This window comes from Eleutherodactylus coqui, chromosome 11, assembly GCF_035609145.1.
Source record: "Eleutherodactylus coqui strain aEleCoq1 chromosome 11, aEleCoq1.hap1, whole genome shotgun sequence".
Taxonomy (NCBI): domain Eukaryota; kingdom Metazoa; phylum Chordata; class Amphibia; order Anura; family Eleutherodactylidae; genus Eleutherodactylus; species Eleutherodactylus coqui.
In genome coordinates this window covers 23,312,244-23,456,422 of record NC_089847.1, presented here as the reverse complement: position 1 = coordinate 23,456,422, position 144,179 = coordinate 23,312,244, and the positions used below count along the sequence as shown (strand labels likewise).

The 144,179-nt window shown below is 45.5% G+C and overlaps 5 protein-coding genes across 7 annotated transcripts in view; 1 reads left to right on the top strand and 4 right to left on the bottom strand.

Annotated features, from left to right (window-relative positions):
• TAT (tyrosine aminotransferase) overlaps positions 1 to 4,784 on the bottom strand; it is a 14,820-nt gene extending 10,036 nt beyond the window's left edge. Inside the window, exons 1-7 of the mRNA XM_066582580.1 lie at positions 4,654 to 4,784; positions 3,683 to 3,923; positions 3,400 to 3,504; positions 3,011 to 3,078; positions 2,742 to 2,900; positions 2,062 to 2,200; positions 1,072 to 1,124 (exon numbers count right to left, since the gene is read on the bottom strand). Coding sequence (XP_066438677.1) covers positions 1,072 to 1,124; positions 2,062 to 2,200; positions 2,742 to 2,900; positions 3,011 to 3,078; positions 3,400 to 3,504; positions 3,683 to 3,920 — 762 coding nt within the window. The 5' untranslated portion in view covers positions 3,921 to 3,923; positions 4,654 to 4,784. The remainder of the gene's footprint in view (positions 1 to 1,071; positions 1,125 to 2,061; positions 2,201 to 2,741; positions 2,901 to 3,010; positions 3,079 to 3,399; positions 3,505 to 3,682; positions 3,924 to 4,653) is intronic.
• Positions 4,785 to 27,373: 22,589 nt separating this feature from the next.
• Positions 27,374 to 43,046, bottom strand: TINF2 (TERF1 interacting nuclear factor 2). 2 transcript variants are annotated; one of them, XM_066582635.1, is made up of 7 exons: positions 42,974 to 43,046; positions 39,139 to 39,326; positions 38,833 to 38,931; positions 35,171 to 35,272; positions 30,855 to 30,953; positions 30,675 to 30,753; positions 27,374 to 28,901 (listed from the first exon to the last, which is right to left on the bottom strand). In XM_066582635.1, the coding sequence occupies exons 1-7, from the start codon at positions 42,999 to 43,001 to the stop codon at positions 28,021 to 28,023; spliced, it is 1,476 nt and encodes a 491-aa protein (XP_066438732.1). In that variant the 5' UTR covers positions 43,002 to 43,046; the 3' UTR covers positions 27,374 to 28,020. The 2 variants fall into 2 exon arrangements, with proteins under 2 accessions (XP_066438732.1, XP_066438733.1); XM_066582636.1 differs by having other exon boundaries at positions 39,139 to 39,323; positions 42,974 to 43,033.
• Positions 43,047 to 43,223: 177 nt separating this feature from the next.
• On the top strand, positions 43,224 to 60,959 carry MARVELD3 (MARVEL domain containing 3). 2 transcript variants are annotated; one of them, XM_066582561.1, is made up of 4 exons: positions 43,224 to 43,344; positions 46,610 to 47,168; positions 50,265 to 50,374; positions 58,799 to 60,959. In XM_066582561.1, exons 2-4 carry the CDS (start codon positions 46,618 to 46,620, stop codon positions 59,368 to 59,370), a joined length of 1,233 nt encoding a protein of 410 aa, XP_066438658.1. In that variant the 5' UTR covers positions 43,224 to 43,344; positions 46,610 to 46,617; the 3' UTR covers positions 59,371 to 60,959. The 2 variants fall into 2 exon arrangements, with proteins under 2 accessions (XP_066438658.1, XP_066438657.1); XM_066582560.1 differs by lacking the exon at positions 58,799 to 60,959 and adding an exon at positions 53,873 to 54,713.
• Positions 60,947 to 91,111, bottom strand: PHLPP2 (PH domain and leucine rich repeat protein phosphatase 2). Its single transcript, XM_066582559.1, has 19 exons — positions 90,985 to 91,111; positions 87,873 to 88,117; positions 85,485 to 85,618; positions 78,766 to 78,956; positions 76,847 to 76,972; positions 75,264 to 75,418; positions 75,032 to 75,178; positions 73,362 to 73,592; positions 73,069 to 73,268; positions 72,924 to 72,984; positions 72,647 to 72,742; positions 72,418 to 72,573; positions 70,584 to 70,784; positions 70,324 to 70,486; positions 69,991 to 70,121; positions 69,087 to 69,197; positions 68,809 to 69,003; positions 67,711 to 67,942; positions 60,947 to 67,534 (listed from the first exon to the last, which is right to left on the bottom strand). Exons 1-19 carry the CDS (start codon positions 91,090 to 91,092, stop codon positions 66,422 to 66,424), a joined length of 3,996 nt encoding a protein of 1,331 aa, XP_066438656.1. The 5' UTR covers positions 91,093 to 91,111; the 3' UTR covers positions 60,947 to 66,421.
• A 3,076-nt stretch (positions 91,112 to 94,187) lies between these two features.
• On the bottom strand, positions 94,188 to 143,227 carry AP1G1 (adaptor related protein complex 1 subunit gamma 1). The gene is made up of 23 exons (XM_066582555.1): positions 142,949 to 143,227; positions 127,137 to 127,340; positions 124,154 to 124,278; positions 115,996 to 116,137; positions 115,523 to 115,619; positions 115,084 to 115,160; positions 112,123 to 112,218; positions 111,504 to 111,584; positions 110,360 to 110,458; positions 108,774 to 108,829; positions 108,541 to 108,654; positions 108,118 to 108,258; positions 107,980 to 108,034; positions 106,497 to 106,619; positions 103,486 to 103,575; positions 102,295 to 102,422; positions 102,073 to 102,177; positions 101,844 to 101,985; positions 99,008 to 99,134; positions 97,541 to 97,618; positions 97,287 to 97,447; positions 97,069 to 97,167; positions 94,188 to 95,942 (listed from the first exon to the last, which is right to left on the bottom strand). The coding sequence occupies exons 2-23, from the start codon at positions 127,335 to 127,337 to the stop codon at positions 95,841 to 95,843; spliced, it is 2,439 nt and encodes an 812-aa protein (XP_066438652.1). The 5' UTR covers positions 127,338 to 127,340; positions 142,949 to 143,227; the 3' UTR covers positions 94,188 to 95,840.
• Positions 143,228 to 144,179: the final 952 nt, after the last annotated feature.

The window sequence follows — 144,179 nt, the reverse complement described above, 5'->3', positions numbered from 1 at the left end:
ATTTACCATTAAATAATATTTTAGTGCTCTTGGGATATTAGGCATAATTATATAATGGTGACAGTAAATCATATGGATTTCATTGCTGTAATTCACTGTAGTTGTACCAGTAAAAATGAGTTTGTTTTGCAGGGCATGAATCGCTTTGCTCTCTATGTGGAGTAAACATCTGTGACTGCTTAGGAGACCAGATATTGTACAGCAGCGCCAAATAAAAAAAGATAACATCAAAAGAACACAAACTGCAAAGTCATTGTGACATCTGGAGTGTCTAAGTGACGAGAAGGGGTGGGCTTTACATCAGCTAAGGGGCCCTGAAGGACTTGCTATTCCAACATCAAGTCAGACCATTAGCAAAGCCTGAAGGTACCTTTATACAGGGGGATTATTGCCGAAATTATTGCTGGATACAGCGAATTCGGGCAATAATCATCCCATGTACATGGGCCCGCCCTCAGGGCGCTGAGCGAGAAATCGCTTAGTTGTTGGAATCGCAGAACTAAAAACCAAGTAACTATCAGGCCGGGTAATCAGAAGCCGATCAATGTTTGAATCATTCCAATTCACTGCAAATTGAGGCGGGCGGCCATTACAATCACTGGCTGCTCCACCTATATTCACTTGCTCTTGTGTAAAAGTCGGCCAACAGCATGACATCTTGGCATCCCCTGGCGCCTGGAGGGTCCAGTTACCATGGGGCTATTTGTTCATGTTGGCGTCCCAAACCAATAGAAGCAGGCAGGGTGCCAGGCCTCGATCTCGCCCAACTGCGAGGAGGGGGTGTCCGGGCGAACTGACAGGCAGAGTGGGGGCCTTGGCCCATCGATCAGCTGTCAGGAGCTTATGTGCCCGAATGTGCCGCAGTGTAAAAGGACCTTTCTCTCCATCCTCTATGATTTATATTGAAGCTTGACTGGTTAAGATTGACTACTGCGTTATAAGCACAAGCTCACCAAGAATTCTATGCAGGTAGTGCTGATTTCCACAGCTCGAACAGCTATAAACTTCAAATAACTAATAAAGTAGTGAGAAAAACAGTATATGTTGAGACAAAAAGAGGGATAAACTCACCATATCGCCATATATTTCATCCGCCAAGATGGGTACACATTGCCTGGAGGCCACTGTGGGAATAGATTTGCCCAGTTAATGAAGTGAAACTGTCTTTATCAGTGAAGACAGAATGCTCTTTATGTGTGGGGCACATAACCATACTAGAGTATAGAATACTGTACAGAGGCCTGGTAGGCCGCGTTGCATTGGGTTGTAGATATCGGCCCTGGACAAACCCCACTGGCAAATGTATAGGCATTCACAGGACGTCAATACACTTGAGAAGTATGGTAGAGTAGAAAGCTATAGGCTCCCTACTTCATTTTCACTGTCCTGTAGGCCTCAGACTACACACAGTTGGTCAGCGTCCCTGCTCATGTGGCACAATAATGTCACTTTTCGTGTCGCCTGTGCCAGGCTGTTGACAATGGATGAAGACACATGCTGGAGCATTAACAGTTAGCTGAGGAGCCCTATTCTTGTTCAAATGGTCACCGAGAGGCCTTATAAAGGTATATGTGAAAAGGAAGGCACATATACTGTTTTTGGAAGGCAACAGTGGCCCAATAAGAATGATAACCAAAGTAGTAGTCAAAAAAAATCCAGTGCCAGCCATTGAGTAACCACAGAGGTCTCGGGGGCTACTGTAGTACCCCCAATGACTGCAATAGTGCTACCTCTCCAGTGTCTGCCCAAGTGCCCCTATTCCAACATGTCTAGGAGGTCGATGGGAACTTTATATTAAGATTGGAGAAATGTGTCACATATGAGAAATTAAATCTCGTAAAGAACGAAGTCTTATTGTATCTCCAAAACCACCAGTGACATCCGACCATTAATTGGTAGACATCTTGTGCCCCATTTTGAACTTATGCATAAGATACACAATAGCGATTTTCTAGTTAATTGTATATGTTCTCTAGGGGCATTCTCAAACTAAATAAAGGTTTATCTGCCAATGCTCCCAGCATACAGTAAAGTCATATAGTCCCGACCCATGCTACTTACCTGCAAGGATTTTCTGCAAATGTTTCTTGCTGAACACCGAGCCGCAGGGATTGGATGGATTGTTGATGATTATACAAGCCGTTTTGTCGTCTACCAGAGATTCCATATGTTTCAGATCAATCTCCCAGGACTTCTCTGGCTAGAAATGCAACACATCAATATTTAGTTCTACTCTCCTAGCAACCATCATTTCCATAGCCAGATCCAAAATTGTTGAGGGTTTGAATCTAAAAGTTAGATTAGTTTTGCCAAAAATCAACAAGTACCCATTTTGAATTGACTTTTGTCACATTGTGTGTTTAAAAATCCCAAGGAGCATAACTAGAGGGGGTGCAGAGGTAGACTCAGGACTGTGCCCCATAGGTAGACGCTAGTGTTACAAATAGCATGCGGGGTGCTCTGGAGATTCATTGGAAGATGCCCAATTATGGTGGCTATGCAGTGGGTAAGGTCAATCATTTAACTAACAATCATAGTCTCATAATTTTCACATCCTGTGGAAAGAGATGGACTCAAGGACTAATATGTGTCTGTCTAAGCATAATGTACGAACCAGTATATTCCCATGTACTTTTTCAAGATACTCAAAGCTCTGTTATGGAATTTACATTATATAACCAAGTTATTTGAGTTCCCAATTCTTGAAATATAGATTTAGCTAATAAAAATATGTAACTTACTAGTAAATTGTAGAGTTTCACTTCTACCCCCAGAGACAAAGCCAATGTTTTATAGAGAGAAAATCCTGGACGTGGTACCAGTATGTTCTGTCCAGGATTGGCCAAAACTGCAAGAGCCAACTCAATAGCCTGGCTGCAGCCACTTGTGAGGATGACATCCTAAACAAGGAAGGTTATCATTGTAATTATGACATAACAGAGTTACCAGACCTAAAACAACTCTATATATAAGGATTTAATGAATGTTCTTCTAACGATCAAACACCTACTTTGGCTTCCAAGGGGGCATCAGAGCAAGTGTAGTACTTGGCAACCACTTCCCGGCTACACTGGTATCCTGCAAATGCAAGAGAATGATAGTTTTAGTTACCTAGTAGAAAAACATACTATCTGTAAGCAATACGCTTATACTGTTGTTCAGGATTCAGTGATGAATTCATCGTCTTTCTGGATCCTACGAAAGTTATAATTCTAATATTCTTTTTGATTTTATGATAGTTATGACTCTGTTATTGTTCTGGATTCTGTGATAGTAATGTCTACTGTTCTGGTTGCATGATAGTAATTGACTATGGTTCTTCTGGATTCTACGATTTTGATAACTAGGTGTTCTAGATTCTACCATAATATATTAGTCAATGATAATCTTCAGGCTTACCTATACTTGGAGCATAGCCATTATACTTCTGAGAGTCAATTGCATCTTTCATAGCCCGAACGACTTCATCATCAGTAGGCAAGTTTCCAAATATCGTTGGGTCACCTAGAATAAATGTTGATTGTGATTAGTTTAATCTTGATCATCTAACCGCAATGCCTATCCTGTATTGATGACCATGTGAATGAAGTCTCCAAGACCATATGAAAAGAACTGTATAACCATGTACTTAGTAACTTTGATAAAAAAACATATTTCATAGCAATATCACCTAGATACTGACCTATAGATAAGGCAATCATTGGCTTATCAGGATGTGGCTTGGCTTTCATAGTATCCACAATGGCTCTGATAGGATTGAATGTTTTCTTTGACATTTCTGATGCTCTCACACCCCATCTTGGCTTTCGATTTTTGATTTTCTCAATGCTATTAGTTCTCTGAATATTGACATGAACGTCAAGAACTTTAGGGTGGACAGGAGAGCCATTTACCTGGATGATATAAGAATCTTTCTGCATTGTCTGGAAAAGGAAGATATTAATATTAAGAGCATAAGAAAGACTATAAACTTTTTATTACTACAGGTAGCATAATGGATATGTAGTAAAGGTGCCTAAATAAACAGCAAACTCACAATGATATTTGTCATACATAGTTTTAGATTTCATATCTTTACAATGTAATTTAAAATGTAAAAATTAGCATTTTCCAAAATGTTCATTAACTTTAATTTACAATTATTTAGTTTTTTTTTATTTTGCTAATAAAAATAAAATGGTTAAAAAGTTTATTTTACCACATAAGTAATTAATTAATGCTAGTTACTGCCTATAGTAACTTTATCTAAAATGTTGCATAATAAAATGTCTATTGTAATCCAGCCGGTATTAAGAAATAGTATCTGGTTTAAAAAAATGTAATTTCATGTTATTTCTAATTTAGGTTTGCTAAAATCACGCAGGGGAAGTAAGTTAAAAGTAAGTATATTGTTCCTGCAGGAGAAAATCTAAAAACACAATGCTACACAGTGAAGTGACTATTAATGCAATAACCAAAAAATATTCTACATTCCAAAGTATCTGTGAAAAGGTATAAAACTGTTGCAATTTTCCTATATTTAGGTAACATTAAATTTTAACATCAGAAAAGCAAGAAAAAAATCCTAAGAATCCTAAAAATTAAATATTAGAATGCTGTAAATAATGTGTAAATCACTACTTTTTATGACTATTTTTTCTTATATCGGATTACCTGTACTTGTCAAGTCAAACGTTTCCAGGGATGAGAAATTCTTTTGTCTCTCGAAAATCTAACACAGCTGACAGAAGGAATCACAGATTAGGCACCAACATAAAATAGTCCCCAAAAATGGGTGTTGGACCTGTTTCTCTGCTTCTATTGGTGGGAAAGGGAGGGATGTGTCCCATTTGTTGAACATCCCTCCTATGTACCATATTGAACTGATTTTGAAGGTATTTCCATTAACTGTTTCAGGAATGTTTTCTTTATTGAAATGAAGAGCTTTGTGTGTTATGTGGATATATGTAAACAGTAGCTTATGTGCATCGCATGGTAACAAAAATACATGTGTGCAAAGTGGAGATTGCAAGAGGCAGCGTCAGATTTAGAACTGATGTGTTAGATATAAAAAATGAACACACTGTAAGGCCAAATGCACACAGCCGGTTCGGATTCTTTATACGGGATTCCGCAGTGGAATCAGAACCTGTACCAGGCCGGTGACCCTAGCATACCTGTCCGCAGTCGCTTTCTCTGTATTGCGGATGTGCCGGCTGTCACGCCAGCGCACGTGTGCAGTACAGAAAATGCAGCGCCGCCGCTAGGCGATGATGCGAAATCTGTGACTCTTCCGCAATATCATTGTGGGAGGGCCGCAATCGGATTGCTTCCATTGACTTCAATAGAAGCCGTCCTCGCGGAATGTGCGCTGGAATAGGACATGCTGCGATTTTCCATTCACGAGCGGAAAATCACAATGGATATGGCAAAGCGATTTTCCATAGCATGTCTATGGGCAGTATTTGCTGCGAAATCCGGAAGCGGATGGCTGCACCGGATTCCGCAATGCAAATATGCTGTGTGCATTGGGCCTAAAAGAGAGTTGAGCTTCTTGGCCTCAACAATTTTTAATTAATATCTAATTAGATTCTTATAAGAATTTAGGCAGAAGCTCATGAAAAATACCCGTAGCTTCCATCCTTGTCTTACACACAAGGGGGCTGGCGCGGGTGACAGGTGAGTTGCAGCGGGGAGCAGGGGGGAGAGAGGAAGAGAGAGATCTCCCCTCCGTTCCTCCCCGCTCTCCCCTATTGCTTCCCACCCCTGCCGGCCCCCGAATCTTTAGAGATGAGCGGGGAGATACTCGGCTAAGGCACTACTTGCTTGAGTAATGTGCCTTAGCGAGTATACTCACTCATCTCTAATGCAAAGCAAGGTAAGATAACCAAGGCTCTTTTATTGACTTAGGTATTCAATTGGATTATTGAAAGCTACTAAGGGTCCTTTTACACAGAATGATCATTCAGATTCTTGCTGGATCGTGCGAAACTGAACGATAATAATACAGCGTAAATGCTGCCAGTGACTGAACAACAAATAATAATTCATAACACTGAAGGCCCTTTTACATGAAAATGCTTGGATCGTGCAAATTTGAACGATAATTGCTCAGTTTATGCACGGCCAATGATTGAGCGATTAATGAGAATTTGTTCGCCTTTTGTTCAGCATTCATTTTATTCGAGTGAGAATTTACATAAGCAAAATGTAACAGTTTCCAGCAACATACCGACAGATTGTCATTCTGTCAAATGACCCTATTGGGGTGTGTGAGATAAAGAATTCAAATTGTGGGATCCATTGGGGCAGACACTGAGGAAAATTATAGGAATCTCTGTACAACCCTGTAGAATACAGCGGCACGTATGTTGTCACTATATAAGAAACATGAAACTTGTCCCCCCATACACAGTAGATGGTAGTTCAGTCAAGCCAAAGCCACATTTACTATCCCTTTAATAATCTCAATAGTCGCAATAGACTACACTTCAGAGAGGAGCAAGGTCACATAGGTGTTTTTTTTCTTTCATTTGTAAAGTTCACTGCCCTTCTGGTCTGCGCAATTCTACTGAGCAAACAGAAGCAACATTAGTACGACACCAGATCTCTGCAAATTTAGCTTAAGTCCTCTGAAATGCTGAATTTAACATATTGGAGACCCTTTGCATGGAAGATCAGAGAGTATGGGAGACCGTGGCACTGGGCAACGTTTTTAGGGTAGTCATGCCAGAGTTCAATAAACCAATAAAGACCAAATGTAGGTTGAAACATAGCTTTTTCTTTAAAGACATGGAGGAATGAAGATTTATTGACCTAATCTTCACCATTTATGCTGTCATCTTTATACTATTTATGGACTTTTGAAGGGATTTACAGTTTAAGCTTCCTGAATGACTTTGCATTTGTATCCACATCACCTGACTTAGGATTTGCCTCCGTGTGCTGCTGGATTCCACTTTCTCTACATTAGGGCCCAAACAGATCCATGTAGGATCTCGGGATAGCAGCTCTGCAGCTCCACTGAGATGATACTCTCTCCTCTCTGAGTATGACAGGAACTGGCTCTTTTGTATTACTTCCTGCCACACCCACAGCACCGTCTACAGGGCATTCTGATACAGCAATCCCATATCATATGGGCCCTCTGTGTTCTTTCAGTGTCTCCATAAGTCCCATAAAGATTTAATGATGTGGCAGTGCACATATGTGACTGCTGCTTCATTCAAATAGGTAAAATGATATACCTGCTTTTATGATCGGTGGGGGTCTCTGCAGTCAAACCCCAAACCATCATACATTTATTGCCCTGAAGATTGGTGATAAGTCCTTTTGAGGGTCAACCCATTTAAGTCTCACTATCCTCTACTAAGCTAAAGGTGTTCTTTTGGTCTCCAGATTTACCAAAATCCCTAGCAAGCCATTCCATTCTAGTACAATAGTGACGTTTGGCAAGGCCTTAGCCAAGGGGAGGAAAGACTTAGGTAATGATGATTGGGAAGAAATAGTTGATTCCTTTGTAATTGCAGTAGTTATTGCTAGGGATGTCCTCATGCAATATAAGTTTCTTCACAGAGTATTCTGCACCCATGTGACACTGCAGAAAATTGGCATCTTGGCTCGGAGCCAGACACATTACTGATGTGGTATCTCGGTGAGTGCCTTTATCCACGGTGTATGGACATGTTTGTGGTTAGATCTGTTTTGGTCTGAACCTAAGGTGCTTTTAGACGGAACAATTAGCATTCAAAAAATCATTCAAATGAACGAAAGTGAATGATAATCTTTCAGTCTAAACGCGAGTCAACGACTGAACGATGAACTAGAACTGTGCGCGTCTCCTTCGTCATTCAGTTTCTGCAGGACTAAAAATCATTGTTTGCTCTTTCACTTGTCATTCCGTTTAAACACTTCTTGTTCCATATTTCATGCAGCGAATGTGAAAGCTGAACAAGAACTGAACAATTCTTGTTGAACGAGTCAATAATGAATCTGCCTGCTTAAACACCATTGCAAACAAGAATAGTGCAGTGTAAAGGCAACCTTATTCTTTTATGCATTGCAGTTAGGAATTCCTGAGAATTCTCCCCCTACTTCTTAATTATAGATGAGTTTATTATAGAGGAAGTTATTTTTTGCATTTTGCTACCTTGTGCTAAAAAGGTGGTAATAATAGCGTGAAAATCACTTGATACACCATCACTATGTCACTTGTTGCATCTGGTAAATGCAGCGGACAGGGTCAAACCTTTTGGTTAGGGAGACGATGGGGGAAAATGGTGGGTCACAATGGCTCTACTGTCTCCTTTTGTCACATCCCAAAACACATTCTGTCCTGTCAGCATGTGAGGTTAAAAGCTAGCAGTTGTGCCAGCAGAGAAATGATAGTTTAACTGGTCACGTGACGCCAGTGCCCCTTTCTAGTAACGCGTCAAAGAAACCAAATAAAGAGTCCACAGTCAAAGTGCAGTTTTAAAACCCAAGGCACACGGTTTTTACTGGATATTTCCAACTTTGATTTTCCAAGTACATTACTGCAATAGTCTCAAGTTCAATATTACTGGCACTTTTTCCTTTCACTATCTTCTGACACACGTGTGTTAGACAAAACACTCTTTTCCCGAAATACCAATGTCATCAGTCTCAGTTATCTGATGGACGGTTCTGGGGAGAGCAATCCTGACATGGAGAGTCAAACACAAAGAGTCCTTTCTCACTGTTTACGCTGTTTCCTCACTGACCTACTAACATTTATGGAGCAAAACACTCATGCCAGTCTTGTCCTCCGACTTGCAGTAGTGGAGATGGTACTTTCCCTCTTCTTTGCAGTTAAGCAGGGGCGTGTGTAACATTTTCCGACGACTCCTACTCCACGAACTGATGCTTACTTTAGGTCCCATGAGGTGATACATCTCAAAGCTAGATGAAACGAGACGGGCCTAACCCAGACGGAAGCGTCAGAGCCTCAGCCTCCTGCTCACACGTACCTCTTCTCTGACTACATCTCTCCTTCTCCCTCTCACTAACTAAACTGCGCCCCCAACCACTCTACCAATCACATCACACACAGCGGGTTAGGGAGACAGTCACGCAGACACCACCAAGATTAGTGACAATAGCTCAAGAAACCCGAAAGGTCACCTCCAATGACACAAAAAGCAACAACCACGTAGGCCCAAACACACACAAATGCAGGACAAATCCATATGGGGGGCAAGCACAGAACTAGAGGGTCCCTAACTCTAAGCCACTACATAAATAAATATGTGCTGTTCTATAAAATATTTTATATTTCTACTAAATCCCCTTCATAGGTGCAAGAAAGTGTGGTCCCCTTGGATGTTGTATTGCCTAGAAGGGTATGTAGAGGTATGCCGTAGACTGAGTTCGGTATGGCTGAGCTGTGGTTGTGTGTGAATGCGTCTTTTTGGGTACAGCTTAGAACAAAAGTTCAGCTGGTTCATGACAGTCATCCTATGTGTTAACGTCCTGATATGTACAGCTGTACTTTAACCTGTCATACTGAGTATCTAATGCAACGGCTCCATTCTCATAAGTTTCTGGATGGTCTATGTTGTCTTCTGCTTATGTATTGTCAATGTGTTCCATGTGAGTGAATATGATGTGTATTGCATAGCTGCAGCACTGAATGGGTTACTGTCTGGGCTATGTCTGGAAATGTATCTTTTGTGTGTCATGTGACCTTGTTTGATATATGTATTTGCAAGGTGCTTGAGTGGTCTGTCTTTTTCTGTCTGTCCTTCCTGTCAGTCTTGCTGTAAGCCTCCTGCTTACAAGTGTGGAGCCTGTCTGCTCACAAACCCCTTCAGTCTGTGTGTAGGGAAGATGAAGGAAGCTGTTGTGGATCCCTTCTTCTTCCCTACCTGAAGATTAGAGAGAGAGAGAAAAGCCGCAGGGATTGCGAGTCCCCCCATGCAGTGCTGCGTGTATGTTCCTGCTCCGTGAGTGTGCACCAGTAGAGAGTTGGCGAGTGTTCGTGGAAAGGTTTCCCGGAACAGAGATCCACAGATAACGTGGCCTGTGGAAGTCCCTCTGTCCTCCCATGTTTCGTCCCTGTCACACCACGTGTCCTCTTGCACCAGTGTCTCGTCGGTGGATGTTTTGTATTGCTTATGGATTTATTCAAGTTGTGTTCCAAGTAAATAGCTTTACCGACCATTCTGCCTTTAAACTTCCACTCTGCGTATGTGGACTCTTTATTCCATCGTCTAGAATTCACAGCGGAGGACGGAACGGTGGCAAAAAGGACTAAACCATTACTGGGTTAACCTATTTAATAGCCTGCCCTCGGGCCCCTTGAACGTGCCCCTGGTTACCTTCTGGGTGGGAGACGAAAGAGCCACCGTGACAAGGCTTAAACTCTACCCCGCTGTCTCCTAGGCTTGGGCTCCTCGGACGCTGCACCCATTTGTTACCATATGGACATCTTTGTTTTCACCCATATATATTAATGCCCCAAAGGGGTTATCCACAAATTCAATAAAATAGCTGCCATCAATTAAAGTCTGTGGAAAAAGATGCAATAAATTCCACAAGACGTTACGTTTGTCTGAGACTGGAGGGTAGCTTTAAGTGTATAGGATTTAGTATAAAGGGTATCAGCAATACCACACACAACCTGCTTCACGATGCAAGCCGTCATGTTTTTCTAAAGCTGAATAACATCTTTAAGGTGCACATGCCTTTAAAAGGGGTTTTCCAGGACTAAGATATTGATGACCTAAGGTCCTTAGGATAGGTTGTCAATATCAGACTGATGGGGCTGACTTCTGGCACCTGCGCTAATCAGCTATCTGAACAGCCCGCAGACACTCTGGTAAACTCTGTGGCTTCTTTATTCTACGCTGGTTACAGCGCTGTTTGTTTAATTGTGGTGGTTCCTGGTATTGGGGTTCAATCTCATTCACTTGAATGGGACTGAGCTGCACAAAGGGCATATGACCAATGAACATGACATCACAGACCGAAGAAGAGGCTGCAGTTGATTGTCGGGAGTCGGCCCCCACAAATCTAATATTGGCGGGGGCCTGAAAAATCCCTTTAAGTGATATCACATTTGTTCGGCTAGAAATATCAATTATGATTCTATAAGTTGTCTATTCATGTCATTTCCTATAATGTAAAACAAAAAAAAGGTTTGGTACGGTGTTAGCCAGTGGAGAAAATGTGATTGTTCTCAGCAAGAGAAACCAAGTAATCTTGTAGATATGATACCTTTTAATGGCTAACAAAAATACATGATGTTATAGCGAGCTTTCAGATCCTCTTAGGATTTTGCCTGGGGAAGGGTCCTAAATAGAGATGAGCGAGCACCAAAATGCTCGGGTGCTCGGGACGAAATTTTCACGATGCTCGAGGGTTCGTTTCGAGTAACGAACCCCATTGAAGTCAATGGGCGACCCGAGCATTTTTGTATATCGCCGATGCTCGCTAAGGTTTCCATTTGTGAAAATCTGGGCAATTCAAGAAAGTGATGGGAACGACACAGCAACGGATAGGGCAGGCGAGGGGCTACATGTTGGGCTGCATCTCAAGTTCCCAGGTCCCACTATTAAGCCACAATAGCGGCAAGAGTCGCCCCCCCCCTCCCAACAACTTTTACTTCTGAAAAGCCCTCATTAGCAATGCATATCTTAGCTAAGCACCACACTACCTCCAACAAAGCACAATCACTGCCTGCATGACACTCCGCTGCTACTTCTCCTGGGTTACATGCTGCCCAACCCCCCCCCCCCTGCACGACCCAGTGTCCACAGCGCACACCAAAGTGTCCCTGCGCAGCCTTCAGCTGCACTCATGCCACACGCTGGCCTCATAGCCACACCACCCTCATGTCTATTTATAAGTGCGTCTGCCATGAGGAGGAACCGCAGGCACACACTGCAGAGGGTTGGCACGGCTAGGCAGAGACCCTCTTTAAAAGGGGCGGGGCGATAGCCCACAATGCTGTACAGAAGCAATGAGAAATATAATCCTGTGCCACCGCCATCAGGAGCTGCACACGTGGGCATAGCAATGGGGAACCTATGTGCCACACACTATTCATTCTGTCAAGGTGTCTGCATGCCCCAGTCAGACCGCATTTTTTTATAAATAGTCACAGGCAGGTACAACTCCGCAATGGGAATTCCGTGTGCACCCACAGCATGGGTGGCTCCCTGGAACCCACCGGCTGTACATAAATGTATCCCATTGCAGTGCCCATCACAGCTGAGGTAACGTCCGATTAAATGCAGGTGGGCTTCGGCCCACACTGCATGCCCCAGTCAGACTGGGGTTCTTTAGAAGTGGACACATGCAGTTACAACTCCGTGTGGACCGACAGCATGGGTGGGTGCCAGGAAGCCACCGGCGGAACATAAATATATCCCATTGCATTGCCCATCACAGCTGAGGTAATGTCATGTTTAATGCAGGTGGGCTTCGGCCCACACTGCATGCCCCAGTCAGACTGGGGTTCTTTAAAAGTGGACACATGCAGTTACAACTCCGTGTGGACCGACAGCATGGGTGGCTGCCCGGAACCCACCGGCTGTACATAAATGTATCCCATTGCAGTGCCCATCACAGCTGAGGTAACGTCCGATTAAATGCAGGTGGGCTTCGGGCCACACTACAGGCCCCAGTCAGACTGGGGTTCTTTAGAAGTGGACACATGCAGTTACAACTCCGTGTGGACCGACAGCATGGGTGGCTCCCTGGAACCCAACGGCTGTCCATAAATGTATCCCATTGCAGTGCCCATCACAGCTGATGTAACGTCAGCTTTAATGCAGGTGGGCAAAAAATTAATGGATTACACTGTAGGCGAGGGCCCCAAAAAATTGGTGTACCAACAGTACTAATGTACCTCAGAAAAATTGCCCATGCCCAACCAAGAGGGCAGGTGAAACCCATTAATCGCTTTGGTTAATGTGGCTTAATTCGTAACTAGGCCTGGAGGCAGCCCAGTTAATATAAAAATTGGTTCAGGTGCAAGTTTCAACGCTTTAATGAGCATTGAAACGTATAAAAATTGTTTACAAAAATTATATGACTGAGCCTTGTGGGCCTAAGAAAAATTGCCCGTTCGGCGTGATTACGTGAGGTTTCAGGAGGAGGAGCAGGAGGAGGAGGAGGAATATTATACACAGATTGATGAAGCTAAAAGGTCCACGTTTTTGATGGTGATAGAGAACAATGCTTCCATCCGCGGGTGCAGCCTACGTATTGCTTAGGTATCGCTGCTGTCCGCTGGTGGAGAAGAGAAGTCTGGGGAAATCCAGGCTTTGTTCATCTTGATGAGTGTAAGCCTGTCGGCACTGTTGGTTGACAGGCGGGTACGCTTATCCGTGATGATTCCCCCAGCCGCACTAAACACACTCTCTGACAAGACGCTAGCCGCAGGACAAGCAAGCACCTCCAGGGCATACAGCGCAAATTCAGGCCACGTGTCCAGCTTCGACACCCAGTAGTTGTAGGGGGCAGAGGCGTCACGGAGGACGGTCATGCGATCGGCTACGTACTCCCTCACCATCCTTTTACAGTGCTCCCGCCGACTCAGCCTTGACTGGGGAGCGGTGACACAGTCTTGCTGGGGAGCCAGAAAGCTGTCAAAGGCCTTAGAGAGTGTTCCCCTGCCTGTGCTGTACATGCTGCCTGATCTCTGCGCCTCCCCTGCTACCTGGCCCTCGGAACTGCGCCTTCGCCTGTGCCCACACCCTGACTTGGGCCTCCGCGTCCTCGCCTGCGTCCACGTCCTCTAGGCCTACCCCTACCCCTCAGCATGCAGTATTACCAGTAGTGCAGAAACAGAACGCTGTAATTAAATGTGCCGCTTATTGGCCTGTGGTTGGAGGCTGACTTCCCTTACGGAACGCACAGCAGATCCAGGAAACAATTTTGCGCAAGCCGGCTGTAACGCTTAGCTGCGTATTAATTAGGACTACTACCCCCAGCAGATAGATACTGTAGGCAGCGTATAATATTATGTATACTGTTTCCCTCTGGCGGGATGACGGCGCTGATGTAACAGAGACAGCAGATCCAGGAAACAATTTTGCGCAAGCCTGCTGTAACGCTTAGCTGCGTATTAATTAGGACTACTACCCCCAGCAGACACGCAGTAAACTGAAGACGGTCACAGGCAGCCCAAATATAGTATTTTTCCCCAATTTTTTGGAAAAAGCCCACTGCCTATATAGCCTGAATATCTCTTTCCCTGCCTCACCAGTACTGGCCCTATACTCTGTACAATGACTGCAGGCTGAGGACGCAATGCTCTGCACGCCCGATATACAAAAAAAAAAAAAAAGTGCAACACTGCAAAAAGCAGCCTCAACAGTACTGCACACGGTCAGATGTGGCCCTAAGAAGGACCGTTGGGGTTCTTGAAGCCTAAAATCACTCCTAAAGCTCTCCCTATAGCAGCTCCGGCATCAGCAGCACTTTCCCTGATCTCTGTCAGAACGCATCTGTGGCGAGCCGCGGGAGGGACCGATTTATATACTCGGGTGACACCTGATCTCGCCAGCCACTCACTGCAGGGGGGTGGTATAGGGCTTGAACGTCGCAGGGGGAAGTTGTAATGCCTTCCCTGTCTTTCTATTGGCCAGAAAAGCGCGCTAACGTCTCAGAGATGAAAGTGAAAGTAACTCGAACATCGCGTGGTGCTCGCCTCTAGTAACGAGCATCTCGAACACGCTAATACTCGAACGAGTATCAAGCTCGGGCGAGTACGTTCGCTCATCTCTAGTCCTAAATAAGGATGAGCAAGTATACTCGCTAAGGCACTACTCGTCCGAGTAATGTGCCTTAGACGAGTATCTCCCTGCTTTTCCTTAAAGATTCGGGGACCGCTGCGGCTGACAGGTGAGTCGCGGCGGGGAGCAAGGGAGAGCGGGCGGGAGAGAGGGAGAGAGAGATCTCCCCTCCGTTCCTCCCCGCTCTCCCCCGCAGCTCCTCGCTCCGTGGCGGCCCCCGAATCTTTAAGGACGAGCGGGGAGATACTCGTCTAAGGCACATTACTCGGACGAGTAGTGCCTTAGCGAGTATACTCGCTCATCCTTAGTCCTAAAATGATCCGAAAGCTTGTTATAACATCATGTATTTTTGTTAGCTATTAACCCCTTAAGGATCAGGCTGTTTTGTACCTTAAGTAATGGAGACGTTTTATGGATTTCAACCATGTGGTAGGTTTACTGCCCTATTTGATTCATTCAGCTACCAAAATTATTTTTGCTGCAGTTTTTTTTCCGTGACATGTAGGGCTATTTTTAATATCTTTTTCACTGACTTTTTTTTCCTGTTTTTTTTTTTTTAGTTTTATTGGGGGTAAAAAATTTAAAAAATGATTTTTTTTTAACATTTAGAGTTTTTTTTTATTAGTATATTTACGCTAAAATAAAGTATGGGAACAGGTTTCTTATTTTATTTTGGACGTTTTGATATATTATATGTATGATTTTGGTTTACAGGGCGCATACAGCTGCGGTTTTGGTTGGCGTCGGCTTTGCGTTATTTTCTTTCTTATGTATATATTGTTGTTGTATTCTGTCATTTTTATTTACTTATGTATATAATTATGTTTCTTATCATCTATGTCCCCCATGACGTCATATAACACCTCCTGGGGGACATTCACATGTCTTTTTGGGTTTTTTTATTTGACATTTTTCCACTGTAGCTGAGGCATCCATAGGGGCTAAATCATGTATGTAAATTAGTTTTGCAGCTGTATGCAGCATGGTTTAGGTATGCATACTGGTACAGGTGGTGGTGGGGGGACCCCAAACTGAACTTTTGCACCCAGGCCCCTAAGCCTTTAGCTATGCCCCTGAGAAGAACTAACAAAATGTCTTTACACAGAACAATAACCCTCCCAGCATCTATCGCTTTTACACAGGAGCGATAATCAAATAATACAGGCGGAGTTGCTAAAGATCTCTTCCAGCCACCTGCCTCCATACACAGTAAACATTAGTAAATCAAAGATTTAGTGACTCCTATTTACAATGAGCGAGAAGCCGCTCAGTAGTCGTTCCATTTCAGTGAGCTAAACAGTACAGTTAGTGAGAATCGAGCGACTTCTCGTTCAGTGCCCTGTCGTTTGAATGATTATTGGGCAACTATTGCGCCGTGTAAAGGTACCTTAAAGGGGTTTTGTCATGAAAAAAAAAAATTTCTATACTTACCCATTCCTCCCCGTCAGTCTCCTTACCAGATCTTCTCCTCGCTGGGCTTCTGCAGTGCTCCCAGGGTCACCTCACCGCAGGCCAGACAGCTTGTTATGAAGGCTGCATTCCTCCAGTTACTGCTCCAGTAGTAACAGTTACCCCTATAGTGACCCCAGTAATAGTGATCCCCATACTGGCTCCAGTAATGAGTGAACCCCATAGTGACTCCAGTAGAAATAGTGTCCCCCATAGTCATCCCAGTAGTAATAGGGTCACCCATAGTGTCCCCTATATTGACTCAAGTAGTAATAAGTGACCCCAATATAAGTGCCAGTAATAACTGTGCCCCGATAATTTCCCCCAGAAGTAATAGTGACCCCAGTAGTAAGTGAACCCCATACTGGCCCCAGTAGTAAGTGTCCCCTATATTGGTGGCTCCAGTAGTAATAAGTGACCCCAATATAAGTGCCAGTAGTAACTGTGCCCCTATAATTTCCCCCAGAATTAATAGTGATCCTATACTGACCCCAGCAGTGAATGAACACCATATTGGCCACAGTAGTAAGAGTGGTCCCAGTAGTAAGTGTTCCCAATATTGGTAGCCCCAGTAATAATAGTGGCCTGAGTAGTAACAGTGCCTCCCATGGTGGATCCAGTAGTAATAGCGACTTTTGGCCAAAAACCATCCCTACAGGCATTCCACTCAGCCAGCCTGCATCTATGGTCTGACAGCTGCGGCTGATTCTGCACACAGACCCCGGTGGGAAGAGGTCAGTGGTCACAGACTCTACAATGCTGCTGCCAGACCGGACCTGCAGGCGGGTTGGGTGGAATGCCTATTAGGTTGCTGCAGGGCTGGCAGGCCACATAACATGCGGTTGTGCGCTGGATTCATCCCGAAGGACTTAGTTACTAAATTAGTACATGTAACATATTACATAGCATGAGCTCATCCCATGCACTCTTCAATGAACTTTATTTACATGACTATGTGGAAGCCCTTTAAATAACTTTACAAGATTATAAATTTGCCGACTTCCATTTCTGCTTTAATGTTTCCATATGTTACTACTTTCTAACTTCATGGAGAATTTGTTCAGCCGCGTCTGTCTAATAATATTTTTTAGTGGTTCTTTCATGTGTCTTCAATGTTCCAAAATTCAGGAAATGCCATTGGCGCGTTAAAGCTGCACACACCCCCATGACATCAGCGACTCAAGGCCGCATTCTAACTGTATGCAGCGATGACACAAAAGCTGCATTTCCCAGAACTGTGCGTAGGGTTCACCAAAGGGCAGAACACCTACAGGCAATACACAGCCATCTTACATCATGTTATCCTTGGCGTGCGACACACTCAGGTGACCCGAGATAACGGCTCTGCACACACGCTGCCCTGATACAGGCCTCATACTTGTATATGCGGCACCAGCTCATTATACTTGTCATAAATAGGGGGTGTATCCGCGCTGTTTGTCCCGTCCATAGTAGGTCAATAAATACATCGGCAGATGATGTTATTTGGCTGATAACACTTTCATATTTATCACAGCACAGTATTATTACACCTCTTTCTATGCAATGTAACTGTGACAGTGATGGATCCAGTGATGCTCCATTATGGGCAGTAGTTAGGGCTGCCAATGGGCAGTCGTTGGTCTGGCTGGTAATTTACTCAAAATGACTGGTAAAAAATAATTACCAGGTGTGACGACCTCTGGCCGGGCAACAGCCTTGTCAAGCGTTGTAACTCAACCTGAAGCTCTGGTCGGGAAGGTGCAGCGTTCAAGAAGAAGGCCCACAGCTGAGGAGATGGCGGAGTAGATAAAGCCTTGTCACGGGGCTCTCCATTTTCTGCCCTGGGGGTAGCATGGGACCTGGTCAAGCTACTGCCTGGGGAGTTTCACAGGGAAAACCCAATCCGCGATTTACCTTCCATTCTGGTTGTCACGGGAGACACCACGGTTCCGTCCTCTGTGGTGAATCCAAAAGTTGTAATAAAGAGTACACACACAGGGGTAACTTTCTAAGCAAAACCGGGAATGGTCGGTAGAGCTCGTTTACTTGAATAATACGTTAACAGTTCATGAAAAATACAGCTGCCAACCAAACATAGGTGCCAAACAGATAGTGGTTTGACAGGGAGGATTCACAGGATGACAGAAAAAGCCACAGTCCCAGTTATCTGTGGGGTTCTGCTCCCGGCGACTCTCTTCACTCTCTCTCTAGCTCTCGACTGGTACACACTCACATTTGGAAGTTCCACTTGGTGTTGCATGGCGGCTCCTCTCTCTCTCTCTCTTACTACTCCAAACTAGCACTGAGGGGACCTTGGTAAATTGGGCCCAGGACAGGCATCAGGCCTTCGCTCAGCCTCTTCCATTTTGGGAATCCTCGTAAGACGAGGCACACTTTCTCCTACTCTATAAAAGATGCTTTTCTCCTCAAGACAGGCTCAACTGACTTAGGCTCCTCCAACTAACTTGCAGATTCCTGCTAGACTCTTGCAAAACTCACTGCCAGCATCTCTTGCAAACACATATATACAGCATGATCACGTGACTTATGATATGATACATTTCTCAGACATTAACCCATTCAGTGCTGCAGAGGTGCAATACACATCAAATGCATACAATATAGAAGACACTGACAATACAAAGGCACGAGATAAACGCTTAAGATTATGGAGGGGCCCCGTTAACTCTCAGCTACTACAAGGGGACGATGCTGCAGCTCAGAGAAGATTCCCACTCCTGCCTACGGAGTCAGCTTTCCTGCATATACTGTACATAACACAGGCGCAAGGGGAGGAGTTAGGATTTTCTGTGACTGCTGCAGCTGTGCCCCCTCCTGACTGGAGAAATGAATTGCAGCGCTTAATGATAATAGGGTTCCTGCTCGGGCAGAGGTTTGGGGTGCTATAATTACTGGGGTCCCTAAAGAGAGCACTATTAATATTGTAGCCACTATTATTACTCTGGCCACTAAAGGGGGCATTATTACTGTTGGAGCCATTAAAGAAGGCACTATTGGGGCACTGAGAGAAGGCACTATTACTATAGGGACCATGGAGAGGGGGCACTATTAGTACTGAGGGCTACTCAAATAACAGAGGTAAAAACATGTTGTAATAAGCCATATCCCTAACCACATCCCCAAACCATGCCTCCTTTTACCATGACAGGTACCTTTTGGTAACAAAGATAGTAACCCTGGCAGAAGTAGCGATTCAGACCTGGTCATTCATTGTACCATTGTGTGGTGCATATTGCGACCCAAACTGAGGAGGGGGAGACAGCGGTAAATCTTGATGATAGTCACGGTGGCACTACTGCTCCTATCCAATTGCAAACACAGTCTGGTGCCGGGCCACACAGTGGTAAATTGGCAGTTCTTATTTTGTGCTACCCGCAGAGTCGGGTAGGGTAAGGTGGTAATACCCCATGGGGTGCTACCCACGTAGTCGGGTAGGGTGAGATGTTGTTTTGTTGTGACACTGGTCCGTATACCGGTAGGGACCCATTCCGAACAAAAATAATAAGTTACAAAAAGTTGAGAACTTGAGAAAAATGGGGCTAGAACCTCTGTTTTCCCTGGAGCCTGTAGTGTGGTACCTCAGTGCAGATCTGATGTCGATGAGAAGGGACTCCAGGAGTCAGGTTGTAGCATGAACAAATTTATTTTCCAAAAAGGCAAAGGAGGTTTCACATTGATTTGCTCTCAACAGTTTGCATTAGATGACTTTAAAATTAATGATTACATTTGCAGGCATTGATTTCTTCTGCGCTTGTCTCAGGGGATTGATACAAGAAATTACAGTTGTACACTTTGCTTTTCTTTTCAGCTTTTCTCCCTGGCTGTGCCTATGAATGACTGACTTAGTTTTTTTTTTCTTTCCTGACTTTTTTCTTCCTTTGCTTAAAACTCCTTCTTCTCTCCTCTTCTGACTTCACTAACAATTCTGGATCTTGAGTACTCACACTTTAGTTGTTTCTCCTTCCCACCACACTGTCTGCTCTGCGATGGCCTAGCAGAGGTTTTCTTGTTGTTCCTCCCCAGTCTCTCCTAGCCTCGGACTCAGCTGTAGACTTTAGGCTGACTCAAGCTCCACACACTCCTACTTTTAGACTGTTACTCTAACCTAGCCTATAAAGGGAATTTACCAACCACAGGCCCTCTTCTCTTCTGGCTCTGGCTAACCTTTCCCTGAGCTGTTGCTAAGTAACCTGAGCTCACTAAGGGATCGGAGAGCCTTGTCAGAAAACATCATACAGTGAGACATAGGAAAAAACACCATAAAAACATAAACCTTCACATTTATCACACACTTTAACAAAATATGAATTAACCCTTATCTAACCACAGAAGTGCTGGAGTACCCAACTCTGGGGTACTACAGTACATCTGACGCCCTAGTCAATGGGCAGGAACAAATAAGAGTTTAGATACATTTGATCTTACCATATTCATATGTCGCTACCATTTTATGGCAGGTCCGGAGCAGTCTGTCCCCTCCCCATCAGCCACTGGGTGTCCTTACCTCCGGACTCAGAGAGAGAGCAGGTCCCCTCCCCTTTGTACAGGCTCAGGTCCGGTGTGCAGCTGGCAGGCTGTCAAAGAAACCTTTGCCACAGTGATTATATTTGATCAAGGCAGAAGCAACAAGGAAGGCACGTCTGTTCCACATGGCACTTAACCAGGAACGTGTTTATTGAACATCTCCATAACAATCTATCTCAATAAACAGCTCACATATAACAATTCCAACAACTCGGAGACAGTCTCTGTTAATGAGCACCTTGTAGAACATCATATACTAGTTGCTTCTGCATCCGGCCTGTCTTTCTGGACACTGATTACTTGACCCAGCATGGGAGTGCGCTCATTCGCAGGAGTTGGATACCTGTAGTTTAGGAGGCTTCTGTAGCTTTCTCAGTCCTGGGACACCTCACAAGTTTGCTTTGGTGGACCAACACCCCACGACCACTTCATAGCTCCCAGGTGACCAACATAGACCAAGTTCAAGACAGTGCTGAAACTCATATCTAGGAAATCATACAAGTATACCATAGGGCGAAACCAGATATATACACTATATAAATGTAAAATAAATACATTTGTGCACATTTTAGTGTTACATCAAATACTCTCTACACGTGTAAGAAGTCTTCCTTTTACTGCGACAAGTCCAATACGTGAGAGAAGAAAATGGGATAACTTTTTGGGTCAGTGACCTTTTCTAAGAAGCTGTTCAGACAATTGAAAGTAAGGTAGAGTTGCCATTTACTAACTCACACTGAGATCTGTCAGACTGGAAGTATAAAGAGGTGCTCATACACATCAGATGAATGTTGACTAAAGCTGTCGATTTTGGGAGAATAGCCGACCATCTTGTGTGTACAGTGGTATCCCAATTGCCGGTGTTGGAGGGGGTGTAAGAGTCAGGCATGCTGGATTTCAACATGCTGTATTGTTTGTTCTGAAGGGAGATAAACCACCATGGAGGTGGCTGGTAGCGGCTTACTCCACACTCCCCCTTTTGAGAACACATTCCTGCTCATCTGAGTTGGGGGGATACAGTATCAGATGAACAAGCTTCACATGGTTAAACTGTAATATGTGACTCCAATAGATGTACAGACTATGTTTTAGGATGTTGTCAACTGCGACTGTTAAATTTGCAAAACTGCCGATACTTCTCCAGTCTGTCAGCTTCCATGGCGGTAGAGAGTCATGAGAAAACTAAAGTTTCTGTTGCTGAGCAGCAAGTTGAATATACAGTATTTGACCCCTGCCATGCAAACAAAAACTTCTTATTAAGTCCATTTTGGAAGAGGATTCTTAACCCTTTAAAGATGCGGCCATTTTTTTCCTCATTTTTTATCTCCTCCTCACCTTCAAAAAATTAATTCTCTTATTTCTCCATCGACGTAGCTGCTACAGGCTTGTTTTATTTGTGGAATCAGTTATATTTTTCCGCGGGGGTCGGGGGCGGTGCGGGGCAGCAGGGAGGAGAGTGAGAGAGATCCCTCTCTCTCTCTCTCCCTCCCGATCCCCTCCACAACCCGCGGCCCCCCGAATCTTCAGGGACGAACCAGCATGTACTCGAAAAAGGCGATGCTCTCTCGAGTATATCGCCTTACCGAGTATGCTCGCTCATCTCTAGTCAACATCTTTTGGCCGCCATAGCTTTTTTTATCTCTCCGTTGATGTAGCTGTGGGAGGGCAAGTGTCTTTTTAAAGGGTACAGAATGGGAAATACAGTCCTCTTGTCCTGGGAGTTAAAATTGAACGCCATATTGGGAGGCCCCATCAATTCTATGTTCGCCACTGACCTTAGGCAGGTTAGCAAGAAATAGGAGGCAGATGGCAGAGCATAGAAGACTACACGGTTTGTCTTCAGTCTGTCTGCATAAATCGGTAGAGGTTCTTAAATCTCATCCACATGCTCCATAGTGTAACCTGCTACAGTTTGTGGGTGGAAGTTTGCAGAGAAAGTCCCGAACAGTTCCTCTGCGCGTGGGCATGCTCATCAGGAGTAAGAAAAAAAGAAATAAAAGACAAAAGCTACAATTCATTGTACACTCGTAAAACAAAACCCGGGAAACACTTTATTATGTTTGCTTAAGGGCTGCAATAAAGACAGTAGGTTTAGGGTGTGAACTGAATAAAAAAAAACAGATGCTGTCAATCCCCATCCTCACATTCTTCCTCAACGCCCTTTTTATTCACTATATGTTAAGCAATCACATTATGTTATCAAATTTTCTAGTGCTCCCCTGTGCAGCTGTACGCGGTATTCAGCCAGCGGCCGCTGTTATCACGTAGAGATTTATATAATAGAAGTAGATTAGGAAAGTGCCGTTAATGCAATTCATTATATTAGTGTAGCTAATCTGTTTATAACCAGGACTGTAACAAGGTTTCTACACCGATATAGAAGTGGGTTCTTTACTGTAAGAGCAGTGAGACTATGGAACTCTCTGCCGGTGGACGTGGTGATGGCAAATTCAATAATAGAGTACAAGACTGGGCTGAATGTCTTTCTTGGGTGATACAATATTATATGTTATATGACTTCTGACTTCAGATGAGTCGGTAATCCGGGATTTTTTCAATTGCCAAATTGGAGTTAGGAAGGATTTTTTTTAACCTTAAATGGTGAAAAATTGGCTTCCACCTCATTAGTTTTTTTTTTTGCCTTCCTCTGGATCAACACTGGGGGGGGGGGGGGGGGGGGGTTTATAGGCTGAACTGGATGGACATATGTCTTTTTTCAGCCTTACATGCTATGTTACTATAAAAAGATACAGGTTGGATAAATATGTAGGAAATTTAATAAAGGGCTTATTTTTATCTTAACCTTTTACATGCCAGTGTTCCCAAATGGGATCATTACTTTTCAAATTTTTTTAGTAGCCTAAATATTACCACTTTATTTAAAAAAAATTGGGCCTATAAAAGGTTTTTAATCAGTGATTGTATAATGTTGGGATCAGTGGGAATCCAATTGCAGGGACCTGCAGAGTTCAAGGGATTGAGTTATGTTGTCTGACAGCTGAGGCATAACTTGAAGCTTCTGGGCCCCCATGCAAATCTGTAACAGGAACCTCAAATATAATGCTTTATTCATAGTGCTGGGCTCCCTATATGGAGAAGAGAGGCCTTATGGGCCCCCTAAGACTCCTGGGTCCGGGTGCAACTCGCCCCTGTCTGACAGCACTACTCCCATCATTCAGTGGAGCTACGTTACAGAGAGAGTCTTCATCTTCTAGCAATAAATCATGGTCCTATTGTTTAGAGCGGCCCAATCAACAATAGATCGCATACTTTTAAGGGCTAATGTCCGCGGGCGTTTTTTTCAACACATGATACATGGTGAATGGAGACAATGAAAGTCAATACACTTTCATTGTTTCATGCATACCGGCGTGTGGGCACGGGTATGGATATGCAAGAGAAATAAATCATTGCAGAAGTGCAGCAGGAGGGACGGCTTCCATTGACTTCTATGGAAGCCGTCCCTTTGTATCCGCTTTAAAATAGAGCATGCTGTGATTTTATTTTTGGCATGTAGCGGCCGCAAATAAAATCCACTTGTGTGCATGGAAAGAAGAATCTCCACGCACATCTATGGGCACATTAAGCAGCGGATCGCCCACAGCTGTTGACAAGCGTGGAATCCACTGCTCAATTTGCCCCATGTGCATGAGGTCTAACGGGCTCTTCACTCACACAGCCTGCAGCTCCGGTCTGGTGGTGGTACAGAGTCTGTGACCGCTTCTCTTCCCTGCCATGCGGATGCCGAGGGGAGAGGACAATGGTTACAGGCTCAGCAGCGGCAGGGTGAGTGGAATACCTGCTGGTTGACGAGAGTCCAATTACTACTGAGGCTAATGTGGGGGGATCACTATTACTACTGGGGCGGTCACTTACTACTGGGGTCACTATTGCTACTGAGACCACAATGGGGGACCCTATCACTAACTGGCTCGAGGCAGCGCTCAGCTGTCATTCAAGTTCCCACCTCAAAAATCCTCGCCGTGGGGAGTCCCTTGCCACTGCTGTTACAGCAGTGGCAGAATATCGCAATCATCTCCCATTGATTTCAATTGGGCCAGCCCCATTGAGAACAATAGGAGAACATCAGGATCCACTGCTGCAGCTGTGGTTTCAATGAGGCCAGCGCTGGTGCCACCGGTCCCATTGGAAACAATGAGCGAGATTGCAAAAAGATAGTACATCACAAGCGCTTCAACATCGCACATATGAATGGAGCCATTGGCTTCATAATTTTGTGATTTCCCGAAGCCATTTCATCTCCAGCGTGAAGGCACCCTCAGGCACAGATGTGAACGGAGCCTAAAATGGAAACCGGGACCTGTCCATTGATTGTTAGAGGTGCAAACCAGGGCTGTCTGACTAATATGACTCTGCTTTGTCTGACTGACCCAAAAATGCACCACACAGTAATCAACCTACTCCCAACTCAATGTAGATCTCTCCCATGAGCGTTCCCCATCCACTACCTGAGAGACGCTCATGCGAACAGATTGTAAGCGCACGGCTGCACATTAGCTGGTTGCACATATGGAATGTGTTGGGATGTTTTTCTGTTTTCTACAGCTGTCTCTCTAAGTGCGCCTCACATAGGGATACGGGTCTGTGGCGTGATCAGTGTACACAGCAGGAGAGGACAAAGTGTACGGCTTCCTGCTGTAAGAAAATAATCCCACTCCCAATAATCACACAACGTTGCAACATTTTCATGCCTAGACAGATAAGAAGACTTTATAAAAGACAAGACTCAAGAAACTTTTTATTTCCCGCAACGACCCGGATAAAGTTGTATGAGCAACAAACAACACTGGGTCCTCATAAAGGCGCGATTGGACGGAACACTTCGTTCAAACAAACGGAAGCGAGCGATAACTATTCAGTCTAAACGCCGCCAACGAGATTCGTTCGCTTATTGTTCGTCGTTCAGTTTCTGCAGGACTAAAAATCAGCGGCGCTGGCTCGTTGACTTTAAACAGAGCGAATGTGAAACACTGAAGAGAAGTGAACGATTCCAGTTGAAGGAGTCAACGATACATCTGCTTGTCTAAACAGGCTGCACGAGTGCGAACGACTTAGGAGTGATGTTACCAGCTCGTGCGAACGAGATCTCTTCGTGTAAAAGGAGCTTTACTTAGGGTCCTTCTACACGGGCCGATTCTCGTTTGAACAGGCGAATGACATCAGCCCCAATGCGTTTCCACTCTTGTAGCCTTTTTGGACAGGCAAAAACATTGCTAGGCCTCACCTTGCGCTCTGAGCGGAAGATGCAGAAGACAAGCAGGGTGTCCCTGCTTGTCTTCTGCACCCATCTGTTAGGTGCTCCAAGCAGAGGATGCAGAAGACAAGCGGTGTATACAGCCGAGCGCTCCGTGAGGGGTATGGAGAAGAGAGCTGGACCGCTCTGTTCTTCATACCCAGGCTGCCATCAGGGAGTGGGATACAGCTGAAACAATAGTATCAGCTGTATCATGTTGTGAATCCCAGATAAGGCTCATCGCTGTCTTTCAGTATACTGCAAGACGATGAGCTTCGCCGCCTGCATTTCCGTTGTGGCAATCTCTCCCAATAGAGAGGAGAAAGGGCCGCTGCGGAAGAGAATTGACATGCTGTGTCTTCAATTTCTGCGCTGCATGGCCGTTTCCGCATGGTTTGGCCGCAGCGTGTTGACGAGATTTTTGCAAAATGTCGTCCACTTTGCTGGCTAATCCCGGGATTAGGAGCCGCGGAAATTCCGCAGCAAATCTCCCTGGTGTGAACCCAGCCCAACACTCCCTGAAAGCAAACAGATATTCTGAAAATAAACAAAAAGAATATTAAAAGGTTACAGACACTTATATTACAAAAGGATTGAAGACTTTATTTGCATAAAAACCAGAAAACTCACATAAAAGTTTACCTCTTTGGGAACCAACTTTATAGATCAGAGAGTCGCTATAAATAGTGGAATTGATAAAGACACTTAATACATGCATACAATGTGCCAATTAGGGTCGGTTGCACCACGCTGTCGATCCAGGTTTAGTTAAACTGCGATCAGCTGTTGAATTGGTTTAATTGGCAAAAGTGTCACACCAACACTTTTTGATCTAAGATTTGCAAAACCAAGTTCACTCGATCTTTTAAGGCACTGCATACTTGTAATTTACTTGAATTCTAAAATATATTGTAAAATTCACTTCACAGCACCTTTGAGCCATGTTACATATTAAAATAAAGGGGGTTTCTGAAAATAAAATAAAAAAAAAAAAAGTGCAGGGAATGGTGTAAAATAAAGAAATCTGGCATACTCCACCTCCTTCAAAGGCTCCCTATCCAGTGCAGGAGCCAAGGTGCCTGCGACCCCTGAAGAACCTGCATCAGTCATATCTAGAGATGAGCGAGCGTACTCGGAAAAGCACTACTCGCTCGAGTAATTTGCTTTATCCGAGTATCGCTGTGCTCGTCCCTGAAGATTCGGGTGCCGCTGCGGCTGACAGGTGAGTCGCAGCGGGGAGCAGGGGAGAGCGGGCGGGAGAGAGGGAGAGAAAGATCTCCCCTCCGTTCCTCCCCGCTCTCCCCTGCAGCTCCCCGCTCCGTGCCGGCACCCGAATCTTCAGGGACGAGCACAGCGATACTCGGATAAAGCAAATTACTCGAGTGAGTAGTGCTTTTCCGAGTACGCTCGCTCATCTCTAGTCATATCCCATTCATTGTGAAAGTGAATGCTCTGACGATCACAGGCTTTAATGGTCACGTGCCATTCAGAGCAAAATCACTGATGACTGGCTGACCAATCCCATGCCCACTGAACATGTGACTGCTGCAGCTTCTTCTGGGTTCGGAGTGTAGGGGGATCAAGGCTCCTAGGTTGGACGGGGGTGGCTAATGAAGGAAATGAGCATGTTTCTATACACTGCTCCCGGGCCCCCCCTTTTTTTTAGTCTAGGAAAACCTCTTAAAGGAACAGTCTTATCAGTGGTCGTAGCAGCATATTTTGCTTCACAAGCAGGAATATTTGATTAGCAGAAAAATCATATTGCGATGTCCCATTGACTCCCAAAATCCACTCTGCTCACTCCAAATGGCTGCATGGAAACAGGACGAAATATAACACCGTAACCTGTACGGCCTTTATGCTGTATTATTAGCATGGTTCCTACTTGTAAGTAGAGTGACACATGGTCAATGGTGGGTATCAATGTGTCAAGATTGCCACTGATCTGTCAATGGGTATTCTGCTAACAGAGCACAGCGCCCCCTTCATTAGAGTGAATGATGGATTTGTAGGCTTACAGCTTGTACCACATTACAAGAGTTAGTCTCATTACGATGAGGAAAAGCGGAGGACTCTTTTTGGCTGACTTCCATTCATCTGCTGAAGGACGCAACTGGATCTGGGGAGATAGTCAGGATCATTGCTGTCATTGTCTGTGGGACCAGAACAGACCCAGGACCAGCTATCAGAATGTGGGAAAGTCTCAGTTTGTGATAGCTTGGAGTCAGCCATTTGACGACTTTTGTCTTGTGCCAATTCTTGGTGTAGATTCTTGTTAATATTCACAGGTAGTTTTACGGGTTGAACCCTTGAATGATACATCCGTGACATCAGTGCCTGAGCGACGGCCTTACCTTGTCCTTCATGGTTACCTCCAGACACATCATGGAAGGACTTTGGTTGACTAGATACTGGAGAGCGATTCAACGTCTGTGCTACATCCATTACCTGTATGTCAGTAAATGACCTGTATCCCATCACATCACGCCTCCTACTGTGCAGATCTGAAGCATGCTCCCAGTCAAGGTCCGGAACCTGAGATTGCAAGGGATGTGGAGGAGAAAGGTTTTCATAACTAATTACTTTAGAACTTTCACTGCAGTCAAATCCGAAAATTGAAAAATATGGCAGCTGGGGTTCATTCACTCCGTTTCCACCATCAGGAGGACTAATGACCGAGTCTAGCGTCTTCCCACTGACAGTTTTTATTGCAAAGCCTTGTGATGTACTTTGTCCAGTGCCTTTGCACCTTCCATGATCTCGCTTATTCCTTACTGGATTTTGCCATTCCTCAAACTGGCCTTGAATACTCCGAGAGTTTTCTTTTGGTCTATTAGTGGAGGATACATTCTGGGTTTTGGGATTTATCTGCTTTTCCTTTTCCTCATGCATTTCCTCGGTATTATTCACATCAGAGGTGTCTGATAAATCTAAAGCAAACGGGAAAAAAAAGAAAGAAAAACTATGTGTATGGACAGAAGAGGGGATGTACAATGACTACTTAAAAAGGGGTTGTACCAGAATTGTATCATCCATAGGGTAGGTGATAAAAGTCTGATTGGTGGTTGGGGGGGGTCAACGCAGGCTCGGTGCACCTCCCACAGTGGAAGAGGGGATTGAATGGAGTGACTGTCGTGCATGTGTGATGCTGCTCCATTTATCTTAAATGGGACTGCCAGAGATAGCGAAGCGCTTGTACTCTACTATATCCATCATACCTATTGAAATGTATAATACACTATGTTAGAAAAATATATGTCACCGCGCTGCAAGGTACTTAGTCCTTTGTGAGGGCTTCCCTGTACCAGGGAACCCTTATTAATGTCCTGCAGCTCTCCGGCTAAACACGCGGATCGGGTACTCGCGGAACCCCAGTGGAGTACAATCTTCTGAAAAACCTTGTGGCGCATTTCTACCTTTTACACTCTGATACCTATTGAAATAAATGGGAGTGGCACCGCGCATGTGCAGCTGTCACTCCATTCAATATCTAGGTCTTAGTGAGCCCAAATTGACGAGGAGAGGGGGACGTAAAATCCCCATTCTCTGGATTGGTGAGGGTCTCAGTGGTAAAACCCCAATGATCAGATTAAGATAGGTCATTAGTATCACATTGGTGGTGATCCGCTAATCAGGTTCCCTGCTGATCAGCTACCTAAAGCGGCTGCTGCAATCGGGCGAGTGCCGCTGTCACTTCACTACATACCAAGTACAGCGCTTTACATCTCATAGCAGCTGAGCCTGGTATTGCACCTCTATGCCATTGGCTTGAACAGCACCGAGCAGCTTTCATGCCGTGTGACCAATGAACATGTGAAACGGCCATGGCACTCACCCGGGCACCATGGCATCTTTAATCAGTTGATCGGCAGGGGTCCTGAAGAGAGATGAGCGAGCATACTCGCTAAGGGCAATTACTCGAGCGAGTATTGTCCTTAGCGAGTACCTGCCCGCTCGGAAGAAAAGATTTGGCTGCCGGCGCGGGTGAGCGGCGAGTTGCGGGAGTGAGCAGGGGGAGAGAGAGATCTCCTCTCCGTTCCCCGCCGGCACCCGAATCTTTTCTTCCGAGCGAGCAGGTACTCGCTAAGGACAATGATCGCTCGAGTAATTGCCCTTAGCGAGTATGCTTGCTCATCTCTAGTCCTGAACAGTGATCCCCAACCAATCAGATATTGATAGCCTATCCTGAAGATAGGTCATCAATACTTTAGTCCCAGAAAACCTCTTGAAAAGAACGGGGAGCTTGTGGGCTCAGCCAACATGTCACGTGGACATCATAGACATGGGGTCTTCCTGCCGCTCAGCACCCACATCCATAAGCCTCCTCAAGTGGCTCCTTAAGTGGGGGGGATGTTAGGAGAAGGGCTTCGCACTTGAGGACTGAAGATGATTGCATATTAAATGGCAGCCCGTCGATTCCTGATTGAACAGGATTCAAAGTTGCACATTTGACATGTAGCCCTTTAAAGAAACTTTCACATAATGTAATGTCAAAATCCAAGCCTTTATTAAACAAGTACAAGTAAATCTACAAGAAAAGTTCTAAAAAAGAAAAATACATGCATTCTTCAAAAGAACATATAATAGTCTCATAGCGAGAGCGTAAGGGTAAACCTCTTAGAGGTAATAGGACAAAATACCCAATGGAGGGGGTTATTTTCTGCGGCCATGAAGAAGTCCTCATGAGCTGAACCTTTACTTACTCAGTCCTGAACTGGGGTGGATGGGGGTGCTGGAGAGATGGTTCTGGTCTACAACAGGCAGCATTTTGGTCAGTGGGACCTGTGATAGGACAGATAATGTTATCTGTCACCCAGCTTTCCCAGATAACCAAAATAGGGTTAAAAATAATTTTTGGCATTTTGACAGATGTCAGTTTTTACCTGGTAATTGGGAACAGTCTGCAGCCTGCACAGGAATTCCCAAAGAAGCTTCTCGAGAACCGCCATATAGTTGTCCCCATACTCTAGATGCAACATATTCTAGAAAGAAAAAAGTTACATTTTTATCTTACGTGGTTTAACAGGGTAATACTATCGATGACCTCTACTCAGGATAGGTCGTCAATAGTTGATTGTCTGGGGTCCCGAGCTGCGGATCCTAGACTATCAGCTATTTGGGCACCTACTGTTATTGCCAGTCTACACTGGGGTACAGATCGGAACTGCTGCTGTGACCCCTATGTATTTGCCGGCGCTTGTAACTGCAGATGCAGCTCATTAAAGTCAGCAACAGCTGCATTTATCAGAGTTGACCACTACACATGGGCTGGAGCCATTTGCTTCTGGTCCAACCCCTATGTATTGTGGCGCCAACAGCGGCTGCCCAATCATTAATATGTACAGTGCAGTACATGTCTTCACCTGTAGGTGGCAAAACAATTTTCCTGAAAGAACGATGTACCGGCACATTCTGGTCTTACTGGCCCTGCACAACTTTCTCTGACGGGCTAGAACCATGGAGGTCAAGTGCAGTTCCCATATGAGGGACATAAATATTACTGACGATCATTAGATTTTTATATGAATCTAATCGTACATAAAGAAGTCCGTATATTCTAGCCCAAAATTTTCTCTTTCATCTTTGATGTCAAGTGAGATAACAGGATTTTTGTTACTTACTGTAAAATCCCTTTCTTGTTACGCTCATTGGGGAACACAGAAGATCTTGGGTATACCTGCTGCCACTAGGAGGCGACACTAAGCAAAGGAAAGTTAGTCGCTCCTACCAGCTATATCCCTCCTGCAGGCACGGAGCTAAATCACTTTGTACGTAAGCAGTAGGAGAGAGAAGACTAAACACCTGAAGCCGAACCAAACAGACTACAAGAAGAATGAATAGTTCCAGGAGAAAAGTCAGGCTGCTACGGGCGGACCAGATTCTGCATGCGGGAAGCCTGCAGCGGATTCCACGTGTGAGCGATCAGTAACCCTGCTATTACTGTATTGTGTCAAGGACGGATATAGAGCATTGTCACTCACCACGCCGCAAGCGTTAGTACCGTACGGATGAAAATCAAACCCACGCTTGTAAAAGAGAAGAAATATGAGGAAATGTACTCACTAGATGTACCGCAGCAATGTGCGAGCTCTAAAATTACTGATCGTAATGGACAAATAAAACTCGTTCTATAGAAAGACTCATTATAGAAGCTAAAGCTGGAGCCGACCACCTAGGGTGGTTGGTACAATGTGTGGTAAGTGGGTTCAGTCCTTACTGTCAGGACACCAGAAGGTTGGGTCTCACAAGGTATACAATGTCTTATAGAACTACCATCGAAGATGGAGTATACAAAAATTTATATGAAACTCGGTGTTGCTCCTCTCCACAGAAACTATAGTAAAAGGCGAAAAATGTATACGTTCTTAAAGGGGTTGTCTCGAGGAAGCAGTGAAATTTTTTTTTTGCCCAGTCCCCCTTATTAAGCATACATTACTAATCACCCATGTAAATGACTTTTCTAGCCGGTTTCTACTTACAGTTCCAGCAACTTATAAAAAGTTTCCCCAAGATGGCCGCCGGCTCTTTTCCCGTCGCTTGTTGTAGCCCGACGTGCGCGCTCCCGAGACGCTACCAGCTGTGTCTCCCTGACAACCAGACACCCCGCAGCCGCCGACCGGACCCCGGGATTGAACGCGGCCGACCAGTCACCCCGGCTCCCCCGCGCTAGCCCCAGCTCCCCAGCGGTAGGCCCCGGGGCCACAGCGGCAGTCCGTCACGCGTCACCCCCGTCAGTCCGTCACCCATCACTTACCTGGGTGGCTGGGCTGGGTGGCTCAAGTTTCTGCACCTTCCTCTAAGAGAGGATGGTAGCAGAATGGCCGCTCCCGCGCGCTCCCGAGAAGATACAGCTCGTCTGCGCATGCGCAGAAGAGCTGTAGCGGCGAGCACACTGAAGCGGCTCGTGCTCAGAGCAGAAGACCGGACTGCGCAAGCGCGTCTAAAAAAGCAAGCCGCCAGCGAATTTAGACGGAACCATGGAGACGAGGACGCTAGCAACGGAGCAGGTAAGTGAATAACTTCTGTATGGCTCATATTTAATGCACGATGTATATTACAAAGTGCATTAATATGGCCATACAGAAGTACTTAACCCCACTTGATTTCGCGAGACAACCCCTTTAATAGAAAACCAAGCATGGCTTTCATGAAGGTAATAATGGATACAAAAAAAATGACCCTTAGGGCTTATTTAGACGACCGTATATCGGCTCGGTTTTCACGCCGAGCCGATATACGGTGTCCTTGTCTGCGGGGGTTGGGGGAGATGGAAGAGCCAGGAGCAGGAACTGAGCTCCTCCCCCTTGCCACTAATTACAATGGGAGGGGCGGAGCTAAGCGCTGGGACTTAGCTCCGACCCCATCTCACCCCCTCCTATTGCAAAAAGTGGCAAGGGGCGGGAGCTCCTGCTCCTGGCTCTTCCATCCCCCCCCTCCTGATATCGGCTCCGCGTGAAAACCGAGCCCATATATGGTCGTCTAAATAAACCCTTAAGGTAGAAGTTACCAGGTCCATGCAGGTGATTAGCCAGGTAATGAATAACTGCTGCGATGAGTTCCAAGTGCTGTTGTGGCACTACTTAAGCAGAACTGAGGACCCGTGTTTGTTCCCCCATGAATCTACCCATCAGTCTTCCAGGAGCTTCCTGTAACTGGTGGAAGCGACTGGACAGTCCGCCTATGGCTACGGCTGATGCGGGAAGGTAAACCGGAAGCTGGCTCCCGGACGGTCTGTTTGTTTGGGGGTGAGGGAACACTTTGGTTATAGGGAGGACCGGGTTTGTTCATATCGTAAGGGCGAGTGAGAAGCCCCACCTCCTCCTGACAGCGTCTAGAAGTCCCACCCTATACCCTTGCGCGCCAACCGGAAGTCCAACCTCTGGTCACTGCCTATACAGGCCTATAAGTCGAGGGCTCAATTAGAGCCCAGCCCGGCGAAAGGCGGTTCTATTGGCATCCGCGCACAGGAGGAAGGCCAGGACAATGGCCTATATTTACTGCCTCCTGCCCGCGTGCCAACCAGAAGTTCCGCCTAGAAGCTGGGGGCTCGATTACAGCTTAGCCAGGCCTGGCTGGAGGTGGCTCTGTAGCAAATATGTGTTGGAAGGAAGGCCAAGGTCATGGGTTCCAGCAACTGTCACTTAGTGGTGAGAGATCAATGGAATTGAAGGGGGGCAGGCAGGAACCTCAGGTGACCCCATGACTGGCGGGAAGCAGTGGTTAGCACCGCTCTGTTCCGCTGTATCTTCTTGGAGGAGGGAGTATCAGTGTGTCTGCTGCAGCATTGTTGACCCTCCTCACTTGGGGACAGTCAGATCATCCCTAATGCCCAGCTAGAGGGCAAAAAGCTAAAACTGAGTTAAGCTCAGTGCCTACAGGTGGGGTATAGCAAGTAGGAAGGACTAACTTTTTCTTTGCTTACAGTCGCCTCCTAGTGGCATCAGCTATACCCAAGGCCTTCTGTGTCCCCCTTGACACGGACGAGAAATATATGTTGGTGTTAAAGTTGTGCATTTGAGAGATTTGAAGGTGACCAACAGAGGATGCACTGGCTTCCATACGTGAGAAACTACACCTCATCATGCAGAGGTTATATATTACCCTAGACCTTAAAGGAGATGTCCCGCGCCGAAACGGGTTTTTTTTTTTTTAAACCCCCCCCCCGTTCGGCGCGAGACAACCCCGATGCAGGGGTTAAAAAAACCACCCGCACAGCGCTTACCTGAATCCCGGCGCTCCGGTGACTTCTCTACTCACCGCTGAAGATGGCCTCTTCCTCCGTGGACCGCAGCTCTTCTGTGCGGTCCACTGCCGATTCCAGCCTCCTGATTGGCTGGAATCGGCACGTGACGGGGCGGAGCTACACGGAGCTACACGGAGCCCCATAGAGAACAGCAGAAGACCCGGACTGCGCAAGCGCGGCTAATTTGGCCATCGGAGGCCAAAAATTAGTCGGCACCATGGAGACCAGGACGCTAGCAACGGAGCAGGTAAGTATAAAACTTTTTATAACTTCTGTATGGCTCATAATTAATGCACAATGTATATTACAAAGTGCATTATTATGGCCATACAGAAGTGTATAACCCCACTTGCTGCCTCGGGACATCTCCTTTAAGCCTTTATGTTGGTAGGGCACTACTACAACTATAATGCACATATGAGAGAATCCATGGTACACCTGGTATTTCAATCTTACCTGCACATAATTTTTCCTAAATCTTTCATCTCGAATCATGCGAAGGACTAATTTCCGAAAATGTATCTTACACTGCCGGACCTTGACTGCATTACGCTGGGCCTAAAAATGAATCAAAAGTTGATAAAATGGTAATTTGGCAACAAGCACCAACAGGCAGCAGCAGTCGCAACACACATCTAGGGGCTTATTCACATCAGCATTTTGCTTTCATTTTTTAACGAATACATTTAAACTGATAGAAAAACTGCTTAAAACTGAACCAAATGGAAACCATGGTTTCCTTTTTCTTTTTTTAAACGTATCCAGTAGATAAAAAAAAAATCCAACCACATCGATCCGTTTGTTTCCGTCTGGATCCCTTTACATGTATTCGTAAAGAGGTTGTGCCAAGCGGTGAAGTTATCCCCCATACACAGGATAGGCAATAACTTTCTGATTGGTAAGGGTCTGACTGCTGGGACCCCCAATGATCCCAAGAACAGAGGTCCGGTAGTTCCCCAAGTAAATGGAGGTCACACAGCCGTAGCACTCTCAGCAATCATAAGGTTATCCCCCCTGTGGATGCGGGCATAACTTTATAACTTGGCATAACCCCTTTTAACGGATTTTGTATTCCTTTGTCTTTCTTCCCTTCTATTTATGCTCAGTTAATATGGGATCCATTAAACGGACAACAGAAAAGAGACCAAACAAAGATTTTCCTTAAGTCCTATTGCCTATTCATTATAAAGCAAACGAAAGAAAAAAAAAAAAAGCAGGTGGAACGGAAGTTCAGAAAATGAGATGTAAGAAGGAACACTTTTCGTCCCCCTTTTGCTGCTCCTCTGATGAAACAACAGAACAGAAAACAAAAACGATGATGTGAACGAGCACTAAGAAAGGAGTTTTATTCAAGGTGGAGATTCTGCGTGGTTAGCATCATCCAGGCTGTAGCTATAGGGGGTGCAGTAGATGGAACCAGATGGATGAGCAGCGGTTACAGCAACCGAACACATTTACCATTTGTTTTTTTAATATTCGATTTTGTGTAGGAGAAAAAAAAAAAAAAAGGCTCAAAAACACTCACAGGTCACATTGTCTAAATACAGAATGTGCTGAATCACTGAGGATCTGTTTACGACCGACCGCTGTTGATGCACTGAAGGGGGAACATAGGGGAGGTGTGTGTTTTCCGAGGGAGACAGTGGGAAGAAAGAATGCCCCTTGTAAAGTTTATAGCGCAGGTCGGTTGGATAGGCACAGTCGGAAAATTAAAAAAACGGCACGAGGGCCATCTAGTGGTAAGTGTTATAATGCGACTACCTTAAAATGCATTTTGCAAGGCTGCAGTGGCTGGATAGAAAAAGTCTGCATTAGGCTACCTATACACTCAAAAAGTAACCTCCATGCTTTATTTAAACATCGTGCTCACAGCATCATGATTGCAAGGTGTCTACAGAGTACGCGTTTCGATCTTTACTCAGATCTTGATCAAGGTGATCAAGATCTGAGTAAAGATCGAAACAGGTACTGTGTAGACACCTTGCAATCATGATGCTGTAAGCACGATGTTTAAATAAAGCATGGAGGTTACTTTTTAAGAAGTCTGAGCTCCTGAATATTATCGCATACTCTATATAAGAAGCCGGTTGGATCGAGCAGCAGCAGACTAAGAAGTACTTCAAGGAGGAGTTGTTCCCAGAATGTGACAGAAGGGAAGGCATAATCTGGCGTGGAGCTGAGCGTCTTGTTATTATATACAGCTATACCTATACACTCGGTCCCATATTGTGCTTGCCAATGGGTGTTTTCACAGTGATGAGATTAAAAAGTACTACAATCTGAGCCTACGGATGCTCCATTTGAGATTATAAAAAAAGAATAGTAAACACAAACTACTGAATAAATGTGTGCTCATACAGTTAATCAACAGTCATTGGGTTTCTCTCAATACCAATGAAACTGTATGACACTACATTACTTGATACAAAGAGGTTATGAGCCCCCATATAATGGAATTCTACTTGGAATAAGAATTCCATTTATGCAATGCCAAGATAAAGGGCTCATACTCTTCGTATTCGCAAATCTTCCCTGTTACAATATTGGACATGAAAACTAAATCTATACACCCATTCAAAGTCACTGTGAAGAAGAATGTAAGATAGATGTTGTGACACCCAAATCCAGTGAATACCAGTGACTAACTTTTATAATAAGATAAAAAATATGTGAAGTGATGCGTAAGAAACAAATTTGATCTCACCTTGACCCGAGTTCTATGACATAGCGACAGCCACCGTATCACCTCACTTTATAAACATATATCATATGGTGCCTTCTCTAAATAAAGGAAGGGTACGATAAAATCAATTAAGTAGCTCTAGTCGCTTGTCTTTGATTAAAGGGGTTGTCCCGCGAAAGCAAGTGGGGGTATACACTTCTGTATGGCCATATTAATGCACTTTGTAATATACATTGTGCATTAATTATGAGCCATACAGAAGTTATTCACTTACCTGTTCCGTTGCTAGCGTCCTCGTCTCCATGGTGCCGTCTAATTTCAGCGTCTAATCGCCCGATTAGACGCGCTTGCGCAGTCCGGTCTTCTCCCTGGTGAATGGGGCCGCTCGTGCCGGAGAGCTGCTCACCGCGTCGTCATCGTAGCTCCGCCCCGTGTGCCGACTCCAGCCAATCAGGAGGCTGGAATCGGCAATGGAACGCACAGAGCCCATGGTGCACCATGGAAGAAGACCCGCGGTGCACCATGGGAGAAAACCGCAGTGCATCCCTGGGAAAGGACCGGCGGCCATCTTAAGGAAAAGATTTTTTAAACTCCTTATTTCGTCGGATCGGTGAGTAGCAAGCGGTTTAAAAACCGCTTTAATTTGCTATTTTATGCCGGGGGGGGGGGGGGGGGGGGTGACAGGGAATGGGGTAATGTAAAATTTTGATGCTTGCCGCGAGACAACCCCTTTAAGAATTATATACCTCTGGCAATTTAGAGGGTTATTTGTAGTGCCCTGTTCTTGTCTACTGTGTTTTTAAAGCTATCTAATAAAAGGAATTGATTTTAATTTATGTCTAAACTGTGAAGGGCTTTGACGAATAAATTAGACTTTTTTCTGCCTCTGTGACTATATTTTCACAGTGATATGAGGCGTTTTTGCTCGAAAAACGCCTCCTATCACTTCAGTAGTGATTCTCCAGCGCAGCTTTCAGCCACGTCGTTGGATCAGCAAAGGTTTTCCATTGCTTTCAATGGAAACCTTGCATCGCACGTTGTGCAGTGTTTTACTGTCCCAACGAAAACAATGGGCAATGCGTTGCAAAGAACACGAATAGATAAGAGCACACCACAACTTTTTCCCGCACTGCGATGCTGGAAAACATTGCTACATGACTCCATTCAAAACAATGGGGTTTATATTCGCGCGAGATTTATGCGTCTCGTAATGCACAAGTCTCGGCCGTGTGAAAGCGGGTAGAGAACCACTATGGAAAACATGGCCTGGATATGTATTTCATGGTTGTCCATTCATTTTAACGAGTGCTACTTAATTCTACGGTGTGTGACGGCCTTTCACCAGCACTAACAACTAATCACCGGTGGTCTTCACATGTCGGACCCGCTGCTACAGTCCATTACACATTTAAACTACAGTGGTGGCAACTCTTACCGCTGCTGAATCATCAGCAAAAACAGAAGGAAAGTGACAGTTCAGTTCCGTAAGGATGTCCAGCAGAGGCTTCTTTTCTTCAACCATGTGGAGAACAATCTGTTAAAATAGGAGACCAATTAATGAGTTTTTAGGAAGCTGCAGCAATCTTTGAGAGCCCACCTCTGTCCTGTTATGGCCTTCGAGAGTCCTCCCCTGCATTGTCAACTGTTTCCGGGGGCCCACCTGCACTGCCACGGCCCACCCTTGCACTGCCGCGGCTTCCAGGAGCCCAGCCCTGCCCAGTCATAGCTTTGGTAAGCTCACCTTCCCTTTAAGACCGATGCTGAGCTTTGCGTGGTGCATGTAGCATAGCAGACCAGGAACCTGTTTATGGGTTAATTCCAAGAACTGTAGAATTCTCCCGTAGTTCTGGACATCCCTCTTCTTCATCACCAGCCATACAGCCTTCATCAGCACAGGGAGGGATGATGCTGCGTCCACACAGGGCCCTCCTGGACGAGAAAGGAACATATCGGTGAAGTCATGTCTTACTTTATATCTCTTATGTATTGGCAGAATGGCTGTCTAGTTACCTCTACAGCAATGTTCCATTGAATTCAGTGGAGAGGAGGGCAGACACCTTTACATTGAGCTCAATGGATATGTGGCAGCAAACGAGGGTTATTGAAACCCCATTTTCCCAACAAGTGAGGGGCCCAGAGATGGATGGGAATAACCCTCTAATACGATATTGATGAGGAGCCTCGTGTGGCGCAGAGTGTTAAGGCGGCAGTATGCAGTCCTAAGCTCCTTCCATCCTTCCGAGGTCAGTAAAGCGAGTACCCAGCTTGCTGGGGGGTAATAAATAAATTACCTGAAAGCGCTGTGGATAAGTTGGCGCCATACAAATAACAAGTCCCTGTCCCTTTCTTAGGCTGGACAATTAATTCATTTTGAATGCAAAATAAATGCATTTGTCGCATATGGCGCATGTAATATGATAACCAGCTGCAGCCTGCATTCAGGCCGGGCTCACACGTGGATTTGTATCGCAGATTCTGCGATCACCGTCAGCGGTAAAACATGAACATTGAAAGGCATGCATTTTCAATTTTTTGTTCACACTCGCAGATACGAATTGTGTATTCCGCAAGTGGAAGAAAAATCGCAACATGCTCGATTTTGCCGTGGAATCCACGCGGACAGCCTTCCATGATGTCAATGGAGACCGTCCGACTCACACCCATACACAATAGACAATGCATATAGGCTGCGGGTCCACGTATCATTACTAAGTGACGGCACGAGAAATCAAAATAAACAAACTCCTTTCCTGTAGTGCGCATAACTGACGGCGAGCCTCTGCGGTTATCCGCAGTACGGTTAGGGAAGGTATGAAGGGTCGCTAGATGGAATCTGCTGCGGGCATCCCGCATGCAGAATCCAACCCACTCGTGTGAGCCCGGCCTCAGTCAGATACGATCCCATAGGGGCACAGCAAGATGCGTAATATGCTGCGCAATTCCGCTGAAAAAAAAAAAAAACTCAGACGATTGTTTGGCGCACAAATGAACAAGCCCTGCGGGCAGAAAAGGTACAGTAATACACGCCGACAGCACAAAAAAGCCTCGCTCAGTGCGCAAAAAAGTTACACTAAGTTGCCCATCCTGGCGGCTCCCTATCCAGCACCGCAGTCCCGATGCTCGCAGCATGGAACCCAAAAGAAGCGGCGGGCGGTAACGTGCCTCTCATTGCGCACAGGAGCGCTCAGCCACTCGCAGGCTTCAGTGGTCAAAAAGGAATCAGCGTTATAGCCTGCGAGTGGCCGTCTCCGCCTGCCGCTTCTTCTGGGTTCTCTGCGGCGGGCACCGCGGTCTGCCATGGACTATGATTGCTAGTAATGGCGATAATATATTACAGTATAGACGTGCTGCAATGTATTATCATAGCGATTATACAATCGCGGGTTAACGTCCCCTACAGAGACATAAAAAGTGTATTAAAAAAAACACTAAAAAATTAGTGGTCAAAAAAAAAAAAAAAAGTGTTATTTTGTTTTCCAAAAACTGCAATAAAGAAAGGGAGCAAAAAAGCCATATGTACCCCAAAAAGGTATCGATAAAACTATTGCTCGTCCGACAAAAAACAAGCCCCCTCAGAGCTCCGTCCATAGAAAAATGTTAAAAATATTGTGGGACTTTGTATGCAGTGATGAGAAAAAAAAAAAAGTGAAAAAATCCTAAAAATGTGTAATTTTGCCGCACGATGTGAGGTTTCCCATAAGCGATGCGAGACGTTTTTGACTCAAAAAAGCCGGGCCGCCACCTCGTTCTACATGGCCAGCGAGCAGGAATAGCGTTAGAGGGGGACAAACTCATCAGCACCGCCACTGGGCAGTATTCAGCTGTAGCGCTGCCCGTCCTTGAAAAAGAGGGATTGGGCAGCGCCAGACGTAAAAAGTAAGAGTAGCTGGCTGAGGAGGTGAGTGACAGACTCACTGTGACTATGAGAACTCCCTTCTCCAGGTCCGCGCCGAGTACTCTTTACTTGGCTCCGCCTCTCGTGGGCGTGGGACGTGGCTAAATACCTGCCCAACGCCAGCCATAGGCACACAGATGACTGGTGATGCAATATCGGAAGCCCTGGAGGAGACTCGTGATCGTGGAGGACACCCCCCCGTCCCCCCCCCCCCGTCTGCAGCCGGTTGGTCATCCTTGGTAGACCCGTACAACGCGGCTCACTGCACGCGGTACGGCTGCGTGCAAGTAACGATTTCTGGCCGACTTCTCGCTCTAGAAACCGGTTGGAACTAGAACCCCTTTATTTGGACGGATGGGTTCACCAGACTATTTTTGAAATTTGGACAAAGAGTCCAAGCAAAAAAAAAAAAAATGGCAGAACAGAAATATTCAGATGAGAACAGTGCATGGAAAGGTGCGGCGCCGCGCTTCGAACATGGCGGGGTGTCTGTGTGAGGTCTGATGCGAGTTAACAACATCGCGTGCGCGTACCGTGGCTGAACTGCTACGTTTATACAGTCTCAAGGTTACTTCACGCCGGCGTATTTGTGTGGGCAAAATTTGCGCGAGCAGCGATGGATTTCAATGCGTTTGTCCAAATAAGTGTATTTTGCGTGTGCATTTTCAGATGGAACATGCTCTATCCTTCTCCGTAGGTCCGTGACAAGTAAATGGGGGAATTTACAGTAAAATACGCATAAAAGCTTCCTTCACAGTGCAAAAAAACTGTGCTAAGGCGTGCGCAATTGCGCTTACGCCTGTGTGAAGCCGACTTTAGGGTTTTCTCACAGGGGTATATGTGCATTTTGATCGCTGAACACGCAGTTTACTCACCGTTTCCCTGCGCATTTTGGCCCTGCTTGCGTTTTTTATAAGTGCAAAAAAAAAAGACGAAGCAGGGTCTATTGTTTTTATGCGCGAATACACATTAATTATACATATTCAGTGTTTTGCGCGCTCATTAACTTCAATGGGCTACCCCAGTGGAATAATTCGCACCAGAATAGACCGCTTTGCGAACTTTTTCATGCGAGCAAAAGTCGCATGGAAAATACGCTTATCTGCATAATCCAATGCAAATCAATGGGGGTTCATCACCGAGTATTACGCACGAAAGACGTCCGTGTGAATGAGCCCTACAATTACAATCAGCCCTTTGAAGGAGCTCGTTCGTGGGGCCTATTTGCGCCGTGTATTACGGGCAATTTTTGTGCACGCAATATGCAGTGAATAGAAGACATTGATTTCGTTTGTATTTTTCAATGCAATGTTGGGTTGCGTTAAAAAAATATGCAGCATGTCCGATTTTGTGAGTATTTTGCACCGCATTACGCCATTGCAGTGTATGACCCGATGCAAATATGAAAAAAAATTGCGTATTCAATGCATATTTGTGCAGCAAACCAATGGCCCCTGCTGCGCAATTTTTTGTGCATGCACAAAAACCCACAGGAGCGAGGAAACCGTAAGCAAAGGCGAATTTCGCAGCGTATTTACGTAACTGGAACCTGCATGCGTTTGTGCAAACGAGGCTGAAGTGGTGCTTTGTGAAAATGAGTCTGACACCCCTCCATCCTGCATAGTGACCCGTACTGTGCCAGAACCATCCTGCAGCGCCCACATAACCCGCCATTAGTCACCTGCTGTGACCGAACTTCGCTCTCCCATCTCCACGGCCTCCAGCACAACTCCAAACTCCTCTCCAGAGTCTCTGCTCTCCGCAACCAATCACAGCAGTCATCACCGACCAATCACAGTACAGAAGCTATTCTCTAGCCAATCACTTTTTAGACTCCTTAATCAATTTGTCCAATCAGCTGAAGGACTCTGCGAGCGCGTCTCCTATGCGTTCCAGACGGCGGCGCCGTGCATTCCTGTGCGTTCCAGGAGCCGGGAGCGCGCACTAAGAGGCAAGCCACAGGTGTGTAGCTGTGTCGGGGGCGCGCTTTCGGTGGGAGTTTCGGTTCCGGCTGTTTTTTGTTGCTTACACCGACTTTAGAAAAGAACGGAGGTGAGTAGAGGAATAAATACCGGGAGTTATGAGAGGCTGCAGCGGAGCTGAGTGCGTTAGTAGAGCTGCTGGGAGTCAGGACTCTGCAAATCACATGGGGGGGGGGTTTGTTGCAAAGATAATTATTTTGACTTTATGGACCAATGCAAGGTCATTAATTAATAAATCCAATACTCAAAGGACGTCTGACAACTAATTTTTGCCGAAGGGCTTATTCTCACGAATGCATTTGCGCTGCGTATATGAGGCGTAAAAAGTTGCGCATGCAACATGCAGTGAATAGAACTATTGGTTACAGTGGGTTTGGTCATGTCTGCATTCCGGTAGCGCAAAAAACCCCAAAAGTAGCACATAGTAAACTAAATTGCTCATTTAAACCAATAGGAACTTGTGTGTTTTGGGGACTGCAAAAGAATATTGGAAAATACGCACATGCATGCAAAAATGCAACGCCTGTTGCACAGATACGCAGCGCAAATGTGCGTGTAGACATGCTTAAGCCCGGCCTAAAACTGGATACACAGATGTACGAGCGAGTGAATGGCGGTTAGAATGCTACCGTCACCGCTGTGCACTGTGACCCCCATCCACGTAGGGCGCCCGCACCGCACTGAGAATGGCGCATGCGTGTGACATCAGTCCTGCCGAGGAGTCACAGTGCGTTCGCCTGAAGCCGCTGTGTGGTCACGCCGTACGTGGAACGCATGATGTGTCCAGGAGCCGGAGACAACCAGCGACATACGCGGAGGCGTTTGTTAGCAGAAGAGGGAGGGAGCGCGGACCGCTAAAAGATGCGAACGCCCATCGTTGGCTTGTTTACTAATAGTCAGCTTAAATAGCGATTGTGCAGTCGATTTTACAGCGAATGCGAACGACTGAAGGGTTTCTCGTACAGGCAGCATGAGAGCGAACGAGTTAGCGATGGCATCACTCACTCGCTCAAACGATAAATCGGTTAATTAAAAAGGGCCCAACCTGTCCTCTGCCGGGGGGGGGGGAAACGGCGCTACAGCCCCATTCAGGGCGGCACTGCAAGTATACACCTTAGGGTGTATTTACACAGCCGACTTTCCTGTGCGAGTTTTGCGCTTTGCGAAGCGGACAAACTCATACTGAAATAGACCCATTAAAAACAATGAGGCCTATTTACATAGATAGAAAAATCGCAGCATGATCTAAATTTCTGTGGGTCCGTAGAAATCTCCCCCATTGTTTACAACTAGAGATGAGCAAACTTACTCGTTTAGAGCGATTTCGCAATCGAGCACCGCTTTTTTCGAGTAACTGACTACTCAGGCGAAAAGATTTGGGGGGCGCCGGGGGTGAGCGGGGGGTTGCAGAGGGGAGTGGGGGGGGGTGCTCAATTGCGAAATCGCTCTAAACGAGTAAGTTCACTCATCTCTATTTACAACGATTGAGAAAAAAAATCGCATCGCACTTGAGTGTACGTTTTTAAGTTATCCTGCTGAAAATACATGCGCTTGGAAATCGCATGTTCAGCGATGTGATTTATTCGCAAGTCACGTAGAAAATCTCAATTTTGAAAACGTGATATCAGTATGAGTTTCTGGGTCCGCCATCGCGCTCGCCTGGGGAAACGCACATTCCATACCCGTAAAATTCCTTTTGCAACCACAGAAAACCCCTTTTTAAGGGGCTTCAGCAGAGTAACAAGTTGTCCGCTGGTGGCTGATCGGTGGGGGTCTCGCCGCTGAGATCCGTGTAGATGCTGCGAACGGGACTCCTGTTACTGCGGGGAATGTTCCTTCCCCAGCGGTGACGTCACTCAGTATGGAGCGCTGGAACGAGCGTGAGCAGTCAGCAGCGCTCCATTGATTTCAACAGGAGAGACGGAAATACCCGAGTGGGCGCAGATCCGCAGCGCAATATCTGCATCATTTGCAGCAGATTCTGACGTGGATTTTGAAGCAGATTTTGGTGCAGAATTCGCCCCCTCATTGGTGGAATCCGCACCGCAAATCCGCTACAGCTAATTGACGTTCTGTAGATTCAGACCCCCTGCACACGGCAGACTCGGATTCCACATGCGGAATCCCGCATTGGAACCCAGCTCCGCCAGCAGCAGCGTGCCCGCGCATATCTGATCACGTTCGTTTTCATCTGTGCTGCGGATGGTCCGCATGGCGAGTCGTCGGACGTGCGCGGTACAGATTTTTTTTTTTTAAAGTTCTGCTTTTCATCGATAGGTGATGAATGCGGAATCCGCCACCTTTCCGCAATGTGATTGCGGAAGGGCCATGGATTGGACGGCTTCCATTAACTTCGATGGAAGCCGCCAGTCCGGAATCTGCAGAAAAATGGAGCCTGCTGCGATCTTTTTTCCTCCGCTTGCGGAAACCACAGTGAGCTAATGCGAGTGTACAAGAAGAATCTGTTTCCGATAGCATGTTATGGGCGCTATTTGCTGCGGATCTGCGGTACGGACGCCCACCATGGATTCCGCAGCAGATATCCGTCCATGGGCAGGAGCCCTTAACCCTTTCCAATCCACTGTCTGACGTCTAAAGACATTATGATTTAAGGCTGTACAGCTCCAATGTTGGAAGACGTCCGTCGGGGGGTTCTCTTACTGTATATTGCCAGCCTCTCTGCTGTTGGAGCCTATCCAACGTGTCACCTCATGCAGTACTGGCTTTAGCCAGCATATAGCGCCGTTTTATTACGGCAGAAAGAGTAAGCCCCCTAGGAAAACCAAGATACAAATTGGATTGAAAAGGGTTAAATTCCGCACCACCTGTTAATTTCTGCACAGATTTTGGGCAGATTTCCTCTACAACATGTATGCGAGTTTTTGGAAAACTCATTCACAGTGCTGCTACTGTAAGTGCTTTGGACAGTCCGCACGGAAAATCCACGGCAAATCTGCCCCATGTGAACGTGCCGTCAGAGGTTCTGAAGCAGCTGCACATCATGTGCAATTTGTAAATTAAGCTGCATTCACATGCTGCTGCAGCGGAAAGGAGTAACCAGCTGCTGCTTCCACCAGCAAAATCAACAGGGTGTGCTGGGAGTGGGACCCCCGGGGGCTGCATCCTGGAAGGAATTTAACTATTTATGGTATTACTGTAGTATATGTAGTGCTGTCCTTCATAGATGTCCACAAGCCCGTTTTAGGTGTGGCAATCACAGTCCGAGGGGTACCCGGACCCCCACTGATCAAAACTTCTAACAAGTTGCTGGAATGAGTCAAAAGTTTAGTAAAAGTTCATCTACCCAATCAGCTCATGTAATGTGTTTTCTTCAGGTCTGAGAATGGTAGACCCCGCTCCCTATCCGAGTGATGGGGAGAGCCGAGCACCAAGGAAGCACAGATCTGAGCAGCGCAGCAGTCGCACCAACACATCCGACGCCCAGAACGGATATAACGATGACAGGACACCTAGCAGGGGCCACCAGGAACGGAGGCGGCCGCATGAAAGAGACGAGTATAACGGAGACAGGAGGCAAAACAGGCAGCGGGAAGACAGGAGCCGGAACCAGTACCAAGAAAGGGAGAAGCACTACGGGGACCAGGAGCAGAATAGGAGTAGAGACCGGTACAAGGAGTCGGACAAGCACTATGAGGATAGGGGCCACAGCAGGTATGATGCGGATAGGAGCCGGAGTCGCTATGAGGACAGAGACAGTTATGATAAAGAGAGTAATCCCAGCAGATATGAGGAAAGAGACAGACACTACAAAGAAAGGAGCCACAAGCGGTATGATGAACGGGAAAGACAACAAGAACGTTATGTGGAAAGTGTGGACCAATATGGACTGTCAATGAACAAAAGACAGGCAGACCATTACCACCCCTCAGAGAGGTGAGTGCAGAAGTCAGGAGGACTTTGTGAGTCTCCTACCCCAGAGACAGTATTATAGCAGTTATATTCTTGTACATAGGGGGCAGTATTATAGTAGTTATATTCTTGTACATAGGGGGCAGTATTATAGTAGTTATATTCTTGTACATAGGAGGCAGTATTATAGTAGTTATATTCTTGTACATAGGGGGCAATATTATAGTAGTTATATTCTTGTACATAGGAGGCAGTATTATAGTAGTTATATTCTTGTACATAGGAGCAGTATTATAGTAGTTATATTCTTGTACATAGGGGGCAGTATTATAGTAGTTATATTTTTGTACATAGGGGGCAGTATTATAGTAGTTATATTCTTGTACATAGGAGCAGTATTATAGTAGTTATATTCTTGTACATAGGTGGCAGTATTATAGTAGTTATATTCTTGTACATAGGAGGCAGTATTATAGTAGTTATATTCTTGTACATAGGGGGCAGTATTATAGTAGTTATATTCTTGTACATAGGGGCAGTATTATAGTGGTTATATCCTTGTACATAGGGAGCAGTATTATAGTAGTTATATCCTTGTACATAGGGGGCAGTATTATAGTAGTTATATTCTTGTACATAGGAGGCAGTATTATAGTGGTTATATTCTTGTACATAGGAGACAGTATTATAGTAGTTATATTTTTATACATAGGGGGCAGTATTAAAGTAGTTATATTCCTGTACATAGGGAGCTGTATTATAGTAGTTATATTCTTGTACATAGGGGCCAGTATTATAGTAGTTATATTCCTGTACATAGGGGGCAGTATTATAGTAGTTATATTTTTGTACATAGGGGGCAGTATTACAGTAGTTATATTCTTGTACATAGGAAGCAGTTTTATAGTAGTTATATTCTTGTACATAGGGGGCAGTATTATAGTAGTTATATTCTTGTACATGGGAAGCAGTTTTATAGCAGTTATATTCTTGTACATAGGGGGCAGTATTATAGTAGTTATATTCTTGTACATAGGGGGCAGTATTATAGTAGTTATATTCTTGTACATAGGGGGCAGTATTATAGTAGTTATATTCTTGTACATAGGGGGCAGTAATATAGTAGTTATATTCTTGTACATAGGGGCAGTATTATAGTAGTTATATTCTTGTACATAGGGGCAGTAATATAGTAGTTATATTCTTGTACATAGGGGCAGTATTATAGTAGTTATATTATAGTACATAGGAGCAGTATTATAGTAGTTATATTCTTGTACATAGGGGCAGTAATATAGTAGTTATATTCTTGTACATAGGGGCAGTATTATAGTAGTTATATTCTTGTACATAGGAAGCAGTTTTATAGTAGCTATATTCTTGTACATAGGGGGCAGTATTATAGTAGTTATATTCTTGTACATAGGAGCAGTATTATAGTAGTTATATTCTTATACATAGGAAGCAGTTTTATAGTAGTTATATTCTTGTACATAGGGGGCAGTATTATAGTAGTTATATTCTTGTACATAGGGGGCAGTATTATAGTAGTTATATTCTTGTACATAGGGGGCAGTATTATAGTAGTTATATTCTTGTACATAGGAAGCAGTTTTATAGTAGTTATATTCTTGTACATAGGGGGCAGTATTATAGTAGTTATATTCTTGTACATAGAGGACGGTATTATAGTAGTTATATTCTTATACATAGGAAGCAGTTTTATAGTAGTTATATTCTTGTACATAGGGGGCAGTATTATAGTAGTTATATTCTTGTACATAGGAAGCAGTTTTATAGTAGTTATATTCCTGTACATAGGGGGCAGTATTATAGTAGTTATATTCTTGTAGACAGAGGCAGCATTATAGCAGTTATATTCTTGTACATAGTGAGCAGTAGTATAGTAGTTATATTCTTGTACATAGGAAGCAGTATTATAGTAGTTATATTCTTGTACATAGGAGGCAGTATTATAGTAGTTATATTCTTGTACATAGGAGGCAGTATTATAGCAGTTATATTCTTGTACATAGGGGGGCAGTATTATAGCAGTTATATTCTTGTACATAGGGGGCAGTATTATAGTAGTTATATTCTGGTACATAGGGAGCAGTATTATAGTAGTTATATTCTTGTACATAGGGAGCAGTATTATAGTAGTTATATTCTTGTACATAGGGGGTAGTATTATAGTAGCTATATTCTTGTACATAGGAGGCAGTATTATAGTAGTTATATTCTGGTACATAGGGAGCAGTATTATAGTAGTTAGATTCTTGTACATAGAAGCAGTATTATAGTCGTTATATTCTAGTACATTGGGGGCAGTATTATAGCAGTTATATTCTTGTACATAGGGGGCAGTATTATAGTAGTTAAATTCTTGTACACAGGGGCAGTATTATAGTAGTTCTATTCTTGTACACGGGCAGTATTATAGTAGTTTTATTCTTGTACATAGAAACAGTATTATTGTAGTTGTGTTCTTGTACATAGGGGTCAGTATTATAGTAGGTATACTCTTTTACATGGGGTACAGTATTATAGTAGTTGTATTATTGCACATAGGGGTCACTATTATAGTAGTTATATTCTTGTACATAGAGGGCAGTATTATAGTAGTTATATTCCTGTACATAGGGGCAGTATTATAGTAGTTGTCTTGTTGTACATAGCAGAGCGGTATTATAGTGGTTGTCTTGTTCTACATAGCGTGTGGTATTATATCATATGATAAAACCAATTAACCCTACTATACAAATTCATAAACACCCAAAATGCTGAAAGCCCCACTAAAGCCCAGCCTTGCACGAACAGGGATATCAAACTAAAAGAAAGGAGATACAAAAACTGGCTGATATCCCGACTAAATGAAGGTTAAGTAAATGATTGCAAAGTTCTTTCATTCATATTCACACGCCATTTTGAGAGGTACAAATATAGGTAGAGATGGAGAAGTCCGGACGACCACACTAGCTGTGATTATAATACCAGTTCTTCATCCTGTTAAGCTATACACAATGTCTCCTGACATGTTTCACCAACGTGCAGCGTCATCAGGGGTAGGGGGCAAACTATAAGTGGTGGGTTTGAACTTTACTGCAATTTACCTCGTAGGTCGTTTCCTCCAAATGGCTCTGAGCTGCAGGACATAGAATATTACGATGGAGAACGGGCAGGTGGGATCTTGGATTGTCACAAGTGTAAATATCTGTGCACTGGACGCGGTAAGTAACCTATAATGTGACGTTATGTGCAACAGGTGGTTCTTCAGTGACGGGTACAGAATCTTACACTTCCATCCTGGGTTCATACATTTTGGTAACCTGAAAAAGTATTAAACGGCCTTGTAATTCTTGTGTGACTTGTCAAATTCCTTATGTACTTATTTCCCCGAGGCCGTATTGCTAAGCAGCATTCATTATGTAATAGACTCCACCCTTTAGGTGCGTTCCTATACTGCAATACACCCTGCTGCAAAATGTAGGGGAAACCCGACTTCTCCCAGAAAACGCTCCGTACAGACGCTTCTTCCATAGAGGGCAGCAGCGCATTATGCAGCCTGAGAGGTAATAGGGGACCGGAATAAATTTGAATGCAGCCCTGGATGTGAATGGAGTATAGGAGACAATATTACTGAAGATCGTTTATTAGTTGTAGCATTTAAAATAAAGAGTAAAGCTCTTCATAGACTTCAAGCAAACATCATGCAGACCACTAGACACAGGATCCATTGTGCGTAGGACACAATGCAACTTGGAGGCCATCCCAGAAACCGAAACATGAGAGAACTTCTCAAGTAACTTTTCCTGTTCTTCCAGCAGAGTTGAGGAATACTTACTAAGTTTAAAAAAAAAAAAGATCACGAGTCCTTCAGGGTCCATATTGTTGTTCTAATAAGAACAGAGGAAGTTTCCAGGAGCGACGATACAACTTCATTCTTCTTTATGTGGAACGCAATGTCCTGCACCTCCTGGGCGGATATGCAGCCTAAGAAGTCAGGCCAGAGTACAAATCTTCTGGCTCAGCTTTTCTCTACCTATCGTAAAACAAGGGCTTTCGAGCCAAAAAAATGCACAATCGCTTTACAACACAGTCAGCCATCATGTCTACGGCCAGATTCGCACAAGCATATTTGCACGCGAATTTACGCACAATTGAATTTGCGCGCTATATGCAAAAAGTGAAACCCATTGATTTCAGGGAAGATTTTGGACTCGTTCTAGAAATAGTTTTCTGACTACTTAACATTGCTTCACAACCCTCTGTTCTTCCTGGTTGCTGCTGACCTGGACATGTGACTGCTGCAGCCAATCACTGGCCACAGCAATGACTTTCTATAGCCGGTGATTGGCTGAAGCTGTCACATGTCCTAGTCAGCAGCAACCAGGTAGAACAGCGAGGTTGTGAAGCAATTTTAAGTTGGGGGGGAAAACCCTTTTAAGGCTTTATTCACATTAATGTCATGGCTTCCGTTTATAACAGAGCTATGATAACTTTGGTTAATCCATACTCATAGAGATTCCCATTCACTTAAAAGTCCCTTCGAAGAAGTGATCTGCGGAGGTGGCGGAAGTCTGCTTCCCATCCATCTGATATTGATGACCCCTATCCTAAGTTTAGGTCAACGGAGTCTGAGTTCCGGAAAACCCCTTTAAGCTTCCACTGACTTGCATCATTGTATTTGTTCCTGTCGTGTTGTTCCTTTCTTGCTGTATTCGTCTGCTCGCTTTCTATAATTATTTGATTGCTGCTAGAGATGAGCGAGTATAATCGCTAAGGCACATTACTCGAGCGAGTAGTGCCTTAGCCGAGTATCTCCCCGCTCATCTCTAAAGATTCGGGGGGCCGGCGGCGGGCGGGGAGAGCGGGGAGGAACGGAGGGGAGATCTCTCTCTCCCCCCCCGCAACTCACCTGTCACCCGCGCCGGCCCCAGAATCTTTAGAGACGAGCGGGGAGATACTCGGCTAAGGCACTACTCGCTCGAGTAATGTGCCTTAGCGATTATACTCGCTCATCTCTAATTGCTGCCCCTTCCAGGACTTTGCACCTTGAACAGTCGATCTCGGTTTATTATGTGTCCTTTGTTATTTTTATTTGCATGTTAACAATTCTAATTGAGTCTTGTTATAAATTGTGAAATGGGAGCAAAAATCACCCAAACCCAAGATAAGACCTTGTACCCCTCTTCCCTAACCTACATGATTTAAAGGGGTATTCCCATTTCATTTTTCATATCCAAAACGGTAAATCGCTGCAATAGCTAACGACCACCTGATCGGAGCCTAGCGTAGCTGTCGTTGAAGTGAACCGGAGCTACGGAAACTGTGTAGCACTATGCTGTTTTCATAGCTCTCATTCACTTCAATGGGAGCTACAGAAATGGCACTAAGCGCCTAAGTTAAAGAGGTGGTCAGAACAGGGCGGACAAGTTTTCCCATCTCAGCCATGAAACGCCAGAGATGGGAATACCCCTTTAAATTATCCCCTGTTTCGCATAGGCGATAACTAGCTGATTGGTGGAGGTCCGACCACTGATTGCCAGAGTGGGTGCCAAGTGTCCCCCGGGAGACTGGTAAAATAAATGGTACGGCTGCGCACATGCTTAGCCACCGCCAAGTGGTCAAGTGATCGGCAATCTGGTTGAAATGATTGGAGTGATTAGTCGAGCATGCATACTGCCGATCCTTTCATTTTACCAGTCTCTTGGAGAACACGAGAAACCCTTGGTTTGGGAACTAGCGATGGTCCTAGCGGTCCGACCCCTACCGATCAGCTAGTTATCCCCTATCCTGCAGTTAGGGAATAACTTAATCCTGTGTCACACGAATGTATTTGCATAGCGTTTTGCACGTGCACAACATGCGTGCAGAATACGCAGTGGATAGAACCCATTGGATATGCATGCGCAATCCGTGCGACGCATAAAAATACACAGCATGCTCTATTTTCCTGCGCATTTGCTAATTACTTAATTGCCCTTTTCAATGAATGGGAGTACGGTTGTGTGTTTTTATTTTTGGCACGCGCAAATGTGCACGATTTGTGAATGTAAAGAGTACAATAAAACATGCACTTGCGCAATGCCCTTGGCACAGATACGCGGCATGAATGCGCTTACGCCTGTATGACACCGGCCTTAATGTCACTAGAATAATCCTTTAAATCCAGGAAAATCTCTTAAGACCTGAGTAAACAGACTGGTTGCTACAGACGTCCTGCTTAGCAACCACATTGTAAAGAGTCTGGTCGTCAGGCAGTGTATCCATAGCAACCAGACTGTCAGACAAAGCTAGATTAGCACTAGAGATGAGCGAGCGTACTCGGCCACGCCCCTTTTTCGCCCGAGCGCCGCGATTTTCGAGTACTTCCGTACTGGGGCGAAAAGATTCGGGGGGCGCCGTGGGTGAGTGGGGGTTGCAGCGGGGAGTGGGGGGGGGAGAGAGAGGGCTCCCCCTATTCCCCGCTGCTATCCCCCGCTCCGCTAAGCCTCCCCCCGCCCCCCCGAATCTTTTCACTCGAGTACGGAAGTACTCGAAAATCGCGGTGCTCGATCGAGTAATTACTCGAAACGAATAGGTTCGCTCATCTCTAATTAGCACCGATTCCCCATCTCAGCCTGGAGTATTCATCAGATGCACCAGAGAACCTCTTTACCTGTTGTCTCTATATGTGTTAGCGCTCCCCGATCTAACGAGTCTTCGTCTGCTCTCCATCTTTTCAGCTTGCTGTCAGCTTGTGGAAGTTCTGCTCAACATGCTGATCCTGATATGCTGCTCCGTGTCCTACGGCTCTACAGGGGGCTTCACTGGGATCAGTAACCTGGGAGGAATTTATTACTACCAGTTTGGGGGGGCCTACAACGGCTTTAGCGGTGCCGATGGGGACAAGGCTCAGGAACTGGACGTCCAGTTTTACAATTTAAAACTCCCCACAGTCACGGCTTCCATGGCCTTTGGAGGCGCTCTTATGACTTTCAGTTGCCTTATGGTCCTTCTTGGCGTGCTCCGGGTCCCGTGGCGCTGGCCAATATGTCTGTTGGTGGAGTGCGTATTAGACATTGCCATCGCCGTGGGCTATATGCCAGCTCTCTATTTCTACTTCAGGCGCCTACAGGATGCCTACAATTCTCAGATTTGCAAAGACCGCGAGACGCTGTATAGCAGCAAAGGCTACCAAGGTTTTACCTGCGCCTTACATGGGGCCGACATTGCTGCCGCCCTCTTTGCTTGTATGGCCATCATTGCCTTCGCCATGAGCGCTTTTCTCGCCATTAAAGGTTTTCAAACTGTTCGCACCCAGAAAAAGAAGTCTGCTAACACCCTTGAATTTTAGTCCGTCTCTCTTACCCCTTCCCCCATGTTGTCTACGTCTCGTAAATCCATGTTGTTATATACTTATTATGTAATGTAATGTATTTTTAAGAGTTTATATAAAAACAAACTTATAAAACTTTATCTATCAAGTCATTAAAAGTGATTATTGATATAAATTGTGAAAATGGTAATTTAAAGGAGTTGTCTTTTTGGAATTCGGGTTCCTCGGGCTGATCGTAGGGGGTCCTTCTTTAAGTGATAGGGTTTCCATTGATTTTAAAGGACACCAGTATCCAGAAAACGGAGAGGAAGGCCAATTTGCCAATTAGAACCATAGGAAAGCTGGTTGGCCATATTCTAAGCAAACAACGTTTCAAGAACCAAGTATACCCAAAACAGAACCTTGTAGGTCTACCTTTTTATGGAATGTTATTTATTTTAGGGATGTTTTCTTTAAAGGGATTAGCCAAATAGGGAATGATCTAATCTGGTCCTGGTTCAATGGTGGTGGGTCAAGTGGTATAGAGTCTCCACACACACGCGCACTCATTTTCAGTGATGACATCACAAGGGTCTGGCTTATTTCAATAACTAAGCCAGCACGTTCTCTGAGGAAGAATCCTGAGAGGTTCGAAAGCTTGCTATAACATCATGTATTTTTTGTTAGCCATTAAAGGGGTTCTAACATTTAAAAAAAAAAAAATTGTACTCACCTTGCCTGGCCAGGACCGATCGCCAGGCATGTCCCTTCTAGCCGGCATCTTCTGTGGCTTGTAGAAGCAGAGCAGGAGCGGTCAAAATGACCGCTTCCTGTTCTGCTCCGTTCGTCAGCCACTTCCGAGGTGAACGGACGGGCCGCCCACAGCAAGCACGTCACAAGCAGTGCTTGCTGTGGGCGGCCCGTCCGTCCTGGCTGAACTCCGAGATTCTGCGCGTGCGCAGTGGAGACGCGGCCCGTCCTGACTCCTGTCAGAGGGCACCTCTCCACTGCGCATGCGTGCGATCCCGGAGCAGCGCGGCTTGTGGAGGAAGAAGAGGAAGAGCGGCGCCTGCTGGGAGATGACCCCCCCCCGATGTCAACAACAACAGGAGACAAGGTAAGTATCATGTATTTATGCTTTAGCAGCCATTAAACCCTGGGTTCCCTGTGTCCATTAGGCAGACCAGGGAACAATGGCTGCTAAAGCATAAAAACATTATTCATGTCAGAACCCCTTTAAAAGGTATCATATCTACAAGATTACTTGGTTTCTCTTACTGAGAACAATTCAATTTTGCTCTACTGGCTAACACAGTACCAAACCTTTTTCGTCTTAGCCTCTTCTCTGTTATGGCCACTGCAGAGCCAGAGAATGGGGCTGGCATAGTTGTTGAAATGAGCCAACCCCCTACAACCCTGCAATGATGGCATCAAGAAAGGGCTGAAAGACTCCATAACACGCAACCCAGTGTGGGAAGCAGGCCAGAAGTGGAGGTTGTAGTACCAAAGTGCTGAGCATTCCTTTCCCTGTATAACCCCCTTTTTTTTCTTCTTCTTTTCTCCTCCCCAAATTCAAAAAGTCATATATTTTTTAATTTGTTCCACATAGCTGCGTGAGGGCTTGTTTTTTTTTTTTTTGACAGATGAGTTGCAATATTCAGTGATGGCATTTAACATCCCATATAATATACTGCAAAACTTTTAAAAAGTGAAGTGAAATGGAAAAAATTGATTTACGCCATTTTTAGGAGTGTCTTCTTTTTATAGCATACATACTGCCACAAAAAATTACATGTTGGCGTTATGCTGTGTGTCTGTACAATTTCAGCGATACTAAATTTATGGGGTTTTTTTTTCTTCTGCTTTTAAGCGATATTTTTTTTTTAAAAACCGCTGTCACCATTTTTTGACCACCATAACTTTTTTATTTTTCCATCGATAAAGATGTGTAAAGGCTTGTTTTTTGGCAGGAGAGCCTCGTTCTACTGGTACCATCTTGGGGTACATGTCATGTTTTATTATTTTTACTTATTACATTTTTTTTTCTCAGAGGTGTGGTGGCCAAAAAAAAAAGAAGTCTGGCAAGTAATTTTTTTGATATTAAATTTTTTTTTCATTTTTTTATTATGAAAATTAGTTTTTTTTTTAACTTTTAATATTTGTTTTTTTGTAATAGTTAAAAAAAAGTGGATTTTTTTTTATACCCTAAGAAGATTTGAATTGGCAACCGTGTGATCACTTATATAATGTATTACAATACTTCAATATTGCAGTATATTTTATTTCTGTAGGCTTCATTTAAGAGGTGCCATAAGAACGGATGTTCTTAGAGATGAGTGAACGTACTCGGTAAGGCCGATTTCGCAATCGAGCACCGCGATTTTCGAGTACTTCACTTCTCGGGTGAAAAGTACTCGGGGGCGCTGTGTGGCGGGGCGTGGCGTGGTAGAGCGGGGGGTAGCAGCGCGGAACAGGGGGGAGCTCTCTCTCCCTCTCCCCCCCCCACTCCCCTCTGCAACCCCCTGCTCACCCACAGCGCCCCCGAGTACTTTTCACCCGAGTAGTGAAGTACTCGAAAATCGTGGTGCTCGATTGCGAAATCGGCCTTACCGAGTACGTTCGCTCATCTCTAGTAGAAATACAAGCCCCAGGCTGCCATGACATCTCAACTGCCGCCCACGCTCTCTTTGCGGTAGAGCAGTGTGCGAGTTCACTCCCTTCCTCTGTTAGGTCAGTTTATTGCCCCTGTCATAATTGACAGCAGCAGCAAAGTGGTTTATGGCTACAATCAGAGTTATCTATGATTATGGCCGGCTGTCAGCTGTCTTTAGAAAAAAAAAAAAAAGAGCCCTACACATAATTGCTATTGCCACATCTATAACAACGTGTACTATAAAATATTACATTATTTATCAAGCACAGAAAATTCCATTTAAAAAAAAAACTGAAATAGCTGTTTTCTGATCAACTCGCACCCCCTAAACAGGAATAAAAAATTATTTTCCAAAATTGGATATTTATCAAAATTGTACCAATAAACACTACAAGTTGTCTCACAAAACACAAGCCTCCCACAGCTCTGTCAACTGAAAAACAAAAATGCTCTGGTTCTGGAATGTGGTGCCACGCAAAATCTTTTTTTTTTTTTTTTTTACAAAACGCTTATATTGCGAAAAATGGTAAGACATAAAAAAAACTCTAGAAATTTAGTGTTGTCATAATCGTAATGACTCGTAGAATAAAGGTAAAATAATATTTAGATGATGATGAAATAACTTTTTTCCCATTGCCCCCAGCACAAACTAAAAGTTTATAAAAGTTATTCAATTCATTATATGGACCTTAAATTGGTTTCTATAAAAACTCGAACTCGTCCTGCAAAATACAAGGTGTCATACAGCTATATTGATTAAAAAAATGTAAAAAAAGTTATAAACATTGGAACACAAAAAGGGAAACTATTTACTGGTCACACTGTATGTCACTAATGAGTTAAAAACGCACTTAAAGGAGTTTTCACAGTCAGAGCCAGGATACAACGGGGTTGGAGCAGAAGCCGCTGCTCTGACCCCTGTGTAGTGGCCGGCACTTGTAATTGCAAGCACAGCTCTCACTGATTTCAATTAGACTCCAGCCTGCAATTACGAGTGCCAGCCACTACACAGGGGTCGGAGCAGCCAGGTGTATCCTGGGCCCGATAGCGGGCTCTGCCTGGAAAACGCTTTTAAGACTACCGAGTTTTGCATCAAATACATTTACCTGACACATAAATTCAAAATATACAATAAAAAGTTACATCTTCGGGAATGTTTTTCCAATTTAAAGTGACTGTCGGGGAGTTAGAGGTTGTTCATTTTTGCAACCTATTCTGTAGTTTCAGTGCATCAAAATTAAGCAACTTTGCAAAAATCTGTTGTTTTTTGTGTCTCTGGCTTCTATGCAGACTTAGGATGGACACCCACTGGCGTTTTATTCTCTTTCTCGCTGCGAGAGCAAGTGAAAACACTCGCCTTGCAGCGCAAGAAAGATGCCGGGATGATTTTTAAGTAGGACTTTTCCAAAGTTAATTCTTCTTTCCATTTACATTGGATTCATGAATGTAAAAACTGATCTTTACTTTTAAGGATTTGTAGGACTCGGGCTGTTGGTGTTCGAGTTCCAATCCTAGAAGGAAGCGAAGGTGTCTTGGAGATTGGTTCCTGGGTATAAAGCGATCCTTATTACATAGAACTGTATTACTGTCTACAAATCCTATTCCTTTCTGTGCCAATCTCTCGAGCTTTTCATTGATCATGGTGCTTCTTGGTGAAAGACATGGACAGCGGGTTCTGAGCCTCTTTTCTTTCTCATCTAGGTGTTCTGCAGATGTTGGAGGTGACCCTCAACGTTCTGGTTCTGATTTGTGTGGTTTCCTCCCATTTCACCCTATCTGGGTTCAGTGCTGGCATGGCAAGTGGTGGCTTTGGAGGTGGTTATTACCCCTTCGAAGGTCAAGAGTTGCAGGAGGTGCGTCAGTTGGACCAGGAATTCACATTACTGCGATCTCCGTTGATTTATGGAGGCCTGTCAGTATGTTTGCTGATGGGGACCTTGACACTTGCCATCCTGGCTCATGGATCCAGGCACCTGCTGGATCTATCTAAGAAGTGGCTCCTGATTGAGGCCGCTTTCAGTGCGGTGGCGTCACTGGGTTATGGAGCCGCAGTGGGGGTGTTTCTGCATTTTGCTCTACAAATAAATTCTACGGACGTATGCAAGAAAAGAGAGAGGTTGTACGCCAGAAATGGACTCACGTGGATGGATTGTAATCTGTCCGGAACCGATGGGGGAGCAGCAACCTTTGGCATCATACTACTGATATTATATGGGGTCAGCGTTGTGCTAGCTGCCCGCGCCTACAAGGAAAAGAAGGCTCTAGAGCAATGATTGGTAATATGACCATAAACTGCACACCCAGGTATGAGGATACATCCTACTAATCTGAACTATACCTCATTTATATATAGAACCATTTCATAGTATGGAAGATATAACATAGGCAAGGACTTATCTGCTTCTTAAAGAAACCTTTCGTTGCCAGGACTAGAAGAGGGAGTTATACAACCTGCCGTTAGTCTTGTGTGCCGATGTCCCTCCGATGCACCAGTTCCGGGTTCCTTTTTTCAGTTGTCCAAGATGGTCAATGCGATCTTCAAATCAACTAGCCCCCATTATGTGATATCTTTAGACTACCACTGCATCGTACCTGCTCTCTTATTCGCCAGCACTGATCACATAAACAGTGCTGGCCAATTAGAGAGCAGTGTGCATTAGGTAGTTAGAAGATTGCTGCAGCCATCTTGAGCGACTGAAAACAGGGCCCCGAAATGGCATAGGGATTCACCCCCCCCCCCCCCCCCCCCTCTCACACACACAACTTTTTTGACCCTCCAGCTTCAGGACAAAGTACTGTCCCAAAAAAAAGGAATGACAAGATTGTATATCACCCGCAACTGTTTCCCTCTGATCTACCAGGTAATGCCCCGTTTTGGGCTGTCAAAGATGGCTGCAGCAATTTCGTAACTACTCAATGTACACTGTTCTCTAATTGGCCATTGCTGATCACGTATGAAACTCTGGCCAATCAAAGAGCAGGTATAGTGCACTGTGGGAATTAGGTAGTCTGAAGATTGCGTCAGCTATCTAAAATCCATAAATAGGAGGGATGGCAAAGAAGATCAACTGCAGGTAATATACCTCCTTACCCCACTGATCTCGGGACAGAATTTTGTCCCAAAACCAGAGGGTCATTTTAAAGAGCAATTCCAATCACTCTTGATATCAACCTCTGTCCCGCAGTGAAGGGTGAAATCATCTAAAATACTTGGATTTTTAACTTCTCTACCATCACGCCATGGAATGGAGGACGGACTTCAAAGTTTCTTTACATTGGGAGGAACTTTCTCCTGTGCTCACTATCACGTAATGCACTTTGCACAAGCTACCATGTGTAGTCAGGACGAGTAGAGATGACTGCTTAAAGTACATTTGTCACATTCCACTTTTGCACGAGAAACGTGCTTAATATGCTAACTAAATGAACACTAAATAATATAATACCGCCCCCTCTGGATGAGAATATAACCGCTATAATACTGACCCTTAAGGACAAGACTGCTGCATATTGCATGGGCCTCTGCTTATAGACCTTAAAGGAGAAATACAGCATGTCTTAAGGAAAATCAGAAAATCTTATTGGCTTGGACTGCTAAATCAATTGTATATTTGAAAGAGACCCTTCTTGAGCACCCAAACCTTTACGGTACCATGGAAATCAAGCAAACCAATAGAGCACTGCAGCCTCTTCACATACTCCTAACTCCTCTGCCCTCGCCCCAATATCTGCCATTACCAGAGAGCAGTTTTTTTGATTTTCCCCTTTATGATGCAGCAAACTTCGTTAATAACCAATCCCTACTGTGTCTGCGGCTCCCTATTTAGGAAGTAGAACGACACAAGAAGCTTCAGACGGCAGGTTCCATTTTAATTACAACATAAGTTTTAAGAGATTTCTCAGAACAGAATTAACAGCAGTTTTTTGGGGGGAGGACAGATAATATATTCGACATTTCAGGGGAAAATTGGGGATTTTTTTTTTACACCAGCAAAGCCTAAAATCAAGAAATGTTTAAATGAACACTTGTACATATATACAATTTTATTGCTTTTGCTAAAATAAAAATGTACAAATAATGGCTTTAGAGGCTGTCAGTTCTTTGGCTTCCCCCAGGGGGCAGTGTCTATAAAATGACCCCCACCAGTGCAAGACCAGACGTGTTTTGTAATACATTTCTAATTACAAATCAACAGTGTGGTTCAGAAGGGATCAGGATGCTTATAAAGCTGGGTTGCAGTTCATTGCTAAAGTTATGTTTGGTGCAGCAGGTAAGGACAAATTCACATTTGCGCTAGGGGGGGGGGGGGGGGGAGAGGAGGTTGGGTTTTTCTGCTTCGTTATGGAAGAATAAACCGGAATCCCTTGGATGAATGGATTTGTCTCATAATGGAACCAAAATGTGCCGGATGGACCCCATTGACTATAATGGGGTCCGTTCGGTTCCTGCTCCTGTCCGACATTTTTACCAGCAAAAACGTTCTGCATGCACGACTTTGTCATCTGGCAGTTCATGGCGGATCTGCGCCGGCGGCTCTGAACGGGAATACGGCCTAAGCCCATTTCATACCAGTCTCATGATATAATGTGGATTGTTGGGATGTCGGTAATGTCTGTATGTAATGCTTAACATAGGGGCCTAAGTCTTCTACTTCTAAAACCATCTGACACGTGTGGGGAAGTCTGTGCGCGTCAATCTCCAATAACTCCTAAAAAGGGGCTGTATAGACCACCCAATCCTGTATTCTGCATGGCAGAAGATTATTTTCAATACTTTCTGACTCCGTAGTCATTTTGACCCTCAATTTCAGTGTTTTTTGTACCGAGCTGCTCATTTCCACCTTGCAAACTATAAAGGTGACAACATTCCTGATATTCCGCAGGGGTGGGGAAGTAGGAGGGACCACCTAGTGACCTCCCACTTGGCAATTACTCATGCCAACCCAAGTCTAATGGCAGAAGTTTGTGAATGGGAGGGGATCTCATCTGTTCTGTTGTAAAAGGTTGCTACTGTTCAGTAAAATGGGGTGCAAGGGGCAATTTTGGGACTCTGCCCAGTGTATTACTCTATAACAATTCATTAAAGCGGTACACTAATTACTGGATACTTTTTCAAGTTTTCAACCATCCACTGGATAGGTGAAAACAGGAAGGTGAGGGATGGCTTGGACCCTCAACAATCTCAAGAATGGAGGTAACATTTCCCCCATCCTCCTCGCCATTGCCCCTGCAGTAAGTGGGCAATGGCGAGGACCCCCCGCCTCCTTCACCACCAGGATGGTTGGGGGTCCCAGTGAATGGGTAAAAACTTGAAAAGACTTGCAATAACCAGAATACCACTTTAAATAAACTTGAGGGAGCTATGTTTGAGCATATCCGGGTAAGTACTGATGAATGGTGCTTCTACCTGTAAGACTTTCTGAATGAGACATCAGATTTACCCTACAGAGCCCCAAAGGAAGAATCTGAATGCCTGCTCTGTGACAGAGTCTTATTTATATGTCATGCCCATTTAAAGGGCTTGTCTAGGGTTAGAAAAACATGGCTGCTTTCTTCCAACAACAGTGCCACCCTTGTCCGTAGGGTTGTGTCTGGTATTGCAGCTCAGATCCCATTAATTTCAATGGAGCTCAGCTGTAATACCACACAACAATATGGACAAAAAAATAAATAAAAGTCGCCACATTTTGTCGTACGCTCCTAAATAGTTTTAGAATTTCATTCCCCCCCTCAGCTTTCTCAAGAAATGGATCAAGTATAATTTGAAAAACAAACTTTGCAGCCAACAGAGGAAATGTGCTTCAACCATTCTGCTCTTCAGCGTTCCTCACCGTCATCCATATTAATGGTTTCTCTAAAAAAAACATAAAACTGGCCCAGATGACAGCAGGGAGGAAACAGAACGCCAAAATGTTCTGATTTGCCAGCACTGATCATGTGGAGAGAAGTTTTTATGCAGAGCAGGTGTAGTGTCTTAGGGCTTCTTCATATGAGTCTATGCGCAAAAACACTCGCCGCAACATATTTGTGTGTGAACGAGGTTGGATGAGGTACATTTGCACGTGTGTCTACGCATAATACTGCACTTTTTGTGCATGCAGGGACAGTTAACATGTGCGCACGACACACCTTTTCCTTGGATTAAAAGGCTATTAGCCTAATGAGGTCCAGATGGGGTTTTTTTTGCGGTTTTAAGTCCCCCATAGACTTATATGCTATGCAAAACGCGGAAAGCTAGAGCAGGACCTACTTTTTTCCGCATGGAAACCACGCTCACCAGAACAAACCCATTAAAATCAATGGGTTCTACTCTGTTTTTGAGTGAGTACATTGTACATGTGCAAATACAGTCGTGTGAAGAAGCCCTTAGACTTATAATGCAAATTAATGCAGTGTGCATCAGGTAGTCCTCCTTATTTCTCCAGGGCCAGAGGGTCTTATTTAAGTACAAAACTAAAGATAGTCCAACCAGAGTCTTATCCAGAAGGAACAGGCACCATCTACAGACCGACCATCAAGGTATTTGGATGGTCATCGGTGCAGAGCCGGGCATTAGGTCTCTCGGACAGCCAACGACCCTGCTGTACATTGATGAGGGGCTAATACCTCGAAACAGCCTGTCTGCAGATGGATGTCTTTTCCTTCTGGCGAAGACTCGGGTTTGGCTTACACCCTCAGGACACTTTCACATAGGAATGATGATCGCTCACTGAATGGAGGCAGCGTACGCTAGGGATCTCTTCCGGCCTCCATTCACAACTACTAAACTGTCCGACAGTAGCTTGGTATTTGGGCAAGCGAAAACGAAGCGACTCTGACAAGTGAGCAATTCTCACTGACTTGCTTTGTTGGGTCCCATATTTACATGGGATGATAGTTGCCCGCGGTCAAGGAGGACAACAATGAGAAGTGAAGACGGCTAAAACTAGTAGATAATCATCTAAGGCCTCTTTCACACCAGTAAACGGACGTTAACAGATAAACATGAGCACAAAATCCAGATACAGGATACGAATGCGAATACACTGCCAGTCGGCCGAACCTGCCGGTTTCATTGTGTATTGGGATGCCCCAACTGTCCTCCCCAGACAGATTTTGTGGCAAAGGAAAATTGGACCTTTGGAAATTCAACATGCCTGGTTTTCATTCCAGCAAGATATAAGCCATTGCTAGAAGTGTCCTGTGGCAGCTTATTCCCCTTTGAGAAGACATGCAATTTCAGCGGAGCCCAGCGTGCACGTTTGGAGGAGTCAATGGGGGATAGCTGTCAGTCGAACAAGCATTTGGCCAACAACCATCTAAGCCGTATGGCCACCTTTAGTTCTATATTTGCTTAATCTTTCCCGGCGTCATCCTTGCCTATTGTTTCTGTAAAAAGGGCAAGGATGACCGTAGAGGGAAAACTGAAGAAGTGTGCAAAAAGGCTGAAGCCTGTACACAACTAATATAGTGTGAACGAGGCCTGAGACACGGAAAGATGCAACATCTCGACATTGAAAACAGATCATCAGAAGCGCACCTCGCCCTTTCAGAATAAACCTTTGCATCTGGTTACTATAGAGAATACTGACGTTCTGATTTGCACCATTTCATGACGGTATCATTAAATGTATGAATATAGGAATATCTTACCAGAGATGTCCAGGTAGTAAGAAGTGGGCCGGGACCCCCATCAACAGCAATAGGCAAACTTAAGTGTACACTAGTGCTGTTGCTTCGTACCTCGTTCCCAGTAGACGGTCTTCATGATGCCTACTTTATCAGTAATGTCAACGATTTCTAGTTTAGCAAAGCATCAATCGGACCAGATAATGCTGAACCCCTTCCTCTATCAACCCATCTTTTCTGGTACCCGGACGAGATTTTCTTGTGGTAACATGGCATTGATACTAAAACAAGGAATGACAATAGATGACGTGATGATTCCGGTCCAAGACCGTCCAATGCAGGCCACAGTTCCCAGTCGGATTTGGATCATTGTTGGTTCATTTACAACCAAATCTCTTGTCTGTAAAGCTGGACATAAGATGTGAGGACAACACCGATCAGGGAAAGCAATGCAATCTGCAGTGTCACACAGCGGAATTTATAAAGCATTTAGTGCAAATTGGACAAATTTCTAGCAATATCGAACGTGGTCCAGGCCACAGAATCTCTACAGTTTCTTTAGTTGCATCAGGCAGAGACTCTGCCCCCTTCCAAGTACCATGACTCAAGTTCAAAGTGCATATAAAAACAAATTGGCTCATGTCCACTGGTCGTAAAACTGGCCGACCTCTCTAGAGACATCCAGAACCTACAGTAGGATTATTTGATCATTTAGTCATTAAAAAAAAAAATTTACCTCTTCCCCACAAATTCTACATGTATCACGGAGGCTCATATGTCTCAGTTTATCACCAAATAATCAGACCTTAGTGTTAAGAATCTAACGGGAATGTATGAGTCCTTGTTCTTGGTTCTGCACGCTATGACGGTGATCCTTTGACTGACCCAGATGCAAGTCATTGTACAAGGTACCGAAAAGTCCAATCAATTTGAAAGTGCTAAGGTGTCTCATAAGCTGCTCGAGTTTGATCAAGAATGGCTCAGGAAAAGCGACCATGAGGGGATGATTCCCACGAACGTCCTTCATTCTATGCTTGTTAATGACTGCAAAGTGCATCGGTCGCTGCAAATACAGTAGATTGCTATGCAAATGAACTACTCCATGTCTAGGGCACTGGCTTCTGGATATGCCACTTACCCACAGGGTATTAAGATAATGACATTGGTTGGCCAATGCTCGGACAGGTGTAGAAAGACTACTTTGTCCTTATTAGGGCTCGTCATAATTAGAGGTATTGAAAAAGTTACCCAAAAGTCCTTCAGCAAATCCATACCCAAGGATAAACAGTACTCAATGTCTGCTACTTCTTCTCAAAGCAACCAGACCCCCGTCCACAACAATCGTTCCTCGTCTACATCTTGAAGCAATCAAGGTGGATAAGTCATCTCTGAGTACCACTACTGGATCATGCCCCAGTTGGGTGCGTTGTACCTTCAATAGGACCAAGTGGTAAAAAATATAAATATTTGGATTAAATTCACATTTGTTAATTGGCTCAACAATCAGGAATTGAAAATTCGTTAATAAATTACAAAAAAAAAAAAAAAAACCCACAAAAACATTTGGCTTTGAACAGGGAAGGGTACAAGAGGTATGCTGTGATTGGCAAATCCATCTGCCGCACATTACAGGGTAGAAGGAGTGAGAATTGTAAAATGTGCAATTTTGGGACCAGGAGTTGACATCACTCCCTCTAAGTTCTTGGGTTTGCAAGGTCACAAAGCAGTGTCAAACTCTTCAAGGGCATTGGCTCTATCTTCGGCTCCAGATTCTAAGTCATTTAACTGTTGCCGAACCTCGTTTTCCAGATGTGGAGGAACTACAAAGTGATCCTCCGGTTCCAGCTGTGAAGGTGCAGAGAAATAGCCAGTTTTTTTCTTAGGAGCCTCAGAGGCAACCTCAATGAGGTTAAGGATTTCTTCCAGTGGCACAACAGACCCATTGGAGTGTTTTTTCCGATAGAGACAAGGCCCGGAAGTTGAGGAAGGTAGATCATCCTTCTCTTGGCTTGATGTTGGGTTGTGATTGATAGTGTTTTGTTGCAAGATCTGCACCGAAATTCCACCGCAATCGTCCTCCAGATCCTGAAACGTGCATTGGGCAGAAGGTTCTGGGGAGTGCTGTCTGCTACAGTGAATGTCTACCTCAACTTCCACCCTGCTACTAGTATTGAGGCCCTCAGCCTGCAGGTCATCATCACTGTCCAGACCATTCTCCGACTGGTTGCTGGAAAAAGTGGCACAAGATGGTTGACGTTGAAAAGTGCTGGCCGAGGGAACTGGATGGAGACTGCATCTCCGCTCTGGCCTGAGGATAAGACCTCCATCGATTCCAGCTACCGCGTGCTCGTCGGAGGCCGTAGAACCAACCTCGCTGCTCACTTCCGATACGGACATCTCACTGCTGAACTCGGAGGCAATGCCGCTACTGGAAGACGGAGTCACTGAGTCTGGAGATTCTTTAGTGACCGCGGTGGAGGTCAAGCCAGATGGACTGGGTAAAGTAAGAGTATGCATTTCACAAGTACAGGTATCCTCTCCAATATTAAGACAAACCACTAGGGCGGCGACATTATCCTGGCAACCATAGCTTTGTGCTAGAGTGCAAAGTCTCTTAGCAGCCGAAAGTGGATCTGGCAAGTGCCGAATGGTCTGTACCGCTTCCGCAACTGGCACATATTCCCACAATGCTTTGTTTCCCAGGATTAGCAACTCGTCCTGCACCGTAAGTGGGAGCTTTGTGATATGAGGTTCTGGAAGCACCCATGGGTGTAGATATGTACAGCCAAGCATACGCGTGCAGCAGGTTACGCCATTCACTTTATTATCCTGAAAAACAGAAGAACAGTATAGATATAATGGAGAAGGCACTCTACCGCTGCTGCATGCGGTTTCTATTTTCTTTAAGATCCCAGCATGTCTTGGCAGCGGCAGCTAAGAAAAATAGAAACACAAACAGTTGAGTAAGAAGCGGAAGATTCATAGGAAGATAAACCATGACTTACTTCTGTGACGATCGCCTTCTGCTCCTTGATCCTCAGAAGATCTTCTCGGCAGTGCTCGACACTAAACATGCGGGACAAAACCAGCGGTTGCCCGTTCCGACATAACACGGCCTGACACGTTCCGACGTTGGCAACTGTCAAAGAGAAGTTGTTGCTGTGCTCGGGTGCAGTGTGTCCGATGTAACACAAGAGGGCGGAAGAACCGAGTTTCTGACCTGCAGTCCCTAGCTTCCTAACAGAGGGAAAATGAACAGACAGAAGAGCTAAGATCTCCATGGTCAATAGAGGGTTAACAAAGAGTCATGAATAATATTCTGCCATGTGACTTCAAATTTAAAGGGGTTCTGCAAAAATACATAGACAAACAGCTAATCGTCCAGGGTCCTGCTCACAGCTTCCCCAGCAAACAGGTGATTTAGCCAAGAGAATCTGCGGGCAGACAAATATTTTCCCTGCAGCAACTGCTGCAGGGGAAAGTGTAGTATATAAAGGTCCATTTACACCAAATGATATATTGTTTCAATGAGCGAACAATGTCAGAGGATCCCTTATTATTTTACAGTAAAAAACATTTTTTGCATATTTTTTACTTTTTTCAGTCCCCTAATGTGACTTGAAATTACAATTGTTCCATCACATATACTGCAATACTTCAGTATTGCACTATATGGTATTAAAGGGGTTTTCCGTGGAAAATACTATAGGTCGTCAATAGTTGATCGGCTGGGGTCCGTCGCTCGGGACCCTGACCAATCAGCTGAGCAGGCGCATGCTGTCAGCGCCACAAATGCAAAGAGGTCAGAGTTGAAGCAGCAGAAGTCTTTGTGCCGATCTCTGTGTAGTGGCCGTCGCTTGTAACTGCAGGCACGGCTCTCAGTGAAATCAATGCAAGCTGACAATAGGCACAACCACTGACAATAGGCACATCTTAATAGGCAGAAAAACATGACAGCCCTGGGATCTTTAGTAGGCTCCCAGCTGTCAAAACACCCATCTCCGGGGGGGCTGCTCGGGATCTATGATTGGGGTATTTGCAGGGTTAACAGCTGCAGTCAGTGTGAAATTACAAGTTAGCAGATAAGTTAGAAGACAAGAGACCTGTGAGACACGAGGAATGTGTGGCACATGAAGGTCCTATCACAGTTTGATTGTTGCACTTCCTCAAGCAGTACATCTCCCATGGTGCACTGCAGCAGACGTGGCACCTCCTCGTTTTTGTCGCCATCAAACATGCCATACAGAGCCTCCACCCCTTCCGCAAAGTCACTGACAGCCAATGTAGATACACAGAGCCTGCAAGAGAGCAGAGAGAGAAAGCAAGATTACCACAGCTATCCCGGCAATGCCCACCGATCATGGCGGAGAACAATACTCACTTGTTTCTCTGCCCAGACATCTCAGCTAAACCATGATTCCAGGGAATGGACGGCACCGTCATCTCGGCGTTAGGCAGCAGCTTGTTGTCGATTTTCAAAATAGGGATGTGACTGTAGCGAGAAGGGTTTGTAAATATCCACATTCTATCAGTAGGCATCAACATAAAATATTCATGCTCGGGGGTACAGCAGGGGATTTCCAATCATGTAACAACTTACTTGATAAAGAGCCATAAAATACACAAAGTCCCTATCATGGACATTTTTTGGGACAGTCCCATGGATTTGTGATAATAATGGCAATGACACTTGGAGCAGTAAAGTGTTAAATTTATGCATGTCCCCCTCAGCCATGTCATAAAAGGCCCATAAGTGTACATTAAGAATGTGAAAACAGTTTTTTAATATCTTTATTCTATACTGAGATATTACTACTTGAAGTTACAGGCCCAAAGCCTGAGGCTGCACTACTAACAATCTGATGACAACATGCCTTTTTATTTCTGACATGTAGCAATCCCATGGAGGCTTTGTGTAGATCCAGATCACCATGAACATAACAATGACTACAAATGCTACATGGGAGGCAGATATCAATATATTTGGCATTTTGGATCAGTCATCAGAATCTCTCAGTAGTGCAGCCTCAAGTTTTAGGCCTGCAACTTCAAATGTTTATATCTCAGCATAGAAATAAGATATTCAAAAGCGGTTTTCAGATTTTTAAAGTACACCAACGTTCCTTCTAGTACGTTTCCAACCATTAGTATGCATTGATGAATCAATTTGACATTTCCGAGACATGTTTTGGGGAAATATTGAAAAAATAAAATAATACTTTGTGTATTTTATGACCTGGGGTAATCTGTTGAGAAAGGACAGGCAGGAGAGACTTGTGCAATACCTGAAGATGTCATGGAGCTGATGATCCAGGACCAGGTCATTGTTCCCTTTCAGGTCCAGCTCTTGCAGGGCAGGTGGGAGGGTATCGGGCGCCGGGATTTCCATCAGACTGTTACAGCTCAAGTCAACCAGCTGCAGGAACAAAGAGCAGCAACATCTCATGCCAGAGGCCGAGTCAGTGACAATGAGATGACACCATGTACACAACTCTACAGCTGTAGCACAGCCTGCAGGGGTAAGAGAGGGGGCAAGAGGAGAGATAATAGGGGATCAGAGCTAGAAGTGGAGAGTTAGGAAAGGTCTGATTGTGTAGGTTTTTAGGTGGGGGTGAGACCTGGATATGCGGCAGATGGAAAATCTCAGGAAACACGCTGATGCAGTTGGAGTGAGCGATGAAGGTGTGCAGATGTTTGAGGTTAGAGACAGTGCTGGGGATGGATTTCAGGCGGTTTCCACTTAGGTTCAACTCCTCCAAATGCTCTAGCTTGTTCAGTTTGCTGCAAGACAAGAGTCCACGATGTTAAAAGGTGAATTTACTAGTAAAGGATTTATATGGCTGCTGTTAAACACAATCTGCATCCATGTCTGTCTCACCTGGCTGGGAAGGTTTCCAGTTGGTTATATGCCATATGCAGGATCCTGAGGTTCACGTGTATGACCAAGAATGGGACATACTGATCAGTCAGTTGGTTGTTGGTTAAGTAAAGGACTTGCAACCTCGTTCCATTCTCCTCTCCACTACACATCGATGGTAGGGACTCCAGTGCATTTGCGGATGCGTTTAGAAACCTGAGACTGAAGAAACGTAATAAATGGTAAACATTAAATGGGTCGTACAGGATTAGAAAATCATGTGTGCAGTCCTCCAAAAAAAAAAGCACCGCGCCTGTTTAGAGTTTGTACATAGTATTGCAACTCAGCGCCATTCGCTTCAAAGGAGCTGCAATAGTGGACACAGCCCATGTACAGGTATGGAGTTGTTTCCAGAAGAACGCAGCCAGGTTTTTTAAATACAACCCATGAACTAGAAGAGGTGCAAGGTCAGGTAGCATGAAGAAGTTGGGGTGCACCACAAGCCCGATGTCATCGCACTGCCTGCACTGTTCCACACATTCCTGGCTAGAAGAGGTCAAAGAAGAGGAGGAGGACACTATGGGAGTACGAGGGAGGTAAGCGAGTATTTTATTTTATTGCTGATGCACAGAGGGGCTTATAAAAGCCTACAAATTACTAAGGGAGCACAGCGGGGCCTACAAATTACTAAGGGAGCACAGCGGGGCCAACTAATCACTAAGGGAGAACAGCGGGGCCTACTAATCACTAAGGGAGAACAGCGGGGCCTACTAATCACTAAGGGAGAACAGCGGGGCATACTAATTACTAAGAGAGCACAGCGGGGCCTACTAATTACTAAGAGAGCACAACAGAGCCTACAAATTACTAAAAGAGCACAGCGGGGCCTACAAATTACTAAGAGAGCACAGCGGGGCCTACAAATTACTAAGAGAGCACAGCGGGGCCTACAAATTACTAAGAGAGCACAGCGGGGCCTACAAATTACTAAGAGAGCACAGCGGGGCCTACAAATTACTAAGAGAGAACAGCGGGGCCAACAAATTACTGAGAGAGCACAGCCGGGCCTACAATTTACTAAGCGAGCATAGCAGGGCCTACAAATTACTAAGCGAGCACAGCAGGGCCTACAAATTGGTAAGAGAGCACAGCGGGGCCTACAATTTGGTAAGAGAGCACAGCGGGGCCTACAAATTGCTAAGAGAGCACAGCAGGGCCTATTAATTCCTAAGGGAGCACAGCGGGGCCTACATATTACTAAGGGAGAAGAGCGGGGCCTACAAATTACTAAGGGAGAACAGCAGGGCCTACATATTACTAAGGGAGAACAGCGGGGCATACTAATTACTAAGAGAGCACAGCAGAGCCTACAATTTGGTAAGAGAGCACAGCGGGGCCTACAAATTGCTAAGCAAGCACAGCAGGGCCTATTAATTCCTAAGGGAGCACAGCGGGGCCTACATATTACTAAGGGAGAAGAGCGGGGCCTACAAATTACTAGGGGAGAAGAGTGGGGCCTACATATTACCAAGGGAGAACAGCGGGGCCTACATATTACCAAGGGAGAACAGCGGGGCCTACAAATTACTAAGGGAGAACAGCGGGGCCTACAAATTACTAAGAGATCACAGCGGGGCCTACAAATTACTAAGAGATCACAGCAGGGCCTACAAATTACTAAGCGAGCACAGGAGGGCCTACAAATTTCCAAGGGAGCATAGCGGGGCCTACTAATTACTAAGGGAGCACAAGGGAGCCTACTAATTGCTAATGGCATTCTCTGTAACTCTGTCACCCAAGGTCCCATGTAAACCTGGAGCCGCCCTGCAAATTACAATGCTGTGCGCACACTCACTTTAAAGCTACAGAGAAGAGGAAGTCAGGAAGGTGTCTCAGTAGATTATGCTGAACATCCAGACTTTCAAGAGGGATGCAATCAGTAGGGCACGGCAGATTTTTAAGCTGGTTATGTCCAAGGAGCAGCTTCCTTAGCTTGGGACACCCTATTAACCTATAGGAAAAACACACATTTAGCAACCGAAGCTCAAATTGCAATCCACAATAAGGTTCATTTCCACAATTACCATAATGGCAGCTCTGTCAATAGGTTCCAGCTGAGATCTAGGGCTTCCAGTTTCTTGGCGTCGCAGACCCAATCTGGCACTGATGATAAGCAGTTCCTTAAAAAAGAATTAATAAATAGCTTTAATTAAATATGACGAATGAACACGAATGTAGCGTGTGGGTAAAACCGAAGCAAGACTGGGGAGAATGTACACATTCAGATGTCACCCTTGTCGGATTTTACATCATGGCATCAGAGCGCTGCCCATGCCAGAAGTAGAATGGCCATACCCTTACCTAGACAAATCTAAGGAAAGCAGCTGGGAAGGAGCCAGGAATACATTCACCGAGGTCAACCCTACAAAGAAAGGACAAGAATGCAACGTCAGAGGAGCAGAGCAACGCAAGCAAGAGAGCGGCAACTATGGAAGTAGCAACTTACGGTTTGAAGTGGCATAAACTGCTCTCAAGGAGAAGCCACAGAGAGTCAGCTCCTTCAGTTGGTTGCGTTCGCAGTGTAATTGCTCTAGGTTCCCCAAACATCTAAGGTCCAGGGCCGTTAGCTGGTTATCTCGTACATCGAACTGAGTGATGTTGTCTATTCCCTCCAAGGTGCTGATGACTTGTGTAAGATGATTCATCCTACGGTGGAGGAAGGACTTTGGTCAATGATGCGCTAGGCTCCACCGGATATCGGACAATATCACTGATCCCACCAGCGCTCCAGGAGCTTACCTCAGGTCTATGGACTTTAAATGTGCCATGTTGCTAAAAGCCTGAAGACTTAAAGACTCCACGCGGTTCCCGGCCAGGCACAATTTGTCTACTGAGCAAAGTTTCTCAAACACGGGGGGTATATTGCTCAGATCGTTGAATGAGAGACCCAAGCAGGAGAGCTGCTGCAAACATCCAAGCTCCTCTGGTAATGTCATCAACGAATTCCCATCAAGGTTTAGAGTCTGCAGGCTGCAAGAAAGTAGAGAGGATAAACTGCATATTTATCGGCACTGGGAAAGTGGGTGTTTATACTTTAACCCTTTCCAATCCTCTGTCTGACGTCTGAAGACATTATGATTGAAGCCTGTACAGCTCCGATGTCGGAAGACGTCCGGCAGGGTATTCTTACTGTAGATCACTGGCCAATCTGTTGTCGGGGGCCCCTCCAGCATGTCCCATACCGCAGTACTGGCTGTAGCCAGCAGATGGCGCCATTGTATAATGGCAGAACGAGAAAGCCCCCTAGGAAACCCTGAATCCAAAATTGGATTGCAAAGGGTTAAATGAGTGCAGCTTCAAGATTGGCGGAGATATATGGGCGTCTGCACATAACCAATCGAATTTCAGCTATCATTTTGACACTGATAAGCAAGACTTAAAGGTGTTGCCAAAAACTGGAAGAATGCGATTGATTTACAAAAAAAAACAGTGCCAGATCTGTCCACAGGTTGTGTGTGGTATTGCAACATTGATTCATTCATTTAAATGGTATTTAGCTGGAACTCCAGACACAAGCCATATAGGACTAGCGGGGCACTATTTTAGAAAGAAAATGGCAATTTTCTTTTATTCCTAGACAATCCTTTAAAGCGACCCTCCAGGCATGGACAAAGATGGCCGAACCGCTTCTCTTGACAACCTTTGCACACTGTCTATCAATATGCATTGGTAGTCTAAGACAGGGGCGTAACTGTAGGGGATGCGGTTGCACCCGGGCCCAGGAGCCTTAGGGGGCCCATAAGGCCTTTCTTCTCCATATAGGGAGCCCAGTACTATGAGTAAAGCATTATAGTTGGGGGTCCTGTTATAGGTTTTGCATTGGGGCCCAGGAGCTTCAAGTTACACCTATGGTCTAAGATACTACATGCTGCTGTTACTGCTTAGTATCACTCACATGGGCAGTAATGGTTAATCAAAGCCGGTGTAGTGTCTTAGGCTCATGATGTATACTAATACACCGTGTACATCAGGCAGTCAGAGAAACGGTGCCGCCATCTTTGTTTCTCCAGGTCCAGAGAGTCGCTTTGAGGGTCCACTGCCTACTAGGAGCTATGGACACAACACTAGGACGTTTCCTGTAGCTGCAGTGTCATCATTATGGCTTGGGTCAAGAGAGGTGTCGTCTCTCCTTAAGGAGAGCACCAAAAAAGTGTGTGGAGACACCTGGAGGGAAGTGGGGGTGCCATTGTCTCTCCCCAAGGAGAGCACCCAGAAGGGGTGTGAGAAGACACCTGAAAGGTGAGTGAGGAGACTTATACGGCCATGCATGCTCCTCTGGGTAATTTATGCAAATAAGGAAGATGGAACAATACCTCTACAGCACCACCTATTGGCACTGCAGTGGTATTGTTCCAGGTTCCTTATTTGCATCATTATGGCATACTACATTATAATAGTCCAGAACTGACCTGAGCATGTGCGCAACTTGAGGTGGTAGGTGCGTCAGCCCGTTACAGGACACATTCAGCTCCGTGAGGGTGGCGATCTCGCATAACTGGAGGGGGAAATCTCCCAGCTTGTTTTGTGACAGGTTCAGAACTTTCAGCTGTGAAAACCTTGAAGAACAGGACAAATGTGAGTCATCTCCGGGTGTGGACCACCTCTGGTCATGTTGCTCATCCTAAAGAAACCTAGACAAACCTGCATAGACTGGTCACTCCGGCCGCGCTGTGCTGCTGGAGGAAGTTGTGACGGAGATTAAGGTTGGTGATGTCCTGACAGTAGAACAAGTGCTCGGGAATCTCCTCCAGGCTTTGACACGAGAGATCTACAGTGCTTAGCCTCTGAGATACCACCTAAAACCAAAAAACATTAGGATAGCAGGCGAGAGCAAAGACTCTCCACCTGTGTACTTCCGGAGGTTCTAGCACTGGCCTCATGCTCTTAATATAATTAAACTGTAGTTTTTACAAGTAGGGGGTACTAGCCTTGGGGACGTTGAGAACCGATCTAGAACACTTGCACTAAATGCCACATATCACCTACACACAAGGGAAGGTGGACACTATCATATAAATTGATATTTATGAACTTTCCCATCATAATATGACTTCAGTATTGCTATCTATAATGTAGGCCTCAGAAGTATCATTGCATTATTTTAAATACATAGGCTTCTTGAAGGGGCTCTCTACTTTTTTTTACGGGGGTATACTCCAGAGCTGCACTCACTATTCTGCTGGTGGAGTCACTGTGTACATATATTACTTATCCTTCACTGATCCCAAGCTACATCTTGTATTATACTCCAGAGCTGCACTCACTATTCTGCTGGTGGAGTCACTGTGTACATACATTACTTATCCTGTACTGATACCAAGTTACATCCTGTATTATATTCCAGAGCCGCACTCACTATTCTGCTGGTGGAGTCACTGTGTACATATATTACTTATCCTGCACTGATCCTGAGTTCCATCCTGTATTATACTCCAGAGCTGCACTCACTATTCTCCTGGTAGAGTCACTGTGTACATATATTACTTATCCTGTACTGATCCTGAGTTACATCCCGAATTATACTCCAGAGCTGCACTCACTATTCTGCTGGTGGAGTCACTGTGTACATATATTACGTATCCTGTTCTGAGTTACAGCCCGAATTATACTCCAGAGCTGCACTCACTATTCTGCTGGTGGAGTCACTGTGTACTTATCCCGAGTTACATCCTGTATTATACTCCAGAGCTGCACTCACTATCTCGCTGGTGGAGTCACTGTTTACATCCATTACATTACTTATCCTGAGTTACATTCTGTATTATATTCCAGAGCTGCACTCACTATTCTGCTGGTAGTTATCAGAAACAGTCAACAAGCTTGTAGTCTGCTGATGTTTTACAGGTCACTTTTCCTATATCAAATTAATGTACACTGTCTACTAAAGATTACACTGTGAGCTTTATGTAGACATTAAGCCAGCAAAGAATGGTAGGAGATTTATGAAAACTTCAGAATTGTGAATGCAGCTCTGGAGAATATAATATTCCGTAACTCTGGATTAATACAAGATAAATAATCCAGTGTAATTACAAAGTGACTCAACTCTTTAAGTAGATTCATTTTATATGTAGATTAATTTTAAGTCCAAGGGTTAACATACACTTCGAGGCGTTGTTCATACAGTGCAGTTTTGACTAAACAAAAATAAAATGCATGCCATAACTGCACTGTACAAACAAGGTCTAACACTGGTGTAAACAGCCCTGTTTTCCTTTACTTACTTTGGATGCCTGGCGGAGCCACCTCTGATACTCTGCTGCAGAATCAAAGCTGACCTGATAGGTGGGAGCTTGTGCTTCAGCAGAACAGAAGGCCAAGCAGTGCGGCCTCCGCTTTACCTCCTCTATCTGCAAATTAAAAACATATTAGTGGTAGACAATAGATCCGACCATGGCCCCTTCACTCCTTGATATAAGTCTGAAAGGTCGGCCCCTTTTCAAAAAGGCATCTTCGCCTCCCTCAGGCCACAGTAACATTTGCAGGCTGGATTAAATCACAGTAGCTTCTTCAGTGTAGGAGATGCTGTGACTTTGTGCTGTGCTAGAGGAAGTGGGAGCTGCATCATTACTCATCGTCTGCAAAGAGAAGGATCCTCTGGGCAGGAACGTGTCCTCTGTAGACCTCTGTTCATTATCACGTACAGCACTGTTCTTTGTATAAATAGCACAAAGTGCTTTTAATTTGGGGTAGTCTCACCAGTGATGACCCAGGTATGTTGCTTCTAGCTGTATCAGCCTACAGTTATCCAGATCCAGTGACTTGACGCAAATAGAAGCAGACCATACAACTGCTACAGGGCAGAAGGGCCGGAGCCCAGGTGAACCTATAGCTTTCACTCCTAAACACCCAACCACCAGTAAGAATCTTCTCCATCATGTACTCACCCAGTCACACTTCCAAGTCTGGCGCTGAGCATCATCCGACTCCTCTCCCTCCTGCTGTCAGAGTACAGTATACAGGAGATGGTGTCAGGCTCAGAAATGTGACTGTGTGAGTAGAGATGAGCGAGCATACTTGCTAAGGGCAATTGCTCGAGCGAGCATTGCCCTTAGCGAGTACCTGCCCGCTCGAGAAACAAGGTTCGGGTGCCGGCCTGGGGGAGCGGTGAGTTGCGGCAGTCAGCGGGGGGGAGAGAGGGAGAGAGAGATCTCCCCTCAGTTCCACCCCGCTCTCCTCCGCAACTCCCTGCCCGCCGCCGGGACCCGAACCTTTTCTCTCGAGCGGGCAGGTACTCGCTAAGGGCAATGCCCACTCAAGCAATTGCCCTTACCGAGTATGCTCGCTCATCACTATGTGTGAGTATGAAGAGGATTCTTACTGGGGGCTGGAGGTCCTTTATGTGAGACGGAAGCCTGAGTTACTTTGTGGGGCCACATAGAGGAGTGCTGCGAGTAGCAGCAAGACGGAGACAAGTCATGGCTGGAAAGGTCAAGACTATCTAGAAGTGGCCATAGAAGAAAAAGGAAAGTGGACATCACCAATCAAAGAGACGTCACCAGTGATCACTGGAGGTAACTGCACTGTAATCACTATCGCTGTGCAGTAGTGGTATACATTATATGGAGATATTTAGATTTACAGCAGAGCTTAGATGCTGTATCTACATAATAAAAGTTGTCACATAACTATTGATCGCTAGATACAGAGGGTGGACAAAAATATGGGACCACCATATGAAATGCATGGGATTTAAATCATTAGCACTGGGCTCAGCTGCATGTTGTAACAGATGGCGCTACATGTGCACATACCTCCCTGCTTCCACACAGGTTTACAGTCCTCCTCCCAGGACCGTGTACAGAGGTGACCGTGTCATAAAGTGTGTCGCAAGCTCAGCAATCCAAGCACTAGATGAGAGTGCCTTTACACGTAACGATTTATCATTCGCTTGCGCAGCCCGTTCATAAAGGCGGATGAATGGTTCACTCAGTCAGTAAATCGAACGATTAGCCAATGAGCCAGCGATGCTTTTCATACTCGCATGCAATGAACGATAAGCGAACGAATTATGGTTCGATCATTGACTGTATTTACGCTGAACCATTATCGGTCCAAGTCGAACGATCTAGCGATTCTATTTATACGACAATCATTCCGTCTAAACCCCCCCTTGTAGTCCCAGCGTTCCCAAGTGCCTCACCTTGCCACCCACAAGGGGCAGAATATGCATCTTGCCCGTCTGACAATCCTTCACAGATGATACAATTAGGCAGGTACCGCATAGAACCACCATCCTCTCCGCCCACTTGTGCAGCTGGGTTTTGCCCTTACGCACGCTGTATACCCCCGACAACAGAATCCGGTCCAGCTGCTCCAAAGAACTCGGTTTCTCTGAAAGAGGCAGAAATAACATTACAGGGTTATTAGTTCTTCGGTTTGTCAAAAGGAAACAATCCACAGTGATCAAGGGGGTGGGGTTTGAGACCGTAACCCCTCCCACTCATGGGCTTATTAGAATATCGCCATAACAAAAAATGGAATTCGCACCTTTTCTTCACTGCATGCTGAGTTTATTATTTTATCCTTAATCCCTTGAAGACCAGAAATTGGTTTTTTTTGTTGTTTTTTTAATCTCCTCCTTCCAAGAACCATAAATTTATTTTTTCATCAACACAGCTGTATGAGGGCTTGTTTTTCGAGGGACGAGTTGATATATGAACTTTGTTCAGTGGGTCAGTACAATCAAGGGGATGCCAAATTTCTATAGTTCTTTATGTTTTACTACTTTAAAAAAAAAAAGTTGTTTTCTATCACCATATTCTGAGACCCGGAACTTTATTGTTTCATCGATTGGGCTGTGTGAGGGCTTGTTCCCCACGGACTAAGCTGTAGGTTTTATTGGTAGTATTTTGAGGGACATACAACTTCCTGATCAATTTTTTTTAAAATTCGGTTTAATTCAAGATTTTGCATTAATACAGCATAAAGCAACAGCTATACAACAGAACTAAAAAAGAAAGAATAAGATCTAACTATGCTCCATTGAGATAGCCTGCAGTCCACAAAGGTTTATAACAATCAGTGACCTAAATAGGTAGAATGATGCAACGAGAGGATTAGTCCAGACAAAAGGAGAAAAACATGAAGTGTTCAATAGCATCCCAACAGGGGGCTCCACGCTACCAGAATCACCAGAATAAAGGGGGAGAGAAAAGTACAAAGAAGAAAAGAAAAAAGAGAAAATTGGGGGAACTGGGAAGGCGGAAGCAGAAGAAGAACGAGAAGAAGAAAAAGAAAAAAAGAGGAGGAAGACAACCAGGGAAGGACAGCGAAGATGGGGAGGAGAAGTAGAGACAAGGGCAAGAAATATGAGATAAGGGGGAAAGGGAAAAATGACTGTCCATTAGATATTAAAGTGAGCGGAGAGCACAGCCCAAACTTGATCAAACTTTTGAGGACATTTAGAATGTTGATACACCACTTCGAGAAAAGTGAGAGTAGAGTTAACAAGGTTAATCCACCTGAATCTGGTGTGTGGGGGGGGGGGGGGGGGGAGCCAACCAATGCAGTGCCACTACCTTATGGGCCGGAAACAGAGACTCTTTCAGGAGAATCGTTTTATAATGGGTTAGAGGATCGTCCGGGTTAAGAAGCCCAAAAAGACAAAATAGAGGTGTTATGGGTAAAGGAAGTTCAAGCAAAAAAGTCTCCAAAAATGGGCTATTGGGGGACAGCACCAAATAAGTCAGCCACCTCGGCATTGCATCTACGACAAGCAGGGGAGGCCGACACCCAAGCTTTAAAGAGTCTAAGGGCAGAGATTTATACCTGGTGGGTCTTATCCAGTTGAGTCACCATACTGGTAGCAGCAGGGGAGACTGATAAGTGGGAGGCCAACATAGACGCCCAATTCCTCTCAGTCATATCTGGGATACATAAAGGCCAGTCAGCTTGGGCCGGAGGAGGAAATTGAGAGTGAAACTGAGAACAAAGTAGTTAGTAGATAACAGAAGAAACATGAGAAGGAGGAAAGTAAAGGAGAGATTAGGGAACAGTCAGGGAATACCTGGACAGGATAAGCGAAAATTGAGCTTGAAGAGTATGTTGGAGAAATCTGTAGAGACCTGCATGGGAATGTCAAAAGTGTCTCAAATCTGTTCAGTTATCTACATATTCCCATCCCAGAGCTGGGTGAAATATAAAAGAAGTCTATTATGCCAGTACTTCCAGCATTTGTGAAATCTCCCCCAGTAGCAGATTCTGCCATAGAAATGAGTTGGGCAAGGGGCCAGATAGTGAGTAGAGTTATTTAGCGTGCAGCCACACTTGTTTAGTTAAGTGATGTAGTTGGGTTAAAGGACCCCGCGTGGAAGGGACATAGCCTTCCAGTAGAAACTCAAGATTTAAGCGAGGTGCCACCCAAACACCTATTCATTTACATTGAGATGCCAAGTAATATAAGAAAAACTGGGGGAAAGCCAGTCCACCCATCTCATTGGGTCTTTGTAAAGTGGTTGAGTTTGGCTCCATATCTATGCCATAAAATGATGATAATGAGGCTATCCAGGGACTTAAGGATTTAGGGATGGAAGTACAAACATGTTGCAGGGTGTACAACAACTTCGTAAAATCATGATTTTAACCAGATTGACCCTACCTGCAACAGAGACATAGGGAGAGTTTTTCAGGCACTGGTCTTCTCCTTAGCCAAGGTCAAAAGTGGGGCTCCATTGCAGTCACTGAACTCAACAATCTCATGAGTCATATTAATTCTAAAATATTTGAAGTATGGGACTACTACTGTAGCAAGGGGGAGTCATGATAGAATATAAAGTCAGCATAGCCATCTAAGGGGTAGAGGACCAACTTGTCCTAGTTGATGAGAAGGTTTGAGTAGGAGCCAAACTCATCAACGAGTTGCACAGCTGCCTGTAAAGAGGGACCAGAATCACTGAGAAATAATATAAGGTCGTTGACATAAAGCGCTCATGTGGACTCAATACCATTACAAGTTAAGTACCGAACCTGAGATGACGAACATCGTTGGATAGCTAGGATCTCCATAGCAAGGACAAAGAGGGTTGGGGTGAGGGGACAGCCCTGATGGGTACCTCTTTTAAGGGAGGAAGAGGTGGAGAGTTGACCATTTATCAGAAGCTCAGCTTCTGGGGTAACATACAACAGCCCAACCCATTTCAGAAAATTAGGTCCAAAACTAAATGTCCACATAACGGCCCTCAAGGAGGGCCACTCAAGAGAATTGAAAGCCTTGGCCACGTCAAGCGAAGCCAAGACTCGATCCCCAACCTCCTGATGGGTAACAAAATTATGAATAAGGACCTGGCAGAGATTATTAGTAGTAGAATTTCTGGCATGAAACCAGATTGATTATTGTAAATCACAGAGCAACCTGATTCGAGTCGCACTGAATTTTTGCTAAAATCTTACTATCACAGCTTAGTAGGAATGTGGGCCTATAGGATCCACAGAGAGTAGAATGTTTCCTGGGCCCAGGAATAAGGACAATTGGTCTCGTGCAAGGAAGGAGGGGAACTACATAGCTAGGAGGCAAGAACCCGCAAACCAAAAATATCTTTTATGTATGTTAGCAGGCTGACTAGTCAGGGCCTGGGGCTTTAGGGGCAGACCGGCAATAGCTTGTTCTATTTCCTCCAACTCTATGAGGGCTTCAAGAAAGTTCTAATAATCTTCAGAAAATTGGGGAAGAGATGAACCAGCGAGATATTCCTCCATGTCCTCCCCAGACATATGCAGACAGAGGAGTACAAAGAAGGATATGATCTCACTAGATGACCTGTATATCCAACCACCCTTGCTATCTTTAATGGTAGGGGAGCCAGAGAGATCCTTGGTGAGGTAAGCCAGCAGTTTTGCGGACTGGTTGCCGATTTCAAAGTACCATTACTTTTGGAAGAAAAAAATATGTTGTTTAGGCGTTAAATTAAGGACCTGCGTGTATGAACGCTGCCGAAGTCTCCAATTAGTTAAATTAGAGTCTGAAGGATCTAATATAAAACACGGATGATTTGGGACAACCCCTTGAATATGCTTTCACTACATCCAAAGTGAACAGCGAATCACTGGGTGGCAGATTTGACAGGGAAGGGGGCAGGCAGGGGGGGCATGGAAATGTTAACGAGCTGGGGGAAGAGGGGGGGAGGGAGTGGTCAGAGATTCCGCCAGGGAGAGATCAGAAATCAGACATATGGTGTACGGGGAAGCTATAGAGATATCAATGCGGGAGGGAGATTTATGCTAGGGGAAATAACAGGAGAAAACCTTAGCAGAAGGCTTGAAGACCAGACATCTATCCAAGATATTTCAACCAACCATTTATACAAAGAAGTGGAGATTTGGGGACGGACTATGGAAGGGTTACCAGGGAGCCTGCCCAAAGAAGGATCAACAATTAAATAAGTCTCCAGTGCATAAGACTAAATAATCGGCTAATTAGGGAGAATAAAAGGCTAATATAAAGAGTTCTAGATCAGACGGAGGTGGATCATAAATAACAATTAGTACTGCGCTGTAACCACTAATATAGCATGTGAAAAAGATATAGCGCCCCTCTGGCTCTAGCTTGACAGCCTCCATGGACAACCCCCAGAGACCTCCGAACCAAAATGGAGACACCTCTAGCATAATTGGAGTAGCATAAGTACTGAGACCACCCAGAAGACTTGAACTTACGGTCATTGAATCTCTTGTACTATATACTGCAATACTTCAGTATTGCAGCATATAGTGATTTTTAAAGTTACCTATTAAGCCCTACCACAGACAGAGCTTGATAAGCATCCATGCATGGCAGACCTGGAAGCCTTCACTAGGTTCCAAGCTGCCATGCTAGTCCACCCCCATTATTCCGTGATCATGTCATTTGGGTTAAGGGGGGTGCAATGGGGCCGCCCCCTTCGGATGACGGTTTGTATGCATGATCAGCTTTGATAGTGGCATTAAATATTTAACTGCCATGATTGAAGCTAGTTCTGATCAGCACAATTACCAGTGGCTGTCAGCTGTCAAAAACAGCTAATAGCCAGCAGGTATGGAGTGGACCCGGCTCCTGCCCCTGCTCCACACTTCACTACCAGATTACGAACATACTTTAGCGTTCCACAAGGAGTTCAAGGTGTGGTCCGACAGGGTTCAGTTTCAGGGTGCGGGCAGACGAGCGTAGGCGTATTTACGTTCGCACGAGCGCAACGTATAATCGCCCGAGCGATCGTTTTTCACCGATCACGACCAGAGCTAGAAAGCGTATTTTCGTTTGTTCCTACTTTGCAAACGGTCTTTTCGGCGATCGAATATGCGTTGGCGCGTATTTCGGTCGCATATGTTCCGGTTTTTTTCGAATTGCCGTTTTTACGCGCCGTAAAATCGCCCATGTGAACGAATACATTCGAAACCATTGCCTCAGATGGTCACGTATATACGTTTGGTCGCAAAAACGCGCCGTTTATGCGCTCGTCTGCCCGCACCCTCAGTCTGTAAGAAAATGTGGTAGCAAGTGTCCAAGTCTCCTGCAGCACCTCTACAGGAGAAATTAAGTATTACACGGTGCCCATTAAAATCAATGAGTATAATGCACGTATCGGGTCCTCCAGGATAGGCTCTTTGTAACTACTCTGGGCAAATTGATGGATATACCAAATGAGGGACTCCCCTCCAATTACACTGAACAACATCTTTTTATTTCTTCCCACATTTCTTTTACCTTAACCTTACAAAATTCTTATGAAAACATCATTATTTTAGGATCATAATCCACAATACAGCAACAGTTTTGAACGTCAGTTTGCAGGAATCTATACAACATAACTAACTGATTGGATTCCAATCCAATACAGTGAAGCTCAATGGAGCCAATCACAACCAAAGGAGCACGGCACTCCGCTGAACGCTCTTAGGCCTCATGTCCACGGGGAAAATCAGGCCCGCTCCGGATTCTCCATGGAGAATCTGTAGCGGGTCCCTCCTGCCCCGCGGACATGAGGCATAAAAATAAGAATTAACTCACCTCTCGCCCGCTCCGGATCTTCCCTTCGCCGCGGCTTCATCTTCTCTCCGTCGCGGCCGGATCTTCTTTCTTCGGCCCGGTGGAAGCGCAGGGCACGTCGGTTGCGTGCCACGCGCATGCGCCGGCCCGAAGAAAAAAGATCCGGCCGTGACGGAGAGAAGATGAAGCCGCGGCGAAGGGAAGATCCAGAGCAGGTGAGTAAATTCCGATTTTGGTCTCCCGCGGATCCGGACGGCTTCCATAGAAGCCCGCTGGAGCCGTCCCCACGGGAGACTCGCACGAAAATGGAGCATGGTCCAGATTTTTTCATGCTCCATTTTTTTTTAAATCACTTTTATTGACCATCCGCGGGTATTTATCTACCCCGCGGGTGGTCAATGCATCCCTATGGGATGCGGATCCGCGGGCAGGAGTTAAAATCCGCTGCGGATTTTAATTCTTCTTTTGCCCGTAGACATGAGGCCCTACCACTTCGTTTCCGTCATCGGTGGAGGTCTCCGTACCCGGATCCCCACTGATCAAAACATCTGATGTCACACTATGGCACTTTACACTCTCATCCACTTAGAGAAGGTCACAGAAACCTGAACTGCTACATTGTTCCTCCAGTCGGTCGTGTCTTGCAGTAATGAGGGCAATAAAAAGGACTGTAAATGGTTTTTGACCAAAAGCGCTGTACGTTTTTCAACCGCACTGAGAAAGGGTAGGAGAGCTGTTCAGGAACCTGGGAAAGCTGGATGATGACCCCTGAAGAAGCTGAAGTGATGGGCATACTGGTTAGGAGCCCTTTATTTCACAGTACAGTGTGCAATGCATTAGGGTCCTCAGCTTCCCAAACAGGGACCCCCACCTAATAGGGGGGTCTCTTAATCACTTACCATTATAAAATCGAAACATGCAGCTAAGATCGGAGTGGGCGGCCTCCTCCTGGATCCGAGTAGTGTCCCGAAATCCCAGATCAGACAAGTACTTGTATATCATATGCAGGGGGCGCTCGTGAGGGTCTAACCTCCTGAAAACCAAACAGAAGACACAAGAAAGTCACGCGATGTACCGCCGCAGTGAATGACGAGGATCAAACCCTGGAGATAAGATGGAAAGCCAAAGACATTGCATCAAAGCTAAGGTGTGCCTAAAGCCCTGTCCCTTATCATGTCCGTCGCCTGGTCATTGCGTAACGCGCCGCTGTACACGGTGTCATCTAAGTGCAACATAATCTCAAGATAAACTTCTTTCAATATTTGCACTAGACAAAGTTAACCGTCACGAAGTTGTGCCAGGTATACGGGCCCGAATATGCACCCGATTGATATACAATATGAGTCCCCTGATCACTAGATATTACACATGGCGTAATATAATCACAGGATAATGAAAAGGGTTTGGTACCGTGTTAGCCAGCAGAGCAAAATGTGATTTGTCTCAGAGAGAGAAACCAAGTCATCTTGTAGATGTGCTACATTTTAATGGCTAACAAAAATACATGATGTTAATGTGAGCTTTCGAACCCTGAGAGGTTCGAAAGCTTGCATTAACATCATGACTTTTTGTTAGCCATTAAAAGGTATCATAACTACAAGATTACTTGGTTTCTCTTGCTGGGAACAATCAGATAATCACAGGACAGATGCTACAAGTGGCCACATTGTGGGATAGCAGGGTGACAACCAATGTAGCAAAAAGTGTTCAGTTTCCCTGCAGCGCCTCTAAAGGAGAAATTAAGCAATACACAGTTCCCATTGAGATCCACAGGCTGTCTGTGTGATGCATAACCATACAGCATCCCCCATAGAGAGAGAGTCTTTGGAGCAGTTTTCTACATTAACGGTCCTTTTACACGGAGCGATTATTGTTCCAATGATATTTTTGATCGTTCCGTGTAAAGGGGCCCTATGTTTGTATTTACACAGGCAAGTGCGATTTTGGTCAGTCAACAACTGACCACTTTCCATGGAATTTTTATGCTATTTTCTGCTATCTTTTTAGCGAATGCTTTTCTGCACCTCCTGTGTTTTTTAATCCACAGGAGATCCCCATAATTAACTGCATTAATAATGTATCGCACTCGCAAGCCAATCACATGGCTTACTATTCAGATTTTTTTGAAGGGGTGATTCTTGAAAAAGAATTGCAGAAAAATACGACATGCAGCGATTTTTATAACTCGGTCCAAGAAAAGAAAAAAATTAGATTAAAAAAATCGCTTGTGTGAATTAACTAATTCAAATGAATGGTTTTTTTAACCCTCGCAAGTTCTGTCCATCTCTGAATCAAACAGAACTCGCACGGTGAAAACGATCCGTGCGAATACAGCCTTAAGGCGTTCTCGACTCGGACAATCCATTGGTTTGGTGGCTTTACATGGGATGACTTCAGGGGTGTAAATGCGCAAATCTCATCCCAAGGCTTATCACTTCTGTGCTGTCACAGGAGAACAACAGTCGTTCGGTAAATGTAGGCGGAGCGCGCAAAAGATCTCTTCTAGCTGTCCGAGACCTTTCACTATGAACGGGAAGTCATTCAAGGGTGAACAACTGCCTGGTTAACCCTTTGCAATCCAATTTTACATTCAGGGTTTCCTAGGGGGCTTTCTCTTTCTTCCATTATACAATGGCGCCATCTGCTGGCTAGAGCCAGTACTGTGGTATGGGACATGCTGGAGAGGCCCCCGACAACAGAGCGGCCAGTAATCTACAGTAAGAATACCCTGCCGGATGTCTTCCGACATCGGAGCGGTACGGCCTTTAATCAGAATGTCTTTAGACTTCAGACAGTGGCTTGGAAAGGGTTAAAAGGAGTCCGAACTTGCCCACTAGCAGCTAGGTTTCATTGAGCTGTTAGTGACTAATGAGCGATTTCTGGGGTTCCCTGTTACATAGACAATTATCACTCAAAACCGCTCGCTTGAAAATCGCACAAAAAAAGGACTTTTTTAGGGATTGTAATAGCCCATGTGCATACAGCCTACGGGCAGCCCAAGCAATCCGCTGTATTCTGTCGGCAACAAATGTTCAAATTCCCTGCAGCGTCTCCACAGGAGATATGAGGCATTGCACAGCTCCCATCTACATCAATGGGCACTCTGTAGATGTAGGACAGGAGAGGTCCTCCAGAGAGGGAGACGCTCGTTGTTACCGCACTCTACTATGGCCAAGAGAAGAGGATCGCAAGGAATCACCGCACGGCTAGTGGACATGTGGCCCCTCTAATGTAAAAAAGTTGGATCTCCTTGGACGGAGCGCGGTCATGACCGGCAGTCGCCTCACCTGACCAGGTCTCCATTGAGCTGCACATAGAGGCTCTCCGTCCCTTCGCTAAGCAGGATCTCAGAGGCCGCCGTGTCCACAGTGCAGAGCACCACATGGAGGTCACAAACGGAGGACGTCTGGTCTGTTCCATAGACGTAGACGCATCCTCTACTGGGGTCTTCTCTCAGCCACTCCCGTTCCCGTGATCCCAGGCAGCACTTCTGGTTCAGGCAGTTTTTACTTCCGCTGCGTTTCATGTTTCTCTGTCAATAGAAAAAGAAAAAGATCATGAAAAAAATTCTGTCCTCCAACCGGGCCGAGATCCCACAGCAGCTGTAGGCATATGGTAGAATCTGCGAGTAAAATAGTGTCTAGCTAAGAGCTCCCCCTACTGGCTGCACTTCATAGAGGATATTTATCCGTTATACAGCAGAATGCGTCTCTATGCTACAAACGTATTACTGAAACACCAGAGGGAATAAAACATTGCAGATGAAATTTAAAGTAAGATCCTCCTCCTAGAAGACTACTTTTCCTGTCTGACATAGGCAGCACTATCGTAGCTGCCTTCCTGTAGGTAGGGGGAAGCACCACTGTAGCTACCCTCCTGTAGGTAGGGGGAAGCACCACCATAGCTGCCTTCTTGTAGGTAAGAGGAAGCACCACCGTAGCTGCCCTCCTGTATATAGGGGGCAGCACCACCATGGCTGCCTTCTTGTAGGTAGGGGTCAGCACTACCATAGCCGCCTTCTTGTAGTATTATAGCAGTTATATTCTTCTACGTAGGGGGCAGTATTACAGCAGTTGTATTCCTGTATATAAGGGGCAGTATTATAGTAGTTATATTCTTCTACATAGGGGGCAGCATTATAGTAGTTGAATTCTTCTACATAGGGGGCAGTATTACAGCAGTTGTATTCTTCTACGTAGGGGGCAGTATTATAGCAGTTGTATTCTTCTATGTAGGGGGCAGTATTATAGCAGTTGTATTCTTCTATGTAGGGGGCAGTATTATAGCAGTTGTATTCTTCTACGTAGGGGGCAGTATTATAGCAGTTGTATTCTTCTACGTAGGGGGCAGTATTATAGCAGTTGTATTCTTCTACGTAAGGGGGAGTATTATAGCAGTTGTATTCTTCTACGTAAGGGGGAGTATTATAGCAGTTGTATTCTTCTACGTAAGGGGGAGTATTATAGCAGTTGTATTCTTCTACGTAAGGGGGAGTATTATAGCAGTTGTATTCTTCTACGTAAGGGGGAGTATTATAGCAGTTGTATTCTTCTACGTAAGGGGGAGTATTATAGCAGTTGTATTCTTCTACGTAAGGGGGAGTATTATAGCAGTTGTATTCTTCTACGTAAGGGGGGAGTATTATAGCAGTTGTATTCTTCTACATAGGAGGCAGTATTATAGCAGTTGTATTCTTCTACGTAGGGGGCAGAATTATAGCAGTTGTATTCCTGTATGTAAGGGGCAGTATTATAGTAGTTATATTCTTGTACATAGGGGGCAGTATTATAGTAGTTATATTCTTGTACATAGGGGGCAGTATTACAGTAGTTATATTCTTGTACATAGGGGGCAGTATTACAGTAGTTATATTCTTGTACATAGGGGGCAGTATTATAGTAGTTATATTCTTGTACATAGGGGGCAGTATTATAGTAGTTATATTCTTGTACATAGGGGGCAGTATTACAGTAGTTATATTCTTGTACATAGGGGGCAGTATTACAGTAGTTATATTCTTGTACATAGGGGGCAGTATTATAGTAGTTATATTCTTGTACATAGGGGGCAGTATTATAGTAGTTATATTCTTGTACATAGGGGGCAGTATTATAGTAGTTATATTCTTGTACATAGGGGGCAGTATTATAGTAGTTATATTCTTGTACATAGGGGGCAGTATTATAGTAGTTATATTCTTGTACATGAGGGACAGTATTATAGTAGTTATATTCTTGTACATAGGAGCAGTATTATAGTAGTTATATTCTTGTACATAGGAGGCAGTTTTATAGTAGTTATATTCTTGTACACAGGGGGCAGTATTATAGCAGTTGTATTCTTCTACGTAGGGGGCAGTATTATAGCAGTTGTATTCCTGTATGTAAGGGGCAGTATTATAGAAGTTGTATTCTTCTACATAGGGGGCAGTATTATAGTAGTTGTATTCTTCTACATAGGGGGCAGTATTATAGTAGTTATATTCTTGTATATAGGGGCAGTATTATAGTAGTTATATTCTTGTACATAGGAGGCAGTATTATAGTAGTTATATTCTTGTACATAGGAGCAGTATTATAGTAGTTATATTCTTGTACATAGGAGCAGTATTATAGTAGTTATATTCTTGTACATAGGGGGCAGTATTATAGTAGTTGTATTCTACATAGGGGGCAGTATTATAGTAGTTGTATTCTTCTACGTAGGGGGTAGTATTATAGCAGTTGTATTCCTGTATGTAAGGGGCAGTATTATAGCAGCTGTATTCTTCTACATTGAGGGCAGTATTATAGCAGTTGTATTCTTCTACATTGAGGGCAGTATTATAGCAGTTGTATTCTTCTATATCGAGGGCAGTATTATAGCAGTTGTATTCCTGTACGTATCAAGCAGTATTATAGTAGATATATTTTTGTATTTAGGGCAGTATTATTCCGGGTAGTATTTATATTCTTGTCCATTTTCCAATAGGTGTAATTTCCATCACTGGCCACTTTAAGCCAGAGCTGTATAAATAGTCACTAGTGAGGCGGAAGTATATTGGATGACAGCGGTATAGTAAGACATTGTGGTATACATGGTGAGAGCTGCAACTGTATAAGGAGAGGCACAGGGGATTAATAAGACGTTGGATCACATAGAAGGGCGGCTCCAGGGGACATCAGACTTGACCTGGGAGATCACGCCTGGCAGCAGGCACACAGCACACCAATGATGAGCCACCTGCATACAGGAACACATACACACCTGTGTGCACACATCCATCAGATGACATTCTGCGCCGCTAGAAGGCGCTGTAGAGATCAGGGGAGCACAGCACTGGCCATTGCCTTAATCTGTCACCGCTGCTCTCCATCACACAGCTCATGCAGCCAATCACCTCCAATGACAGACGCCCACCTTAAGCACTCGCACTGCTGCTCCCCGTGTCGCGGTGTTGGGCCGGTTCGGTTCAGGCCCTCCCTCCCCGTTGGGTCCCACGACCGGACCCGGTCTCTGGCCGTCCATTTCCACGGCTTGCAGAACGACTGACAGCCAACAGGCGTCCAGCCAATCCGCGACGACCCCGCCCCCTAATCGAATGACAGCAAGATTCTCTCGGCCAATCAGCAATAGGATAACACTTGCACTGCCAATCCAATAAAATAACCCCGCCCAGCCTGCGTACACCGTGTTCCACCTCCCACCGCCGCCATCTTTACTGCTGGCACATTACATAGTGCTTGGAACTTGCCCTCCTTATGACGTCTGATGTGCGACGTACGCTGTGAGAGGTGAGGCTGTGAGGGCACATGTCCTCTACAGCTAGCTGCTGTTTCATAGTGAAAGTGGATCTAAGACTTTACAGTTCACTGGTGAGGGCTGATCATTAACCCTTCCAGCAGGGCAGATCTACGAGATTACATCCCCTCATCACACTCTGTAATCACGGCTAGGATGTTTATAAATAAATGACAAGGGATTAATAAAGCTGAGCAGAAATGGTCCATGATTAAATATGCATTACATGACCCACTTCCATTTCCCCACCGCCCCCCAAAACTTCAGAGTCCTCGAAAAGTTGCCAAAAGTCCATCAAAGATACAGACCGCACTAACGAATAGTATTTTCATACCTCGTCAAAAAAAAAAAAAAGTTACGTTTGCAAAAGGGCATTTTTCCTTTATTTTTTTTTTTAGACCATGTGACCATTTCTCAGTGTGCCAGTTTTTCACGAAAAAAAAAATTAAATTGCTCAATTTTTTTTTCTGCATCCTTAAAAAATAAAACCAAAAACATCAGCATCCGTGTACTTCCCCCCCCCCCCCCCCTATACCTATTGACTTGAATGATCGAGTCTCATCCGTAAAAGGGATCAGAATAGCGCAGGCAATGAGTTTTTTCACGAGTCTGTGTCTACATGAAAGAACTCGCTAGCGTGTGCTGCCACAGTGAGTTACATGGGTCCGTGTGCTCTCTGTGTGTAATCAGTTTTGTTTTTAGTTTTTTTTTTAAACGGACTACACATGTATGAAACATGTCAGTGTGCCGGAGAGCTAAGCTGGGGGAGTAAGGCGCCATTCTTGGTATTAGCAGGGGGCACCAGATATCAGACTTCCAGCTATGAGGCCTTCATGGTAGATCGACTCACACATCTGTATGTATAGCATCCTTATGTACCCGTCCTTCTAGCCTGTGAGCTCGTGCGAGCAGGAACCTCACCACTACTGTTCAAGCTTTACATCAGTAATGTATATTAGGACTCATGTTTTGTGAGTCTCCCCCAATTTCCACAGCTCTGCAGAATATGTTGGCACTACACCGACAAAGAGGACTTATACCAAAATGCTATCAGGGTCCATTCACACATGGCAATTTTTGCAAATTGCCACACTTTTAAAACTGTTGTCCAATTATAAGCTATTGATTGCCTATTCTCAGTGTAGGCCACCCATAGAAAAGCAATGAGGGTCCACCACTCCAGCCTATCAGCTGTCTTCATGCACTTACTTGATTTTAGCAGGAAGCAGACAGATCAGTTCCCACTACAGTGGCTTGGTAGTGGAAGTTCAGTTCCGATTCACTGTAATACCAAGCTTGGCCACTGCAATGGGAACGGAGCCGTCTGCTTCCTGCAGAAAACTGCTCAGTTACATGAGTGCACCAGCCTGGTGAGTGGCTGATTGGTAGGTGTTCTAGGGTGATAGACCCCCAATGATGTACTATGGTATTGGTGGCCTATTCTGAGGCTAGGTGATCAATTGCTACAAATGGACAACCCCTTTAATGAGTTACATCTGTGTCCGCTACAGAAAACGCAGCACAAAGTGCAGCATGTGAACAGACAATTTGAAAGGTGCCGATTAGGAGACATTCTAGGTTATTGGATGGCCATTGAAGAGTACGCAGAACTCTGCGAATGGAGGGCAAGTCTACAATGGTTTTTGTAGTCTCTTATCGTGTGCCAATGAACCAAAACATCAACGCCCGCAGCGCCCTTTAGGAGAGCAGCGCTGCTACCGCACTTCCTGCTTCCGTTACGGACATCCTGTCCTGGGCAGGAAGTGGCTCAATGATTGCAATGAGAGTGAAGCCGGCGCCCAGGCTTCCTCCACTATTCCCTAATGACAGCCTCTGGCCTGCTGCATTGGATAGCGGGCCAGTCGATCAGCTGATGGGCGGGGGTTCAGAGTGCCTGACCTTGTCCATCAACTACTGATGAGCCATCCAGAGGACAGGTAATCCGTTGAAAGGAGCCCAGACAATCTCTTTAAGGCATTAGTATTATTCAGACCGGCGTATATCAGTCAGGTTTTCGCGCCCGGTCAATATACGCTGTCCCTCTCTGCAAGGGGAGGAGGCGGGCCTGGCTGGGAGCAGTGCACTGAGCTCCCGCCCCCTCTCCACCGCTTGCCATGGGAGGGGTGTAGCTAAGTTCCACCCCCTCCCATTGCAAACAGTGGTGAGGGGCGGGACTTCAGTGCACAAGCTTCCGGCCAGGCCTGCCTCCTCTTGCAGAGATGGACAGCGTATATTGACCGGGCGCGAAAACCTGACCGATATACGCCGGTCTGAATAATCCCTAAAGCTGTAATTTATACCGCGTAATAAATGTTTTAAAAAAAGGCAGACGTTATCTTTATTAATCCTGTATTCCCCCCAAATTAACAAAAAACTTATACATGTACCCCAAAATAGTACTAATAAAAACTACAGGACTCCACGCAATGAACAAGTTCTCATACGGTCAACAGAAAAAGAGTTACAGCTTTTAAAAAAGTAGAGATGAAAATATCAAAAAATTGTCATATCCTTAAGTAACAAACTAGGCCATGTCCTTAAAAGGTGTTGTCCCCCCCACTTTTAGCTGTAAGAAGCAGACAGCTCCATACATTATGCAGTGGCCTGGGTTGGTACTGCAGGCAGAGTTTATACTGACGTGAGTAAAACCCATCCTACAATTCCAACCCTGGCCACTGCACAATGTACGGAGTCGTCTGCTTCCTACAGCAAAGCAGCTAATAGTGTTCCAACAACCCATTTAAAGGGTTAAAGGTCAAATAATATAATACGTACTTCGGCGACTCCTACGTGTTTAGTACAAAATCATATCCAAAGTCCAATTTTGTTTTTTTACTCTTTATTAGTCACTTTTCAGAATTTGTTTCAACCAAAAGACGATAATACACAGCAGTCTAGTAACCCATGAAAATGTTTACACCCTTAATGCTCCCCAATGACTTATTTTTTAAATTTTTTTTTTTTACAAGTTTGCTTTTACATCTCAAAAATAAGTCTGCGGTAATTAGCAGTTCGTTATCCACCCCACTCACAGATGGAATTTGAATGTTCCTTTCAATGAGGCCACCAGAGGGGGGAGGGGGAGGAGGGTCTTAAGAAAGTTGTAACTTACAGGAACAAGGTGGAAAAAAAAATAGATAACTTTACAGAAGGGAACCAGACGGCCCCAAAGAGACAAAAGAAAAATAAAAAAACACAAAAAAAGAGAGAGAGTACCAACATGTGGCAAATAAAACGTCTGCCCAAGTATTAGGAGACTGCCTGCTAAGCAAGAGGCCACACCAGGGCTGAGGGGCGAGGGGAAGCTTGGTGTAGCAGCTTTGTCTCCTTTTTTTGCATTGTGACACTGCTGCCTTTGTTCTTAATGGATGATCCAAACTCATTTCGCTTTCCTGGGAGCGCGTAGAACTGTTGCAATGTCCGTCTACAGGCCTGCCGCCTTCATATTCATTGCAGCCTAACAGCAGAGAAGGAAAAGGCAGATCGTCCCCAACTATGGCCTTCCCCGAGAATGGCAGAGCCGGCATCGCTTCCCTCGTTATTTACAGAATAATTTCATTTGGGAGGCGATGACGCTTTTAACCCTCTCCTTAGCAGGCACGGCAAATCTACAAATCATTAAGAAATTAGCAGCTGCAACTAAATGAAAAAAAACTTAAACTTCTGATACTGTATAGTCAGCTCCTTTACATCTGTGCAGCCTATCTACTGAAAGTCACGGTTTCAGTACCATAAATGTCACATCTACATACCATCCAGCAGAAGCACAAGCTCATCTAGAGCCGGCCGTCTCTGTAGCATTCACTATTTCCCTGCCCTATAACCGATACAACCTGTGTGAGGCGCCGTAGCCGGGACACAGCTCATCGCAAGAGGATAACAGTAGTAATTTACACTGAAGTTACTATCAGCTGCCAAGTGGCAGATTTGGGGGCTTATTTTAGAAGGCGGCTGCAGAACTAGCACTTTTTTTGGGGGTGGGGGTGGGGGGAGCGAGGGCATAAAGTATCCAAAAGGTGCAAGCAAATGAAAGGAGCAGCGATTCATCCCTAGGATCAATTTAATAGTATTCTAAAAACAAGAGCTTCTCTCCTCTCCAGATGAAGAATCAGAAAGAGCCGGGAGGACAGTTGGTGAAGGGCTGAGTGGAAACATGTCTGCAGGAATGTACAGAGGGAGAAAAAAAAAAGGGACAGGAGAAGAAAAAAAGTAATCCCATGAGATCCGGCCTGGGAAAATCAACTCTTAAGTGAGGGCTGAAGGGTGCCGGACTGCTCCCTCTTGTGTTGAGGAGAAGAGAGGCAGCAGTGTTCTTGCCTTGCATTCATTGCTTCACTCTTTACAGAATGTCCCTCAACTTTTTCAGCTACCCCAAGGGCCAAAAGTGCAATCGTTGGCAATCCAAGGGCAGAGGCTCCAGCCCAGAGTTCCTTCATCTTGGGTGTGGGGGGGTGAGAGTAGACACAGCGCCATCTTTATTGCCAGGACTGAGGAGGGAAGTTGCTCACTTCGGCAAGGTCCTGCATAGCCGAGCCCTTATGGTTATATGTCAGCTTGATCCGCATGCGCAGCTGTTGCTGTGGAGAACAAAAAGCATTGGGTTATTTATTGCAAATATTAAAAAGGAAATTAAAGGGGACATTAAAGTTCGGCAAATACAAGTCATCAAGTATACCTTCAGTATCAATTCCATGGTTTACAAGATCTCTGCTCAAAGTTATTTCGTAGGAACCTTCACTGTAAGAGAGGTAAGACGGCCTGCACACGACCTAGTCGGATTCCGGATGCGGGAACCCTGTGCCCCGCCGGTGACCCCCACGTACCTGTCATTTCTTGCCGTGTGCAGGCCGGCCTTCTGTACCGCGGATGGTCCATCCCGCAACCTTTCTGCAATGTCAACTGCGGAAGGGCCATGAATCGGACGGCTTCCATTGACTTCCTCCACGTCAGAAAATCGCAGTCGCTGTCCGCTCATGTAAGTGGACATGCGGATTCTCCATGGGTTTGAACTGGTGCGGAATGCCGTGGTTTGTCAGCACGGGGGACGATCACGGACTGCTCAATTCAAACCCGGTCGTGTGCAAGCAGCTTAAAGGGGTTTTCCAGGAAATTAAAGAAATATTCTAGGGGCCCAAAATAGGGTAAATTGCCTGCTGCATGGAACACAAAAGTTTTACGGCCCCAAAGTAAGGAAAAATTGAACACTCAACTGTCCTGATGGCTCCGAGACCAGAAAAAGCTGCGAGTGGTCATGCGCTTTTCATTGTGCACTCACAAGCTTCAGAGATGATCCTTCCATGGCTGCTGAAGCCTGTGAGTGGCTGAAAAGTCATGTACACAATAAATGGCATGTGAACACCGGCCACCTCTTCCGGGGTCCATGCAGCAGGAGTATTCAATTATTTATATACAAGTTTTCTTTTTTTTGTTTTTTTTTCTTTAATTGACGATTTTAAGCCCCTTGAATTTTTTTTTTTCGTCCTGGAAAACCTCGTTAACCTCCAGTGGATACAAATCGGTATGTTCATACGAAAGGCAGAGAATATCACGAATGACAATCAGAACATACTGGTATCCGCAGGAGTGAAGTTTCCTACTAAATGAAATCGAGCTTTACACAGAAAATATACAGGAAAAAACAAACTTTAGTTTCAAAAGCTGTCCTTTTTAAAGAAAGAGCGATTTTTGTGGGTCCATATTTACCTTTTGGGGGTTCAGAACTTTAATGACCTGCGTGACACTGCCAGCACTGAAGGGTGGAAGAACATTACTGCTCGGGGATAGAAGTTGAAGCTGGAACGTCTGAAATAATAATAGGCTGCTAAGTGATTGTTCTTGGCTGAATGCCTGCGAAATTAAAAAGGGCAAATACATGGACAATGGCAATACTGTTTGGCCGCTGCAACCCCAGCTAGAGATACCTTTGGTACTGCCGCCTGGAACACATAGTCTGTCATCTCACTGTCTGTGCTGTTGAATGCTTGAGTTGTAATCACAGTCACGCTGGCGTTCGTGCTGGATCGCTCAAAGCTGAAGTCTATTTTCAGGCCGTTCTTGTTGTAAGCCGTGATGGGTGGAATACCTGCAGAGAAGGGAGAGGAACAGTTCTGACAAGCCGATACCTACTGCTCCTTTCATATTTCAGTATGGAGAGAGAATGGCGCTTTGTACTGACCTGATATTTCATTGAAGAGAGGTTGCACGGACAGTCCATCTAGCAAGAGCTGGGGTGCGGTCATCTGAGGGACTGGTGCTGGAGGAAAGGACGGGACAAAGAAGGGAATTAGAAGAGAAATACTTGGTCTTTAAATTACTGTTGTTTTATCGTCAATTAATTACTATTGTCCAAGATTAGAACAAGATGGCTGCCTTCTTCCAAAACGAGCACAGCACCCACCTACAGGTTGTGTCTGGTAGTGCAAGTCAGTCTCATTCACTTCAATAGAGTTGAGCTGTAGATGCCACACAACCTGTGGACATGTGTGGCACTGTTTTTGGGGGCTACCCAGTTAAATGAAAATCATCACATTTCAGGGCTTTAGTCTAACAAGCAGCTAGTATTTTAAAGGGGAGGGGGAAGGGGAGGAGTTCCAACACCACAAACTCCATCCATATGCTCCATTAGGGTGTAGTGATGTCAGAAGTGTAGGGGTCCTCTATTTAGGCTCCCCTTCTCCATCAAGCAGTATGATGTCAGACAATGCTCCTCTTCCTCTAAACTGTTCTTAAGGAACCCCAGCAGGCCAAGACTTAGAATTCTTTAAAAAGGCTTGTCCAGTAATAGAGACCTACATATATGGGACAACGCAGAGTTCACTCACTTATTTAAATTTCGGGAAATGACAATGGGTGTCCACCTTATTACACTTGTCTGAGGGGCACGTGTTCCTTCAAGCAGATGCAAGCTGCCGTACACAACTTTCTATAGATACTGAAATTGAGACATGGTAGCTAGACAATTGCCATTTCCTTATAGCCTTTAACTGGCGTTTTCTAAACTCAAAGCCCCTCTGTTCTAATATCTGCATGTATGTGACTGCAGTGAAGCCAGGCAGTTCTGGTTTGAGGTTCTAGGAATCCTGTCTGAGGTTTTAGCGGCTCCAATACATTTTACTCCAGTAGTATGCCTATAGGCCACTAGACGAGGAACAGTGGAGACGTGCCAACAGGATCTTACTAAGGCCGGGAGCACACTAGTGTATTTCAGCTCCGTGTTTGCTTCCATAATAAGGAAGTGTATCCCGGCCTGACCCCCAACTCTAAGTTCAGGTCAGGAGAGGCACAGTCAGGCTGGGACACTTCCGTATTATGCACACAAACATGGAGCCGAAATAACTAAGCCGGTGTGCTCCCGGCAATTTTGTAAATTGTTGAATACTCTTCAGTAAAATGAGTTTAAAAAGGGGTTTTCCACAGCTCTCGGTCATATGCTGCAACCTCCTAATGGTTTACAACGCTTTGTACACCTACGAGCCATATATTTAGTAGCAGATGTTCTGCGGCTTGTTCCCCATTCACATCCCACGTCCCTTTGCTGAGCGTATTCCTTTGAACTGCAGGTATAAACGTGTTAAAATCTATGGATGTCACGCTCTGAAGTGGATCTCCTTTGTCATAAGTCTTCCCCTAATCAAACACTGACCTCCAAGATTTAGATCGCCCAGTAAGTCTAGAAGTTCTCCTCCCACGGTGGACTGCTTCGGAGGGGGGGCAGTAGGGATCACCAGCTGAATATCATTTCCTCCTAACAGATCTAATAAATCGTTGGCCTGTAAAGAAAAACAGATGAATTCTGGAAACTGAGAATCTTCACGCGTCTGAATGACTCAGCAGCAGCTGGAAGTGATCACCGCTGTTCAACTTTCTAGTAACATCTCCACTTGGTAATGCAAGGAGCTGATCTCCAAGCTGAGACTACAGAAAACATTTCCATTCCACTTGAGAGGAAACAGCCGAGAGCCGCGGCTCAATATATAACTTCATGTAACAGCTTACAAATGTAGGAGGATACATTAACCTGCCATTACAATGCAGATATAACACACACACTATATATATATATATATATATATATATATATATATATATATATATATATATATATATATATACACAGGATCCTTGGGCGCCCAGCAGTCGGACTCCCACTGATCAGCAAGTTATTCCCTCCTCTGTGAATTTGGATTCAGCACGGGGTTAGGTTTAGGGTTAGTTTGAGGGTTTAGGGTTAGTGTTTAGGGTTAGGTTAGGGGTTGGGGTTTAGGGTTAGGTTTAGCTAACCCTAACCCTAAACCGTAACCCCGTGCTGCTTAAGTGTAGTGTGTAGTGCACGTCTGCTTAACTGTATTGTGTAGTGCACGGCTGCTGAAGGCAATGCGCGTGCACGCTGTGTAGTCACGTGTGCCGAAGAGCCAATCAGGTGGCTCTAATCAGCAGCGCTGCTTAACCTAAGCAGTACTATGCGAGCGGGACACAGGACTTCATTTTCATCAATAAAGACCCCTTTCACAGGGGAAAAGAATCTCAGGATTCTTGTTTAGCCGAGCGAACGAGTGAAACACTAAACAAGCGGTGTTTAAAGCGCACAAGCCGGCACGGATTTCTATGCCGTCTGAAACTGAATGACTAATGAAAAGCGCGCGGTTCTCGCTTGTTGTAAAGACATGGCTCGCGTTTAAACTGAACAGTTTTTGTTCAGTTTCATCGATTTTCTTAACGGTAATCGCTCTGTGTAAATGCAGCTCAGGACCCCCACCGATCAGATTTTTATCACTTATCCCTATTGATAGGTGATCAAACGTAAATTTTGGTACAACCCCTTTAAAGAGCCACAACGAAAAAAAAACTTACTGCTTCTCTAGGGTGCAACGGATACAAAATATCTACTACAGCAGTAAATAGATTGGTCAATCACTTCATTAATGAGATACCTGCTCCAGACTTCTGTTGTCCCACGCTAAGCCGAATCCTACGCAAGTCACTTTCTCTACTCATTCCTATGAGAGCCACAATGCAAGAAACATAAGAATGAATAGAGAAAGACTTCCTGTACAAATAGCAGATGCAGAAGGACTGTAGTCACATCTCTGACCATCTGGAAGCAGAGCAGGTCTCATCAATAAGGTGATTGGTTAGTATATTACCCAAGTGAGCTCAAAGAAGCACACTGACTATTGAAAATGCACCACAAGTTGCACCCCAAAGCTGTCTTACATGCTTGGCGTCACATTTATGACATGCTTTAAGAAACTTGTCAATGCCAGAAAGGGGTGTGGCTTAGCCAAAAGCTGACATGACTTTAAAGGGGTTGTCCCGCGCCGAAACGGGTTTTTTTTTTTCCAATAGCCCCCCCGTTTGGCGCGAGACAAACCCGATGCATGCGTTTAAAAAAAAAAAACGGATAGTACTTACCCGAATCCCCGCGCTCCGGCGACTTCTTACTTACCTTGCGAAGATGGCCGCCGGGATCTTCACCCTCGGTGGACCGCAGGTCTTCTGTGCGGTCCATTGCCGATTCCAGCCTCCTGATTGGCTGGAATCGGCACACGTGAGGGGGCGGAGCTACGAGGAGCCGCTCTCCGGCACGAGCGGCCCCATTCAGAAGACCGGACTGCGCAAGCGCGTCTAATCGGGCGATTAGACGCTGAAAATTAGACTGCACCATGGAGACGAGGACGCTAGCAACGGAACAGGTAAGTGAATAACTTCTGTATGGCTCATAATTAATGCACAATGTACATTACAAAGTGCATTAATATGGCCATACAGAAGTGTATACCCCCACTTTGTTTCACGGGACAACCCCTTTAAGGCTACTTTTGTCACCAACATTTTGGCACTAAATCTCCAAATCATACATGGTATAAAGTTAGGCTAGACAGTCCAAAGATGCACCAGATTTATCATCCAGCATGAGCCACTGTGATAAATCTGGCACATCTTAAGACTGCCTTAAATTTGGATTGCATAACAGGCAGTTTTCATAAATCTGCCTCCTTGTATCAATTTTACCTCTGGGAAAAACATTTCCCTGGAGTGTCCCTTTAAAGAAAATATGTCAGCAGATAGGAGGCTTTATAGGGTTTATTCAGTGCATGCCAATTACAGCACCACTTCGCCAGATTGGCTTAGAGGCACATGTAGTCACGGCTGCACCTCTTTTCAGTACACAAGGGCAATGGCCACAACCACAAGGTGCCTTTTTTGCAACCAGGCCCAGGAGGCGCGGTAATCCTAAAATATAGCCATAACCGTGCTGATATAGAGACAATCTGTAGGTTTCAGCACTTTAGCAATGGACTGCGCCCTTTGTCTCCTGTCCAATTTCCTCTGAGGGTGCATGGCTAGTCTATTATAGCCAATGTCCTGCAGCCCAGAAAAGGCCATGTGAATTTGGCAGGAGAGAAAGCAGCGGGTTGGTGTCCTGGCACCACTGCAATTTCATTCTAGGGATCGTTGGGGGCGATCCCAGCTCTTACCTGGCTGGCCGGCGGTTGAGTAGAAGGAACTGGTTTGGTATCTATGATTCCAGGCTCTGCTTCCCCATTAGTTTGAGCTAGGTCTGTTGGTCCATTGGTCATAGACTTCTCCATTACAGGCATCCTCTCTAGAAGTGCAGGCCTGGAAAGCAGCAGGCATTAGACCGGTCTATAAAGTAATCCCTACAGCTGCTATAACCCAAATTACAGATCGTATCACTCTTTTCACCTCATGTGGTCGTATTTCTTGAATAAAGCATTATATTCGACGGCTCTCTGCTGAAGCTCAACATCAATGCTGCTTCCATAGATAGAAACCACTTTCTTTATGCGGCTGCAAAGAACAAAGAGGACTTTGTAAGAAAATGGTTTGACAGGCGCTACAATAATGGCAACTAGATACAACCCCGTCCCATCACCCTCCATATCCTTGATCGTGGGTAATACTTACTTCACAGTGTTACTGAACCTAGTTGAATTTTTCATAATGGCCGTCAGAGCAAAGCCTCGTGTTACTGAGGCGGACATGTTAGAAATCAGAATACTCTCTAGAATGTCCAGAACCTCGTCTTCTGTGACCTGTTTAGAAACAAAAGCTCATTAACAAGTGTTGTCTTAAAGGGGTTTTCCAGTCAATTGCTATTAATGGCGTATCTTCAGGATAGGGCATCAGTAGTTTTTGATCCTCATCGCCTGGGACCGCGACCGATCAACTGTTCGGGTACCTGCCGTCAGCGCCACAACACACAGGGCATGGAGCGGAAGCAGATCTCTCCTACGTAGTGGCCAGCGCTGGTTATTGCAGGCAACGCTCATTGATTTTAATGGGAACTGCGTTGCAATTACCTGCATCGGCTACTACACAAGGGTCAAGTCGATCAGTTATTGATAACCTATCTTGAGAATAGGTCAAGGATAAAAACTGCCTTGAAAACACCTTTAAAAAGGGGGATGTCTCGTCTCAGCAAGTCAAACTACTATTCCTAGGATAGAGGATAACCTACGGCTCGATGGGGTACAACTGCTAGGAACATATCCTGAGATTTTGACAGAGGTGGCCACAACTCCATTCACTTCATTTTGAGCTTCAGAGATAGCTTATAGCTATAGTGCTCAACAATCTCTAGTGGTCCAATTGAAGTCAATGGATAGGTAGCATACATATGAAGTCACCTCTGTTAAAAGTTTCAGGATCAGTGGGTGTCCCAGTGGTCGGACCTCCAGTACTCAGCAAGTTATTCCCTACCCTGTGGATGGGGATAACTTTCTGAAGCCGGACAATCCCGTTAATTACCTAAACAATAGTCTTGCTTTGTGTAAAGACCTTTTTACACGGAACAATCATTTTAAAAAAAATTGTTCAAACGAGCAAAAGTGAATGTTAATTGCTCAGTCTAAATGCAGCCAACGACCGAATGATAAATTGTTCCCCTTCTGTTCATCGTTCATTTTACGCCAGGATAAAAACCATCATTGGCTCGTTCACTTATCATCCGGTTTAAATACCGATCGTTGGTCGTTCTCATTCACTATGCAGTGAATGTGAATGACTGAAGCATCTCTCATTTGAATGAGCCAAAGATATATCTGCCCTTCAAACGAGGAATCGGCTCGTCTAAATAGACCTTAATTGCATTTGTACCTGAATTGGTTCCTCCTCTTCACATTGGCCAGATACCAGCAGGTCTCCATACTCTCCTATACACCAGGATGCTACCTGCACCAGAGGTTGCTGTGGGAGGGAAAAAAAGGAGATGTAGAACAAAACAGGACAGACATGCTAAATAAAACACACATGAAGGTAACGCCACTTAGTGTTCGCACTAAGAACTACATGTACCTAATAGTGAAAAAAGTGAGATCCGTTTCATCTTCTTTATGGAAAAAAGATTCTAGCTTGGCTTATAACCTTAGTCATGTTGAAAGGCCTGATAGAAAGGCAGACATTGACATAGAGAAGCTGCCGTCCAATAGGTGGCGCTGCGGGGGTATTTTAACATCTTCAATTTGCATGCTAAACAACATATTTCTGTACCCCTACAATAACCATTAGAGATTCAATATTCTGGGTATATCCTATTCCAAATGTACTACCATGATTCTCCAAAAATAAGACCTACCCTAAAATAAGCTAGCTATACTACATTAAAAAAAAGCAATATATTGCCTAGCAGGCACCGTCAGGGTCCCTCCCGCTGGTCTACAGAGTTTCTGGCATGCTTGCTTGCAGTCCTCAGCCACCGACAGAAGATCACTTGCTGGTAGCGGGGTTCGTAAGCCCCGCCTCCGGCAAGCGATGGTTCCGATTGGTTCTCGAGAGCCGCAGCTGAGTCAATCAATGTAGTGCTTAATGAACCAACGCGATGACTGTGATTGGTTCTGGAGCGCAGTGGCTCAGCCCATCAATGCAGCGCTCAAAGAACTAATCAGAGCCATCGCTTCCTGGAGGCGAAGTTTACAAACCCAGTTACCAGGAAGCGTTCTTCTGTTGGCGACTGAGGACTGCAAGCAAGAGAGTCGGAACTCTGGAGACCAGCGGGAGGGACCCCCGACTGCGCCTGCTAGGTAAGTATGATAAGACATCCCCCTGAAAATGAGACCCAGTGCCTCCTTTGAAGCAAAAATTAATATATGACAGGGTCTTATTATCGGGGAAACATGGTAGTATATAAATGACAAAACACTTGGAAGTATCATTTAAATTGCAGAGGAACTATAAACTCACACTGTTGGAGCTGCAGAAGAGAAGTGTACCCCCTAACATCCAAACATGCCCTAAAAAAGTCAAATGAGAAGACCTTTTTTTTGGGGGGGGGGGGGGGAGAAGGCGGCCAATTACAGATTTAAAGGCACACTGTGAAAATGTAAATCATTTGTGGATTCCTTCTGGATTTGGCTGTAGATTTCACTTATAGCACTGTGGGAGGCAGAAATCTGCATGTTGATACATTACCAACCTGTACATGGCCTACGAGGGACCATACAAAAGACACTACTCGGCCAAACTTACCAGGACTGACCAAAGATCTAATGTGCAACAGAGGGGTTCACCCGGCTCTCCCTTCATGACAAATGTTAAGAAAAAAAATGACTGAATAACCACGTCCGATTCTTTGTTCCCAGGGGAGATAAGCTGCCACCAGAAGTGTTTGACAGTGGCTTATTCCCCTCTTCACAATGAAATAAATATGTGCTCTCAGATGAGCCAACCATGTGTATGGGGGCGTTAGGACACTTTCGGCCTAATGAGTTCTCCTGAGTTATTTAGTGTGTATGTGCAACTTAATACTGGTGACATTTTCTGGGTATTTGCAGCATCTCATTTTAGAAACCTAGAAAGCAGATGGCAGAAAAAGAAGACATCTAGTCTGCCCTTATATGATTGGCATTTCATTTTTCTCTTAGGATAGATATACTCCTATATCAAGCAGCTTAAATTCATTTATTTTTGATTTTCCCACATCTGCCTGAAGTTTGTTCCAACCATCTACTACTCTTTCAGTAAAAAACATTATTGCTTCTGGTTTTTCCCCACCTAATCTTAGATTGTGCCCCCTTGTTCTAGTGTTCAGCTAACTAATAAAAACACTTCCTTCTTGAACCTTCTTTATAACAGGAGGCCGTTTCACGCGTGATTTGTGCGTTGCACGAATACGAACCTCATTCTTTAGAATAGGGTCATACACGAGCGCCATTTCCTATCGTTGGCTGTGCCCTTGCATCACATCGCCTATTGTTTTCAACGGGGCGGCAACAGCACTGTACCACAAGCTAGGTGCACACAGGCAATGTGATGTTTCCCCACAGAAACCAATGGGAGACACTCTGCGATCATTGGTGGAAGAACACAACTTCCCCAAAGTGATACGAGACCGTTTTGATACAGAAATCGCATGTTGGCGAGTGCGATATCGGCCCTGGTTCACAGCCCAAAATCAGACTCCCTCGTGTGAATTTAGCCTTACTATATTTAAAAGTTTCCAATATGTCCCCCCTTTACACCAATTTAGAAAGATTAACCCTTTCCAATCCACTGTCTGACGTCTAAAGACATTCTGACTGAAGGCTGTAAAAGCTCCGATGTCGGAAGACGTCCGGCAGGGTATTCTTACTGTATATTACTGGCTACTCTGTTGTCCGGGGCCTCTCCAGCATGTTCCATACCGCAGTATTCGCTCTATCCAGCAGATGGTGCTATTGTATAATGGCAGAAAGAGAAAACCCCCTAGTAAACCCTAAATCCAAAATTGGATTGCAAAAGGGTTAAGTTCTTTAAGTCTTCCTTGATGAGTTTTGTTCTTGAGACCTCACACCCATTTTGTAGCCAGTCTTTGGACTTGTTCTAGTTTATCAATGTCTTTCTGTATATGAGGTCTCCAGAACTGAACACAGTATTCCAGATGTCGCTATATAGTGGGATGATCACAATCTCCCTCTTTCTGCTGGTTTATACCTCTAGCTATGCAACGGAGCATTCTACTTGCTTTTTTGCTCCTGACTGCACTGTGGACTCATTTTGAGGCTGTCAGAAATCAGAACTCCTAGATTTTCTCTGCTTATTATTAGTGCAGAAGACATGAGCACTTCAGGTTTCCCCGCTTTCCAGCCAGCAGCCAGTGGTGGATTCTTCTCGGTGGGATCATGGCCGCTTACCTGAGAAATGTCATCCTGAATAGCTTTATAGAGTTTCTGTACAGTATATTCATGCATCTCATTGCTATTAGTGATCAGCTGAATTAAATTAGGAACTGCGTCATCCCGCACGTAGCTTCCAGCCTGCAAGTACAAAATGAAGAAAAATCACATTAGTAGATGTTGCCAAGCAGAAGGTCTTATTTTTAGTTCCATTTGAATACAAATTGTTAAACAAAAGACAGCAACAAACAATGGAACGAGAGGGCTTTCACACTAGGTCTGCAGTGTACATCTGCTAAATACACCATGAGTCCGGTAAAAATGACACATTTTTGGTATCTATAGGATTAGATTCACCCAAAAAAAGGCGTTTGGAGTGTCCATTTTGACCTCTGCCAAGGTGGTACACATCAGAACAATTTTTTTTGTTACACAGAATTGTGCATTAACCCTTTCCAATCCAATTTGTATCCTGGTTTTCCTGGGGGGGCTTACTCTTTTTCTGCTGTTATAGAACAGCGCTATATGCTGGCTAAAGCCAGTACTGCATGAGGTGACAAGTTGGATAGGCTCCGACAGCAGAGAGGCTGGCAATACACAGTAAGAGAACCCCGACGGATGTCTAGCAACATCAGAGCTGTACAGCCTTAAAATCATACTGTCTTCAGAGGTCAGACAGGGGGGATTGGAAAGGGTTAAGTAAAATATATACTGCGAGGTATATGGCTTGGGGTAAAAAGAAAAGAAAATTAAATGGGATCTGGGTAGAGATGAGCGAGCGTACTCGGAAAAGCACTACTCGCTCGAGTAATTGGCTTTATCCGAGTATCGCTGTGCTCGGGGCTAAAGATTCGGGTGCCGCTGCGGCTGACAGGTGAGTCGCAGCGGGGAGCAGGGGAGAGCGGGCGGGAGAGAGGGAGAGAAAGATCTTACCTCCGTTCCTCCCCGCTCTCCCCTGCAGCTCCCCGCTCCGTGCCGGCACCCGAATCTTCAGGGACGAGCACAGCGATACTCGGATAAAGCAAATTACTCGAGCGAGTAGTGCTTTTCCGAGTACGCTCGCTCATCTCTAGATCTGGGTTAACAGTTGCCACACATGGTGGAAATACTGCAGTACTGAATTTACAGTACAGGAATCGCTAAGGAAGTTCTGCAGCGTTTATAGTACAAGCCACGTGGAGATTTCTAAAATCCCCTTCACATGGCATGGAAAATTTCCACAACAAATCCGCAGCACTTTTGAAAAATGCTGCAGATCTTAAATCCACAGCATATCTATTTACGCTGCAGATTTCAACCCCTGAAATACAAGGGTTAAAATCTGCAGGACTTCTACAATTAAAAAAGTGGCAAAATCTGCACCATTTAGGAGTGAATTCGGCCACTGCGGATTCACAACATAATTGCTGCAAGTTTTCCATTACAGAACACCCGCAGCAGAAGCGCTAAGAGTGAAAGTATCCTCGCAACGGCAAAGTTATCCTAATGTACTAATACTTACAGTAGTGAGGACTCTCATTATAGTGTCTATGTGCCACCGCTTTGAGGGAGCATATCTGTAAGAAAGAAGAATTAAAATAAAAATCTACAGCCCTTTGTGGAGGTCGGTTTACGTCTCCGGCCCTCGGATACTACTAACTTCTCAGCTGCTAAGAAGATGCCTGATGCACAGTCGGCTTTAAATTCTGGTTCACAGGAGTCAAGAAAGTAAAGCAGCTCCTTCATCATACCTCGGATGTTGTTGCCGTTCACTAATGCAAAGCTTAGTTCCATGGCTCTCCTAGAAGGGAAAGGATTATACCAAATAAGCCAGAAAAGTCATCATATGGAAAAGGCGGCTGCAACTATTTCTCTCTCAGTTTGGGATGTGTTCAGATTACGGTTATCAGCAGTGAAGCTCAGTCGATGGATCACTAAGAAAATCATCATATGACAATCCCAGAACTAAACCTAATCAGAAGCGACACAGGATCTCCTAATCAGTCACCGGTAATAACGGGATATCTACACCTAGGATATCCAATAATCAGGAGAATAAGGAATACGGTCCAGCTATTCTTACCTCTTAATGGAGACGTCCAAGTCCTTCAAACAGTCCACAATGGTGCTGCGGTGCCTCTGTACTGCGTTGTGGTCCGTCTGTACAGTTTTTAGTAGAGATGTCAAAGCAACATAGCTGTGATGAAATACAAACAAGATATCGTGATGATCAAAACCCTATCAATGCTTTCAATTATCTGCTACAAGCCCACCATGAATTCAGCTGAGAATGTGAATATTTACTAAAGTACTCACCGGATATTCTTATCGTTATTTAATAAGAAGCGTCCAAGGATATTAATTGCTAAAACCTGGAGAAAACAAAATGGTAAAAAAAAAAAATTAGACTAGGCACAGGATACAAAAAGTGCCAAGCTTAATATCTTCTCATGCAAGTTTCTAATTAATGCACCAGTAATTAACAATGCACTTATTGAGGTCGTCTAAATTCTGTAATCCTTGTTGATTCCAGGGACAAGGCCCTTGGCTTTTTCCCCTTCACATCAGCACTCCCGCGAATGAACAACTTCAACTGAACGCAGCTGTATTGTAGTTTCTTGCACAGCGAACGGACAGGAGGAGCAATGAACAGCAAGAAACTAAAAAAGGAGCTACAGTACTCAATGGGGTATTCCAACTTTAGACATCTATGAGATATTAATAGCATATGCCTTAAAGGTCTGATAGATGGTGTAGGGCTGTGTAGTCCAGACTTGGTGGAAATGTAACAATTTCAGCTTATTAAGAAAAAAAAAACCCTTAAATTATATTTATCAAAAACATTGATAACTACGGTAGGATGTGGAGCGTAGGACGAAGCTTGATTATTTTATCATAATGGTGAGGTCACCGTTGTAATGCCGTAATCACTCATGTATGAAGTTTACACTGAACGACTGCACCCCTGGATTGCGGGCTTCTCCCCAGCGCTCCACCTTCTATGTGAGGCGCTGAGCAGGAAACATTTACACGGAGCAAGAAGCCAGCGATGGGTTTTAAGCGGACCGAAAAGTCAGCCTAAAAGCCTGAACGAATAGTGAACAAGTTCTGTGCATTTACACCGCACTATTCTCGCTCAAATGTGTTAGTATGTACGAATTTTGAGAGTTAATCACCCTGTGTAAATGGCCAATAAGACAACACTGTATGTATCTACTAGACACCTGACCTAATCTCCCCGACAAATGAGAAAGTAATCTCTGAAACACATTGAGGCTACCGTAACTGGCGGGATATGTCATATGGAAGCTTCCTGCTGTTCGAAACAATAGGGGCCACTACTGGTTAATAGGGGCCACTACTGGTTAATAGAGCATTCTGCTGCTTTAACACTCTGCGCCTCATGAGGCCTTAATAGGAGCAGCATTCACTCGGGACTTCCATTCCATTATACGACGGATGCCTACTGCACTACTGATACAGAAGAAACTTACTTACATCAGCGGATGTATGCAGGTACTTTTGTACCGACATGCTTTTCAATGGGCATAGACTATCAGGTGGTACTCGCAGATCTGTACAGGGAGTCAGTTATTAGTGGTTTGTGCTAGGTGTCTAGTGAATACATACAGTGAAGTGCGGCTGTTTCTGTGGTCATTATTACATAACTCCTAAGCTGCGAGTCCTCCATCTTCCTGTTAGAAACAGTTTACATCATGCCTGGAAGATGTAGCGTGAGAAGAGCCCAGAGAAATAGTAGTACTACATAAGAGGAAACCGTGCAGGAGTGGTTGGATCCGTGTAAAATAAACAGGAAATAAAGGTCACATCATTACTGGAGAAGACGGCCCAGAGGAAGAGCAGAGTGTCAGAAATATCACAGTGATTTCCGACATACTCACCCGCAGGCCGCTTTCTGACTTTATGTCCATGATCGTTAAGACTGTTTCATACAGAATAGCGTTTCCAACATTTTTGCTGGTCTCTGTGTTTGTTGCAACCTGAAAAGGATGGTAACGTTATATTAATACTAAAGAGTTGTAATGCCTTCTTTTTAATACTTTTGAGAATCAGATGCATTAAGACTCATGTATAAGGAGATCTGCCTTCTACTACGTTTACAGCCCACAATTAGAATCCACTAGCTGTATACTTGTGAACATCCAAGGACACTGATTAAAGACAAGCGTTACGCTGCCCGCACGCAATGTATCAAGGGCTGCGTACTATACGGCGGTAAATAGTGCATGCAGCGATTTATTTCTCTTGCGTAAGGATACACTGTATCCATACGCCGGTGTGCACGGAACAATGAAAATCCATTGACTTTCATTGCCTCCATTCACTGCATATCACACGTGCGTGCAACGGACGTGTAATACACGGTGGAAAACCGCCTGTGGACAGTAGCCCTTATCCATTTGGGGAGTGCCGTTTCCTTCTATTTCAGGTTTGAAGTTTTCTAGTTGATCAAACATATCGATTGCACCCAGGTGATCCTTTACTTCCCCAGAACATGAGCAATACCAGAGGTGTGTGGCACTCACTTTTCTGAGTCCCCCCACCATGGGATAAGCACACCCTCAGCTGAGATGAATGTTTATGATGTCGTCTCCTTCCTTTCTGAAATACTTAAAGGGATTTTCCAGGCAGTTGTTATGGAGGATCTATTCTAAGGATAAGTCATCAATAGCTGATTGGCTAGGATCCACTGCTCAGCTGCTCATGTACCTGCTGTCAGTGCTACAACACACAGGCTGCAGAGCGGAAGTAGACTCTTCTGATCAGTGGGCGCTGGTAATTGCAGATGCAGAGCTCATTGATTTTACTGAGAGCTGCCCCTGCAATTATCAGCACCTGCCACTACAGAGGTCGGAGCATCAGCTTCTGCTCTGTACCCTGTGTATTTTGCCGGTGGACGCCCAAATGACCGATTGGTCATGATCCTGAGCAGTGCACCCTAGCCAATCAGCTAAAGAGGTCATCAATAACTGCCGCCAGAAAACCCCCTTTAAAAAGCACAGTAACTCTACTACATCTACACACCTGTGCCAGGATATCATTCATTGCTTCACTTGAGTCATCATCATTTCGACCAAGAATCCTGAGAAGTCGCAGTATCCGGACCTAAAAGAAAAATAGCATTGAAATGTAAAAGAAATCAGATGCTTTTTCTTTAGAGTAGAGGTGTACAAAAAAAAGAGCAATTTACTTGCACTAGAACTAAGCAACTTGTGCCATGCTGAGTTCAGAACGAGAAAAGTGCATGATGCTGCTTTTGTGCAAGTATGAGATGTAACTGTTGTGGCAGCCAAGTCAGATAGCAGCTGCTGCATCGTGGATATATTAATGAGGTTGCACCATTGGAATGGGGATCCCTTTAAGATTCAGGCTACAGGGAACCAGAGGTTGCGCACAAAGTGGAGAAGAATAATGGTCGCAAACTTATTTCCACTGTTACCCATGGGGAATAAATAGCACAACACCATCAGAAGTTTTGCCAAAAACAAAAAAGTTACTTTCAACTTTTTTCCCCCCTATAGAAAATAGCTGAAATGTCGTTGATTGTGCAGTTTTACCATATGGCTTGTTGAAGCCTACATCTCACATACTGCGAGGCTCCGTGTACTACAGAATAGGACAGGGAGATAGGATATACGCTCACCTGTAAGAAAGGGTCACTGATGCCAGATACGTCGTGCTCAGGAGAATACCCCGACATGATGAGATTCTTAAGGATACGAACTAGCTGGGGAACAAGCTGCGGAGAAGGAGGACACCGTTAGCACCGCAGTATAATGCTCTCTGACGAGACGCGGACAAAATACTGGCACTTATACAAACTGGACACTAAAATTTACACTGATGTATTGCAGGCTCTACAGCTACGACGGCCCCTGGAGGCAGAATTACACAGACCGGGTGGTGCAACAGCATCACAAAGTACAAGAGACGAGCAGCGTTATAAATCAATGGAAAGGGGAAAGTTTAGTCATAAGAGACATTTAAAGGGAAGATTGTATTTGTATGATTACATAGGTATTTGGGAACAAATATGAAGACAACTTAGGATGCTTCTTACCTTCTCATTCTAACAAACAGCAGGATCCCAAAAAGGCAGAGAGCAAAAGATAGGAAGCAGGTGTTAGGAAGGGCGAACAGCAGAGCCATGCCGTTCTCACATGACGCAACAGGCATAAAACATTACAAGCAGTACAATCCCAGAGTCTTATATATGGCCGACAAGTCTAACGAGAAACTAACATTTTTTCAGGTTTCTTGTGGCAAACACTTTGCATCACAGAGTAAAGGCCGCACCATCAGGACTTTGTGGTGGCATCATGCAACTTTAAGGGTATGTTCACCCATATATGACGAATAAAGATTCTGTCTGAATGAGGATTACCGAGCGAGGGTCTGGAGGAGACTTAGCAATTCAGCTGATACTTCCAAAATTTTGGAGCACCAAACAGCTTGTCAACTTGGAGTCATGGTTTGGGGTGCCATCAGCATCAACAGCCAATCCCCTGTAGTATGTATCAGAGGCACATGGACGGCATGCCGTTATGTTGACATGTGGCAGCCCATCACACTACCATGTCTTCAGAGAATACCCAATGGCATTTTCCCCACACAAGCTCTTTAGAGGGGGACACAAACTCCTATCACAGTTACTGCTGATGTTAAGAATTTCCTGTTACAATTATACAACTCCTCCTCCTGACTGTATACCTATGATCTGTACCTTATTTAGGAGAATATAGTATACAGAAAGAAATGGTACTGTCCTCCCTGCAGGCAGAGATGGTACAGGCTCTAGCGGTTCATGAGATACTGTACTGATGCATCATGAGATTGACAACACACAATACTGAAAGAGAAAACAGAGACATATCTCTGCATCAAGATGGTGCCCGATAAGTAATAAAGAGGAGGCAGCACTGCATGGAAGTACCTACAGTATACAGGTTTAGAGAAATGAAACCTCCCCAACTCAGAAGCCTCTGGAGGGCGTTCTTCTAATCAAATGAGACAAACTTTGGACAACAGCCACTTCAGACAATGTGCTCGCCAGTTATACATTTTTTATTTTTTTACTAATAGGTGGCGCTATGGCAGACCTTAAATTAGTGTCAGATCTGAAGGACAGCCTTCGTTGGCACGTTGTAGGGCTTAAAGCTCACTTACTTCGTTTAATGGTGGGAAAAGGGGGTTTTGCAAATAGAAAGCGTTGTTGAAAACCAAGGGGCTCTCGCCGAACATTTTCTGGCATTATTTTCACAGCTACAGTACCACCAATGGGTGACTTTTTCACTAAAAGTCAGTGCTGGGAGGTTTAATTTCACTAATCCTATACATAGTAGACATCCAGAGTGTGACAGGCATTGGAGCGAGTGAGTGGTACAGGGATGGAAAAATTATTTTTCGCCGGAATGGCCCTTTAAAACTGATTATTCAGAACGTAAAGGGAACTTGTAACAGACTGCAAGCACCATAAACTAAGTTATGATGCTCATAGGGCAGGTTTTCAGGAGCCTGGGGAGGTATTTATCACACCTACCCACCTCCTAATGCTCATGCGGTCACTCCCGACAGGCAGCGTGTGGATCATGCATTGGACTCAAAGCTCCAGACTGCCATTGAATTCTATGGACGTGTGCATGCACAGCCTGCAGCTTTGAGTCCGCTGCATAGTCCGCATGCTGACTGAGAGGTGACAGATCAGGCACACACAGATGAGTTTGTATAAAATATACCTCCCGAGGCTCCTGGGAACCTGCCCTATAGGTACCATAACTTAGTTAATGATGCTCATAGCCAGTGACTGGTTACCTTTAATTTGTGTATTGAGCTGGTCTCATTTCTACATGGTGTGGCCTTTTCTCTGTGAGGCTGTGTATGTAGAAGGGTCATAAAACACTGCTGAAGTCATTCTATAAAAAATGTAACTACGTAAAAAAGGCAATCCTCCAGATTCCAGTAAATTAGGGTAAAAACACACATCTAAAAGCACACTCCCCTCATGTTGTGGATATCAGAATATATTTGGTGATGCAGAGGAAGGAGATATTGGGAGTTTTAAACTGTGAGCCTCCAAATGAGCATTTGGACAGCAGGACTTGGCATAACAAAGGACCTATTGTAATCAAGGGATGTCAAAGACAGCTTTGTTTTCAATAGGCAATCTTACAGTGGCAGTAGTTCAAAGCGGAAGTGGATTCTCCAAAACAGGCCACCCCTTTAAATACAATAGGGAAAGTTTATTAGCTGATCTGCACCAGTTTCGTGGCATTTAAAAAAAAAAAAAAAAGTGTAACAAATTATGGAATGTGTCACATTGGCGACTTTCAAAAATTGTCGAGAAAAGTGGGAACAGTCAACAACATTAAATTTAAAGCCAGAAAATGTTGCAAAAAGCAGCACAGATCTCCGCCCGCTCATATGCATAGATTTCATTTATTGGCTCTGACAGACCAAAATACACCAAATTTATTAAGAGGTGTTTTGCCTTTTACGAAATTTTAGCACATTTCACTGCAACGAACTTCAGGTTAAATCCCAATGTCTTTAGGAGGAAAGGACCTAAGGGTGTCCAAGATGGGAAATAAAGACCATAAAATCCTACCTTCCTAAAATGTGTTAGCATGTCAGGGCTTCTCTCGCACATCTCTGTTAGGAGCACCACGGAGGTATGCAGAACGCCTGTAGTATAGAGAATAGGCATTAAATTAACAAAGATGGAAGTTACACACTGTTCACATTGGCGCTTGGGTTTCCATTTTCCGTTATCAGTAAACCGTATCACTGAAGAGAACAAACCCGTCTTATGATGAAACTCACCAGATCCTATTGACTATTATACAATATATCTGGTTTCTATCACACCCTGTGGCTTGCTGCAATATTTTATCCCGGATCTCGGGACAAATCTGTGCCGGAGACCCTAAATGGAGCCTCCGACACAAGTGTGAACAGAGAGTTAGAGGGATATTACAGAAAGTAGGAATGTGGTCAAGAGGGCATCACCAAACATCAAAAGACATCGTAACATGCTTGATACGCACCGTGATTTTTCTCATTCAGCAGGTTTTTCGTAGCAGGTAAAAACATTTCCATAAGCTCTGGGACCTTCCTGATGACGTGAACAGCACATAATGCGGCCTGCAAAGACATATGCAGAACACATGGCATTAAGAATTATACATTCCCAAAAAGGTACCCTCAAACGGGACGACCGTCCGGCAAATAAGCACCCAACAGCCGTCCCGTGAGCTACCGGCCAACTATGGCTCAGTGCTCTATCAGTGTTAGCATTTACACGGGACGATGATCGCCCAAATTCACGGTTTCCAGTGAGAATTTAGGAGTTAATCACCCCTATAAAGGTTCCTTACTAGAGTAGAACTCCAAGCTGAGAATCTCCAGCAGCTGTAAAACTCCCAGACTAGACACAGTTGGATTTGTATACTTTTCCACAAAAACCCTTCTTCAATACCTGCGTAGTCTAAACCAGGTGACAAGCGCTTTATAAGTTTACCTTTTTGCGCAGGTAGGAGTTGGACGTCTTCAGAAGTTTCTCTACCTCTCCCGCCAAGTCTCTGCACATCTCAGAGGATCCCATGCAACCCAATGTGCACAGTGCCAGACCCTGCACATACTGAGTGCTGTGATTCAGGTCACTACGAGAGAAAGAAGTAACAGGTTACACAAACCGGACGGCGCTAGATCCGCTTCTGGCCGCCTACACACGGGCAGATTTGCATTGCAGAATCTGGAGTGGGTGTCCGCCTCCGGATTCTGCAGTAAACGCCGCCTGTAGCATGCTATGGCAAAAGGCGATTTCCTCTAGAAGAGCGAAAATAGATTGTGATTTTCCGCTTGTGAAGAAGAAATCACAGCATGCTGCGATTCTGTACGGCTACCATGCAATGGAAGCCATCCGTCCCGCTCACCTTCCGCAATCCTCATTGCGGAAAGGTTGCAGGATCCGCATCATAGAATGGTAGAGTTGGAAGGGACCTCCAGGGTCATCTGGTCCAAACCCCCTGCTCAGTGCAGGATTCACTAAATCATCCCAGACAGACATCTGTCCAGCCTTTGTTTGAACACTTCCATTGAAGGAGAACTCACCACCTCCCGTGGTAACCTGTTCCACTCTTTCATTACCCTCACTGTCAGAAAGTTTTTTTTCTAATATCTAATCTGTGTCTCCTGCCTTTCAGTTTCATCCCATTGCTTCTAGTCTTTCCTTGTGCAAATGGGAATAGGGCTGATCCCTCTGCACTGTGACAGCCCCTCAGATATTTGTAGACAGCTATTAAGAATCCTCTCAGCCTTCTTTTTTGCAAGCTAAACATTCCCACATCCTTTAACCGTTCCTCACAGGACATGATTTGCAGACCGCTCACCATCTTGGTAACACTTCTCTGAACTTGCTCCAGCTTGTCTATGTCTTTTTTAAAGTGGGGTGCCCAGAACTGGACACAGTATTCCAGATGAGGTCTGACTAAGGAAGAGTAGAGGGGGATAATTATCTCACGTGATCTAGACTCTATGCTTCTCTTAATACATCCCAGAATTGTGTTTGCCTTTTTGGCTGCTGCATCACATTGTTGACTCATGTTCAGTCTATGATCTATTAGTATACCCAAGTCTTTTTCACATGTGCTGCTTAGCTCAATTCCTCCCATTCTGTATGTACTTTCTTCATTTTTCTTGCCCAGATGTAGGACTTTGCATTTCTCCTTGGTAAATACCATTCTGTTAGTCGCTGCCCACCGTGCAAGCTTTTCTAGATCTTTTTGAATCCTCTCTCTTCCCTAGTGTTAGCTAATCCTCCTAGCTTTGTATCATCAGCAAATTTGATCAGTTTACCATCAATTCCCTTCTCCAGATAATTTATAAAAATGCTGAACAACACTAGGCCCAGGACAGAGCCTTGTGGTACCCCACTTGATACATTCTTCTACTTGGATGTGCAGCCATTTATGACCACTCTGAGTACAATCACTCAGTCAGTTGTGAATCCACCTAACGGTTGCCTTGTCAATCCCATATTTGGTAATTTTTTCAATAAGTATGGTGTGAGATACTGTGTCAAATGCTTTACTAAAGTCAAGAAAAACTATATATACCACATTTTCTTGAACAACCCAGTCGGTGATACTAACATTCATTTGGACCTTGAGACTTGAATTCATTTAAGTTAGCTAAGTGTTCCCTCACCATCTCTCTGCTTATAGATAGCCTGCATTCTCTTATTCCCCCTATAGCACAGGGAAGATCAGTTGATATTACATCTACTTTCTGAGAGAAAACTGATACAAAATAGGAATTTAAAAGTTCGGCCTTCTCAACATTATTCTTAACCAATTCACCATTTTCATCTTGTAAGCATCCAATAGCATCTTTGACTTTTCTTTTGCTTTTGACATACCCCCAGTAGTAATGGCGCGGCATAATCTGTACTGCGCATGTGTCCCGGCTGGGCCATCCGCAGTACAGATTAGAAGACCATTGGACAGGTACGCTGGGGTTGCCGGTAGGGCACAGGGTCGAATTCCGCGTGCAGCCGTGTACAGACAACCTTACACAGACAAATCCACAGAATGTAGAAATAAGAAATTTGTTCTTGCAAATTATTTTACAAAAGGAACATTCAAGAAAATATTTTACAGAAGCATCCAAAAACTCCTAAGAGGATGCTTTCAATAGGACATTTGGACACACTTTAGGAAGCAATTATGCCCAATAAACAGAATCCAAAAGTGCCCAGTGGGCAAACAAAATTAAAAAGATGTTTTCCTATTTATTTTTTACAATTAAACATCCCCCCAAAACAATTATTTATAAAATCTACTCACCATGGTGCCACAGGCAACATCACAAGACATCACTGGGTCTATTGGCCCTGGTGTGTCCTGTACGCAGGTCACATGGGCTAGTAATTGAGAGGCCCAGACCTGTGTGTATAACTTCACTGATGATGTTCCAATACTGGGCATTTCACTGGCTGCGGCGATTATATGCGCAACCAGACATGTGACCACAAACAATGGAAGACGGGAGCGTGGGTATATGATATTTTTGGATTACATGTCTCTGCTCGCCCCACTGCCACCAATGTTCAGCATTCCAATCTCTAGAGATGGGATAACAAAAACACACTATACTGTCTGGGGCTAGCGGTGCTGGCTCTTCTTCCACTTCTGGTCCGGTTCTGACATTGGGTCACATGGTATACAGTCTTCCTCCGCTCTACCATTGGCGACGTTATTGCAGACGACTGTCGCATTTCGATAACTAAGCCAGCCCCCTTCACGGCTGATAAAGAGATGGAGAAGAGGGTCTGGCTTAGTTATCAAAATAAACTGGACAGTCAACACCCTGCTCTGATGCCACCACCAAAAGACGAGAGGCAGATATCCTACCATGTGACCTGTGGAGGTACCAGCACTAGAGTGGGCATAGTTTTCCCACCCCAGATAGCCCCCTTTAAATAGTACTGCGGCTGCTTCATTTTTAGGACCAGTGGGGATTGTTCAAATGAGCGAAAGTAAACGAAAATCGTTCATTCTAAGCGCAGCCAACTATCGGATGATACAGTGTTCACTTTTCGCTTGTTCTTGACTTCATGCAGGCATAAAAATAATCGTTGGCTTGTTCGCTTATTGTTTAGTTTAAATACCGATTATTTACTTATGCAGCAAATGGGAACACCTGAACGACTTCTCGTTTGAACGAGTCAACAACATATCTGCCTGTATAAGCAGTCTGCACAAGCGAACGTTGACCTGTCTAAACAGACCCTATGTGACGGCACATCCCAGCGGTACCCCTTTAACAGATGTTCAGCTCTGAGCCACAGCACAGCCGAGGCCATGAATGTGAGCCATTACTCAGCTGTTATTCTGTTTTCTTCATCCCACCCACATAGAATGAGATCACCCCTACAGTAAACAATTGTATAACCGAGATAAAAGGATGAGGAGACGTTTATCCCTTTACACAAATTAGAGGATATTTATACAATGGATGGAAAATAGAGGCAAATGCAGAATACGGAACAGTCGGCTTCATGCAGGCAGGTGATAAGGTGACCACAGAGCTCGGGGGAACGGCTCTCACACCTATTCCATCTCACCTACACTGGGTTTTGGTTTCACCGGAGTTGAATACTGCATTGTCTTTGTCATGGAGACGATGATCCTTCCTTCTAGCATCTGCCATCGGGTAACACTGGGGCCCCTTATGCCCAGTAGATGCATTGGCTGACCTGACATATCGGCAGTTCAAGATGCCTTATTAGAGGTGTATGGGCAGTTTCAGGTTACACAATGACTTAATTATGGTGCAGCACTGAAACATGCACTTGTAAATGATGACTATTCATAAGAAACTTAAACCTTGGCTTGGTACAGCCTATTAAAGCATTCATGTAATCTCACCTCCAGAGCCGCGGTGTGTGTCAACAACCAAAAACTTCCCAAACTTAAAAAAAAAACAAAAAACCATGGCATATCTCATCTTTCGGTGTGCCCTTGCATCGCCCATTGTTTTGAGTGGCGCTGGCAAAGCATCGCAGCGAGTGAGGTGCGATGTTTCCCACTGAAAAAAACAGGAAACGCTCCGCAATCCTCCGCTGCGGCTGTTAGCCGCACCCTAGGATTGCTACTTCCCTGACATGATGCAAGACATTTTTGATACAAAAACGCCTCGCATCCGTGGGGACATCGCATGTTAGCGAGCGCGATAACGGCCAGAGTTTCACGGTCCAATATCGCACATGCATACAAAATACATTCCACTAAAAGTTTACACTCCTGATTTTGTCAATTAGGACTATGGGAGTATATATAGCCTCCATTAGGGTTCATGTACGTGACCTGGTTTTCACTGCGTATTACGCATGTGTTGCACGGATGCATGATATGTAGTCAATGAATGTCAATGGACTTTTCTTGTTCCATGCACACCGGCCTGTGGACACAGCGCATCGATACGCAAGAGAAATAAAATCACAGCATGCGCCATTTCTCTGCGTACGTACACAACGGGAACCCTATACATTTGTATAGGCTGCGTATGGTAGGTTATCATACACATCCCTGCTCAGAGCAGGTAATTAGAAGGGGAAAAAAAGGCACACTGTGCATGTCCGTGATCGTATGATATGTGGGCATGCTCTGTGACTGTCTGCAAAATGGGTAAACCACTGCAGGTCGCCCCGCAGCACTTTACGCCTACGTCTGTGGACATGAGCTCTGCGCACGCAGTACATACAATTTCCCAGCAACTATATTTGCTAAATAAACCAAAGCTGAATCCCAGGGGTCAACTTTGTTACTGGATCAGCTTTCTTCAGCCTCTCCTTGTTTTTCGGCTAGTCTCTTGTCTATCTGTGCGCAGAACCGGAGCTCTAAGGTGAAACACTCTACAAGTGAAAGGACTCAGCTGCGCTGGGGTGACACGGAGACGGGGCACCGCGCGGTACAGCTGCGCTGGGGTGACACGGAGACGGGGCACCGCGCGGTACAGCTGCGCTGGGGTGACACGGAGACGGGGCACCACGCGGTACAGCTGCGCTGGGGTGACACGGAGACGGGGCACCGTGCGGTACAGCTGCGCTGGGATAACACAGAGACGGGGCACCGTGCGGTACAGCTGCGCTGGGATAACACAGAGACGGGGCACCGTGCGGTACAGCTGCGCTGGGATAACACAGAGACGGGGCACCGTGCGGTACAGCTGCGCTGGGATAACACGGAGACGGGGCACCGTGCGGTACAGCTGCGCTGGGATAACATGGAGACGGGGCACCGTGCGGTTCAGCTGCGCTGGGATAACATGGAGACGGGGCACCGTGCGGTACAGCTGCGCTGGGATAACATGGAGACAGGGCACCGTGCGGTACAGCTGCGCTGGGATCACACAGAGACGGGGCACCGTGCGGTACAGCTGCGCTGGGATAACATGGAGACGGGGCACCGTGCGGTACAGCTGCGCTGGGATAACACGGAGACGGGGCACCGTGCGGTACAGCTGCGCTGGGATAACATGGAGACGGGGCACCGTGCGGTTCAGCTGCGCTGGGATAACATGGAGACGGGGCACCGTGCGGTTCAGCTGCGCTGGGATAACATGGAGACGGGGCACCGTGCGGTACAGCTGCATCTTCCTGCACATTGTTTTCCCTCAGCTCACAACTAATGGAGCTCTGAAGCTTTAAACTCTGATCTGATGTTGTGTAAATAAACTAGAGAATATTGTGACCACACACACCGCTGCACCCCGATAACAAAACCCGCAATGGCAAACGTAGCCTGCAGGGTTTGTATGGTGAGCCGAGCGCAGTCACGCAAATGTCATTTTTCTCAAAGAAAAAAAAAAATCCCTCACAGTCGGAGACGTACAGGGGAGGATCAAGTCACCAACTGACTGGACAAAAAAAAGGAACCACAATGCAATCTTTAAAAAAAAAAAGCGACCCTCCAGTCCTGGATAAACCGAACGGGTTTTGCAGGCTATTTTTATTGATGACTAGAAATAAGCGAGCGCACTCGTATAAGGCTGATGCTCGAGCGAGCATCGGTCTTTTTGAGTAACTGATTACTCGTCCGAGCACCATGCAGGATGGGGGGCGGCGGGGGTGCCCGCTGCCAAGCACCATGCTTACTCGTTCGGGTCTTTTTTCTCTGGTTTGGATGTGTGCGGAAGCACCATCCGGCGTGCCTCAGCATATGCGCAGTGGAGGGTTTTTTTTTAAACTCCTGCTTTCCTGCGCGACACATTGTAATTGCAGATAAGCCGCAGAACATACTGCTTCCCCTAACTTCAATGAAAGCGATCCTTGCGGTGTCCACACTGAAATGGAGCATGCTGCAATTTTTTTCCCCAGGTCAAAAAGGTCCACGGATCAAATCTGCATGCTTGATTTAATTTATGGACACCCATGTTCCCCTATGGACGGCTTGATTTGTGGATATTCTGTGTGGGTGCCCCGCACTGACTCCGCAAATCAAGCCCACCTGATTGGTGGCCTTACTTATGTCTCTCTGGAGGCGTCTTCTGCGGGATCCTGGCACAACATTCACTCACAATACATACAATGGGTATCTTGTAAGGGTATGTTGTGCCAGGATGTTGCAGAAACGACGGCTAGAGAGATAAATAAAAGCTGCTGTTAACATATCAGCAAAGATGCAGTGAAAAATGCTGTGAAACAATCCAGCCTAAGTCATGCGGAGATTAACAGTTCCACACTTCCACTGCCGTCCTACAGCACTCATGACTGGCTGAATTGCCCATTTCCGGGATGGATTGCGTAGAGGGTTTTCTCTATGTGTGATACAGTTTACGGCTCCTGGAATTGATGTAGACTTTGTGAAATAAAAGAAAAAAGGTTTATTAGACTCCAAATAGATCCCAGGTGCCACGAACAGCATCACATGTACAGAAAATCCTCTAGATCATCCATCACAGAGATGGGCAATTAAGCCGGTCATGAACGCAATAGAATAGCAGTGGAAGTGGAACTGGTCATCTCAGCGTGACTTGGGCTTGACTATTTTGCAGCATTTCACACTGCATCTTTGCGGAGGTTTTAAAAGCTGCTTTTAGTTTGTTGCCATCAATACTGATCTGGAGAAGGGAATTGATAGGAAACTGATCAAATTTGCTGATGACACAAAGCTAGGAGAAATAGCTAACACTAGGAAAGAGAGAGAGTATTCAAAAAGATGTAGAAAAGCTTGCACAGTGGGCAGCGACTAACAGAATGGTATTTAACAAGGAGAAATGCAAAGTCCTACATCTGGGCAAGAAAAATGAAGAAACCACATACAAAATAGGAGGAATTGGGCTAAGCAGCAGCACATGTAAAAAAAGACTTGGGTATACTAATAGATCATAGACTGAACATGAGTCAACAATGTGATGCAGCAGCCAAAAAGGCAAACACAATTCTGGGATGTAGTAAGAGAAGCATAAAGTCTAGATCACATAAGGTAATTATCCCCCTCTACTCTTCCTTAGTCAGACCTCATCTGGAATACTGTGTCCAGTTCTGGGCACCCCACTTTAAAAAAGACAGACAAACTGGAGAAAGTTCAGAGAAGAGTTACCAAGATGGTGAGCGGTCTGCAAAACATGTCCTATGAGGAACGGTTAAAGGATTCGGGAATGTTTCGCTTGCAGAAGAGAAGGCTGAGAGGAGACTTAATAGCGGTCTACAAATATCTGAAGGGCTGTCACAGTGCAGAGGGATCAGCCCTATTCTCATTTACAGAAGGAAAGACTAGAAGCAATGGGATGAAAATGAAAGGGAAGAGACACAGATTAGATATTAGACAGTGAGGGGGATCAATGAGTGGAACAGGTTACCACAGGAGGTGGTGAGTTCTCCTTCAATGGAAGTGTTCAAACAAAGGCTGGAGAGATATCTGTCTGGGATGATTTAGTGAATCCTGCACTGAGCACGGGGTTGGACCCGATGACCCTGGAGGTCCCTTCCAACTCTACCATTCTATGATTCTACCTATCCTGGGTTCATGTTGCCTGTGGATGGGGCAGTATTAACCTGGTGACAGGGTCCCTTTAAACTGCCAGTGTTCCAGACATGAACAGAGAGGTGATTAGAGCAATCATCCAATGGTTGTTTCCCTGCTGTAGATGAAGCAGACAAGTTTAATTCTTACTTCTTAATGCAGTTGGTCATCAGCAAGTGGACATCTTGTCTTTCATCCAGTAGGAGCATTGCACCAAGATAACCAATCCTCTTGTCTGTGAATTTCTGAGAGGCAATGAGTTTTAAGCACTCCAGCTGCAGTGACAAAAAAAACATCATCAAGATCTAGATGCATAAAGATAACAAAAAACTATGAAAACAACAGTACAGCAGCAAGGTTAGGGCGATAATAGTAAGGAGACAAAGAGCATAACGCAATACAGGAAAAAGCCAAAGAACAAAAAGCTCATAAAAAGTACCAGGAGGCCTCTAATTAAAAAGGGGAAGCATTAAGAAGAACAATGTAGTCCTGTAAGTAAGTATAATGGACATGAATGGGGCTTCATGTAGAACTATGGGAATGCAGGCTTAAAAAAAAAAAAAAAGGGTGGCTTGACACATGGCATTATAACATGCATGAAGTTCACCGCAAAGTCTGCATTTATTGTCGCCACGCTGCGGATTCAGCTCTTTGTAATGTAAAAGCCATATTCCACCATAGACTGCAATAAAAGACGTGTGAATTCTGCAGCTCCAAGTGTGGCAAAAAAAATACTGCAAAATTAAGCCGTTTTATTCCTGAATTGACAACAGCCAGAATGACATGAATTATTAGAACTCTTATAAGTTTTTAATGCACCGTAGGCCCAATGTCCACGAGCGGATCTGATTTGCGGAATCTGTACGGGAAGATACGCAAAACAAGCCGCCCTATAGGAATAAATGGGCGTCCACAAAATTAAAGGGGTTGTCCCGCGAAACAAAGTTGGGGTATACACTTCTGTATGGCCATATTAATGCACTTTGTAATGTACATTGTGCATTAATTATGAGCCATACAGAAGTTATTCACTTACCTGCTCCGTTGCTGGCGTCCTCGTCTCCATGGTGCCGTCTAATCTTCAGCGTCTAATCGCCCGATTAGACGCGCTTGCGCAGTCCGGTCTTCTGTCTTCTGAATGGGGCTGCTCGTGCTGGAGAGCTGCTCCTCGTAGCTCCGCCCCGTCACGTGTGCCGATTCCAGCCAATCAGGAGGCTGGAATCGGCAATGGACCACACAGAAGACCTGCGGTCCACCGAGGGTGAAGATCCCGGCGGCCATCGTCACAAGGTAAGTAAGAAGTCACTGGAGCGCGGGGATTCGGGTAAGTACTACCCGTTTTTGTTTTTTTTTATCCCTGCATCGGGTTTGTCTCGCGCCGAACGGGGGGGCTATTGAAAAAAAAAAACCCCGTTTCGGCGCGGGACAACCCCTTTAAATAAAAGCACCTGGAATTGATCTGCGGACCTTTTGGTATGGTAAAAAAATAAAAAATAAAATTGCAGCATGCTCCATTTCACTGCTGATCCCACAAGTCCAGATTCTGCGGGAAAACAGGAGTTTAAAAAAAAAAAAAAGCACACACTGCGCATGTGCATCAGCCGGCGCTTCAGCATGCGCATGCTGTGAAGAAAGAGAAGAACCACACAGGACCCGGAGAGGTATCGCAGTGTCCTCGGCCACGGGCAGGGTCAGATTCTGCTGTGGGCTCCCACATGCGGAATCCGTTCTGTCCGTGGACACGAGGCCTTTATAGATGTTCAAATTGGGTGCTGTTGGTGATATGGCAGATGTCAGGCCGATAGTCCAGTTCTATCCAAACACGTTTCCACTTCAGCAGAGATGCATTGTTTTAAGTCGTCTAGTTTCACCAAAAGGCGCCCACATCAAACACCAGTTATGTGCATTAAAGCTTGAAGAGTTCTATCTCTTCATATCACTCTGGTCATTTTATGTCATGTATGAAGAAATTGGCTTTAGTTTTGCACCCTTCTTTTTGAATCATCCTGTATTACCCGGCATTCTTTCTTACCGTTATACTATGGACTAGTAATTATTAGGAAATTATAGTACCAGCGTTTCTGGTGTTGCAATGCGCCACACAGCTCTGCTACATGCACGTCACACACACAGCACTGCTACATACATTGTTTATCCCATACAACAGGGATCAGAAGCAGCACAGTAGTGGAGATGAAGGACCTTTGATGACATCAGTCATGCTTCGCCCCTGATCACACGACAGTGACGGCATCACAGGTCCTGCATCATTGTGCAGATTACGGGCAGACTCCAAACCCCCTGCGGCCTCAGTTGCTATAGAATACTAATGAACACCAAGTCAGACATCAGCCGTGTGCGTACAGGACCTGTGATATCATAGTCATGTGATCAGGAGCAGAGCATATAACTCCCTCACAGGGGATAAAGGACCTTTGCTGATATCACTGCCATGTGATCAGGGGCGGAGCATGTAAGTCACTCACAAACCCACTCACTACATTCTCATTCACGGACGGACAAGTCGTCGTCAGTATTTTGATTCACCATCTCCAGAGCACCTTTTCGGTCTTCCAAAGATGGCTGCAGTGCTCCTCCCACTACCTGAAACACACTCTGGATCGGTAGTCCGAGACACTACTTAGAGCTTTCGGATTGGCCAGCACTACTCATGTGGAATTTTTCAGTAGAAAACCGCAACATCCAAGTGTTACACATGGGCGATATAGTGAATTCACTGCACATTTCACCCCCTATACATTAAAGGGGAACAATCCACAGTGTAAATCAGTAGCACTTCCGTAAGTTAAAAACACTCCATGGATTTGAAAAACTACAAAACGCTTCTCCCTCATGGTATTAGCCAATACACGTAGATGGCATTCACATGTTGTATTGTAACCCGCTGCAGATTCATCCTACAGAATCCGCACCACGTATCTGTAAGCAAGCCCGCCACTTCTGAACTCACCCTTAAAGCCAATTTCAAAGACCACAAGCCAGACTACGGAATATGCCCCATGCTCTGGTATAAGCTGTGTAGTGCAAGTTACAACCCCTCAATAAAAGTGCGACTATGATAACTTCTAAAGTAGTTGGGTCTGCTTCTGCCCAAGGGACAGCAAAAACCTACCTGCCCAAAATGAGCAGGATATCCCAGCATGTGCATATATAGCAGCTTGGCCACATTGCGGCAGCGATATGTGTTGTCTTCCTCCCGGAATGATGAGCGGATGGCGGCACACTCCTTCTGGATCATCTCCCGCTCCTCAGCTTGTGTGCGTGCTGTCCGGATGGTGCGGATCAGCTCCCGCAGTCTGATAGGGGCCGGCATCCTCTGCAAGAAACACAAAATGTTATTAGTAAAGAACAAAAGTCACTTAGGAAAGCAGGCCTTACACGGTCAGCACTAGATGGAAGAGGAGGAGCAGCTCTTCCTTCTGACTCATGGAGGCGGGTCTCAAAGCAGGGGACCCTCTCCTCTATGATGTCCATGTGCCCTAATAGGACGTGCGCATCAGCGATCACCCATTTAAAAAAGTTTTTTCTCCTGGAGACTCAATACAAAGCTGGCGAGACGTCTTCATAGTGGGGGCAAGTCGATAGTCTGCAATGGCTTCAGTAACATGTCAACCAATATGGAAAAGTCACCGGTGGCATACGAGGTACATGATATGACTGCGTGATAAAAGCGGAGTCCGGGGACAAGATATTTAATATGAATGCTAGAATATTGTTTGGGAGTGATTGTGACCATAATGCTGGGACGCCACGCGGTCCAGAGCCTCGGCTGCAGTCATATGGAGATTCTGAGTTATCACCCCCATCTGAGCAGGCGTCTTAGGCTTTATCTAATTGGTCGACCAAGTTTAGGGATGCAGTGTGGATGATGGACCAGTATGGAGGCTGGAGGTTCGCTCGTTGTCTTCTGGTCTCCGATCATCATAATGTAAGATACAGTCTATTCTAGCGGTGCGGTGGGCATCTATAGTCTTGTGTTTCTTTCCAAAGCAAGCTATGCCACAAAACTGCCCCTAGTCACACGAGCACATGCATGTTTGCGTACGCATGAGCACAGCGCTTCTGCACGCGTCAGCATATTTTACTGTACCTTTTACAGATGTACAGATGCTTGCAGCCATAATTAGTTTTACAATTTCCGGATGCGTTCTTTTCCTGCGCAATTCCACAGTGTTTCAAGTGTGTCCTGGAGTATTGCGTGCGCATTTGCCTATCCCCATTGACCTTTATTAGTACTTTAAATGCGCATGCTTTTTTTTTTGCGCGGGACCAAAATGCGCAGAAAATAAAAGCGCGTGTAAATGAATCTATTGAAATCAATGGGTTCTATTCACTGCCTACTGTGCATGCAAGTTTTGTGTGTTCCAATACGGTCATGTGAATCCGGCCTAACAGCTGACAATCAGGACATGAAAGCAGCCTGTTCGGGTGATGTTGATCTTGAGGCAGCCCAACTACGCCTAATGCATGATTAAAATACATCTTTCTCTAACATTCGATAGTGTGTTTCCGTACCTGAGCGCACCCCTCCAGGATTTTACCTGATTGTCCTGTATATTCAGCCCAGCTCTTACATTTGAGGAAGAGGGACCCTGAAGTTGCCTATAGAAGGAGGTAATGGTGACCCATTGAGTTGGAGCCCATCATGTCATCAGAGCTATTTTATATGCCCCTTTCTCCAAGTTTACTGGCCCAGAACAGAGAAAGAAGCGCATTTGCAAATAGGAGAAGTTGGTGAGATTTTTGTTGACTTCATTGGAGACCGTTCGCACGGATTCTGCGGCAAAATAGAGCATGCTGCGATTTATTTTTTTTGGCTCGCGGAATACGCGATTCGTATCCGCGCGTGTTAAGAAAAGAAATAGAAAAAAAATAATCATCAGACGTTCATGCCTTTCGATGCCCGCGTTTTACCGCGGATCATCGGTGCGGACAACGATTGCAGAACCCGCAATGCAAATCCAGTCGTGTGAGCCCGGCCTTAAATAGATCCATTAAGCAGAAACCGATACAAACAGAATAGAATCTCCACCTCAACACCACAAGGCTCCAAAACTGCAGCTTTTCAGCTACTGTAAAAGTAATAAAATGAATGGAGTGACGGTGAGGGACTGTGGGAATAAGACCAGTACTGGCGCTCCGCCATCTGCCGCCGTCCCGCTGACATGAATGGAGCACTAGCGCACACATGATCACTGCTCCATTCATTCTGGAGCCTTCGTGATCAATGGTGGTCCCAATAGCTGGACCCCTACAATCAGATCGCATAGGAATAACTTGTTTTTTATGGGACAACTCTATTAAAGAACTAGGAGAGTAAGGCCGGGGTCACACGGGCGGATTTGAGTTGTGGATTCCACCATTGCCGTCCGCACAGATGATACGCAGGCATGAACTTTCCCTCGTTCGATCAGACGTGCGGGTAGGAATTGCGGATTCCGTGAGTGGAAGAAAAATTGCAGCAGGTTCTATCTTAGCGTAGATTCCGCGAGGACGGCCTCCACTGAAGTCAATGGATGCGAGTGTTCCTTCGCCCATACGCAATTAATATTGCATATGAGTGGCGGAAATCCTCGTAACTTCATAAGAAAATAGATAGAGGAGTGAGAGCACTATCTTCCTCGCGGACGATACTCTGTGCATTGCGTTCATTTGCGCGGAAAACCAATCGCTTCCACGAACATTCGCAATTTCTTTCTGCGATCGATCGCAGGTCTTCCACTGCGTAAATCTGACCCGCTCGTGTGCGCCCGGCCTAAAGCTAATGAATACTACTTGACAACCAATAAGACAGGTGACGGTAGGACTACTACAGCACAAGGGGCGATCCTAAGGCAGCGGTCTGCAGCCTGTGACCCTCCAGCTGTTAGACTAGAAGCCGCTGGAGATATTTTACAACAGTCACAGAGCCAGAAGTTGCAGACCGCCGGTCTAGAGACAGAGAGCGGTTCACACGTTCCACCAAGACTAGAAATCACTTCCTTACCTTTAACTTTTCGTTTGCCAGGTCTGACAGGGTCTCCAACAAGTCCATGGCTCCAGGTTACACGGCACTCTCCTCTACCCTTCCCGGCTCAGAGAGAGGTGGCAGCCCTCCCCGAGAGCCTTCTATATAGGTGAATGGGGAGGGCGACACAATGCCGAGTCAGCAATCCCAACAGGAAGAGGAGTGGGGAGCAGCGTGGAACCATCGGCATGCGGACCTGGGGGTGCGGCAGGGAGAAAACAAAGGTACGGAGAGTAAAACTCAGTTCAGAAACAACTTCAAGTAGAATGAACGTCTTAAGAAATCTTAAATATATTTGACCTGGATAGAGCAAGCGTCTCAACAATCCAATGTGTACGGTGGGGCCTCCCATCACGAACCTTCCAGTTGCACTGCGCCCCAACGTACAATGGAGGCCATTTATGATGGACCGATACAGTACTACAAGCATTACATACATTAGGGATCAGCAATGACCCACCAGCTGCACCCCTTCAGCCATCAACGCCTGCCGTCTACATCCGATAGGTAAGCAATAAGTAGAAGACAGGCGGGAAGGAGGACTGCAGGATCCAACCGCAGACAGGACTCCTTTGTATTCTGTAACCAGAGGGACACATCGGTCCGCACAGGAGCTGTAGTCACATACGGGCGAATTCACACGGGCAGATTTGTGCAGCGTATTACACGTGCAATTGTTTGTGTGCGTAATACGCAGTGAATAGAACCCATCGCTTTCAACAGGTTCGTTCACATGAGCGGATTTTTTCACACAATCTACGATGGCGTGAGAAAAAGAAATACGCGGCAGTTAAGCGTCAAGTGTATTTCAGCCCGTAAATACGCTGCATAGTCACAGATCACAATACGCATACGCCCGTGTGAACGCACCCTGACTGTTGGATATGGTCAATGAAGACTACAAAGCTACTCCATTCTTTTCTATATAGTGGAGCCACGGAAGAAAATCGGTAGCGAAAATTAACGCACCCTTTAAATCTCCCCCTACAGCAAATCTACATCCACAAGTTATTCTCTGCTGTAAAGTTTTCCTAATGTTTTCCCTAAAGCTCAAGACCCAATATGGCCGCTATTGCCTAGTTATGCCATAAACGTAAGCAGATTTGCCATTCAGGAGTCTGAAAACCCGGAGCGACTATCCTTGGGGATCTATAATGGCCGAGGTGCGGACAAGCAGCTTTCTCCTAAATATAATGAAGAAAACTACAGAAGAGAAGCTGATAGACGAGGATGACCCCTAGGAGGGAGACGAGCCAAAAGCCCTCAAAATAAAGGCCATCTTTGTTCGACTCCTCTTAAAGCAGCATTCTGGATACTTGATACAGCAGTCTGTATTGTGACCAGCGAGCGCAGCGTGTAATAATGAAGGCCGCACAAAGACATTCATGTATATTTAAGTCACCGTCTGAAGCCCAGTATGGGTGAAGCGCTGTAACGCGATCGCGTGCAAGCGGAGGCTAGCTCATTTTCCCTTAAGGACGGCAAAACGTAGCTTTTGTCCTGAGTGTCCCTTTAACCCTTTCCAGTCCACTGTCTGATGTCTTTAGACATTCTGATTGAAGGCTGTACAGCTCCGATGTCGGAAGACGTCCGGCAGGGTATTCTTACTGTAGATTACTGGCTGCTCTGTTCTCGGGGGGCCTCTCCAGCATGTCACATACCGCAGTACTGGCTCTAGCCAGCAGATGGTGCCATTGTCTAGTGGCAGAAAGAGAAAGCCCCCTAGGAAACCCTGAATCCAAATTTGGATTGCAAAGGGTTAAAAACAAGTAGAAAGTAATTAATGGGGCCCGATAATCAGGAAGTATATAAAACTCACGGTGTTATTATACGGCATCAGTAATGTTGGTGTAATAGCACTAATTGCCGGGTGCACCTGCAGTTGCAAAGTGCAGGCCGGTAATTATCTGTAAGATGCGTGACCCCTCTATAACACATGTAATGGCATCCCTAGAAGAGGAGAAACGAGCAAACTATTTCTCTCAGTGTGCCAATAATTAACTTTTGTTTTTATACAAAGCAATTAATCGCTGGAAGAAGCGAACGATCCATCGTTGGTCAGCCGGGGGCGTCTGGCATTGGTTTGCGGACGACTAATGACGAGCGATGATTTTTCTGCCTGCCTAAAAGGAACGCTAAGCAAACAAATTATCGTTCATTACTTAATTGTTGGCTGCGTTAACACTGAACGATTAGCGTTCATTTTCATGCAGTTCAATGATTAGTTCAGTGTAACAAGGTCTTAGGATGCGCTGGGTGTAATACAATGCATCTTTCCAAGTGTAGTTAAAAAGTTTAGAAAACTTTTGAGAAGTGGTAATGACATATCAGAAGTTTTGATTGGCAGAGGTCCGGGTGCTGAGACCCCCTCCGCAATGATCTCCAACATGAAGAAGCACTCTACTGAGCACTGTGTCAACCGACGGACTTACAGAATTACTTGTGAGCCTGTACTCCACTCCGAAGACAGGGATCAGACACCCTGCTTAGGCGGACAGCACCCGCACCTCCACCGATCAAAGTTTCTGACAGGTCAGCATCACGGCAGAAGTTTTCTAAAAGTTTTAAGTTACACTTTAAGCGAGGAGACGGATTAATAAATAACCAGCAAAATTGATGCTCTCATTATAAAAACTGGAGAATATGTATGCGAGGAGAAAGAATTCACTCATTTCTAGTCTAAAACATACAGAAAAGACGACCAAATAAAATACTAACGTGAAATTCTGCAGCCAAAGTGCTGGATTGTCAAACTTTCTGGTTTACTGGAAGAAGAGCAGCATTATCCTGCGATACTGTACATACATGTACTACACTGCATAGAGCACATCCAAACCCCTCCAGTTATGAACATCACCCAAATCGGTTACCAAAGGAGCACCCTTTACACGGGTGTGTGTATATGTGTGTGTGTGTGTGTATATATATATATATGTATATATTATATATATATATATATATATATTCAATAGGGACCGAGCTTCGCCGGGGGAGCTGAGGGCGGATCACACTTTACTAGAACTAAATTAGTAGCAGAGGATCAATAAGTAGTTCAAAACAGGTAACTAACCAGTCCCGCTGCTCCGGCAGCAACCGGTCGGATATGTTCAGGAATGAAGGTTGTGTGAGGTGTTACTCATGTATAAAAGGAGGCACAGCGCTCGTCTACAGCAGGAAAATAATAAAAAAAACAATAAAATGGCTTCTGTCATTACATGACCCTGCACAAGGGTGGTGACCCCGCTGCCTTCCAGAGCTTGATGGTGCAACAACCTGCCTGTTCCAGATTCCTTCTCATTGACTGTAAGCAGAGATCTTGAAAGAGCAATTAATTAAGTGAAATACGAAGTACATTAGAAAGTTTCAAAACTTTTCATCAAACAATGCTTGGAATTCGCGGCTGGACTTTGAAGGTAAACAACGCTCTTACACTTCTGTCAGCATTGTACTATTCTACCCATTAGAAATATTTAGGTGAACGGTAAAACGGGGCCAAAGCCTGAAACGCAAGGAAGGTAATTCTAGAGCGAGCGGTTCTGTTAGATGGACATAAAGAGATCTGAAGGAACTTGAAACCGGTGGGCCATGTGCTCCTTCCACAGACGGTAAGGTAATACAGAAGGTCTCGTCTATAGTATTAACGCTTCGATGCACCATAGCTGTGTAGACGCAGGAGGAGGAGAAGAGACGACGCCATCACAATGACTGGAGGAGTCCGTATTACACGCAGACTTTCAAAGCTACTCGTTATTTAGGCTAACCTCAAACGGACGAGAGAGACATGGAGCCGCGAATTCCGCCCCCATATCGCGCTCCCAACCGTGTGAACTCTCCAGGGATGCAAGGCATTTCCTTGTGAAAACGGCCTCACATCACTTCGGGGATGCAGGGATCCTCCGGCGCAGCTGTCATAGCCACGGCAGGGGATCACGATGTTCTCCTATTACTTTCAATGAGGCTGTGATGCAAGATCACACAGCCAGTTAGAACATGCCGCGATTTAATTCTCGCATAGCATCGCGGGAAGACGATGGCGCTGTGATGTGAGAGCATGCACAAGATAGGACATGCCGTGATTAGTTTCCTGCATAGCATCATGGTGCCATGTAGGAAATCACCACTCATGTGTATGACCCCATTCAAAAGAATGGGGTTCATATTTGTGCGTCACGCAGCGCGCGATTTTAGCGCCCGTGTGAAGCTGGCCTTACTTGGCAGGATCAGAGTAAGCTCCCTGCACAACACTTGTGCTAGTAAGGTTAGATGGACGTTGGCCCGAACCCACTTACGACCTACCGTGTATGGGGGTGTCCTGACATCGTAAGGCAGATTTCAACATGCCCAACCCTTGCCTTTTATGGGAGATAAGCCGCAGCCTGAAGTGTATGGGAACAGCTTATCCCCGTCCATATTGAGGACACACGCACGGTCGTCTGAGCATTCATGTGTATGTTGGAAGAGGAGGGAGGTCTGGGGGAAATGTGTCGGCCGAATAAGCACTCGACTATCAGCTAACTGAAGTGTATGATCAGCTTGTAGAAGAAATACAATTATAGGAGCAGGAAGCGGTGAAAAAGAACTTAAGTGATCCCCCCATCCAGCGCAGGAGCCCTGGTCCCCACCATTGCAATCCCAGAAGAAGCGCCATTCACTCTGCGCGTGAAAGCTCAACCAATCCCAAGCTCCAGGAGTCCGGAGCTAGTCAGAGAGGCCGGACCCCAAAGTACAATCTGTAACGCGGTCGCCCGACTATAATGCTTACTGGTCCCCTTAGATGGAGAAGAAAGGCATTAAGGGTCCCCTGAAGCTCCAGTGACCCAGTGCGGCTGCATCCGCTGCGCCCATTATAGTTAAACCCCTATGCTTATGGCGATATTATAGCTAAAGCCTTTAATTGGCAAAAGGGTTGCATGCACAAGGAATGGCACGTGCCCGCCGCAGCCTCTCTTGTAGGATCAGAGCAGCAGGGACCGGGCTGGTGTGATGGACTAGGGGAAGGTAGAGTCCACTTAAAGGGATTTACCAGAATCTCAAGTTATCCAACATCTACTAGATAAGGGATAACTGCTGATCGGTGAGGGTCTCAATGCTGAGATGCCCACCGATGCTGAGAATGGGTGTGTGTGTATGGAGGGGGGTTTGACTTACTGCACTCCTTCCATAAAGAGGAGGACACTGGATAGAATGCTGCCCACACAAGTGCACTGCGCTCCATTCAATGGGACTGTGGAGAGAGCCGAGTACAAGCGCTCAGGTATTTCCGTCAGCTCCAGTGAAATGAATGCAGCGCCCACCGCGAATGCTCCACCAGCCTTCCATTCATTCTCTGTTGGGGGAGAAGTGACAGGCAGAGGTGGGCGCGGGTCTAGGGGGCGAGACCCTCACAGATCAGCAAGTCATCCTGTATCTTATGGATAGCAGATAACTTGAGCCCCTAATACAACTCTACAAGTTGGCGACTCGTCTCTTGCTTTTCCACCATTCAGCTCAGTATCTGCTATGGTGAGAGGGCAGCAGATGCCAGAGAGCCCATAAGAGGCATATATTGGGCTCCAATGTGACTTTGGATAACCAATGCATCCAAAATGACTACCATAGGAATGCATGCCACGGAACGCAAGGAAGCCAACAACGCGACATCAGACAAGGGGGAGCTTATAATACACCGGGGAACTGCACAAATGGCAACTCGCACAACATGACTATCCTCTGAACTGGGTCCTATAATGTTATACTCAGAAACTGCAACACAATCCGTGTCCATAGGACCTTACAGATTTCGGCGCACGCTGCGGTTTCCAAATCCATCCATGCGATGCAGACTGCCCAAACAAATAAAACTTAATGTGAACAGAAAAAGTTCTGAAAGTTACTAATACTTTCCAATAGGCTTTGTGCTTCACTATTTACCAATGGAAACATTCTCGTTTACGTTTTACCTAAAACTTCCCACAACTGAACCTTTGTTAGGCCTCCTTCCCACGAACGGATTTCCGCCGCGTAATTCGCGGCGAAAATCCGCTGCGTTGCCCGCAGCTATTAGGTTCTATTGAACCTAATAGCACAATGCTCACGATGCGTAATTCCACCGCGGAATTACGCGCCGCGATTTCTCCCGTCCTCACCCGCAGCATGCTCTATTTTCTGCGGGTGAGGACGGGCTGTACGCACTGACGGCTTCCATTGCAGTCAATGGAAGCCGTCCATTCACGCTATCTCCCGCTGTAACCAGCGGGAGATAGCGTGAAAAAACGCTTTCCCGCCCACCGCCGAGCGTCATATGACGCCAAATGACGCGGTCCGGCCGCGTCACGTGACACGGCCGGCCGGGCACGTGACACGGCTGGTGACGCGAGGGCGGTGGGCGGTGACGGGCGGTGACGCGCGGCGGTGGGCGGGGAAGCGATTTCACGCTATCTCCCGCAGGTAAGTATAGGGGCTCTGGGGGGCGCCGTGACGGGCTTCACAGCGTAATATTACGCTGCGGAGCCCGTCACGCTCGTGGGAAGGAGGCCTTACTTTTGCATCCAATCATCTACGAGCTAAAAACAAACAACCCCACAAATCAACACTATAAACATCCTTAAAGGGGTTGTCCCGCGGCAGCAAGTGGGTCTATACACTTCTGTATGGCCATATTAATGCACTTTGTAATGTACATTGTGCATTAATTATGAGCCATACAGAAGTTATAAAAAGTTTTTCACTTACCTGCTCCGTTGCTAGCGTCCTCGTTTCCATGGAGCCCGTCTAATTTTCGGCGTCTAATGGCCAAATTAGCCGCGCTTGCGCAGTCCGGGTCTTCTTCTTTTCTCAATGGGGCCGCTCGTGCAGGATGCCGACTCCGTGTAGCTCCGCCCCGTCACGTGCCGATTCCAGCCAATCAGGAGGCTGGAATCGGCAATGGACCGCACAGAAGCCCTGCGGTCCACCGAGAGAGAAGATCCCGGCGGCCATCTTCAGCAGGTAAGTAAGAAGTCACCGGAGCGCAGGGATTCAGGTAAGCACTCTCCGGTGTTCTTTTTTAACCCCTGCATCGGGGTTGTCTCGCGCCGAACGGGGGGGGGGGGAGGGGGTTGAAAAAAAAAAACAAAACCCAGTTTCGGCGCGGGACAACCCCTTTAACCTCCATCCACAGAATATGACATAACGAGCTGATTGGTGGGGGTTCAACTGCTGGGACCCCCACTAATCCCAAGAATTGGGGTCCATGGCATCCTTAAATGAATGGAGCAGCAGTTACACATCCACGCTGTCACTCTATTATTTCAATAGGATGACTGGAGATTGCAAGCTCTTCAACCCGCCCATGTGCTGCGGTCCTATAGAAATGAATGGAGTGGCAGTGAGCATGTGCGACCACTACTGACGTCATTGTAGGACGCTAGACACCCCCAGTTCTTAAAATCAGTAGCACGAACAAACACTTATCAGCTAGTTCCCTCCTATGCTGTGGGCAGGGGGGAAAAAAAATGAACTTATTTTCATGGGACAACCTCCTCCGAGTTATCCCCTACCCACTTTATGACTGGTGAGGGTCTCACTACTGAGAGCCCCACCGATTCTGAGAACGGGGGTCACCTTTAACATACACCTCCGATGTATAAAGGGAGTATACAGCGAGAGATCGTCCATATGTATATTCCATATAGTTTACTACACTTTTTTATCGCGCCCCTCTGGATAGTAAACTATATGGTGGGCAAATGACTGACAGCAAGCAGAGATCTTGGCGAGTGAATGTAACTAAAGTATGTGAAAAAAAGTTCATTGCACAATAATAACGACTCGCGATTTACATAAAAGCCCTTTAAAAAGACAGCGGAGGGGAAAACTCCGTCAGCTGCGCACCCACCGCTGTATAATCCCACCGTGTCGCACAAAAGCTCCTAAGACCCTCGCAGAAGGCCAGAAGGTGTTTACCAATCTCCAAACTAATCTTTTAACATTAACAGGAACCTGCCGTCCTCACTCATGGATCGCTGCCTGGAATGTGACTCGGTAACCTTGTGGTGACTTCACTCCTGGCGCGGCGGTCTGCCTCACAATGTGACAGGACGTGCCCGCTCCTCGCAGACCCTTCCTATCAGCTAATGGGCGGCCGGCGAAACTCCATAGTACTAAACTGCTGGAAGGAAACAGACAAACATCAGCCATTAATATGTCAACTACTCCCAATCTCCGAAGGATAGATCAATGCCCTGCCGCACCACTCCCTTTAACGAGTGCCAAGACCCTGCCCACGGTGCATGCCACCTATTATTAGAGTATTTCCCCTGAAATCACAGGTATCTCCAGTAACTAGAAATCCTTGAGTCATCCTCCTCCGCTGTCACTACATCTATCCGCTTCTGGGAAAGCTGGATGACCACATACAGCAAACGTCACCCAGCTTTCCCAGGGGCCGGAACAAGAAGTGGTCCAAGTGGCATAAACACACACATAAGGGTACATTCATACATAGCAGAATTGGCGCAGATTCTCCACAGCGGAAATTTGCATCAAAATCTGCCTCAAATTTGGTGCGAATTTTAATGCCGGTCTGCAGCAAACTTTAACCCTTCAGGGTGATGAGAGCTGTGAAAAAGCATCAAGTTGCGCAGCGCTGTGAATTTTTGTACATATCCATACAGAACATACCCTAAAAAGGGTTACCCCAACATTGTGGGGGATCCGACTGCTGGGACCCTCCGGGATCACAATAAGGCTAACTTCTCAGCCGCGTGAAGCCAGTCTAACAATGCACCTTAGTTCATAAAGTCTGCAATACTGTAGGGGAACTGAGGGTCTGCTGTTCTCGTGAACCCTGGGGGTCCCAGTGGTCAGACCCCCAGCAACCGTACAACCATCACCTATCCTGTGGATAAGGGAAATGTGGTTTGTTTTTTTTAGGGGTATAACCCCTTAAATTGATCACAAGTCACTACGATATGATCAAGGGGGTCCGAGACACCCACCAATCCTGTGAATGAAGGGGCTGCATTCCCTTCTAAAAGTGGTACTAGTGCCACCCGGCTGTGCAGGGAACTGAAACGGGCACTATTCACTAAAATGGGGCCACGCTGCAATTTCCTGCAAAGTCGGGTGGCCGGAGCACCGCACAAGGCGGAGGAAGCAGCGCTTCCCAGGACTAGTGGTCAGGCCGCCACCAGGTGATGGCATACCCCATGCCATCTCTTTACAAGATGTATACCCCTTTAAGCATTTTGCTGCCACTCAGAGCTCTGGCAGAGCTGGGTGACACCAAGGCAGAGGGGAAAGTTCTACTTATTTGCACGTTTTCTGTGAAAACTGTGTCTGACATGCCAAAATCCGTCGATGTGCTCTATAGAAACCGATCTACGCACTATTCGTGATCTGTGCGGTGCAGATACCGCCTCGTGCACCGTGATCTACAGCAGCATTTCCACCAAATCCCCAGTCACCTCCGTGTAACACTCGGACCCCTCTGCGCTCATTCGGAGTTGGAAGCGTTCCAGCGCACATTTCTTGGATCTGTGTGAGGTCGGCGTCTTAAGATTCCTGTATTTGCCTCATGCTGAAAACTTTAATCCATAGTTTCTTGCAGCGCTGTTAGACGGAGGCCCCCGGCTCCCACCCAAACGGACTCGGGGCCCCAGAAAGTCACCGGCGATACCACCCAGGTAACGCTGCAGAGTATACACCACAGAGCTCCGGGCTCGCTCACACGAGTACATGCTGTGGTCATGTACGTACGCTGCGGATTTGCACGACCGCGAAGATTGCCTACGCCCGCTTTGGAGTGTTTTCGCATGCCGGCTCATTTACTCCAATGGCCTATTGCGGAGCGGCACACGCACCCGGGTAGGTCTTGCCACATGTTCTTTCATGCGATCGCACATTGCGGGATACAATGAGCTCATGTGAACGAACCCACCGAGATCAACGGGTTCTATTCACTGCAGATTACGCTAAGAATGCGCATGTAAGACGTGACGCAAATACACCGCTGTGCGAACGAGCCCTCGGAATAAGGAAGCAAAAAGAAAGAAAGATCCAAAACCGTCCCATAATGCAATGAGGTAAAAGAAAAAAATATCTCCCATGCACAGGAAAGGGGATGGCTTTATTATCGGCGAGGGTCCGACCACCGTGATCCTCACCCATGCCAAGAACAGGCGATCCTGCATGAATGGGCAACGCCATGCCATTAACTTCAATGCCAGTGCCGGAGATTGTAAAGCACGGGGCTTTTGCAATCTCTGGTGTGGCAGCAAGCATCCTCCATCTATACAGGGGCAGTCGGGGCCCCTGTTCTTGGCATCAGTGAGGACCACCATTCATAAAATGACCCCCTTTTCTGTGCATAGTGGATCATTGTACATCTTGGTACATCGGCTATGAACCTAGGAGGTGTGAACAGGCCGCACAATATACAATCTCAGTCAGAAATGCAGTACCTTGAGAGGTGTGGGGGCTTCACAGCAGCATACCGCCCCATGGCCGTGCCACCCTGCCAAGTCATCGAGGAATCCATAGAATTAGTAAAGGGCAAACTTTTTAGAAAACCTCTGAAGTTGTGATCGTCAACGGAGTACAGATACAATACCGCCGTATGAGGCCACAGCAGTTCATCAAGGACCGCAGTGCCCCGGGACGCCTCCGCTCCTGGTACCTCCGTCACACTCAGTGCCACCATGATGAGTAATGGGACAGTTCCCCACACACCGTAGAAGTGACCAGTTTCCTCCTCTTAGCCCGTCCTTCCTTTTACACGCTAGTTCCTTAAATCGCTCCAACATTACTTCTTACAAGGGGATCATTGAGTTTTGCAGAAGTCGGCCAGTCGGCCCCCTCCAACCCCCAGCCAACCGGGAGCGCATACCGTACCACACCACTGGGGGAGCCAAAGGGCACCAAAAACGTCTTCTGACCAATGAAAGACCACTTTGTAGAACGAACTGATGCGTTTTCGGGCGCTTTCAGACGGGCGGAGTTAGCAAACAGCGCAAGCTGCAGTAAATTCGGCACCAAAGTCCGCCCGACTCCAAGCAGATTTTGATGCCGAAGACAGACGCACAATGTTCTATGACGCCATTCAAAATAACGGGGTTCATATTTGAGCAACCATTGTGCGTCCCACAACGCACGAGTCTCGCACGAGTTTATCGGCCGCAGGGAGATTGCAGTCCATCGTTTGCATATTATGAAATCGTTAATTATGTAATTGCCCAACTGCTTGCAGAAAGTCTTCCCCTTGCCCCCCCCAAAATCGACAGATTGGAGATGCATGATGGGAACCCCGTACCGATCCATCGTCAGAAGGGAGAAACGAATATATAGCTTGGATATCAGTCTATACGGGGATCGGGTGGTGGGGGGTGGCAGCTCCCCCCTCCCCCATGCCAGCCACATACCCCAATACAATACCAAGGGGTTGTTCCATCAGGACCGCCCTCCTTAAACGGGGTTCTTAATCTCATCCTGATGACCAGAACCTAAACTAGCATTCAACAGCTGAAGCACACGATAAGCCCGAACACGAGCGGCTGCGAACGGCGCTGTCCTGACAATTGCTGGGCTGCACCTGCAAGCGCAGACACAGCCTGGCAAATAGGGGACGAGCATCCCGAGCGGCCCTGGTCCCTATGATGCCGAGGGTCTGGGTCCGCAGCCCCCACTCTCAGGTCAGGACCCTCGCCTGTAATCCGCTCATTCACGTGTCCCAGAATATTCCGGTAGGTGTGAAGGCGTCGTTAGAGGGGTATATAGCTGATCAGCGGGGGTCCGCCTATATATATCCCCACGATCATGTGATCCGCTGACTCGCTGTCAGTGCAGCCGGCCGGATATCCTCATCGCTGGTCAGACGGACTCAGCGGGAGCGACGCCTCCTATTACACTTCTGGCTCCGCCCACCGATGATCACATTCGGTCGCGTTACACGGACAGCGACGATCCAGCGCCACAGACGCCGCCGATCAAAAAATCCCGGATGACCCCTTCAAGCTGAAGACCCTCGCAAGGCGTAATAGTTCTATATTTGGGCACGAACTGTTCGCCAACTTTCAGGTGACGTAAAAGGGAGCGCGATTTGCTGTTCTCAGAGCAAAAAAAAACAAAAACCGCTTGCTGTCCGGCAATGAACAATGCGAGTCCGCACGAAACGCTAAATTTTCCACCACGGATCTTGCGCAAAATTTATGTGGCTTTTACATGAGATTATCTGACAATTTCGCCGTCGCTGAGAAAATCCAGAGATAACGGACGCTACGGGGAAAAATAAATTAAGCCTGCCGCTCGTGCGCCAGATCTCGTAAACGTCTTCCACTTCGCTGCGCAAATTCCTGCGAGGACCGGTAATGTGCCTATAGAAACCGCAGATCTACGAGACCTAAAATCTGCGGGCGCCGGGACGTAACTCATGGTTACTGCGTTACCGGGATCGCGGGCGCCGCTGAGTCGCAGCGCCAGACTGGAGCAACATTTGCGCCACAAAAGGCGAAATCATAATACGACTTCACGAGCAACAGATCTTTTATGCAAATATCCCCCTCCCCCAAAAGTAGAACAACGACGTTGTCACATGGCGGCGCTAAAGGCAGCAGCGCCGCGCCAAACTGCAACATATATCTCAACTACTGTTCTACGCACAATATACGGCCCCGCGGCGATCTCCGGGCCTCCGCCATTACCGCCGCGTCTTGTCAGATCCCTGCCGGAGTCCCCCAGCCCCGGCTTTACTGCACCTGCTGGGAGTTGTAGTTTCACAGCCCTGCCTGACCCTCTGCCCATTCAGTCTCGGCTGTCCCTCCTGTCAGGGACCACACAGTCCCGGCAGTGACATTTTCCCCCAGGGTCCCCCGCAGGTCTTACCCGCCCCCTACCGGCCGTCTTCCCGCCTACCCCCCACTGTCCCAGTCCTCCACAGTCCCCCAGGTCGCTGTCACTCTTACCGCCCGGTGCTGCTGCTATTTCCTCGGCTCCGGGACACCCAAAATGGCGGTTGATGGGCCGCAGCACCGCGGCTGTGCGGAAGGATCTTAATAAAGTCGATGTGTGACGCGTCCCGTAAACGTGATGGGCGAGGAGTAGAGAGGCTTGGAACACGGGAGAGACAAAGAAACCGTTGCTGGAGGCGGGAGAGGAGCCGGTCACCGGGAGTCTAAGGACTTGGGCCGGAATATTTTTTTCTTGCTCTGGCGGAAGGACACAAGAGAGAAACGACCAGGGCGGCCAGTGATGACGTCAGCACAGTGCCCCGTCACTGCCAGACCCGGAAGTAAGGGAGGGCGGTGCCCGCGCTGTCACGTGGTATAATGTAAGGCGGGGTGATGACGTGACGCACTGTCAGTCACGGGATCCGCCCGTCTTAAGTCCCTGTTTAAAGGGCAGCTCCATTACTGCTCGTGTTACCGCAGTTATTGAATGAATGAATGAATGAATGAATAAATAAATAAATAAAAATCGTTTTTTTTAAGTATATTTTGTTGTGTCTTCATTCACATCCTTCCTTACAACTCCAGCAACTGTGGGCCACATGTGCTCTCCGTAGGAATCCTGGATGATACCCGTATGCGCCATCCGTTGACGTTATTTCAGACTAATCGCTGTATAATGTAGGCGGTATAAGGGGCAAATATCAGCGCATCAGCAAATTCATGACCGCTTGTTCCACCACATTTAACCCCTTGAGTGGCACGCCCGGAAAATTTCCGTGACGAGCTCCACTGCTCATAGCGATACAGCCCGGAAGATTTCCGGGCTATGTATCACTATGGGAGCTGCAGAGCACAGTGCCACAAGCTGTGACAGTGTGCTCTGCCTGCACAGACCCACACAGAGCAGTGCAAGGGCTTTGAAAAACCAGCAGAAGATATTGCCGATGTGCCGGCAACCCCCTGCTTTGCTTACAGGTTGCCATAGAGACCATCGGCTTGTCAGAAGCAAGCCGATGGTCTCTGTAGCAGGGAGAGCTGGTTGTTAGCTGTCAGATGACAGCTAGGTACTAGCTCTTACAGCAGAGATCAGAGAAAACCTCCGATCTCTGCTGTGTTAACCCTTTACATGCTGCAGTCTATGTGACTGCAGCATGTAAAGGGCTGTCACTGCAGCATGTAAAGGGCTGTCACCATCGGACCCCCGGAATGTGATCAGGGGTCCTGATGGGTACCTGTGGAAGTCCCC

Excerpts from the sequence above, each read along its gene's own strand:
- TINF2 (XM_066582635.1), bottom strand. The coding sequence starts at position 43,001 with ATGGGAGAGCGAAGTTCGGTCACAGCAG. Across the intron at positions 39,327-42,973 it reads GCGAAGTTCGGTCACAGCAG|GAGGGCCCTGTGTGGACGCA; the intron begins GTGACTAATGGC and ends TTTCTCGTCCAG. Across the intron at positions 35,273-38,832 it reads TTGCTGATGATTCAGCAGCG|GCCCAGCGTAATGCAGTCAA; the intron begins GTAAGAGTTGCC and ends ATTCATTTTTAG.
- MARVELD3 (XM_066582560.1), top strand. The coding sequence starts at position 46,618 with ATGGTAGACCCCGCTCCCTATCCGAGTGATGGGGAGAGCCGAGCACCA. Across the intron at positions 47,169-50,264 it reads CATTACCACCCCTCAGAGAG|GTCGTTTCCTCCAAATGGCT; the intron begins GTGAGTGCAGAA and ends TTTACCTCGTAG. Across the intron at positions 50,375-53,872 it reads ATATCTGTGCACTGGACGCG|CTTGCTGTCAGCTTGTGGAA; the intron begins GTAAGTAACCTA and ends CCATCTTTTCAG.
- PHLPP2 (XM_066582559.1), bottom strand. The coding sequence starts at position 91,092 with ATGGACGGCCAGAGACCGGGTCCGGTCGTGGGACCCAACGGGGAGGGA. Across the intron at positions 78,957-85,484 it reads CATGTTTCGATTTTATAATG|AGAAACCGAGTTCTTTGGAG; the intron begins GTAAGTGATTAA and ends TGCCTCTTTCAG. Across the intron at positions 72,574-72,646 it reads TTGACAGAGCTGCCATTATG|GTTAATAGGGTGTCCCAAGC; the intron begins GTAATTGTGGAA and ends TTTTTCCTATAG.
- AP1G1 (XM_066582555.1), bottom strand. The coding sequence starts at position 127,337 with ATGCCGGCCCCTATCAGACTGCGGGAGCTGATCCGCACCATCCGGACA. Across the intron at positions 112,219-115,083 it reads TGCTAACACATTTTAGGAAG|CTTGTTCCCCAGCTAGTTCG; the intron begins GTAGGATTTTAT and ends CCTTCTCCGCAG. Across the intron at positions 108,830-110,359 it reads AGTCAGAAAGCGGCCTGCGG|GTTTTAGCAATTAATATCCT; the intron begins GTGAGTATGTCG and ends TGTTTTCTCCAG.